General features: G+C 42.4%; 4 protein-coding genes and 1 pseudogene across 5 annotated transcripts in view; 1 reads left to right on the top strand and 4 right to left on the bottom strand.

The window, feature by feature from the left end:
* The window catches only part of LOC115159809 (formin-binding protein 1-like), a 64,234-nt gene extending 55,313 nt beyond the window's left edge, over positions 1–8,921 (bottom strand). The window contains exon 1 of the mRNA XM_029709866.1: positions 8,787–8,921. Within this exon, the coding sequence (XP_029565726.1) occupies positions 8,787–8,831 (45 nt within the window). The 5' untranslated portion in view covers positions 8,832–8,921. The remainder of the gene's footprint in view (positions 1–8,786) is intronic.
* Positions 8,922–45,333: 36,412 nt separating this feature from the next.
* On the top strand, positions 45,334–51,166 carry LOC115159804 (RNA exonuclease 4). The gene is made up of 9 exons (XM_029709862.1): positions 45,334–45,460; positions 45,732–46,005; positions 46,138–46,496; positions 46,888–47,040; positions 49,636–49,829; positions 50,002–50,090; positions 50,188–50,262; positions 50,360–50,434; positions 50,531–51,166. The coding sequence occupies exons 1-9, from the start codon at positions 45,393–45,395 to the stop codon at positions 50,672–50,674; spliced, it is 1,431 nt and encodes a 476-aa protein (XP_029565722.1). The 5' UTR covers positions 45,334–45,392; the 3' UTR covers positions 50,675–51,166.
* On the bottom strand, positions 51,130–61,791 carry LOC115159805 (calcium channel flower homolog). The gene is made up of 5 exons (XM_029709863.1): positions 61,182–61,791; positions 55,800–55,872; positions 55,520–55,645; positions 55,260–55,367; positions 51,130–54,870 (listed from the first exon to the last, which is right to left on the bottom strand). The coding sequence occupies exons 1-5, from the start codon at positions 61,285–61,287 to the stop codon at positions 54,783–54,785; spliced, it is 501 nt and encodes a 166-aa protein (XP_029565723.1). The 5' UTR covers positions 61,288–61,791; the 3' UTR covers positions 51,130–54,782.
* Positions 61,792–64,935: 3,144 nt separating this feature from the next.
* On the bottom strand, positions 64,936–67,046 carry LOC115159808 (pentatricopeptide repeat-containing protein 2, mitochondrial-like; annotated as a pseudogene).
* A 15,125-nt stretch (positions 67,047–82,171) lies between these two features.
* LOC115159803 (microtubule-associated protein 1B) lies at positions 82,172–113,481 on the bottom strand. 2 transcript variants are annotated; one of them, XM_029709860.1, is made up of 7 exons: positions 113,182–113,481; positions 109,519–109,620; positions 93,428–93,510; positions 91,848–91,988; positions 86,628–91,605; positions 86,228–86,466; positions 82,172–86,006 (listed from the first exon to the last, which is right to left on the bottom strand). In XM_029709860.1, the coding sequence occupies exons 1-7, from the start codon at positions 113,363–113,365 to the stop codon at positions 85,851–85,853; spliced, it is 5,883 nt and encodes a 1,960-aa protein (XP_029565720.1). In that variant the 5' UTR covers positions 113,366–113,481; the 3' UTR covers positions 82,172–85,850. The 2 variants fall into 2 exon arrangements, with proteins under 2 accessions (XP_029565720.1, XP_029565721.1); XM_029709861.1 differs by lacking the exons at positions 93,428–93,510; positions 113,182–113,481 and having other exon boundaries at positions 109,519–109,611.
* Positions 113,482–144,179: the final 30,698 nt, after the last annotated feature.

Here is a 144,179-nt window from a genome sequence, read left to right as displayed (position 1 = left end):
CCAGAGATGTCCAGGAACTTGCATGTGCCTTGGTGGAAGAGTGAGGTAACATCTCGCAGCAAGAACTGGCAAATCTGGTGCAGTCCATGAGGAGATGCACTGCAGTACTTAATGCAGCTGGTGGCCACACCATACCTACTGTTACTTTAATTTGACCCCCGCCTTTGTTCAGGGACACATTATTCAATTTCTGTTAGTCACGTATGTGGAACTTGTTCAGTTTATGTCCCAGTTGTTAAATCTTGTTATGTTCATACAAATATTTACATGTTAAGTTTGCTGAAAATAAACGCAGTTGACAGTAAGAGGACGTTTCTTTTTATTGCTGAGTTTATTTCAAGTAGAGATGCACTCACTGTCCAGGTAAACACGACAGTGTATGGTGTCTGTCCCCATGTTTTTCTTAAGTCAACACTCCAACAAAGTAAATAAATATTAAACTAACGGCATAATATCTCTCTCTACATCACGTAGCAGCACGGAACAGCCGTAACCACATGGTCTGTATGGGAATAAACACAGAAAGAAATGGCCATTGCAGCCATAAAGGTTAAAGTGTCTAGATGGGGCAGTATAGCATTACTCTGTGTTAAGTTTACAAGACCAGGGTAGCTACAGATGTAGGATCTTCATTTAAATCACCCTGTTCAAGGAGAACTTTCCTGCGATGAATGAAATTGAAAACATGTAGTGTATTTTAGGTTTAAAAAGGCTTCTGAAGTTTGTAATATCCACTTTAAAATTCCAGACTTGATTTTCTCTTACAAAAATGTTCATTAATTATAATCCACATAATAATTCACATTTCCTTTTGCTATAGGATTATTTTCCTGATATAGCAAACTGGCTCAAATTAAGATCCTACATCTGTAGGCTACTCCATCTCTTACAATATACATGTATATAGGACATGTCCTAAAGCTCATATATTTCCAGTTGCTTTTCTACTTGCAGTAAATAGGCCTGTAGGCTGATTTAGACCACGTGAAGAAGCAACTCTTTCTCGCACACAGAGAGAAGTTTAATTCAGTCGAGACATTTCTGTTTATTAGCCATGTACCGGTCCATGATTAAAGATATTCTCTTAAATCACCAGTCATCTAACCACCAAATAAAGGAGTTTTGTTTTGGTTGCATACTGCTCTGCCTCCTAGCTGTCACTATGGCATGTTCAAATGAAAGTGTATTGGTCATGTACACAGATTTGCTGATTGTGTTTATAAATAAAAATATACAAAATTAAAAACATCAAAACGAGCAATGTCAGTGACAGGAAGATACATTATATGTATATCTGTACATATTTATATAAATATATATACATATAATGGTGTGTAGAGACAGTATGGACTGTTTATGAACAGAAAATGTGTGTACAGCAGTCATTATATAGGATGAGCCACGACTAGAATACAGTATATACATATAAAGTGGGTAAAACAGTATGTAAACATTATTAAAGTGACCAGTGTTCCATGACTCTATGTACATAGGGCACCAGTCTCTAAGGTGCAGGGTAAAGTTCCAGCTGGTAGCCGGCTAGTAACAGTAACTAAGTTCAGGGCAGGATACTGGGCGGAGGCCGAGTAGTGGTGACTATTTAACAATTCCTCTGGATGATCTGGCAGTACACTGCGTCTATCCAGATATGGTTTGAGACATGGTAGGTATGTTCATAGTGGGATAAGATGACATTATATTGTGTGGTCAAACTCTACTGTACTTCCATGGGGCTATTTGAAGACTAGCTGCATTCATGGGTATGTGTCAAAGAGTAAACCATTGTGGAAATGGATGTTGGCAGGGACAGGCTGTTAATTAGGCTCTGGATGGAAGATGATCTGCAGTGATGAGAACATTGGACCTAAAGCTTCGGGCCACATAGCGTTACAGAGACTGTGTGTTGGGGTGTGGTCTACACTGCTTTACAATCTAACACGGACTGACATCTGGTTATACATTTTTATGCAAAAATAGAGCATTAATCTAATACATTTTTAGACAGAATTAACCCACTTTTCCTCACTAAAAACCTCCCCCATGAGCCTTTAGTGAACCCCCGGAACCAGACACACAATCTATTTAGTTCATCAGAGCATTAGATCTGTACCAGTTGCAGTCTTGAAAGAGGAGTAATGGAGAGAAAGAATGAGAGGGGGAAGGAGGAAAAGAGAGACCTAATGAGAGAGAGAGAGCTTGTGTGAGTGTAATATTTACTGTTCACTTTTTATTGTTTATTTCACTTTTGTTTATCCATTTCACTTGCTTTGGCAATGTTAACATATGTTTCCCATGCCAATACAGTCCTTGAATTGAAAGTGAGAAAAAAAGAGTGGAAAACAAGAGAAAGAGAGAGAAGTGTGGCGGGGGAAACAATGTACGCTGGATCTACCTAAAAGGATATGGTTCATTCTCACACAGCTACTTTTATTATAATCTTTTTTATTTCACCTTTATTTAACCAGGTAGGCCAGTTGAGAACAAGTCATTTACAACTGCGACCTGGCTAAGATAAAACAAAGCAGTGACACAAACAACAAAGTTACCCATGGGATAAACAAACGTACAGTCAATAACACAATAGAAAAATCTATATAGTGTGTGCAAATGTAGTAAGATTAGGGAGGTAAAGGCAATAAATACGCCGTAGTTGCGAAATAATTACAATTTAGCAATTAAACACTGGAGTGATAAATGTGCAGAAGATGAATGTGCAAATAGAGATACTTGGGTGCAAAGGAGCAAAAAATGTATAACAATATGGGGATGGGGTAGTTGGGTGGGCTATTTACAGATGAGCTGTGTACAGGTGCAATGATCGGTAAGCTGCTCTGACAGCTGATGCTTAAAGTTAGTGAGGCAATTTGTTCCAGTCATTGGCAGCAGAGAACTGGAAGGATTCTTAGCAGACAATGAAGATGAACTGAAACAAGAAATAGGCCTGGGCCAAATCATTAAAGCCCTGAATCACTTCACATCAAATGGCCATTAAATTCACCTGCCTTCCAAAGTACAGAGTCCTCACTCTTTCATACAAGCACATCTGGTAGGCATGTTATCAAAAAATTTTTATAAAAGACTTGTACTGTGAAATCAGTGGCACACTAGATGTGCTTTCTAGCCGTAGAACCCTTTACACCGACATTTGTCCAGAGTGACTTGTAGCCAGTATCTGTCCCCTGAGTCTAATTTGTTTTTGGAGGTGCGCCAATAGCTTTTGGACCATTTCCCTGCATTCTATATCACTGGGGAGGGAGCACATGGTGGTGGACTGATATGTGATAGATATTATACCTGGTCTGGTTTAATTTTCTCTCTTTTCGCTATTATCCTTCACAGTACATTTCTAGAAACACTGCAGGATAGAACTTGATGCAGAACTATCAGGGCATCGCAATAACTTCCTGTTTCTAACGTACATTTCCCATCCAGCACGACATTTAATGGCTTCCCTCCAAGCCAACGCCAAAGAAACAACAGTTCCTCCTTCCAGGGGACCAATCAATGGTCCTGTTTCCTCCGAAAAGGAAACATCCACACACCACCAGGCGTAATGACGTGCTGTCAAGGGTGAGGAAGGAACAGGAACAATACCTGATGGTGGTGATATGAGCAAACAGACAGGCTGAGAGAACAGACAGGCTGAGAGAACAGACAGGCTGAGAGAACAGACAGGTTGAGAGAACAGACAGGCTGAGAGAACAGACAGGCTGAGAGAACAGACAGGCTGAGAGAACAGACAGGCTGAGAGAACAGACAGGTTGAGAGAACAGACAGGCTGAGAGAACAGACAGGCTGAGAGAACAGACAGGTTGAGAGAACAGACAGGCTGAGAGAACAGACAGGCTGAGAGAACAGACAGGTTGAGAGAACAGACAGGCTGAGAGAACAGACAGGCTGAGAGAACAGACAGGCTGAGAGAACAGACAGGTTGAGAGAACAGACAGGCTGAGAGAACAGACAGGCTGAGAGAACAGACAGGCTGAGAGAACAGACAGGTTGAGAGAACAGACAGGCTGAGAGAACAGACAGGCTGAGAGAACAGACAGGCTGAGAGAACAGACAGGCTGAGAGAACAGACAGGCTGAGAGAACAGACAGGCTGAGAGAACAGACAGGCTGAGAGAACAGACAGGCTGAGAGAACAGACAGGTTGAGAGAACAGACAGGCTGAGAGAACAGACAGGCTGAGAGAACAGACAGGCTGAGAGAACAGACAGTTGAGAGAACAGACAGGCTGAGAGAACAGACAGGCTGAGAGAACAGACAGGTTGAGAGAACAGACAGGCTGAGAGAACAGACAGGCTGAGAGAACAGACAGGCTGAGAGAACAGACAGGTTGAGAGAACAGACAGGCTGAGAGAACAGACAGGCTGAGAGAACAGACAGGCTGAGAGAACAGACAGGCTGAAAGGCAGACAGGCTGAAAGAACAGACAGGCTGAAAGGCAGACAGGCTGAGAGAACAGACAGGCTGAGAGAACAGACAGGCTGAAAGGCAGACAGGCTGAAAGGCAGACAGGCTGAGAGAACAGACAGGCTGAGAGAACAGACAGGCTGAGAGAACAGACAGGCTGAGAGAACAGACAGGCTGAAAGAACAGACAGGCTGAAAGAACAGACAGGCTGAGAGAACAGACAGGCTGAGAGAACAGACAGGCTGAAAGGCAGACAGGCTGAGAGAACAGACAGGCTGAGAGAACAGACAGGCTGAGAGAACAGACAGGCTGAGAGAACAGACAGGTTGAGAGAACAGACAGGCTGAAAGAACAGACAGGCTGAAAGGCAGACAGGCTGAAAGAACAGACAGGCTGAAAGAACAGACAGGCTGAGAGAACAGACAGGCTGAGAGAACAGACAGGCTGAGAGAACAGACAGGCTGAGAGAACAGACAGGTTGAGAGAACAGACAGGCTGAGAGAACAGACAGGCTGAGAGAACAGACAGGCTGAGAGAACAGACAGGCTGAGAGAACAGACAGGCTGAAAGGCAGACAGGCTGAAAGAACAGACAGGCTGAAAGGCAGACAGGCTGAGAGAACAGACAGGCTGAGAGAACAGACAGGCTGAAAGGCAGACAGGCTGAAAGGCAGACAGGCTGAGAGAACAGACAGGCTGAGAGAACAGACAGGCTGAGAGAACAGACAGGCTGAGAGAACAGACAGGCTGAGAGAACAGACAGGCTGAGAGAACAGACAGGCTGAAAGAACAGACAGGCTGAAAGAACAGACAGGCTGAGAGAACAGACAGGTTGAGAGAACAGACAGGCTGAAAGAACAGACAGGCTGAAAGGCAGACAGGCTGAAAGAACAGACAGGCTGAGAGAACAGACAGGCTGAGAGAACAGACAGGCTGAGAGAACAGACAGGCTGAAAGGCAGACAGGCTGAGAGAACAGACAGGCTGAGAGAACAGACAGGTTGAGAGAACAGACAGGCTGAGAGAACAGACAGGCTGAAAGGCAGACAGGCTGAAAGAACAGACAGGCTGAAAGAACAGACAGGCTGAAAGAACAGACAGGCTGAAAGGCAGACAGGCTGAAAGAACAGACAGGCTGAAAGACAGACAGGCTGAAAGAACAGACAGGCTGAAAGGCAGACAGGCTGAAAGAACAGACAGGCTGAAAGGCAGACAGGCTGAAAGAACAGACAGGCTGAAAGGCAGACAGGCTGAAAGACAGACAGGCTGAAAGGCAGACAGGCTGAAAGAACAGACAGGCTGAAAGGCAGACAGGCTGAAAGACAGACAGGCTGAAAGGCACACTGCCCATTTCATATTTATTAGACTCCAGAAGATGTTGAGCTCATTTGTAACCCTGTTCCAATATTTCTCTCAAAAGGGTTGCTAATGAGAATATTGTGATCAGCACTGGCAGTCTGTTTATAGCAGAGCTACAACAACCAGCACTTTATTCTATACCACCCTGTTTTAAAATCACTGAGAAAAGGTGATCAATTCACCAGATGCAATGCTGACATTAGCTGGCCAGTCCATTTCACAGTTCCCTACTGGTGGCTCTGGTTGAGGTCACAGAGAGAACAGTAGTGAAACCTGACTTGAGAGTAAAAGAGGAAATAATGCAAAAGTTTACAGGGAAGAAACATGGAACAAGGCCTAATGTTAAAGTGGGAGTGTGTTATTCTTCTTTGTGTTAGCTAGGTGATGCGAAACATTTAAGAGGAACATCCTTTCTGGTATTGGACTGGAGAAAATCACAGATGAATGACCATAATTGCCTTTTCATGGCCATCTGACTACATTTGTAAGTGAGAAGTGATGCTAGCTGTCTCTCTGTCGTCCAAAGACAAAGACCTGTCAGGCTCTTATAGAACACCTGACAGCAGGAGAATGAATAGGTTTACCTTGAAGCAATTGTCACCGTTGGAGACTCGCACTAGAACTGACTGATGCAATCAGCACATCATTCGCCTTCACCATTAGAGAGAGCAAAATAAATGACGAGTCAGGAGTGGTCACCCATGATGGCTGCACCCAATACACATCAATCTAGGTTATTTATAATTAATAAACACACATCATTATGCCTACATACAGTGCAGGGATGAGTTGGTTTTGGATATGGGATCTCAAGTGTGTTGTCTCAACATTCAACCTGCAATGATTCAAGAATTATTTCATTGCTAACAATATTCACTCTCTCTGACATATGTCAGATCCCAGATATCAACCCTGAAAAGTATTAGCCTGTACTGATTCGTCACTCAAGGGAAGACCAATTGAAAATGCATCAAACATGAGATCTATACTTTCAGGGATACTGAACCAGATCAGTACATGGACTGAAACGGTCTTCCCCTCAGGCCTAAGGCAGACACAGAGGTCCAGGGTCATAAACACTAGATGGATGATCTCAAGGAGGGATCTGGCAAGTGGGGCACATGCCGTAATCTCATCATTGTCAGACAGGGGAAAAAGCGAATTGTAAGATCCGAGTCTGGCCCGTGTCACAAACTGTTACCCATGGAGACGGGACTAGTTCCTCCACACCCCGCCCAGCCCAGTGTGGCTTGAACTAAGACACAGAGAAAGAAAGAGAGGCAGACCGAGACAGAGAGAACATTCTGTGGTCTGACGCAGAGGTTAGTTGAAACGTTGAAGGAAATCCTGTTCTCATACGACACACACAAACACACGACTTGCATGAAAACATCTTAAATTCTTACTCTCCAATAAACATCTGTAAATCTCAACTTTTCAATCTGTAAGTCAACAGCTTGCTTTGTTTGTGTGTTTTCACCGTCATTCGATCTAAAATCGGATAAATATTTATTCAGTTCCTTTTTGAGGTTGCTAAGCAACACGGGTGGTGCATGAGAGACAATATTCAGCATGTGAGCCCAGGAGCAACTTCTGCTTCAGAGAATCACTAGTAGCACTCTCACTTCTTCTGCCTTCTCCCTGTTTGCTTCTGATCAAGGCTCATCATGTGTAGGTGTACATCAATGATTAGTTCAGAGGAAATATCCTGTGAATGTTTCAGTTCAATTAGCTATTGGTTAGTTCCTCAACACAAGCCTGTAGCTTCAAACAGTCTCAGTATGGCTCCTCAACAACAGTATGGCTCCTCAACAACAGTATACCCTCTCCAACTCAGTAGAAGACCAGACACTCTGACACCTGTCTTAACAAGCTCAGTGTAGGCGGTAGACCTGAAACAGAAACCTATTGAACCGTAGAGTCAAGGTTCTGCTATTAGTCTTAGAAACGTTGTTGAGAAGTTTCACTTTTGTAGCCTGTCATCGTTGAGGTGGCTACCGGTTTCAGGAGAGCAGTTCCCTATAGAGGAACGACTGAGAAAGAGGAGGCACCTCCATGAAAAGGACCCATAATATCATGCAAATCATTAGGATGCTGCTACCCTTTTCCTGCATATCTCAAGACTTTTTATTTCACTCAATCACAGGCCTCTTTTTTTCCTCTCTCTCCTTGTCCCTTGTTCTCCTCTCCTGTGGAGAAATATGGTTCTCCCTATCTCCTTCTTCAACACTCCTCTCTTTCTCTTCTAATTTCCTCCTTGGAGTAATGTGGAACACTCAGATCAGAGGTGAACCTATTCAGCGCCCTGCAGGCCTCCTGGGGGGGTCAGAGAGGGAGTCAGAGAGGAAGGGGAGGGGGAAACATTAATAACACTGCCACTCGGCAGGTGGGTGAAGGAGTAGTGAAGAGGAGGAAGTGGAGAATGGAGACCCTCTGTGACAACAGAGGAAGGGGTTTAGACTATCCCCGCCCCCGCACACTCACAGAGAGAAAACAAGCAGGCTCAGGTTTCAGCCCCAGAAGTGCCCTGAATGTAAAGTGAACCATAGGGGGGCCATGGCAGGGAACAGGGGGGCCAGGACGGGGGATGCTGGGGAACTCCAGGGCCAGGCCAGGGGAACGGCAGAGGAAATGGAACTCAGGAAATCAGAGTAAAAACTCTAAAACCCTCGGCCCGTTCACAGCTCAGTACAGCACAGACTAACTTACCCGACAACAGCTCGGCACTGTCTCTATTACAACGATTGATGCATGAGCGTTGTTCAAACAAACAATAAGGTTCATGAGGTTTCTTAGAGCAATACTTAACTTTGTTATAAGCAGTGGCTTAGCATGCACTCCCGCAAGGCGATATTGACAATCATACCGTTGGTATTTCGAAATACCCCAGTAAACGGTATATCGTACAAGCCTTGTTGTGTCCACGTCATTACAATGAAATTATGTTGAACCAAAATGGAATAGACGTCTGTCGTGTTCGATCAACGTGGAGTAGTGTTTCAGCCAAAACTTACCTTCAGTTGCTGCTCTTTGAGCAGTGTTGCCCTCCCTGACTCCATCGGCAGGCCCGTCAGAAATGGGGCTCCCTCAGTCTGCGTATAGGAATGTGTGAGTATAAATGTGAGTATCTATGTCTGTATGAATTTGTCTGTCTCCTTCTCATACCAGCCCTGACCAAATTCCTAAGGGAAGTGAAAAACGGTGTGTTGAAAATAATGACCACTAAAGGTTACTGTCCTATTTCCCCTTTCAGAGCTGAGATTGAGTAGTATAGGATTGAGTACTAAAGAAAATTGTGTAGTATGTGTATAGCTCCTTGCTACGATCCATTTAGTGTGTAACTGAAATAAGAAAGAGCTTATTAAGATTATGGGAATCTAAATGACTAGGGCTCCCTCTGACTGACATGGAAAATATATCGCCTGGCTGGTTGCCATGTTACGACATTATATACACAGTGGAAATACAAAACACTAGAAACTCCTTCCTAATATTGAGTCCCCCACCTTTTTGCCCTCAGAACAGCCTCAACTCGTCGGGGCGTGGACTCTTCCACAGGGATGTCGACTCCAATGCTTCCCACAGTTGTGTCAAGTTGGCTGGTAGTGAATTTCTACTGCGAATAGCTCGTTCCATCTCCTCCCACAGATGCTCAATTGGATTGAGATCTGGTGACTGGGTAGGCCACTGCAGTAAGCTGAATTCACTGTCATGTTGATGGAACCTTTCCTAGCCTTCTGGCATGGGGCATTATCCTGCTGCCATGAAGGGATGCATCTGTTTGGCAATGATGTTCAGATATCCTGTGGCATTCAAACATTAATCCACTTTTAACAAGGGGCCCAACACGCCATCACACCACCACCAGCAGCCTGCAATGTTGACATGTGGCATGATGGATGCATGTACTCGTGGTTTTCTCCATACTTTAGTCCTCCCATCAGCTTGAAACAGCAGGAACCAGGATTGTTTTTCAGATGTTTTTCCAATTCTCCAGTGTCCAGTGTTTTCTATCCTTAGACGACTCCAACCAGTTTATTGTTTTTTGCTGAAAGAAGTGGAAGTCTGTCAGGTTGTCGGCTGCCATACCCCATTCGTGTCAAGGTACGACGAGTTGTGCATTCTTTTATGGGTCTTTGGGTACCAATGCTGCACTGGGATGTCAGTTGACTAACTGTAACCTGTCTGTTGCTCTGCACAACTCGTGCCAGCCTCCTTTGTCCTCTTTCATCAATGACCCATTTTCAACCACTGGCCTGCCGTTGGCTGGATGTCCTTTGGGTGATGGACCATTCTTTATACACACGGAAACCTAATGTTCGTGAAAAACTCAGCAGCGTTGCAGTTCTTGACACACTTAAACCGGTGTACCTGGCACCTACTACCATACACCGTTCAAAGGCACTTAAATCTTTTGTCTCCCCTTCATCTACATGATTGAAGTGGATTTAACAGGTGACATCAATAAGGGATCATAGCTTTCACCAGGTCAGTCAATGTCATGTGTTCCTAATGTTTTGTACACACAGTGTATGTGCACTTGTTTTGGGGAATTTCTCTCCGTATTCAATTGTCTTTCTTCCTTTAATAATCTAAGTGACCATCTTATCATATAAAGGAGGTTAACTCCATTATGACATTCTCCAGGGGCTTGCAGACCAGAAGAAACGTTAACCCTGGCTGATGTCCCATGTAATTCCATCCCAGAGTCACATTTCCAGATGAAATAGTTTAGAGATCTGTCGTCTGTTATAAAACACAGTAGCAGAAACATTATGTACAAAATAACTTACAAATAATGCAAAAAAACATACACAATTGGTTACGGGATCGTAAAACGGCAGCCATCTCCTTCAGTGCCATTTAGAACCTAAAAGGGTTCTCCAGCTGTCCCGATTGAAGAACCCTTTTTGGTTCTAGGTAGAACCCTTTCCACAGAGGGTTCTACATGGAACCCAAAAAGGGTTCTCATATGGGGTCAGCTGAAAAACAGTTTTGGAACTATTTTTTTCTAAGAGTGTAGGCCTAGGTCAAGAACAAAAATGTTAAAAAAAAAAATTCTCCCTGTCCTTATAAAAACATGTCATGTGGATAATGAGAGTGACTACCATAAACAGCATGACCTGTGACCGGTAACCCCAGACTTTTATGGCCAAGTGTGACAGTTCCAACTTTCACCTAATTTCTAAATGTAGGCATGTAACATCCTAACTGAACTGTTTGGGCTATTTCATTTGGGGCGTGTTCCATTTGTTTTAGAGTCCAGTGCTTCTGTAGTTATGAATGGAAGCAGCGGTCTAAGGCACTGCATCTCAGTGCAAGAGGCGTCACTACAGTCCCTGGTTCGAATACAAGCTGTCTCACATCCGGCCGTGATTGGGAGTCCCATAGGGCAGCGCACAATTCCAGGTTTAGCTGGGGTGGGCCTTTATTGTAAATAAGAATTTGTTCTTAACTGACTTGCCTAGTTAAATAAATGGTACACACACACACACGCACGCACACACACACACGCACACACACACACACACTGACCAAAAAGTTATTTTGTTGGCATTTACGTATGTCCCCATTACCAGTAAAACATAATCAAAACCTATTTCTTTCACTTACTTGCTGTGCTGTTTCGTTGTTCATTTGGTCAGTCGTTTCATTCTCAAACAGGATTTCATGGAACGCCATTTGGGTCTTTTCTATGGAACACCGTTTGGGTCTTTGCGTGTCAAAAAAGATACACGTTAAACAACACTATTTGACGGGTCAAATAACACTATTTGACGTTTATTCTCCTCGATGTTCATCCTGTTGACCAATCAGGGCCTGAATATGACTGCACGTCACATGATAATTTTACACGTTCATTCATTTTTTACATAGTTATTACACATTGATTACACTATCACTTGTATTTCATATGTCACAACGATTCATCGATACGTATGCTATGATGCTGGTAAAGTCGTCTCGTGCACCTACAGTGCTGGTCATGAAAAAGCTAGCTAGCTCATGGATGCAAACAATGTTCTTCCCCAAAAACATAGCAAAACGACAATCTGTTTCATAGCTAGGTGTCATCTAAAATAACCCTAATTTATAAAACAGTTCTTATTTGATTAATGGCGGTCGGACCCATCTTTGTGAAGCTAGCCACAATAAGGATTAGCCACAATAGTGGACTTTGCGGTTAGCCTTCAAAATAAAAGTATGGCATAATTCTACTATTTGTACTCATTTGCATCACTGTCAATGAAATAATTTTATTTTGAAGGCAAACCGCAAATTCCAGTATTGTGCATAATCCTTATTGTGGCTAATTTCACAACACATAACCCGGTCCGTTTGGAGCCTCACTAGCCAGATGAAGCCAGCTGGCTGCTTACAACGTTAGCTTTGGGCAACAGGATTAAGGAGCTGGCTAGCTATTTATTTTCATGAACTGAAGTTCAATTTCAATAGGCGAACAACAAGTGGCAACATAGTGAATACTTACTCACAAGGATTCCTAAATCATTGCTAAGAATAATGAAAATGACTGCAGGTCCTACTGGTAATTGTTTTCAGGCTGGTTGTATTGGTGCTAACTAGGTACCAAGCTAAAGCTGGCTACCCCAGAAGTTGCGGTCGAACAAATTATGCTTTATTACCAACGCGGTATTGTAAACACATCGTTCGTGGCCAGTATTTGCAGACTTCTTTGTACAGCTTTGACAGTGCTACTGTATATTTTTTTGACATGCAAAGACCCAAGCGGCGTTCCATACTATGTATGTCGTGAAGCTAATAGCAGTGACGCTATTACTGTGCAACTTGGTAGTGTGTACTGGTGTTCGAACAGTCGGCGAAAGCCAACATCACCACGACAGAGAACAGTTGATTGTCAAGGGCAATGAATTCCATTATCTTGGCGTTAAAGGATTCTGCCTTTGTTGTCTCGCTGAAATGTTCTTACTCTTTAAATGACTGCTCGACTGCTAGGTTAGGAATGCTGTGTTGCATGTGTAGCGCAAAATTTTCCTTGACGTCATTACGTCATGTACCTACATTATATATGTATGCACGTCAGCTTTGACATCGGTTTTGCACATCGGCGTTAAACTAGACATTGGCCGATACCGATGTTGGCATTTTTAGCTAATATCGGCCGATTCTGATATGTTCACCGATATATCGTGCGTCCCTAGTTTATACCTCTTGCTAGACTGGAAGAGGAACACAGCCACCTGAGGACAGACTACAGGCCCTCTGGACCAAAGAATAATCTATAAAGATTAGGCCTTCACATGAAATATGGAACCAGTGGGACTATATTTAGTACCAGCTAAAAAATTGTTCTTCACAACAGAACAAAACATAACATAAGTTAACAGGTAAGAATAATATGACATATTTTTGTCATAGGCCATACTCCTTTTTGAATCATCAAGAATACCAATGAGAAACAACAACTCAGCCGACTGTATAACCCGGAATTTGGAGCTGCAAGGCTGAGAGAAAGGATTTGTCCAAATATAACAGAGACCTAATAGAATGTGGTTTAGATTTACCAGGTGTACTCTCTGTGTTTGGTCTAGACTGTTCAATACTCTCTTCTCTCTGTGTCAAGTGGAAAATGCAAGTTTGCAGGTCAATAGAAATCTGATTCTCTCTTAAGTCAGCCTCATGCAAGAGGAGAGAAGCGAATGGATTTTCCAATAAAATGACTAACTGACACTCCCTTTACTTCAGTGACTGGCAGTGCAGTGTAGGAGTCGCCTATGGATGACATCACTAACTGAAGGGATGAGACGATGAGCTCACCCTAGCCAGGAACCTATTGCTTTTAATTTAGACATGACAACATTCATCCCCAGTATCATTACATGGAGGTAGACTATTATCTATAATCACTATGATGGAATGCAATAACTTTAAATCTGTTATCTTAACCCATTGGTAGTATATTACTGGTATTACTCACTCATAGTGACTCACACACACACACAAAGGTGTCCATTTGATGTAGGGAAAAAATGACTGGAATTACCACATACGGTGTAGAGCTACAGCTCGTTCTGTCTCAAAAGTCACTCTCACAACCATTCGGAAAGCATTGGCAAGTTGCTGCATTGCTACAATGAAGCCATAGCTAAAAACAGATTCCAACTAAGACAGAAGACAGAAAAGAGTGACTGACCAAAACAGCAATGTACCGTTACTAGCAAAATGGAACACTCTCTAATGATGCTAACCATATTATTTAACCTAGAATGCTATTATTTAACTTAGGCTATTTTGGTATTTCCCCGCCTTTTCTTCTCAAGACCTACAGAAAAAGCTGAAAACGTCACATCACAGGAAGGCCTATAACTATCTCCAGTGATGTTCTTCTCGAGTGGTTGAGAAACACAGCTTGACTGTGACGGTGACCACACTTCCTGAAATATCACTTCCTTCCTCTCTGTGCTCAGGCTGAAAACACCAAGAGCTGAGCCTGACAAGCACCATGTGGTGCCCCCCACTCCTTCCCCGTCTGTCACATTGCATGCCATTTAACAGCAATCAGTGTAATAACACACCAATAAATGGCTGAACTCTGCTCGCGTCATGTTCGTTCTACTAGGCCTACAACAATAAGTTAAGATGCACTTGTTCTACAAATGACAAAACAGAGATGTCACTACAGGACCAAGGAGAGAGGACAGTGCATATCCCATCCTAACTTGAGTTTAACATGACAGCCAGGGACACTGAACACACTACCAGCTTAACCACAACGAACCTTCATCCCCAGCTCACACCTGTAGAGTGCTGTTTGGTTGTAACTGGAATCTAAACTAAAACTAGTGTCTGTTTGTCATTCAATCCTATCAAAGCACTGAGCATCTGGTTGTAATACACCATTATTTGCATCATTAACACATGCTTTTCAGAGAGAAAGCATGTCGGAAAGCACACATGAAAGCGTTTGAAACACCCTGGGGCAATGCTCTATCACCATTGCCTGGGCAGCAGAGCAGTGCATCTTGTTCAGGCACTAAGGTAGTAAGAGAAATAGGGCTGACGTCATAACATAAATACTAGGCCTATGAAGCACTAACATTGGTCTCCATGAACTTTGGTCTCCATGAACTTTGGACCAGGAGAGCTGACCTTCAAGAGGAGATACACGTACCATATTTAACCATCTCCAGACCTTGCTGTTTCTGACTTCAGCAGTAGGAGGCAAGGAACTCGCCACAACCACACACAATTTACAACTTCCCTGTTCCCATCGCTGAGATTGAAGCATCTATCAGATATGAAGTACACAATAGGCCACTAGGATCTAGGCCTAATTGTATCCCACACAGTACTTTCACCAGTACATTTTTAACCAGTGACAAATTCTACTTGCCTGGCTACCCAAACGCAATGCCACACCCACGGCAGTTAGTTTATTCTCCGCAATGAATCTGGATATGAGTACCTCCCCGACGATTTCTAGAACACAAACACATTCTAACCATTCTGATTGGTCCCAGAAACTGATGGGTTGGGCCCAGGGGTGGAATGGCCAGGTGATAGAGTGTAGGCCGGCCCAAAAAAACCCAAGTTGGACAGGCCCAACTTGTTTTTTTTTGTGCAAAATTATAATTATCATGACTAATAATGGGGGGCTAAAGACAAAAACAATGGGTCGGTATGGGGGCCTTGAGGAAAAAAATTGGCCTGTGTGTTTGAAATGCCTGGACTGATTTCTTGTCCCAGTCCACCCCTAGTTGGGCCAGAGTCAAAAAACATGTGGGTAAAGCAACATTTAGAAAATGCATCATTGGCTTTGATACTCTGATTGGTTAGAGATGATCCAATTGCTGATGACTTTGTTTTGTACAACAGCCCTCATTTTGACGTCACCACAAACGACTTCAATGATGGCAGTCTCAGACTGAAGTATGTAGCGAACGGTAGAGCAGCGGAAGAATTATGAGACATCAAGCTATCATTTTACAGCACAACTACAACAAAATCTGAAACAAAAAGGCAAACAAGGAATTCCAGAGGCTGTGACTAGTTATTTGGGCTCTGTAAAAATTGCTGTAGCAGTCCTATAATTTTCCTAACGCTCATGCCGGAGTTTACGACACATGGCGCGGGATTTGTGTGTATGTGTGTGGTCTTCTGGGAATCCATCCTTCTGAACATCTGAAGCCCCTCTTACAATGTTGTTTTTTAAGAAGTAAGGTGCCCGCCTTTGGGAACCAAAAGCAGACAAGCTGAATAAAGTCAGAGCCTTTTTTCAATGCTGGATGTCTGTTGTAGCTCAACTAACTAGTCTACATTTGGTACCAGGGCACATGAGTGGGTGGATGAAATGTGGCGTCATAACTGTGGAATTGTCAGTGGTATTCAGCTCCACCCTTGCCTGTAAACGTGACATTAAATTGCATTGAATTCTATGTTGGGCAGAAATGCATGTTCAGGACAGTTTCCTCTCACGACCTCTACAAGCCAGAATTTTGAATAAAATTATATTTTAACATACTTTACCAGTTGTCCATGGGGTTGGTCCTTTTGGCGGTAGGAATGTGAGACAATATATCCACAGGAAAGTAGAATTAAATCAACTTTTCAAAGCGCTGGTAGTGCGTTAGATTTTTATCACCTAAGCATAAGCAGAACCATGCAAACATGTGCATGAGCTCGGCAAGTATGCATGCGTCTCATGCATGTATTTATATCTTGTGCGAATGCTTCAGGTGCTCAACATCAACTTCATTAGCTGATCCCTTCTGATGACCCTGTTGGAGTCATGTCCAACCGGGTCATCAAGAGGGTTCATCCAATCACGAAGAAGAAAATTGACTACTTCAAAATGGAGCTTGCCTCAATGGCGCTGCTCTCTATCATTCTCTACGGTGGTACCGGCCTACAATTTCCGTGAATCAGATTGGTCAAAACATGCACAGAGCCTGCAGCAGCACTCCGATGTGAAGGACAGAGAAATTGTGAGCTAATTGACAACTCATGAGGCAAATTGGTAAAAAAATTACGCACTTTGCTCCTCTTTTTAACCTGTATCGTCAATATATTTTATTAAACTAAATCAAAAAGTCACACCTGATTGAAAAGTGCTGGGAAAATGCCGCCTCGCCACACGTTCTCTGGCAGACCTGCCATATTTAATACTTAGTGGAAGCACCATTGGCACCCATTACAGGTGTGAATGAGTATTGTGGTGGTAGCATCATGTTATGGGTATGCTTGTTACCAGCAGGGTCTGGAGAGTATGTTAGGATCAAAAGAAATATGAAAGGAGCAAAGGACAGGTAAAAGGTTAGAGGAAAAACTGACATAGTTTTCTGAAAACCTAAACCTGCGATAGAGTTGTATTTTTCAGCGGAACAAGTACACAAGTCTTAATTTTTCCTGACTAAAATCTGCTTGAAAATCAGTAACAAGCATTGAATATTGTTGTCCATCAATGATTCCAAATCAAATTGACTGAGCTTGAGTCATCTTGACAAAAACAATGATTATATTTCCCTAAGTGTGTGCAAGGTTAGTAGAATCGTAATCAAAATGATTCATAGCTGTAATGTGCTTCCACCAAGTATGAATAACTCTGGAGTGTGAAGACATACAGAAATCAATACATTTTTCTTTCTTATTTTTTTATTAATTTGGAAAATGTTTTACTTTCACTGAAAAAGAGGAGTCAATTGTGTTGCGCTGGTAGTGCGTTAGATTTCTATCACCTGAAGCATAAGCAGAACCATGTAAACACGTGCATGAGCTCTGCAAACAAAATCTAATGTAATCCTTTTTAGATGTAATTTTCATGCAGCAAAATGTGAAGACTGTGCAAGGGGTGTGTAGACTTTCACTAGCAACTGTTTGTAGGAGCATGCAAATGTAATCCCGCCCCCGTAAAGGTCATTATCATAGAATGTTTTAAATTTAAAAAATCATTATTGATGCAAAAGATTATATTAAAATATGTTAAAACAGCTTTCGCTAAATCAAGCGAGTTCATGTCAATCCGTGGCACAACCGGTTTTGATTATGATGCTGTCTTGGTTGTATGTGTGAGACATGGGAGGAGAGCTGACTGGCTGCATTGTGAAGATCAGCTGTCATTTGGCTGATTGCAACATGGCTGACAATGACAGCACAGTGTGGTGTGTGTAACAGTAGCTTCTGAAAAAGTAGCTTCTGAGAAGCCACAGCCCTATATCCTGTCAACTCTGACCTTCCTATTAAGACTCTCCTTGTTCTATAGTGTGGTTCCAAGACAAATCCATTTGGACATAGGACATGTAATGTGTGTACAGCCTACATCTAGCCTAAACAAAACGTCATAAACACTGACTGCATCCCTAACTTTCAGCTACAATGCTGACTGCTCTGCTGCTGTTGTTGTTTATTTTCATACAAGCATTTGAGTATTCTCAGATGACCCAGGTACCACACCAACAAGCATTAAATTACATGAAATAAATGTGTTAGTATTATAATGCCTTCCCGCTTTCTCGATCACAAGGGAGACAAATATGGTCTGGAATGGTAGTGGACTAGCTGACCTACAAGCACTGCCTGGACTCTATAGTGATAAACATCAAGTGGGGGTGTGTTTTAAAAAAGCATGTTAGTGTGATGTTGTGTTGAATTGTATTGAATTGAAAGCGTAAAATAGCTCAGTGTGTATCGTTATTATGATGTAGGCTACAGTAGACACAAATGCACATCGGTCTGGACAAGCTAGCTAGCTACACATCAATGGCCTACATGTCAGTCAGACAGGGAACATGACAGACTTCCAATTGGAATTAGCCTTCATTGGGATGAACTGATTGACGACTGGGAAATGGACGGTATAGCTTGTTTTGCAGTTATTACAATGTAACTAATAAACATTCGGGCTTGGTTTGCGAGCACTGTTGAGTTGTCGGGCTGTTTCTCACTATCGATATCACTAATAGTGTCTAATAAATGAAGAGATTATTCTTACCCATAGCTCTGACCCCCAGCTCATGGTTCCAAAGCGATTTCCTCGTAATAATCCACGATTCAGACGGGGTGTATCGAAACCACTGAGGCGGGTATAATTGTTTTATTTCTTTTAGGTAAACGGTCTCTTTGTGAGCGCCCTCGGAATGTGTCCTTATTCCCTCCTTGTGCGTAAATGCAAGATTTTTTCACCTCCTCATTCTGTCTGTTTTCTAAAAAATGGACAGAAACCACAACATAATCTTCAAACTGAGTGTGTGTGGCGCTGTGCTGTTCGGTGCAGAGTGCGGGCACCCGCTTTTCAAACAAGAATGACAGCTGCTGAGGCGCGTGCATTCATAAAAGGCACAAGAGGAGAAGTAGCGGGGGATCGTTGGGACGATGGTGGATCCACAGATGGTTGTTGTCTGGTGATGAGGAATTAAGATTGTTTTTGTGTGGAAATGGGTAATTACAATGTTATGATTTGCATTTTACACTATACGCTGACTGCCACGGATTATTTAAAGGCCCTGTTCAGTCAAAAACGTGTTATTTCTGTGTTTTATATATATTTCCACACTAAAAGGTTGGAATAATACTGTGAAATTGTGAAAATAATGATTCGTTTAGTGTAAGAGCTTTTTTGAAAAGAAAGCCTGAAATGTCAGCCTGTTTTGGTTGGATGGAGTTTTGGCCTGCCTGGTGATGTCACCAGGTGGTAAGTTAGGTAATAGACCAATAAGAAATAGAGTTCCAAACAGTGGCGGCTCCCTAGAGGAGGAAGGGGAGGACCATCCTCCTCAGTGAATTTCATTAAAAAAATGTAATTTTGAAACATTTAAAACGTTTCCTTTTTGATAAAACTATATTAAATATATTCAGGTCAACAAATAATTTATTAAAACACACTGTTTTGCAATGAAGTTCCACAGTATAATCGACAGCACTTTCTGGGGTAGCATGGTTCTCATGGTTCTCACCCCATTCCATAGACACAGTAATTATGACAACTTCTGGAGGACGTCCTCCAACCTATCAGAGCTCTTGCAGCATGAACTGACATGTTGTCCACCCAATCAAAGGATCAGAGAATTAATCTATTGCTTAAAGCATAAGCTACAGCTAACTATCACTGCAGTACATAGAATATGGTGATTAGTTGACTCAAAGAGAAAGACAACAGTTCAACAGTTTTTAACAAAATAATTTCCTCAAAAATGAATGAGAAGCAAGAGAGACCGAGAGAGATAGCTATATTTCATTGTCTATTTTTTCACTTTCACTTACTTAGCTAGCGAATGCAGCTCAAACAGAGAGGGATAGTATGTTAGCTAGCTGGCTATGGCTATTCAACACTAGAACTCTTCCAATTCAAGGTAAGCTTTTGGGTTTATTCATTTATTGCCATCGGGGCCCGCCGGTGTAACTGCTAAACTGCTTGCTGTTCACTGTACTGCATGACTGTAGCGGGTTTACTAATGCGTTAGTTCTAGTAGCTATGTTGGCTATGACGTTAGTTAATATGGTAACGACAATGTAGGCTGTGTGTCGCAGTTAACGGTTATGGTATGAAGGTTTGGCTTGGAAAGGATTTTTCGTCTGGTCACGGACAGCTGTTGTGTTGTGCACTCAAGTCCACAAGCAAAGGGAGAAGGTGAAAGGGGGAGAGCGCATAGATGCGAGAAGAAATTATACAACGAGCAAAGTGATCATGCTGTTAGTATGTGGCTGCTATGAAGGTGAACTGTGTTTGCCGGTGATGTATTCATTCTGCCAATTCTGTGGAAAAACATTTCTTAAACTGAAGCAAACTGAACAAAATGGGCATAAACACAGCTGAACTTGTACAATAGAAACTAATTTGCAGCTGTTGGACTAGTGATTACATCTTAGATCAGCTAGATGCAGGCGAGAGTGTGCACGGCAGTATTGAATCTGTCACCCTGATTACTCAAAATGTTCAAATGTTCTCTCGACCTGTGCACCTATGTTGTAAACTTTTATTCATAGGCTAGGTTTTAGCAACCTCATGATGGGTACAGGGAAAATTAGAGTATCATGTAGTAGCCTAAACCTACCAATGTTACATTGAGCTGGGTGAAAGGAAAATGAATGGCACTCATACAATATGCTGTAATATAAATTAATTAAAGTCATCCTCCCTAATCTTAAACGGCACCGACTGCCACTGGTCCCAACCCTCTACTATGCCAATAACAGGTCGCTTTTACATGTCCCCTCTCCACTCAGACCACTCCCAGACAGTCCTAGCAAAATTAATTTGAGAAATTGCACATTACTAAGAAGCTATTTTTGCTTCTATTAACAATTTTATTTGAAAACAATCACAGTAAGGTACTTAATTGTGTTTACCCAGAATAACTTTATATTGAGATAAAGATGGCTGCATTGGACTTTTAAAGCTAGAATTCTTAGTTGCTATATACATTTTTGGACTTATTAACTAATGATATACTCATTGCTTCTTGAAGAATATAACTTATAAATGCGTTTAGTTCAACTGTCATACCACATCAGAACTCAAAATATAAGCTTGTTTTACTACAATGTGTGTAAACAATGCAAATGTAAACAAACACTGTATAGCCTCAAAAAAATATTAAAAGTATAATTTGATATCATGGACGGTCAGTCCTTGCATCATACATCTGTCTATGAATTTGAGAGTAGTTACATTTCTCCCATCTCTCAGCTTTTTACCTAAACTGAGGCGGGGTAACACCTTTGTTATTGTTACAATTAAGTATTCTAGCTTTAATTCATGAATATTTTCTTAGTACTATTAAGACATAGACACAACTAGCGCAGTAGAGAGCAGTGTACAATGACAATAGATGTGACGGGGTATTTGCTCCACCTAGTGGCTGCCAACAGTGTTACAACCACCCTAAGAGTGGAAAAGGTGTTTCAAAATGCTATCTAATAGTGTGGTGACCTCATTTGGCCAGGTAGTGCATCGTGTGTAGAGAGTGGTAGAGAGTAGAGAAGATGGAGTCGGATGAAAGTGGATTCAGAAGTTGTATCCAGTGTCGTTACTGTATGTTCGAGACTGCCTTGAGTTGTTGTTGTGGGCGTCAGAAATCAGAAGGAAGTTTAAATGATATTAAGAATCTCTTTGCACAGGATTCATTTTGAGACTAGAGAGCAGAATATCATCTTCAAAACGAAGAGGAGAACATAAAGTATTTCAAAATCCACAGGACAGAGCAGAGTGACTGAATGGAGTGGGCCTAAATTATTAATCTTATTTGCCTATCTAACATTTTCAAAGAGGAGGTGAAGTGGATCAGTACAGCCACTTATCTGGAGGTAGTTCTTCTGAAAAAAATGGTATTTAAATAGCCTTTTTTTAAATTGTATTTTATCAAATCAGTGTGTTAGCTCCATATTACAGAAGTCCAGAAAGGACATATGAATTTAAAAAAATGTTCCCTCGTTATGTTACGATCACAACTTATTTATCTCATGATCACCACATAACAAAAGTTGTTTTGTCGAGATCACAATATCATTTTCTCATGATCATGACATAAGAAAAGTTGTTTTGTGGAGGTCACGAGAAATGTCTGAGTTGGCAAAGCCCACAGTGGATCAGTGCATACGTTTTTATTGATTGCTACACTAAGGGATGGTACATGTACATTTCATGCTAACATCACACATTAATTTGTGTTTGTAGCTATCATTATCAGTTTAGAAATTAGAATGTTAGCGAGATAAAGGTCCCTTACATTGTGCTAAGTGCTCATGGGGCAGCTAAGCCCTCATGTGGCTTTTAACCTTCAACAATGACTGACAGGCATTTTCTTTTGTGTTTGTAACTCATTATCAGTTTATAAATTAGAATGTTAGTGAGCTAAAGGTCCCTTACCTTGAGCTAAGAGCATTTAAGCCCTGAACGATGCCTGACAGGCAACGTGGTCTCCCAGGCTGTGTGCCACCCTCAAGACCACACCCAATCGCATGCAAGCAGCAACGCAGCTAACTTGGCTAGTCTTGTGAGCAAGAGAGCTAGTTAGGTAGGTAGTGTTGTTATCTATGCTGGTTGTTAGCTTGCATAACTGATATTCTTTAAGGATACTATTAATATATAGACACTTTATGTTTTGTGGATAATATTTACAGTGGTTGAGCTCCATTCCTGGCAGGCTGATAAGAGTCAATAGCAGCCTAAGAGGCTGAATAGTCAGAATGCTGCCTTGTAGGCTATTTCATAAGTAAAGCTCCTTGCCGGCAGAAAAGCAGTCACTGCATTATGTGATCAAGAGTGGGTGCACTCTATTCCTGGCAGGCTGATCAGATTCAGTAGCAGTCTCAGAGGCTGATAAATCAGGATGCTGCACCTTGTCTGCAAGGAGCCTTACATATGAAACAGACTATTATTGAAGCTTCTCATAATGCCAGGAATAGAGCACATCCACTCTGGATTATATGCATCAGTCTGATGGCTAATGTACCTCCAAGAACCTTTACCTATGAAACAGCCTACAAGGCAGCATCCTGACATCAGCCTCTGAGCCTGTCAGGAATGGAGCTCACCCACTGTAAATATTATTATGAAGTGTCCCTTGTATTTATACACATATGTTTTATTGTCAGATACACTGTATAGGAATACACATACACTGGAGCAAATTAGGATTAACCTGTTTAGGATAGGGGGCAGTATTTTCACGGCCGGATAAAAAACGTACCCGATTTAATCTGGTTATTACTCCTGCCCAGAAACTAGAATATGCATATAATTGTTTGATTTGGATAGAAAACACCCTAAAGTTTCTAAAACTGTTTGAATGGTGTCTGTGAGTATAACAGAACTCATATGGCAGGCCAAAACCTGAGAAGATTCTAAACAGGAAGTGCCCTCTCTGACCATTTCTTGGCCTTCTATAGCCTCTTTATCGAAAACAGAGGATCTCTGCTGTAACGTGACATTTTCTAAGACTCCCATAGGCTCTCAGAAGGCGCCAGAACGGGGAATGATCACTCTGCAGTCCCTGGCTGAAAAACAGTAGCGCATTTGGATAGTGGTCGATCTGAGAACAATGAAACGGGTGCGCGCGTGCACGTGAAGAGTCCATTTTACATTTTCAGTCTTTGAACGAAAACAACGTCTCCCGGTCGGAATATTATCACTATTTTACGAGAAAAATCGCATAAAAATTGATTTTAAACAGCGTTTGACATGCTTCGAAGTACGGTAATGGAATATTTAGAATTTTTTTGTCACGATACGCGCCGGCGCGTCACCCTTCGGATAGTGTCTTGAACGCAAGAACAAAACGCCGCTATTTGGATATAACTATGGATTATTTGGAACCAAAACAACATTGGGTGTAAACTAGAAGCCCTGGGAGTGCATTCTGACAAAGAACAGCAAAGGTAATCCAATTCGTCTTATAGTAAATCTGAGTTTGGTGAGTGCCAAACTTGGTGGGTGTCAAAATAGCTAGCAATGATGGCCGGGCTATCTACTCAAAATATTGCAAAATGTGCTTTCACCGAAAAGCTATTTTCAAATCGGACATAGCGATTGCATAAAGGAGTTCTGTATCTATAATTCTTAAAATAATTGTTATGTTTTTTGTGAACGTTTATCGTGAGTAATTTAGTAAATTCACCGGAAGTTTCGGTGGGTATGCTAGTTCTGAACGTCACATGCTAATGTAAAAAGCTGGTTTTTGATATAAATATGAACTTGATTGAACAAAACATGCATGTATTGTATAACATAATGTCCTAGGAGTGTCATCTGATGAAGATCATCAAAGGTTAGTGCTGCATTTAGCTGTGGTTTTGTTTTTTTGTGACATTATATGCTAGCTTGAAAAATGGGTGTGTTTATTTCTGGCTGGGTACTCTCCTGACATAATCTAATGTTTTGCTTTCGTTGTAAAGCCTTTTTGAAATCGGACAATGTGGTTAGATAAAGGAGAGTCTTGTCTTTAAAATGGTGTAAAATAGTCATATGTTTGAAAAATGGACGTTTTTGGATTTTTGAGGAGTTTGTAATTCGCGCCACGCCCTATCATTGGATATTGGAGCGGTGTTCCGCTAGCGGAACATCTAGATGTAAGAGGTTTTAAGGGCACATCAACAGGTTTTTCACCTTGTCAGCTCGGGTATTGAAAACAGCAACCTTTCGGGTTATTGGCCCAAAGCTCTAACGGCTAGGCTACCTGCCGCCCTATATCAGTTATGCAAGCTAACAACCAGCATAGATAACAAGCTATCTTGCTAGCTAGTTAAATAGCTAACAATACTACCTAGCTAATTAGCAAGTTCACAAGACTAGCCAAGTTAGCTAGTCCTTGCATGCGATTGGCTGTGGTCTTGGGGGCAAAATGCAGCCTGTCAGGCATCGTTCAGGGCTTAAATGCCTGCATTGCATCAAGCAGCCACAGGGCTCCTTGATCAAATCAAATCAACTTTTATTTGTCACATGCGCCGAATACAACCTTACAGTGAAATGCTTACTTACAATCCCTTAACCAACAATGCAGATTTCAGAAAAATACCCCCAAAAAATAAGAAATAAAGTAACAAATAATTAAAGAGCAGCAGTAAAATAACAATAGCGAGGCTATATACAGGGGTACCGGTACAGAGTCAATGTTTGGGGGCACCAGTTAGTCAAGGTAGTTGAGGTAATATATACATGTGGGTAGTTACTAAAGTGACTTATGCAGCCGTATTCATCAACCTGGCCAAGGCTTTCGACTCTGTCAATCATCACATTCTTATTGGCAGACTCGACAGCCTTGGTTTCTCAAATGATTGCTTCGCCTGGTTTACCAACTACTTCTCTGATAGAGTTCAGTGTGTCAAATCGGAGGGCCTGTTGTCCGGACCTCTGGCAGTCTCTATGAGGGTGCCACAGGGTTCAATTCTCAGGCTGACTCTCTTCTCTGTATACATCAATGATGTCGCTCTTGCTGCTGGTGATTCTCTGATCCACCTCTACGTAGACAACACCATTCTGTATACTTCTAGCCCCTCTTTGGACACTGTGTTAACTAACCTCCAGACGAGCTTCAATGCCATACAACTCTCCTTCCGTGGCCTCCAACTGCTCTTAAATGCAAGTAAAACTAAATGCATGCTATTCAATTGATCACTGCCCGCACCTGCCCGCCCGTCCAGCATCACTACTCTGGACGGCTCTGACTTAGAATACGTGGGCAACTACAAATACCTAGGTGTCTGTTTTAGAGGTCGACCGATTAATCGGAATGGCCAATTAATTAGGGACGATTTCAAGTTTTCATAACAATTGGTAATCGGTATTTTTGGACATCGATTTGCAATTTTTTTAAATAATAAAAATAAAAATTGAAATTTATACACCTTTATTTAACTAGGCAAGTCAGTTAAGAACACATTCTTAATTTCAATGACGGCCTAGGAACGGTGGGTTAACTGCCTTGTTCAGGGGCAGAACGACAGATTTTTACTTTGTCAGCTCGGGGATTCATTTTTGCAACCTTCCGGTTACTAGTCCAACACTCTAACTACCTGCCTTACATTGCACTCCATGAGGAGCCTGCGTGGCAGGCTGACTACCTGTTACGCGAGGGCAGCAAGATGCCAAGGTAAGTTGCTAGCTAGCATTAAACTTATCTTATAAAAAACAATCAATCTTAACATAATCACTAGTTAACTACACATGGTTGATGATATTACTAGTTTATCTAGCGTGTCCTGTGTTGCATATAATCGATGCGGTGCCTGTTAATTTCTCATTGAATCACAGCCTACTTCGACAAACGGGTGATGATTTAACAAGCGCATTTGCGAAAAAAGCACTGTCGTTGCACCAATGTACCTAACCATAAACATCAATGCCTTTCTTTAAAATCAGTACACAAGTATATATATTTTTAAACCTGCATATTTAGTTAATATTGCCTGCTAACATGAATTTCTTATAACTAGGGAAATTGTGTCACTTCTCTTGCGTTCCGTGCAAGCAGTCAGGGTATATGCAGCAGTTTGGGCCGCCTGGCTCATTGCGAACTGTGTGAAGTCCATTTATTCCAAATAAAGGCTGTAATTAATTATGACATAACATTGAAGGTTGTACAATGTAACAGCAATATTTTGACTTAGGGATTCCATCCGTTAGATAAAATATGGAACGGTTCCGTATTTCACTGAATGAATAAATGTTTTTTTTTCAAAATTATAGTTTCTGGATTGGACCATTTTAATGACCAAAGGCTTGTATTTCTGTGTGTTATTATGTTATAATTAAGTCTATGATTTGATAGAGCAGTCTGACTGCGCGATGGTAGGCACCAGCAGGCTCATAAGCATTCATTCAAACAGCATTTTCATGCGTTTGCCAGCAGCTCTTCGCAATGCTTCAAGCATTGTGCTGTTTATGACTTCAAGCTTCTCAACTCCTGAGAATAGGCTGGTGTAACCGATGTGAAATGGCTAGCTAGTTAGCGGGGTGCGCGCTAATAGCGTTTCAAACGTCACTCGCTCTGAGACTTGGAGTAGTTGTTCCCCTTGCTCTGCACGGGTAACGCTGCTTTGAGGGTGGCTGTTGTCGATGTGTTCCTGGTTCGAGCCCGGGTAGGAGCGAGGAGAGGGACGGAAGCTATACTGTTACACTGGCAATACTAAAGTGCCTATAAGAACATCCAATAGTCAAAGGTATATGAAATACAAATCGTATAGAGAGAAATAGTCCTATAATTCCTATAATAACTACAACCTACAACTTCTTACCTGGGAATATTGAAGACTCATGTTAAAAGGAACCACCAGGTTTCATATGTTCTCATGTTCTGAGCAAGGAACTTAAATGTTAGCTTTTTTACATGGCACATATTGCACTTTTACTTTCTTCTCCAACACTTTGTTTTTGCATTATTTAAACCAAATTGAACATGTTTCATTATTTATTTGAGGCTAAATTGATTTTATTAATGTATTATATTAAGTTAAAATAAGTGTTAATTCAGTATTGTTGTAATTGTCATTATTACAAATACATTTTAAAAAAGGGCCGATTAAGCGATATTGGTTTTTTTTGGTCCCCCAATAATCGGTATCGGCGTTGAAAAATCATAATCGGTCGACCTCTAGTCTGGTTAGACTGTAAACTCTTCTTCCAGGCTCACATTAAGCATCTCCAATCCAAAATTAAATCTAGAATCGGCTTCCTATATTGCAACAAAGCATCCTTCACTCATGCTGCCAAACATACCCTCGTAAAACTGACCATTCTACCAATCCTCGACTTCGGCGATGTCATCTATAAAATAGCCTCCAACACTCTACTCAACAAATTGGATGCAGTCTATCACAGTGCCTTCCGTTTTGTCACCAAAGCCCCATACACTACCCACCACTGCGACCTGTACGCTCTCGTTGGTTGGCCCTCGCTTCATACTCGTTGCCAAACCCATTGGCTACAGGTTATCTACAAGTCTCTGCTAGGTAAAGGCCCGCCTTATCTCAGCTCACTGGTCACCATAGCAGCAGCCACTCGTAGCACGCGCTACGAGTGCAGCAGGTATATCTCACTGGTCACCCATAAAGCCAATTCCTCCTTTGGTCGCCTTTCCTTCCAGTTCTCTGCTGCCAGTGATTGGAACGAACTGCAAAAATCACTGAAGCTGGAGACTCATATCTCCCTCACTAGCTTTAAGCACCAGCTGTCAGAGCAGCTCACAGATCACTGCACCTGTACATAGCCCATCTGTAAACAGCCCATCTATCTACCTCATCCCCATACTGTTTTTATTTATTTATCTTGCTCCTTTGCACCCCAGTATCTCTACTTGCACATTCATCTTCTGCACATCCTACCATTCCAGTGTTTAATTGCTATATTGTAATTACTTCGCCACCATGGCCTATTTATTGCCTTAATTAACTCCCTTATCTTACCTCATTTGCACTCACTGTATATAGACTTTTTGTTTTCTTTTTTTCTACTGTATTATTGACTGTATGTTTTGTTTATTCCATGTGTAACTTTGTTTTGTTGTATGTGTTGAATTGCTATGCTTTATCTTGGCCAGGTCGCAGTTGCAAATGAGAACTTGTTCTCAACTAGCCTACCTGGTTAAATAAAGGTGAAATAAATATATATATTTTTTTTAAATAGATAATAACAGAGAGTAGCAGCAGCGTAAAATGGGGGCGGGGGGCAAGGCAAGTAGTCTGGGTAGCCATTTGATTAGATGTTCAGTAGTCTTATGGCTTGGGGATAGAAGCTGTTTAGAAGCCTCTTGGACCTAGACTTGGCGCTCCGGTACCGCTTGCCGTGCGGTAGCAGAGAGAACAGTCTATGACTAGGGTGGCTGGAGTCTTTGACAATGTTTAGGGCCTTCCTCTGACACCGCCTGGTATAGAGGTCCTGGATGGCAGGAACCTTGGCCCCAGTGATGTACTGGGCTGTACGCACTACCCTCTGTAGTGCCTTATGGTCGGAGGCCAAGCAGTTGCCATACCAGACAGAGATGCAACCAGTCAGGATGCTCTTCATAGTGCAGCTGTAGAACCTTTTGAGGGTCTGAGGACTCATGCCAAATCTTTTCAGTTTCCTTAGGGGGAAAAGGTTTTGGCGACTGTCTTGGTGTACTTGGACCATGTTAGTTTGTTGGTGATGTGGACGCCAAGCAAATTGAAGCTCTCAACCTGCTCCACTGCAGCCCCGTGTATGAGAATGGGGTGTTCTCGGTCCTCCTTTTCCTGTAGTCCACAATCATCTCCTTAGTCTTGATCACGTTGAGGGAGAGGTTGTTGTCCTGGCACCTCACGGCCAGGTCACTGACCTCCTCCTATATGTTGTCTCGTTGTTGTTGGTGATCAGGCCTACCACTGTTGTGTCATCGGCAAACTTAATGATGGTGTTGAAGTCGTGGCTGGCCGTGCAGTCATGAGTGAACAGGGAGTACAGGAGGAGACTGAGCAGGCACCCCTTGAGGGCCCCCATGTTAAGGATCAGTGTGGCGGATGCGTTGTTACCTACCCTTACCACCTGGGGGCGGCCCATCAGGAAGTCCAGGATCCAGTTGCAGAGGGAGATGTTTAATCCCAGGGTCCTTATCTTAGTGATGAGCTTTGAGGGCACTATGGTGGGCACCAATGATGAAGTGTTTATCATGCATCTGAACAAATAAATGGATGATGCGTGGTACTTTTGTTTATCTCGTGATCTTGACAAAACATGTAGTTATGTAGTGATCATGAGATGAATAAGTTGTGATCTCGACATAACAAAATAATTGTTGTTGTTTTTTATTCATAGGTCCTCTCAGGACTTACATACCAGGAAGTTCCATTGAGGTCAGAAGACATTTGTTGTTGTTTCTCAGGGTGCTGCATTTTAAAGTGAGAACTGTTTCTGAGACAGATAGACAGGTTAAAGTAAAAAATATATATTACATTATCCATTCAACAGTTGTATTATGCTATCCAGATATTTATTACATCAACCCGTGCTATTACATTATCCTTTGTTCACCTTTTCCAAGTCACAGCAACACAGTGGTGTAGCCCTCCACCATTTCATGCTAGTCATTTCCTGTCATACGTTCAGATAACGCCTGGATAGGTGTTTAACATATCAACTAACCACATCATATGATCATAGTAGTGTTCCACTGCTTAGATGTTAGCAGATCTTACAATGCCTGGATAGGTATTTTACGTGTCAGCTAACCACATATGTCATAGAAATCTGTCAGTCGTTGATGAGGCATGCAATCTTTGGTTGATGCATCCAACGTCTAATCGAAGTGGTGTTCCTGCCAGATCTCACAACGACTGGATGTCAGCTAACCACATCATAGAGCAATCGGATGTCCGACTGAACAGTCAATGACATGGAACGCAACCATACAATTCAACTTCTTCAATGTATTATAGTCTGTAAATCTGAGAGCATCTGCTCAGTCTTTTATTGGAGGGCTTGTTAATATGTTAATATTCTACCTGTTCTGTTGTTTCCTAGTGTCTGGTGATCTACAACGGCTACACCTGAGCGGCTGCTGGCCACTCTGGAGGAGCTTGTCACTGATGAACTGAAGATGTTTCAGTGGTTCCTAAATCAGAATGTACTGGAAGGCTTCTCTAGCATCCCAAGTAGCAGACTGGAGAATGCTGACAGACAGGACACTGTGGATAAGATGGTAGAGACCTATGGTCCTGAAGGAGCTGTGAAGATCTCACTGGAGATCCTGAGGAAGATGGACCAGAACAATCTAGCTGAGCAGTTAAAGGCAGGCTATAAAATATACTCAGCAAAAAAAGAAACGTCCTCTCACTGTCAACTGCTTTATTTTTTAGCAAATTTAACATGTGTAAATATTTGTATGAATATAACAAGATTCAACAACTGAGACATAAACTGAACAAGTTCCACAGACATGTAACTAACAGAAATTTAATAATTTGTCCCTGAACAAAGGGGGGGTCAAAATCAAAAGTAACAGTAGGTATGGTGTGGCCACCAGCTGCATTAAGTACTGCAGTGCATCTCCTCCTCATGGACTGCACCAGATTTGCCAGTTCTTGCTGTGAGATGTTACCCCACTCTTCCACCAAGGCACCTGCAAGTTCCCAGACATTTCTGGGGGGAATGGCCCTTGCCCTCACCCTCCGATCCAACAGGTCCCAGACGTGCTCAATAGGATTGAGATCCGGGCTCTTCGCTGGCCATGGCAGAACACTGACATTCCTGTCTTGCAGGAAATCACACACAGAACGAGCAATATGGCTGGTGACATTGTCATGTTGGAGGGTCAGGATGAGCCTGCAGGAAGGGTACCACATGAGGGAGGAGGATGTCTTTCCTGTAATGCACAGCGTTGAGATTGCCTGCAACGACAACAAGCTCAGTCCGATGATGCTGTGACACACCGCCCCAGACCATGATGGACCCTCCCCCTCCAAATTGATCCTGCTCCAGATTACAGGCCTCATAATAACGCTCATTCCTTTAATGATAAACGCGAATCCAACCATCACCCCTGGTGAGACAAAACTGTGACTCGTCAATGAAGAGCACTTTTTGCCAGTCCTGTCTGGTCCAGCTCTGTGCACATATGTTGCCGGTGATGTCTGATGAGGACCTGCCTTACAACAGGCATACAAGCCCTCAGTCCAGCCTCTCTCAGCCTATTGCGGACAGTCTGAGCACTGATGGAGGGATTGTGCGTTCCTGGTGTAATTCGGGCAGTTGTTGTTGCCATCCTGATCCAAGATGGCGAAGCAGTTCAGACGTCCTTTACCCTCCTCTTGTCGTGTCCCGTGTATATATATATTTACATATTTTTCTTCGCATATCTTTTTACATTTTTTCTTCTAAAAACTCAACCTCAAAGCACTCTCCTGCAACCCGTCTCACCAATTTAAAAAAGAAAGTATTATTTACCTCAAATCTGAAATCCACAACAGAAGCTAGCCAGAGGTTAGCCATTTTCACTGGCTAACGTTGGAGTTCAGCTAGCCACGGTTAGCTGTCCTCAGCTATCCATTAGCTCAAAAAGCTATCGCCAGTTTTTGTACAGCGCGACTCAGACCAGAGCATACCGGACCTATTCTCTCTCCTTTCCCCGGATTTCTACCGCAGGCTCTGGACATTTACACCTGGATCTTGCAGCTAACTAGCTATTACCTGAGTGACTATTGGCAACGTCGGTCCAGGAATTAACACACATTATTCCGGAGCTAGCCAGCTGAAGAGTTCCGTCAGCCACTCGTGGGCTTTTCCTGAGCTAGCCAGCTGAAGTGTCTCCTGGGCTACAATCACCTATCCTGACCCGTTTTTCTGCCGATGCGGAGCCCCATCGGGCCTTCACGACTGAACCACCGACGTTATCTGCCCGAGGGAGTTATCCAACTGGCCCCTCCGTCGCGACGTAACCTGATCGCCCATCTGCGGCCCGCTAATCGTTAGCTGTCTTATCGGCTGCGATCTGAATAGGTCTATCGGACACTTTTCTTGGGCCACTATAACGAACTATTTTGCCAACTTGGACTGGTCCCCCCTTCCACACGGAACCCCACTAACCCACAGACGGAAACGCACGAGGTGGCTAAAAACAGACCTCCCTCCATCTTCCACCAGCTTGCTACCTATGGCCCGGCTAGCTGTCTGAATCTCACTGGACCCTTTGATCACTCGGCTAAGCATGCCTCTCCTTAATGTCAATATGCCATGTCCATTGCTGTTCTGGTTAGTGTTTATTGGCTTATTTCACTGTAGAGCCTCTAGCCCTGCTCATTATACCTTATCCAACCTCTCAGTTCCTCCACCCACACATGCTATGACATCTTCTGGTTTCAATGATGATTCTAGAGACAATATCTCTCTCATCATCACTAAATGCCTAGGTTTACCTCCTCTGTATTCACATCCCACCATACCTTTGTCTGTACATTATACCTTGAAGCTATTTTATCGCCCCCAGAAACCTGCTCCTTTTTCTCTCTATTCTGGACGTCACAGATGACCAATTCTTATAGCTTTTAGCCGTACCCTCATACTCATTCTTCTCTGCTCCTCTGGGGATGTAGAGGTGAATCCAGGCCCTGCAGTGCCTGGCTCCACTCCTACTTCCCAGGCGCTCTCTTTTGATGACTTCCGTAACCGTAATAGCCTTGGTTTCATGCATGTTAACATTAGAAGCCTCCTCCCTAAGTTTGTTTTATTCACTGCTTTAGCACACTCTGCCAACCCGGATGTCCTAGCTGTGTCTGAATCTTGGCTTAGGAAGTCCACCAAAAACTCTGAAATCTTCATCCCTAACTACAACGTTTTCAGACAAGATAGAACGACCAAAGGGGGCGGTGTTGCAATCTACTGCAGAGATAGCCTGCAGAGTTCTGTCCTGCTATCCAGGTCTATACCCAAACAATTTGAACTTCTACTTTTAAAAATCCACCTCTCCAAAAACAAGTCTCTCACCGTTGCCGCCTGCTATAGACCCCCCTCGGCCCCTAGCTGTGCTCTGGACACCATATGTGAACTGATTGCCCCCATCTATCTTCAGAGCTCGTGCTTCTAGGTGACCTAAACTGGGACATGCTTAACACCCCAGCCATCCTACAATCCAAGCTTGATGCCCTCAATCTCACACAAATTATTAATGAACCCACCAGGTACAACCCCAAAGCCGCAAACACTGGCACCCTCATAGATATCATCCTAACCAACGTGCCCTCTAAATACACCTCTGCTGTTTTCAACCAAGATCTCAGCGATCACTGCCTCATTGCCTGCACCCGTAATGGGCCAGCGGTCAAACGACCTCCCCATAGAGACTGCCAAACGACCTCCCCATAGCCCAAACTACTACCTCTTCCCCTACTGTATTTATTTATTTTATTTATTTTGCTCCTTTGCACCATATTATTTATATTTTAACTTTGAACTTATTTCAAATAACAAATCTACCATTCCAGTGTTTTAATTGCTATACTTTATTTACTTTCCCACCATGGCCTTTTTTGCCTTTACCTCCCTTATCTCACATAATTTGCTCACATTGTATATAGTCTTATTTTTTTCTACTGTATGATTGATAGTATGTTGTTTTACTCCATGTGTAACTCTGTGTATTTGTATGTTGTCGAACTGCTTTGCTTTATCTTGGCCAGGTCACAATTGTAAATGAGAACTTGTTCTCAACTTGCCTAACTGGTTAAATAAAGGTGAAATAAATAAAATAAAAAAATCCTGTACCTGTCCCGCAGGTGTGATGTTCAGATGTACCGATCCTGTGCAGGTGTTGTTACACGTGGTCTACCACTGCGAAGATGATCAGTTGTCCGTCCTGTCTTCCTGTAGCGCTGTCTTAGGCATCTCACAGTATGGACATTGCAATTTATTGCCCTGGTCACATCTGCAGTCCTCATGCCTCCTTGCAGCATGCTTAAGGCACGTTCACGCAGATGAGCAGGGACCCTGGGAATCTTTCTTTTGGTGTTTTTCAGAGTTAGTAGAAATTCCTCTTTAGTGTCCTAAGTTTTCATAACTGTGACCTTAATTGCCTACCTTCTATAAGCTGTTAGTGTCTTATGTTCATTAATTGTTTATGGTTCATTGAGCAAGCATGGGAAACAGTGTTTAAACCCTTTACAATGAAGATCTGTGAAGGTATTTGGATTTTTACAAATTACCTTTGAAAGACTGGGTCCTGAAAAGGGACATTTCTTTTTTTGCTGAGATTCATTCAATTGCCTCATGAGTGGCACAGCGGTCTAATGCACTGCATCACAGTGCTTGAGGCATCACTACAGTCCCGGTTTCGATCCCAGAATGTGTCGCAGCGGGCCGCGACCGGGAGACCCATGAGGCGGCGCACAATTGGCCCAGCGTCGTACGGGTTAGTGGAGGGTTTGGCTGGCCAGGATTCCCTTGTCCCACCGCGCTCTAGCGACTCCTTGTGGCGGGCCGGGCGCATGCACGCTGACTTCTGTCACCAGTTGTACAGTGTTTCTTCCGAAACATTGGTGCGGCTGGCTTCCGGTTTAAGCGCGCAGTGGGTCAAGAAGCAGTGCTGCTTGACAGGGTCGCGTTTCGGAGGATGCATGGCTCTCAACCTTCTCCTCTCCCGAGTCCGTATGGGAGTTGCAGCGATGGGACAAGACTGTAACAACCAATTGGATATCACGAAATTGGGGACCATCTCTTCTGTTTATTGTTGAGTAGTCAGAAAATGTATTTTGATGAGAATAGCTCATAGGAGAGGCATTATCTATGTTGGAAGAAATATAAAAAAATGTGGATAGTCCACAATGGATGATTTCTAGATGTTCCAAATAAGCTCAACAATTATTCATCTATGTCCTTCCCCCTTCCTCGTTTTCGCTCAGCAGATGTCAGTGTTAAGGAAGAAGCGGCTGAGGAAACATAAACTCCTGTTTCTGACCGTTCCTCTGACAGTGCTGAGACTGAAGGCCATGTTACAGCCACGACAAGTCCTGCTGGAGATTCTACACAACATGGTAAATAAGTGGCGGGGCAGAGACACAAATACAATGAAACACAAATACAGCAACAACAAAAAAGGCTTTAGGTCTAGGGCGACAGTACTTCACTTTTTTTAAGTTACTTTCAAGCTTTATTTAGACTTATTTAGGGGATACAAAGGTAGGTTTAATACATCTTATTTTGCTTATCACAATGTTTGCCTGAAATCTTTATTATATCCTAGTTCGAAGTAAAATGTTGTATTCATTCTCAGATCCTTAAGAGGAAAATGTTGTGTTGTACCAACAGAAACTTTAATCCAACCTAAAAAAAAAGAAGTTTCGGCATGTATTTGAGGGTATGGCAAAACTGGGCCATAAAACACTTCTCAACCTCTCTGGGCTAGGTGGCACCAAATCGTCCCACCTACGTAACAGCCAGTTGAATCCTGTGGGGCGATTTTCAAAACCTTTGAAATGCTATTACTTCAATTTCTCAAACATATGACTATTTTACAGCTATTTAAAGACAAGACTCTCGTTAATCTAACCACACTGTCCGATTTCAAAAAGGCTTTACAACGAAAGCAAAACATTAGATTATGTCAGCAGAGTACCCAGCCAGAAATAATCAGACACCCATTTTTCAAGCTAGCATATAATGTCACAAAAACCCAAATCACAGCTAAATGCAGCACTAACCTTTGATGATCTTCATCAGATGACACACCTAGGACATTATGTTATACAATACATGCATGTCTGTTCAATCAAGTTCATATTTATATCAAAAAACAGCTTTTTACATTGGCATGTGACGTTCAGAAAAAGCATACCCCCCGCAAACTTCCGGGGAATTTACTAACAATTTACTAAATTACTCACGATAAACGTTCACAAAAAGCATAACAATTATTTTAAGAATTATAGATACAGAACTCCTCTATGCACTCGATATGTCAGATTTTAAAATAGCTTTTCGGATGAAGCACATTTTGCAATATTCTAAGTACATAGCCCAGCCATCACGGGCTAGCTATTTAGACACCCGGCAAGTTTAGCCTTCATCAAAATCATATTTACTATAAGAAAAATGGTCTTACCTTTCCTGTTCTTCGTCAGAATGCACTCCCAGGACTTCTACTTCAATAACAAATGTAGGTTTGGTCCCAAATAATCCATCGTTATGTTCCATCAGCGACGTTTTGTTCGTGAGTTCTAGACACTATCAGAATGGTAAATCACGGTCGTGCGCATGGCGCATAACGTGACAAAAAAATTCTAAATATTCCATTACCGTACTTCGAAGCATGTCAACCGCAGTTTAAAATCAATTTTTATGCAATTTATCTTGTAGAAAAGCGATAATATTCCGACCGGGAATCTGCCTGTCTGTAAATAGAGGGAAAAACAGAAAGGCGGGGGCGGGCAGTGCACGCGCCTAAGCCTTTTGTCTGCTGATTGACCACTTAGCAAAAGCGCTCGTGTGTTTCAGCTAGGGCTTTGAATTACGTCATTCAGGTTTTTCCCGGGCTCTGAGAGCCCATTGGAGACGTGGGAAGTGTCACATAACAGCAGAGATCCTTAGTTTTTGGAAGAGATGTCAAATAAAGCAAATAAATGGTCAGACAGGCCACTTCCTGTAAAGGAATCTCTCAGGTTTTTGCCTGCCAAATGAGTTCTGTTATACTCACAGACACCATTCAAACAGTTTTAGAAACTTTAGGGTGTTTTCTATCCATATATAATAAGTATATGCATATTCTAGTTACTGGGTAGGATTAGTAACCAGATTAAATCGGGTACGTTTTTTATCCGGCTGTGTAAATACTGCCCCCTAGCCTTAAGGTCTACACAGAGCTCTACATCACAGAAGGTGGATGTGGAGAGGTCAATAGTGTACATGAGGCAAGATGGCTCGAGACGACACAATCCAAGAATTCAGATAGACTAGAGACATCAATCAAATGTAACTATTTATTTCAACCCACACCTGGACAAAACACACTGTAATCGGGAAAACAGTCTCTGTGCAGAATTTCATGCTGGACTGGGCTGAAGGAAAAGCCAATCAAGATATCCAGTTCATCTTTTCACTTTCTTTTCGGGAGCTGAATGTGGTGAGGGAGGAACAGCATAGTTTGGTAGGACTTGTTCATACATGTATCAGAGAGACTAAAGGGATTAAGATGGGGTTTCTCAGTCAGCTTTTCATGAAGTTACAAGAATCAGGAGAATCAAACGATAATGAGAGCAAGTACAATGTCCTGTTTGTTCTTGATGGTCTGGATGAGTGCCGACTGCCCCTAGAGTACAGGACCAGTAAGAGCTGGTCTGATGTCACAGAGCTAACCTCAATGGACATGCTGCTGACAAAGCTCATCAAGGGGAATCTGCTTCCCTCTGCTCACATCTGGATAACCTCCCGACCTACAGCAGTCAATCTGATCCCTTCTGAGTGTGTTGAACGGGTGACAGAGGTATGAGGGTTCAGAAGGAGGAGTACTCGACTTCATCTTGGGCCTAACAACATCCATGCTAATATATCCTTCAAACACCGGCTTCTCGGGCATTACAACTTAGATATACTTAAAATATATATAAAACACAACATGCAACGATTTTACTAAGTAACAGTTCATATAAAGAAATAAGTCAATTGAAATAAATAAATTATGCCATAATCTATGGATTTCCCATGACTGGGTAGGAGCGCAGCCATGGGGGGGCCTGGGAGGGCATAGGTCCCCCACTGGGGAGCCAGGCCCAGCCAAACAGAATGAGTTTTTCCACACAAAAGGGCTTTATTACAGACATAAATACTCCTCAGTTTCACCAGCTGTCCGGGTGGCTGGTCTCAAATGATCCCGCAGGTAAAGAAGCCGATGTGGTTACACGTGTCTGCGGTTGTGAGGCCAGTTGGACGTACTGCCAAAGATCCAATTGTGGCCCAGTTTCAACCTCCTGGCAGAGGCAACTAGGTTTTTGGTTAACATGTCCTGGTACTGGGTAAAGTTAATTTTTGCCGTTGACCTTAACAAGGGCCCCAGAACCAGTGGAAGCAAAATAGTACCATAACATGTTTTGCTATGGTGTGCACTAATGAATACACACCCCTGAATTTGTCCAAAAAGAAACGCTTGTTTTTGTTTTTTGTTTGCGAATTGTCTTGCTATGGTGTGCAATAATTAATACAACCTTGGTTGGTTCACAAACCACAGTGAAGACCCAGGATTCTGGAGAACTAGCTACTGGCTAACATCTCACATCGCATTCAGCTAATCAGCTGCTCTTTGGGACTTTGACACCCTGAATCAGGTGTGTTAGAGCATAGAGTCCCACAGTGGAGGTGTCATAATACCCATAAAACCTAGCGGTCAAACAGGGAAATGGCTCCAAAGGCTTTCCACTATACATTTTTCCCGTAGGGAATTTTAGAAACACAAAAATAAGAGCTGTGTTTCGTGTGGGCTTACAAGCAAATACATTGACACAAGTCACCTTGTCCTAGAGAGATTTACACGGTTATCAAATCATCACGCCCAGGTAAGCCTACACGAAACACAGCCTTTATTTTAAGTGTTTCTAAAATTGTCACGACTTCCACCGAAGGTGGCTCCTCTCCCTGCTCGGGCGGTGCTCAGCGGTCGTCGTCGCCGGCCTACTAGCTGCCACCGATCCCATTTTCCTTTTCATTTAGTTCTGTCTGGTTTTACACACCCGTGTCTTGTTTTGTTGATTTCAGTGGCTTTATATTTCCCCGCAGCAGGTTAGGCTGTGCGCGGGATTATTTTGCTGTAGGCAACATGTAAGGGGTGCGTGCCTGCACCATGGGCGTTGTTAGTTGTTTGTACGGTATGTGTTACCGTGGACATTTTGCTTGTAGGCATTACGGAGTTGAGGTTTCTCCCCTGTATGTGTCGTTGTGTTTTTTTAGATCTGCCAAAATAAACGGTGGAAATTCCTGGAACCCTTCTGCTCTCCTGCTCCTGATTCCCCACACCCCCCTCCGTTAGAGAGGCTACGTCACAAAAATCCCCTATGGGAAAAATTTATGTTGGAAAAACGATTGGAACCATTTCCTTGTTTGACCGCTAGGTTTTATGGGTATTATGACTCATACCATGGTACTTTATTACTGGAGCAAAAGCCTGCACACACCCAGTAAGCAACAAAGTCATAATGATAATAATAGCTGAATGTTATTTGGTAAAGCTAGCAGCACACTTTCAAAGACAACTCTCTGAGGCACGAGAGCAAAGAAAACCTATAATATGCAGTATTTAATTTTTTATTTAACCTTTATTTAACTAGGCAAGTCAGTTCTTATTTACAATGACAGCCTACCAAAAGGCAAAAGGCCTCCTGCGGGGACGGGGGCTGGTATTAAAAATAAAATACAAATATAGGACAAAACACACATCACGACAAGAGAGACACCACAATACTACATAAAGAGAGACCTAAGACAACAACATAGCATGGCAGCAACACAACATGACAACAACATGGTATTAACACAACATGGAGGCAGCACAAAACATAGTACAAACATTATTGGGCACAGACAACAGCACAAAGGGCAAGAAGATAGAAACAGCAATATATCACACGAAGCAGCCACAACTGTCAGTAAGAGTGTCCATGATTGAGTCTTTGAATGAAGAGCTGGAGATAAAACGGCCCAGTTTGAGTGTTTTTTTGCAGCTCGTTCCAGTTGCTAGCTGCAGCAAACTGAAAAGAGGAGCGACCCAGGGATGTGTGTGCTTTGGGGACCTTTAACAGAAAGTGACTGGCAGAATGGGCGTTGTATGTGGAGGACGAGGGCTGCAATAGGTATCTCGGATAGGGGGGAGTGAGGCCTAAGAGGGTTTTATAAATAAGCATCAACCAGTGGGTATTGCGACGGGTATAGAGATGACCAGTTTACAGAGTAGTATAGATTGCAGTGATGTGTCCTATAAGGAGCATTGGTGGCAAATCTGATGGCCAAATGGTAAAGAACATCTAGCCGCTCGAGAGCACCATTACCTGCTGATCTATAAATTATGTCTCCAAAGTCTAGCATGGGTAGGATGATCAACTGAATCAGGGTTAGTTTGGCATGCTGGGGTGAAGGAGGAAACCAAGTCTAGATTTAACCTTAGCCTGCAGCTTTGATATGTGCTGAGAGAAGGACAATGTACCATCTAGCCATAATTCCAAGTATTTGTATGAGGTGATTACTTTAAGCTCTAAACCCTCAGAGGTAATAATCACACCGGTGGGGAGAGGGGAATTCTTCTTACCAAACCAGTGATTACTTCAAGCTCTAAACCCTCAGAGGTAATAATCACACCGGTGGGGAGAGGGGAATTCTTCTTACCAAACCAGTGATTACTTCAAGCTCTAAACCCTCAGAGGTAATAATCACACCGGTGGGGAGAGGGGAATTCTTCTTACCAAACCACATGACCTTTGTTTTGGAGGTGTTCAGAACAAGGTTATGGGCAGAGAATGCTTATTGGACAATAAGAAAGCTTTGTTGTAGAGCGTTTAACACAAAATCCTGGGAGGGGCCAGCTGAGCATAAGACTGTATCATCTGCATATAAATGGATGACAGAGATGCCTACTGCTTGAGCTATGCTGTTTGATGTAAATTGAGAAGAGCGTGGACCTAGGATCGAGCCTTGGGGTACTCCCTTGGTGACAGGCAGTGGCTGAGACAGCAAATGTTCTGACTTTATACACTGCACTCTTTGAGAGAGGTAGTTAGCAAACTAGGCCAAAGACCCCTCTGAGACACCAATACTCCTTTGCCGGCCAACAAGAATGGAATGGTCTATCGTATCAAAAGCTTTACCCAAGTCAATAAAAATAGCAGCACAACATTGCATAGAATCAAGGGCAATGGTGACATCATTTAGGACCTTTAAGGTTGCAGTGACACATCCATAACCTGAGTGGAAACCCTATTGCATACCCAAGAGAATACTATAGCTGTCAAGAAAGCCAGTCAGTTGATTATTGACAAGTTTTTCCACCACTTTTGATAAACAGGGCAACATAGAAATTGGAAATCAGCTGTAATCTCCCCCTTTAAATAAAGGAGACACCGTGGCTGCCTTCCAAACAACGGGAACCTCCCCAGAGAGGAAAGACAGGTTAAAAAGGTCAGAGATAGGCTTGGCGATGATTACATTTACATTTATGTCAATTAGCAGACGCTCTTCTCCAGAGCGACTTACAAATTGGTGCATTCACCTTATGATATCCAGTGGAACAACCACTTTACAATAGTACATCTATATCTTTTTTTGGGGGGGGGGGGGGGTTAGAAGGATTACTTAATCCTATCCCAGGTATTCCTTAAAGAGGTGGGGTTTCAGGTGTCTCTGGAAGGTGGTGATTGACTCCGCTGTCCTTGTGTCGTGAGGGAGCTTGTTCCACCATTGGGGTGCCAGAGCAGCGAACAGTTTTGACTGGGCTGAGCGGGAACTGTGCTTCCGCAGAGGTAGGGAGGCGAGCAGGCCAGAGGTGGATGAACGCAGTCCCCTTCTTTGGGTGTAGGGACTGATCAGAGCCTGAAGGTACGGAGGTGCCGTTCCCCTCACAGCTCCGTAGGCAAGCACCATGGTCTTGTAGCAGATGCAAGCTTCAACTGGAAGCCAGTGGAGTGTGCGGAGGAGCGGGGTGACGTGAGAGAACTTGGGAAGGTTGAACACCAGACGGGCTGCGGCGTTCTGGATGAGTTGTAGGGCTTTAATGGCACAGGCAGGGAGCCCTGCCAACAGCGAGTTGCAGTAATCCAGACGGGAGATGACAAGTGCCTGGATTAGGACCTGCGCCGCTTACTGTGTGAGGCAGGGTCGTACTCTGCGAATGTTGTAGAGCATGAACCTACAGGATCGGGTCACCGCCTTGATGTTAGCGGAGAACGACAGGGTGTTGTCCAGGGTCACGCCAAGGCTCTTAGCACTCTGGGAGGAGGACACAATGGAGTTGTCAACCGTGATGGCGAGATCATGGAACGGGCAGTCCTTCCCCAGGAGGAAGAGCAGCTCCGTCGTGCCGAGGTTCAGCTTGAGGTGGTGATCCGTCATCCACACGGATATGTCTGCCAGACATGCAGAGATGCGATTCGCCACCTGGTTATCAGAAGGGGGAAAGGAGAAGATTAATTGTGTGTCGTCTGCGTAGCAATGATAGGAGAGACCATGTGAGGATATGACAGAGCCAAGTGACTTGGTGTATAGCGAGAATAGGAGAGGGCCTAGAACTGAGCCCTGGGGGACACCAGTGGTGAGAGCACGTGGTGCGGAGACGGATTCTCGCCATGCCACCTGGTAGGAGCGACCTGTCAGGTAGGACGCAATCCAAGAGTGAGCCGCGCCGGAGATGCCCAACTCGGAGAGGGTGGAGAGGAGGATCTGATGGTTCACAGTATCAAAGGCAGCAGATAGGTCTAGAAGAATGAGAGCAGAGGAGAGAGAGTTAGCTTTAGCAGTGTGGAGAGCCTCCGTGACACAGAGAAGAGCAGTCTCAGTTGAATGACCAGTCTTGAAACCTGACTGATTTGGATCAAGAAGGTAATTCTGAGAAAGATAGCAAGAGAGCTGGCCATGGACGGCACGCTCAAGAGTTTTGGAGAGGAAAGAAAGAAGGGATACTGGTCTGTAGTTGTTGACATCGGAGGGATCGAGTGTAGGTTTTTTGAGAAGGGGTGCAACTCTCGCTCTCTTGAAGACGGAAGGGACGTAGCCAGCGGTCAAGGATGAGTTGATGAGCGAGGTGAGGTAAGGGAGAAGGTCTCCGGAAATGGTCTGGAGAAGAGAGGAGGGGATAGGGTCAAGCGGGCAGGTTGTTGGGCGGCCAGCCGTCACAAGTCGCAAGATTTCATCTGGAGAGAGAGTGGAGAAAGAGGTCAAAGCATAGGGTAGGGCAATGTGAGCAGGACCAGCGGTGTCATTTGACTTAACAAACGAGGATCGGATGTCGTCAACCTTCTTTTCAAAATGGTTGACAAAGTTGTCCGCAGAGAGGGGGGGGGATTCAGGAGGGAGGAGAAGGTGGCAAAGAGCTTCCTAGGGTTAGAGGCATTTGCTTGGAATTTAGAGTGGTAGAAAGTGGCTTTAGCAGCAGAAACAGGGGAAGAAAATGTGGAGAGGGGGGAGTGAAAAGATGCCAGGTCCGCAGGGAGGCTAGTTTCTGTGAGCTCGCAATGAGTCGTCAAGCCACGGAGCAGGAGGGGAGGACCGAGCCGGCCGGGAGGATAGGGGACATAGAGAGTCAAAGGATGCAGACAGGGAGGAGAGGAGGGTTGAGGAGGCAGAATCAGGAGATTGGTTGGAGAAGAATTGAGCAGAGGGAAGAGATGATAGGATGGAAGAGGAGAGAGTAGCAGGAGAGAGAGAGCGAAGGTTGCGACGGCGCAATACCATCTGAGTAGGGGCAGAGTGAGTAGTGTTGGAGGAGAGCGAGAGGGAAAAGGATACAAGGTAGTGGTCGGAGACTTGGAGGGGAGTTGCAGTGAGATTGGTAGAAGAACAGCATCTAGTAAAGATGAGGTCAAGCGTTGATAGGGGCAGCAACCTTAAAGAAGTAAGGGTCTAAACCATTTGACCCAGATGTCTTTGGGGGTCAAGTTTAAGGAGCTCCTTTAGCACCTCGGACTCAGTGACCGCCTGCAAGGAGAAACTTTGTAGCGGGGCAGGGGGGAAAGGGGGAGGAGCATCGGGGATAGTCGCATTAGAAGGGGTGGGAGATGAGGAAATGTTGGATGGGCAAGGAGTCATGGCAGAGTCAAATAGGAATCCTGACTTAATGAAGTGTTGATTAAAGTGCTCAGCCATGTGCTCCTTGTCAATAACAACCACATCATCAACATTAAGGGACATGGGCAGCTGTGTGGAGGAGGGTTTATTCTCCAGGTCTTTAACCATTTTCCAGCGAGAGAACGCCTCCTTAAAGAAACTAACTTTGGCCTTCCGGATAGCCTGAGTGCACTTATTTCTAATTTTCCTGAACGAGAGTATGCGTGCCCCGAGGGATTTGACAAATGGAATTCTTGAGGTGGAGTAACAAATCAGTAATAACAAATGAATCTTATAAATGTGCCATATATTACAATATAATGGCCATTATCAAGGTGATCAAGTTTCTGATGTATAAAAATAATGTTTGCAACTTTGAATGTAGGCCTACATTTATTGTGGCTCAGTTGGTAGAGCACGGTGTTTGCAACGCCAGGATTGTGGGTTTGATTCCCACGGGGGACCAGTACGGAGAAAAAAAATGTATGAAATGTATGCATTCACTACTGTAAGTCGCTCTGGATAAGAGCGTCTGCTAAATGACTAAAATGTAAATGTAAAATATGTTGTGATTTGGGCGTATTGTTCTGAAACCAGGACGAAAGTGATTAATCAATTAAACAACACTGCCACCGTGTGTTAAAGTATTTTAGTGCAAAACCTTTCAACGCAGTCCCCTCTTGTCACTGGTTGTTTCCTATGGTTCTCTTTTGTGTGCTTTCACCTTAATGGATATTATGTATAGATTTTTAGCCAACATCATTGATTACATTTTTTATTGGTAGAGCAGTTTATATTAAGCAACATAATTCAGAATGAGCGGAATGAAATCCTTTATCTAGGAACAAAGCGCAACCGTGGAATTGTTTCCTTTCGGACATTCACACTTGTGACAAATTTCCAAAGTACACATTTCAGCATGGCGTGTAGAAAAATGTGTAACGTTGGATCTCTAATTGTGTACAGCATAACGATTGTTGCGGCGTTGTAAGTATTCATTTAGCTCTTTATAGAGGTGAAATATTCCAGTTTAAACCATGAGTACCAATTAGTTGTTATGTTATTGTTACTTAGCAAATGCAGCTAACGTTAGCGAATTTATAGCAAGTAGCTAACTTACTGAGCTACAGAACGTTTGAAGTATATTGGGCTGTCAAAGGCTAGTCATTTAGCAAGGTTAAGTTTTATTTTATGAGATATTAAGAGTATAAAGTTGAAGTCCTGGCTGTCATTACTCTCACACTGCTTCCCACCCAAGAAATCAGAACGGAGTTGACAGCAAGATTTTCAAAAGCAAAGTTCACAGCCATCGAGACATGATGTGTAAAGTCAAACCAGAGAAAACAAACTCTGCTGCTTTTAAAATGCCAAAATCCAGTCAGAGCCAAACGAAAAAGAAACCTCTAAAGAAAACGTTTTTTCAACACACTAAGAAGAAGGAGCCCATTTCAAAAGATCAAGGTAAAACCAAGGCGTTGCTTCCCCCGAAAGATGCCCAACAGTTTTCAACCAACTGGAAAACGTTATTAGAGGTAAGGACTTGGTTATGACTTAAGTCAGAAATGGCATGTTGTGATACAGATTTTAGATGAGACTTGAATGCATTAGTACCACTGTCATCCCTGTCAAAAATGTGGTGTTATTAGAGCTCTCTCTATTTGCAGGTGTTCAAATCCAACCCCCCTCTGGTGAAAAAGCAACCATTTCAGCAGAACTCAAAGAAGGAATTCCCTAAGAAACCCACTAAAGACATTTCGACGGAGGTGGCGGTGGCGCATAAGAAGCCTGCTAAGAACTTATCAAAGACAGTGAATGATGCAACTAAGCCCAAGCAGGTGAACAGTGGGAAAGCATGGAAGGACAGTACTGTTCCTAGTAAATCTCAGGTGAATGGAATAGATCCAGGACCATCAGGGACAGAACAGCCCAAAGCTAAGAAGAGGAAACAGAGCAGTGTCCAGACAGACAGCAATGCACAGTTAAAGAAGAAGAAAGTAGAAGTGGAGGACAAGAAACCCACTGAGTAAGTCTGTCCAGTGTGACCAATATTGCCTTGACTTGGGTAGGAGCTTACCAGAACTAAGTACCAGCACCTCCAATGTTCTACTGCTTGAGTTTCTGCACATGTTTTATAGATTATCAGCTCAAAGGTATTGCAGAGTTTCTGCACCTAAATATAAACAGTACAGGCACCCAAAATGAATACCGGCAAGTAAGTGTGACTATTGAGATGTTGACTTCAAGAACCTCTCACTGTTGTAAAAAGCATGTGTGGTTTGTCTGTTTAGTGACTTCTGTAGTCAATTGTCAAACTTGCATCCAAACCTACGGTCAGATTATCAGATATTATTTCCACAGGCACCTCAGTGTTGGTTAATGTATGTGATGGTTAATGCATATCTGTCCTCCACTAGATCGGACATGTGGTTTGATGATGTGGACCCTGACGACATTGAGGCCACAGTGGGAACAGAGGCAGCCGATATCATGAGGAAGATCCAAGGCACTCAGAAGACAGACGCCCAGACCACAGAGAAAGCACTGGTCAAGGACAGGGCATTTGAGGGGTGAGTTAGGCAGCGATTCTCAACTGGTGGTTTTTGAATGTGTTGCAAGTGTTGAGTTTTAAAAAAAAAAAATGAAAAAATACTCCAGTCTGAACTTAAACCAGGTAGAAAGTGTGTAAAAATTCTAATGAACTTACATTTTTACTTAATTTTAATCTCTGAATAATTATTCTTCACAGTATCGTAGTATTTTCAATATAGAGCTATTAGCAGCTTTGTGCTACATGAACAGCAGTGCATATTCCACACCTATCTTGGCCTGGTAGGCAAACTGTGGGTGGGGGGGGGGGGGGGGGTCAAGAAACCCGGAGCACCTGCTGCTTTAGTTGTGCCAGGACCACTCTCTCAAATACCTTCATCAGCTGGGAAGTGAGTCCAACAGGCTTGAAGTTGTTTAGGCCCTGCCCTTGGTGTTTTTGGGAACAGGCACAATGCAGGGGGATTTCCATGGTGTAGGTACAGTAGAGGTAGACAGTGACTGTATGAAGATAAAGTGCATGATCCTGCGCAGTACAGTCATTGAGCACCCGGGTCTGATTCTATCCGGTCCTACAGCCTTCCTGGCATTTGTCCATTTGAACTGTTTCCTCACCTGGTCCACAGTCTGAGTAATTACCCGTACTGTGGCAGTCTCTATCCAAGCGCATGACAGAGAACCCATCCAAAGTCACTGATTCAACAAGTGTATCCTCCCTAAGCCAAGTTTCGATGAAAGAAGGAAAGCTCACATCGTAAAAGTCTGTAGGCATTGAATGTTTGCGTACAGCTCATCTACCTTGTTGGGCAGTGGGCACACGTCCCCCCCCATGGTGATGAAGGCTTGCATTTTCTCTGTCTGTTCCGCACTCTCACACCAAATCAAATGTATTTATAAAGCCCTTCTTACATCAGCTGATATCTCAAAGTGCTGTACAGAAACCCAGCCTAAAACCCCAAACAGCAAGCAATGCAGGTGTAGAAGCACGGTGGCTAGGAAAAACTCCCTAGAAAGGCCAGAACCTAGGAAGAAACCTAGAGAGGAACCAGGCTCTGAGGGGTGGCCAGTCCTCTTCTGGCTGTGCTGGGTGGAGATTATAACAGCACATGGCCAAGATGTTCAAATGTTCATAGATGACCAGCAGGGTCAAATAATAATAATAATCATAGTGGTTGTAGAGGGTGCAACAGGTCAGCACCTCAGGAGTAAATGTCAGTTGGCTTTTCATAGCTGATCATTCAGAGTATCTCTACCGCACCTGCTGTCTATAGAGAGTTGAAAACAGCAAGGTCTGGGACAGGTAGCACGTCCGGTGAACAGGTCAGGGTTCCATAGCCGCAGGAACCCTTGAACCTGGAGCAGCAGCACGGCCAGGTGGACTGGGGACAGCAAGGAGTCATGCCAGGTAGTCCTGAGGCATGGTCCTAGGGCTCAGGTCCTCCGAGAAAGAATTAGAGAGAGCATACTTAAATTCACACAGGACAATGGATAAGACAGGAGAAATACTCCAGATATAACAGACTGACCCTAGCCCCCCGACACACAAACTACTACAGCATAAATACTGGATGCTGAGACAGGAGGGGTCAGGAGACACCGCATCACTTTGTCTGGTTGGAGCGCATACAGCTCCTTGATTGAGTATATCACTACAGCATTAAAAATAGTTCTCAAGATTGTATTTTGGCAATTATTTTTCATGATTGAAACAAACTGGTTCAATTTGGGTCCCGAGGCAAAACCAGTTGAGAACCACTGAGTTAACCTGTTAAACTCTTAAGTGGTTGTTTTGGGCACTGAACAGGGCCCAGTGAGGCCTTGTCTTTTTGGAAATCGTACTAGAATCTTACTGCTGGCAATGTCATAAGAACCCCCACCCCCCATAAATGATGCCCTGTGGACATATTCATAGATTATGCAATGTAGGTCAAGTCACCTTTTAGTATGCATGGAAAGGGTACACCTGATGGTCATTGTAAAGAAATGCATTTCCTTCTCCCACATTACCTAGTATGCGTTGTTTAGCTAGCTGGGAATAGAGGTGAAGAAACTTCAAACTTATCGGTGTCCTTATTTAAAAAATCAAAATAAACTCTAACTTGAAAGCCCTGTATGCTACATTCATTTTAAAATGTCAGATTTGAAAATCCATTCAGCCATTTGGGCAGTGACTCACTACCCAAACCAGACACAACTGGTTTCAAGTGGCCAAGAGATGTCATGTGACATCCTACTACTATCTAGTGCAGGGGTTCCCAAGCTTTTTCACTCAGGCCCCCCTTCCAGCATTGGAACATCCTGCGTCCCCTTATTTCTATGGGCACAAGCACTGTTAATAATACAAACTGTTAACACCCCTCTTGTTGGAGGAGAGTTTTGCAGGTTTAAAGCTTATTTCCTGCAATTCTACACATGTTGTCATGAGTTGCAGAGACAAATTTGCCGTTTTAAAGCTCTTTCTTGCAATTCTACACTGTTTTCATGTGATATTTGAGTGTCTCGAACATTACTACATCTATGGGCTAAAAAACCTAGGGAATGGAGGGGGTGGTCAAGCTCCAAGTCAAGTACCAGGTGTGACCAAGGCTTTTTTTCCTGTTTATCATGGTACCTGTCAGCCTGACCAAGGCGGTGGCTATGGACTGTGAAATGGTGGGTGTGGGGCCAGATGGCGAGGATAGCATCGTAGCCCGGGTCTCCCTTGTCAACCAGTTCGGAAAGTGCATCTACGACAAATACGTCAAACCCACAGAGAAGGTGACGGACTACAGGACAGCTGTCAGTGGCATCCGGCCAGATGACATCAAAAACGGTGAGCAGGATGAGCTGACCTCTTAGTGATTATTTTACCACTATATTCTTATGGTAGCATTGGAAACGGAAACAAACTCACTAAAGCCCAAAATAATTGTCTGATTTTAGGATGAAGTTGTCTGCGGGTTGTTTTCAAATGCGACTTTTGTGTTGTCTGTTACATTCTGCAGGTGAGAATGTGAAGACCGTACAGAAAGAGGTGGCTGAGATCCTCCAGGGGAGAACGCTTGTGGGACACGCCATTCACAATGACCTCAAGGTACACCACTATGATGTAACTTACATAGAATGATATACAAACTAAAACCTGACCATTGTCAACATTTACATATACTTTCCATGCTAAAATCTTTCAGATTTTGTTCTTGGATCACCCAAAAAAGAGAATCAGAGACACCCAGAAGTATAAACCTTTCAAGACAATTGTGAAGGTAAAGACGGGTTTGTGAGCAGATATTTTCTATTAATGTGGGTGACTGAAGGGGTTGTAATAACACTATAAGAGGAAGATGTTTATTTTATTTTCAGAGTGGTCGGCCCTCTCTGAAACTCCTGTGTAGAGAAATACTCGGTGTCAAAGTACAACAGGGAGAACATTCATCCGTAAGTCACCGTTTTCTCAATCTTTTTTTATTTTGTAGCTCACATATACAGTGGTACAACTGTGAACCATAGCCAATGTCTGAGAATGTGTTGCAGGTCCAAGACGCCCAGGCGACCATGAGGTTGTACACGGTGGCGAAGAAACATTGGGAGGCAGAGATCAAGGCTAGTCATAACAACCCAGAGTTGACCAAGAAGATCAAGGAACCAAGGAAGCCCAAATCACCCAAACACAAATGAACCTGATTGACTGAACTGCATCAGTCTGTAATGGGACTGAGGACTCGCCCTTGACTAGATGGCACAGGACAGGAGGCTTGATTGAATTAACAAGTGTCTTTTGGAAGTGGACTCGCACTTTGAGATCTTAGTGAAAAGTGAATTGAGGAATCTCTTTTGGTGACCCATAAGGATTACACAAAGTGGTTTGATCAAATTAATATAGACTTTATTCAAATCCCACTCAACCCTAATCATTCAGAAAGTTGGTCATCAAAAACAGCCTAGTGCCGCTTTAACTATGCATTGATCTTTCATTCATTGTCTGCTACATCATCAGTTTTCTTCTGGTTCGAATGTTTTAAAATGTGGTATTTTTCTGATCTTCTAACATCCATGTCTTGATGTTGAATATCTGCAGTTTCAATTCCAAGTGTTTGGATTATGTGTTGCCTTTTGAATTTGCATTTTTTGAATTTTGTTTCATGAATTAAAAGTTAAATATTTAAATCACAAGTATGTAATTTATTTGTTTGCGCGTAATAACTGGGAGGAAAAATGTTTTCATATGGAGAGAGAATACCATGGGCCCGTTCATAAATTCGGAATAACTGACGAATTTACAAACACTCGACACGTGTTGAATATGACCGGTGTCAGTAAATGTCTGCGAATTAGTGTTGCCAGCAGCGAAGTTAGTCACCAACGCTCTGGATAACATGAAAAAAGCCGAACCAGCTCTGCTAGGGTGAGTACAATGGTCAGAGTGAGTTGTTCTCTAATTTTTGTATGGAAGTAGCTATCAAGCTAGCTAATTTTAGCCGGATAGCTTGGGTGCTTGACTGCCGTTGAGGCCAGAACGCTCGGATCAACCCTACTCGGCCAGAGTGAAACGCTCTGAATTTACGAACGCCCTAAGCGCTCTCTGGCACTCCAGAGTGAATTTACAAACGCACCCCCGTATAACTAGCAACGAAGTTAGTGTGCTCATTTTGACCTTACAGTACATGACATCATAAAAAAGCAACAAAGACAAACCAAATTCACTTAGATTCAACATAACTAAACAGAAGAATACACAGTAACCCCATACAGCAAACTAGAGGTCAGGGCTGCAAAACTATCATTTCTACTGCATGGGGCAAGCTGTTAGTGTTTGAGGTTCCAGAGTGGTGCAGAGGTCTAAGACACTGCATCTGGTTCAAATCCAGGCTGTATCTCATCCAGCCGTCATTGTAAATAAGAATTTGTTCTTAACTGACTTGCCTAGTTAATTAAAAATGATTTTAGATCATTGTTCCATAACGCTATAGTGTAACCATTAAGGACTTGTATGTGCCCAGAGATCATAAGGTAAGGATTAGTGTCCCTCTTGTATATGGGGGTGAATCTCATGAAACTAGTTTTAAAATGTAGCAAATTGAGTTACAAAACCATGAATAACCAGCCAAAATCGACTATCATTCTGAGGACCAAGATGTCTACTTCTTGGGAAGGTGTCTTATTTTAAACCCATTTTACATTTGCCTGAATTTTTCACCCCAAATTCTCAGGTCATTTTATATTTTTTTTGGGGGGGGGAAGCTTAACTTATTTGAATAAAACACTTGAAGTTTACATTAAACTATATTTATTGCAGTGTCTGTGGACATGTATCATAACACTTTCTCTAGTTCCTGTAAAAACTCCAATCAGGTTTTAAAGTTTTATTTGCCCATTATGCATCATCTAGAGTAGATAAGCACAAGTTAATTTATTCGCTTACATGCCCTCAGAATGAGTTTCTTATTCTAAAACCCTCCCTTTACCCCATTTGGCCTTCTCATTACCGAAATGGCTGAAGTGCTCAAATTGGGAAAAAGTCACATTTTATTTAATTTGAAATATTTATTTTCAGTGTTATGTTTAACTCAGGCCTTTTCATTAGGGAGGGGAGCAATGTAAAAAAAAATATATAGATTTGTTTATAACTTTTTTTTGTCTTTTACAGTAATGAAAATGTTGGTAAAATGCATAATATCTGATAAAAACAATTGAAATATTTATTTTGAACCTTTATTTAACTAGGCAAGTCAGTAAAGAACAACTTCTTATTTTCAACGACGGTCTAGGAACAGTAGGTTAACTGCCTTTGTTCAGGGGCAGAAAGACATTTTTACCTTGTCAGGTCGGGGATTTGAGCTAGCAACCTTTCGGTTACTGGCCCAACACTCTAACCACTAGGCTACCTGCTGTGGTTAGCTCATACAGATCCTAATATCAGTGAATCAAGACTTCAGAATGTTTTGTTGGACAATTTTATGAGAATGATCCATGGGCAATATAGACCTCTGGGTCAATGCATGAAACATTCATGAAATTCCTAGTTTTCCCCCCAGTTGCTTTCTGTCAGGGAAAAATAGTTAACTGTGAAGCTACATTAGATAGCTGCTAACACACCTATGTTGCATATTATTTTGAACTATGAGCTTAAATAGTGTTTAATATATTCCTAAGTGATAGAATATCGCTTGTATGCCTGTAGTGTTTGATTCATTTTAACAAAAGCTGGTTCATTTGTACGTGTATGTGGATAGTACCTATGCATTGGTTAAAGTGACCTGCAATAGTGTTCTTGCTAGTTACCCTGTATGATGTATATAGAAAATAAAAATATGCCTAACTGAGAACCGATCATGGGTGACCATTTTACTGATTGAAATTATTTCCAATCCAGAGATAATGTGCGAGATACACTACTGTAAGAGGTGTGGCCAAACAAGCTAACTCAATGCATTATTGTTCACCAAAAGATTCAACAACAAAAAAACAACAGTAGCATGTTGCTGAACAACACATTTGAACCTGTGATCAGTAGTTGGACAGAAGATTGTATCTCCTATCTGACTAAGGAAAAAGGCTAATATTTGCTTTGTGTGCTGTGTTACACACTATTAGTCCCTGAATCAAGACATTATCTCATCACAGTCCTTAAACATGCTGCTTCCATGGGTCAGAAGGCTAGATCACACTAGGATTTGTAGTCGAAAACAAACATTCTGAAGCGGCATAGATCAACCGGGTTCTAGATCAATTCAGGTTCCAGAAGAGAACGCCAACAATAGATGGGTTCTAAAGCACCGTAGCCTTTCTTTAGGGCCCAATTCAATTCGTATTGCAGAAGTTCAGCGCTATAGCGTGATTTAAATGTTAAAGTAATTTCCGATTGACCGACATGTGTATCGTTTACCGTGAATGTAGTCTCCACGAAAGCGGGAACATTACCTTTGAATTTCAATTGCACTACAGTGCTGAACTTCCGAGAGATGTATTGAATTGAGCCCTTAATCAGTTTTTCTTCTCATGATATACACAACCTGTAGCGACCTGTGACTGTTTGATTACAAGCAAATTTGTAGAATGCCCCAAAAGCTGATCAGATAGTTCATCTTATCTGTGCACTGAAAACTGTTGTTAGGATTCACTGTGACATCATAGTTCTATGTCCTCTGTAAACATGCAATGTTGTCAATGTTTGTTCAAACTGTTCAGTTGGAAACTTGTTCATATCTCAAGTAACCCATATAAAAGAGGACTCCCATCTTTGGGTACACTGGATGGATATACATTTGGGATTACTGTCCCAATGGCCGAATGTCCAATTGCCAGTGGCACAAGCAGAGTAAGATGACTTGGGATATTCCAAAAACTACAATTCCACATTCACTATCGCCCAGGTTTCCTGAAAGGCGGATTGGCTAAAATGGTACATTCCTTTTCCTACTTGCCAAAAATGGATACCCCAGTAACCAGGACAACAACACATTACAAAAAATTAATAAATAACCCCCAAAACTTATTAAAACAGCTAAACCTTTACATTAACTAAAATGTCATGGAAAACTAAATTCACACTATAAAAGGACCAAATTACATAAAATCTATAGTTATCTATACGGACACATTTCATCAAATAAGACATTAAAGATGCAGCAGTTTAGATACATAAATAAACCCAGTAACAGAGAGGGAGAGGTGGGGTTAAAGAGAAGAGATGCGATGGTGGGGGAGGCTAGAGGGGTTGACATATTTGTCCCTTGGTTAAGGATAGTGTTCCTCCTCTGTGAGACCGGAGGGATGAGCCATGTCACTATATTGACCCGTCAGTCATCCCGGTCAGCTTCTCCTCATCCCCCAGTTTCTGGTGATTCAGCCTGGCATAACTCACCGCATCGCCCCTGAAAGAAACAGAGTGGTGGAAGAGAGAGAAACGGACGAAAGCATGACACCACAGAGGAAAGGGGAAATGTTAGATATAATGTTGAATGAGAGAATTTACAGGGTTACTTTTTGCCACTCAAAGTTATAATGAGAGTATGGAATGAAGCTGTTATCTCCTGTTACAAGATGTTATATTATTTTAAATGTAATGCATATTATTACTGATTAATAACACAAACATCTAAATGTTGATTAAAAATGCATGTTCATTTGAACTGAAAGGGGAGAAAGTGTGAGAAAGAGGGGCGAGAAAGAAACAAATTCAATCTCAAGTACACTATGTAGGCCTACACACATATATTCAAATTGAAATCTTATCACAAAAGTATGAATAGAAAAGCCTCACTTTTTGCCCAGGGAGGCGAGACCATATAGGACTCCTGTAGCGAAGGCAATGGCATTCCCAAACAACGTGGTGATGGAGAAGCTCAGGAATATGGGAAACAGTGCCATCCTGGAAATACAAGAAACAGGGATTGATTGAGTGGTTGATTACAGAAAACTTGAAGTGTGTTTTTCAACTGGTTAAAAGGTCATTTAAAATGCAGGCCTAGACAATAGAAAACTGAGTCATGTGAAGACAGCAGGTCTCAGTCCAGTTCTTACCCGCAGTAGAAGAAGGCTTTCTGCCATGGCTTGAATTTGTCAGCTCTAGCTGCCACTGCGTTTGCAAACTCAATGAACTGGCAGCAGAATGGGACTTCACACAGGAACAGCACAAAGGCATTCAACCTTGAAAAAGAAGGAGGACATTAGCACAGTGATGGATCTTTACACACACACACAAACACACACACACACACACACACACACACACTAATATATGTAGGCGTGTATGCAAAACTAAAGCCTTGGCTAAGGATCATATTGTGCAAGACAAACTTACACCATCCATACTCCAGCAGCGATGTTTAAAGGGTTGACAGTGACACACATCCACACTCCTGAGATGGCACATGCTTCAGTGGGAGAGAAAATATTATATTACATGCAATGTTACAGTTCTGATAATGCAACCAGATCAAGTACAAACAGGTATAAATATGCATGTGGACGCTTCAGGCATATAGGGTTACCATGAATACCAACTTACCAGAATAAAGGAGGCTTTGTTCCAATTTAGAAATATGACAAACAGTGCTATTACCCTGACTGGGGACGTTATTCATCCACACTTAAATCAAATATAGCCTAACTGGAAACTACAAGGGCCTGAATTTCCATTTAAACAAACATAAGTGGTTTTGATAGCAGGAGCACCAGAGGATCAGCTCTTCTCCTCTGGCAAAGAGCCATAGAATACGAGCCAAATAGGAGGCAGATGAGTATTCATCTGAGTTTACAGGCCCCATGCTAAGATCCTGCTAGGCCCCTGATATACATTGCCTGGTCGGCTCTGCTGGGTGCTGCTACCAGTCCTGTGGCCACACTGTGAGCATGGGAAGGGACCCAGACAATGAAAAGATGGGATAATTACACACATGCCATCCATTGTAGTACATACACACACACACACACACACACACACACACACACACACACACACACACACACACACACACACACACACACACACACACACAGACTTGAATTAATAAATTAATTCACACAGCCCACTAGTGTCTTAAAGTTGAGACCGCTCATCTTGTCTTTTGTACCCAACTTTGATTTTGGCTAAATTATTAACTAGTGGGGCTAGAGTTGTATTGGTTTGAAACCATTAAAGCTTGAAAACACAGCTCAGGATTTCTATCTAGAGAGAAACATCACGCTAACCTCATGCTAGTAATGACAGATTGGAGATCCCATACAAGTGTGATTAAATTAAATGGCTGCCACTGGCAACAAACTCCCACAGTACCAGATGAGACCATTTGGCTAGCTAGCACACTCATGCCATACACCCACAGAGACGCCCACACACAAGCACTGCTAGTCTCAGAGACACACATATGCAGTCTACTCTGCAGTAGCTAAAGTCAGAGGAATCATTTACAGTGCCTTCAGAAAGTATTCATATCACTTGACTTAGTCCATATTTTGTTGTGTTATAGCCTGAATTCAAAATGGATTACATAAGATGACTTTCCTTACACATCTACACATAATACCCCACAATGACAAAGTGAAAACATGTTTTTAGACATTTTTGCACATTCATTGAAAATTAAATACAGACATATTTCATTTACATAATTATTCACACCCCTGAATTAATACTTTGTAGAAGCACCTTTGGCAGCAATTACAGCTGTGAGTCTTTCTGGGTAAGTCTCTAAGAGCTTTCCACACCTGGATTGTGCAAATAATTGCTCATTATTGTTTTTCTTCGAGCTCTGTCAAATTGGTTGTTGATCATTGCTAGACAACCATTTTCAGGTCTTGCCATATATTTCTGCAGTAGATTTCAATCAAAACTGTAACTTGCCAACTCAGGAACATTCACTGTCTTCTTGGTAAGCAACTCCAGTGTATATTTGGCCTTGTGTTTTAGGTTATTGTCCTGCTGAAAGATGAATTAAATCTCCCAGTGTCTGGTGGAAAGCAGACCACCAGGTTTTCCTCTAGGATCTTGCCTGTGTTTAGCTTGAAAACCTCCAGAGTCCTTAATGATTAGCCACATACCCATAACAACACCCACCACTATGCAGTATGCTTGAAAATATGGAGAGTGGTACTCACTAATGTGGTGTATTAGATTTGCATCAAACATAACACTTTTTTGTATTCAGGACAAAAAGTTGCCATTTTTTTTAGTTGTTGTATAAATTCAGTGCCTTGTTGCAAACAAGATGCGTGTTTTAGAATATCTTTATTCTGTACAGGCTTTTTTTCACTCTGTCAATTAGGTTAGTATTGTGAAGTAACTACACTGTTGTTGATCCATCTTCAGTTTTATTCTATCACAGCCATTAAACGTAACTGCTTTAAAGTCACTATTGGCCTCATGGTGAAATTCCTGTGCGGTTTATTTCCTCTCTGACAACTGAGTTAGGAAGGACGCCTGTATCTTTTTAGTGACTGGGTGTGTTTATACACCATCCAAAGTATAATTAATACCCTCTCCATGCTCAAAGGGATATTCAATGTCTGATTTCTTTATTTTTACCCATCTACCAATAGGTGCCCTTCGTTGCGAGGTATTGGAAAACCTCCCTGGTCTAAGTGGTTGAATCTGCGTTTGAATTGTACTGCTCGACGGAGGGTCCTTACAGATAATTGTATGTGTGGGGTACAGAGATGAGAGAAACTATTATTGCACACAGAGTGAGTCCATGCAACTTATTATGTGACTTGTTAAGCAACATTTTACTCCTGAACTTATCCAGGCTTAACCATAGCAAAGGGTTCATTCTTATTGACTCAAGACATTTCAGCTTTTCATTTTTTATTAATTTGTAAAACTAATTCCACTTTGACATTATGGGTTATTGTGTATAGGCCAGTGACACAAAATCTCAATTTAATAAATTTTAAATTCAGGCTGTAACAAAATGTGTAAAAAGTCAAGGGGTGTCAATACTTTCTGAAGGCACTGTAGGACATATCCTATCCTGAGCTCGGATTCAACAGCATGCTGAAGTATACAGAGCCAATTTAAAATGCAGCGGTCCAGCATGTGAATGTGATACAGCGACCACTACTCCGGTACCATAGCTACAGCAAGGCAGGGAAGGGATAGGTGGGAAGGGAGGACAGGGATGCGATGCGATTGGCCTACTGCTGGGGAACTGCAACGCAGGCAGAAACAGCACCTCTGTCTGTCTCGCACTGAGTACTCTACTCTAGTTAACATTATAAAATAGAAGCTATCACTGGACATAGCTTATGACTTATTGTGCCAGCCAGGCAAGCAGAAAGCCTATGACCCAAGGAGATATGTGACAACCAGGAGAGCAGACAGACAGTGCCAACTTCCAGCCTCTTGGTTCCTGTAAGGAACAATGTGAACATGTGACTAATGGGTTATTGTTGTACAACGAGATGCTGGGATAGAGTGATGTGGCAGTGCTTTGTCTGGGCAGACAGAGGCGCTCAGTAAGAACACTGAAGGCCTTGACTAAACACTAATATTTTAAAGACAGCAGATCAGCAGAGCTTCCTAAAGAGTGTATAGCCTCACACTGTCACTGCATGCACTTCCGTCATGTGCACGTGCCTTCAGTCATGAGAAAGTATGCATGCATCGCATGTTAATTGAAGTCAGCTAGCATTTACATGGTTTTGTGCCTGTGTCAGGTGATAGAAATGTAAACTTCCGTGCCGTCGCACTAAAAGGTTGGGTACATTTATTTTATTTTTTAATGATTGCAACATTGCCGCAAAAATTGAGGAGGCAAGTGGAAGAAGGTAGAGAACTTGTCTGTCTGCCATATATTAAATTAGCAGAATTGTCTGGAAAATATTGGATCTAAATAGATAAATACAGACCAATAAATGTTGATATTTTGTCTCAAATTTCAACCATCTGAAGGACCAACACCACAGACAACCGGTAGAGTGAGTTGAAATGTAATTGTATTCAACATTCAGGCTGTGTATACCATCTGCCTAAAGTCAGCAGGTGAAACCACTGACCTGTGATAAGGTAGAGACAAAAAGGATTAGCCACAATAGTGGAATTTGCAGTTCACCTTCAAAACAAAAACTTCCCCATTGAAATTGATCCTAACAGACATAAATAGTAGAATAATTCCGTCTAGATAATGCTAAATAAGGTTGGAATGTACCGTAATTTCCAGACTGTTAAGCGCACCTGAATATAAGCCGCACCCACTGAATTAAACATTTTTTATTATTTTGAACATAAATAAGCCGCACATGTCTATAAGCCACAGGTGCCTACCGGTACATTGAAACAAATGAACTTTACACAGGCTTTAACGAAACACGGCTTGTAACAAAAATAAATAGGCTTTAACGAAACACTGCTTGTAACAAAAATAAATAGGCTTTAACGAAACACGGCTTGTAAAAAAAACAACATTTGCAGTAAGCTTTAGTTGTCTTTTTGCACTGAGTCAATTCCTCACACTGCTGTTTCCAACGTCTTATCATCGACTCATTAAGACCAAGCTCCCGTGCAGCAGCTCTATTTCCTTTTCCAACAGCCAGATCAATCGCCTTCAACTTGAAAGCTGTATCATATGCATTTCTCCGTGTCTTTGCCATGATGAGGGTGACAAAATGACTACCGTAATCAGAATGATGGGAAGTTTGAGAGCGCTCGATTTAATCTAAACAGTAAACAAAAAAGTTGTTTGACCTTAACCCGTTCGGCAATTTCATTGGTCTAATGAAAGCTTCATGCCGGCAAAAAACTGAGCACGTCACAGAATGTGTTTTTTTTTTGAAATTTTTTTTGAAAGCGGGAAAAATCCATATATTAGCCGCGTCATTGTTTAAGCCGTGATGTTCAAAGCTGGGAAAAAAGTTGCAGTTTATAGTCCGGAATTTACGGTAGTTACATAATATAAACAATAATTAGACAATAAACAGTAAAATAATCCCACTGTGGATGCACTAGACCGCATAATTGCATTGGGGGCATACATATGCACTGTACATATAGCCTTACCTATGGAGTATGCACCCATGAAATGGGGTATCACCCTACTCAGCAACACCCACAGATCACAACTATGTAGTTTAATTAATTGATGATTTAAGAAAATAAATAGTTATGTAACAACGTTCCAACCTTGTTTAGCATTATCTAGTCCACATATGGCATTATTCCACTATTTGGATCTGTTTGGCTCAGTTACAATGGGGAACTCTTATTTTGAAGGCGACCAGCAAATTCCAATATTGAAGCTACCTTCACACAGGTATCCAAATCCCAGACAAAAGTCCTCCATTGAAACGGATCCCCAAAAAAATAGTGGAATAATGCCATATTTGGACTAGATAATGCTAAACAGGTTGGAATATTGATAGATAACTTAAAAATAAATACAATAATTAATAAGTAAACTCTGCATAGTTGTGATCTGTGGGTTTTGCTTAGTTGGGTGATTCCACTGTGGATGTGTTAGACAAAATAATTGTACAGCCTTAACTATGGAGTGTGAACCGATGAAACGGGGTATCAGCCCAGTACTCAGTGAAATCCACAGATTACCATTCCAAAGAGTTTACACAAATATTAGTGTCACGGCTCTTATTGTGGGACTTTGTAGGAAACCACCTCCCTGTGTGTATTAGACATTCAAATTGGACTGTCAATCACAGTAGTTATGAAAACGCTTAGTTAGTTTTTACTTACATACTCCGCCCAGGACCCCAACGATTTTACAGAGCCATCGGTACCACCATGTCATACCATCATCGTCGGTGACAGGTTTCGGAGCTGCCGCCTCGTCGATGTTCATTTTGGCCCAGTAAATGATTCAGCGACTCGCCTCAGTCAATTTAACAATAGCCACTACCGGCTGTGGCTCACTTGGACAACGAAAACTAGCGTTAGTTAGCCAACGTCAATGGTCTTGTTGATAGTTGAAGAAATCACAGAGATTTTTGTTTTAATGATAGCTTTGATCTGGTCTATACTCTGGCTTGCTAAATAACAAACTATGGTTATCAACGGAACATTGTTTTGTTGTCAAGATAGCTGACATTAGCTATGAAGCTAGCTAACTCTGCTGTCCCTGTCGCCAAAGCAAAGTCTGATGTTGGCTTCTGTCACACCGCTAACCTCCACCAACAAAGTTGGAATTTACTAAACTATTTTTTCAAATTAGGCAGCTACAGCTACCACTATTCAATTACACCATTCACAAATTATCGTTTTAACGACCTGCTTTGTCTTAATTTGTCCCTAATCTGATATTTTGTCCCGTCTTCTCGGAGGATCCCCCAGGTTCGTCCCCGTTGCATTGTGGGTGGGACTAAAATAGTGTACGTCACTGTTTGTTTACATGTGGGTGTGTTCCAATCCAAACAGTTCGGTGGATGCTGCACAGCGACACAACAAAATCCTGTAATATGTTTTTTTTATCCCTAATTAATAATGAGCATTTATGTATTTAATTATGATTTGCCTGAGACATATGAAGCTCCTACTTTTGCCAAAGACTCCAGCCACCCTAGTCATAGACTGTTCTCTCTGCTACCGCACGGCAATCGGTATCGGGGCGCCAAGGCTAGGTCCAAAAAGGTTTAACAGCTTCTACCCCAAGCCATAACACTCCTGAACAGCTAATAACAGCTAACCCCCCCCCCCCCCCATTTGTATACTGCTGCTACTCTCTGTTTATTATCTATGCATAGTCACTTTACCTACATGTACAGTACCAGTCAAAAGTTTGGACACACCTACTCATTCAACGGTTTTCCTTTATTTTGTACTATTTTCTACTTTGTAGAATAATATTGAATACATCAAAACTATGAAATAACACATATGGAATCATGTAGTAACCAAAAAAGTGTTAAACAAATCAAAATATATGTTATATTTGAGATTCTTCAAAGTAGCCACCCTTTGCCTTACATTTACATTTTTACATTTTAGTCATTTAGCAGACGCTCTTATCCAGAGCGACTTACAGTAGTGAATGCATACATTTCATTTCATGCATTTTTTATTTATTTTTGTACTAGCCCCCTGTGGGAATCGAACCCACAACCCTGGCATTGCACACACCATGCTGGCGTTGCAAACACCATGCTCTGCCAACTGAGCCACAGGGAAGGCCGACTTGATGACAGCTTTGTATACTCTTGACATTCTCTCAACCAGCTTCATGGTGAATGCTTTTGCAACAGTCTTGGATAAAATATATTTTGATTTGTTTAACACATTTTTTGTTACTACATGATTCCATATGTGTTATTTCATAGTTTTGATGTCTTCACTATTATTCTACAACGTAAAAAATAGTAAAAACTGTAGCCTCGTTACTGTTATTTTATTGTCGCTCTTTAATTATTTGTTAGTTTTCTATTTTCTTCTTTATTTTTTTTACTTCAGTTTATTTTAGTAAATACTTTAACACGTATTTTTTATACAACTACAGTCGTGGCCAAAATATTTGAGAATGACACAAATATTAATTTTCACGTTTGCTGCTTCAGTGTCTTTAGATAGTTTTGTCAGATGTTACTATGGAATAATGAAGTATAATTACAAGCATTTCATAAGTGTCAAAGGCTTTTATTGACAATTACATGAAGTTGATGCAGAGAGTCAATATTTGCAGTGTTGACCCTTCTTTTTCAAGACCTCTGCAATCCGCCCTGGCATGCTGTCAATTAACTTCTGGGCCACATCCTGACTGATTGTTACGATTGTGTGGAGAGACGGACCAAGGCACAGCGTGCTCTGAGTTCCAGATCTTTATTTTTGTGAAACTTACAAAACAAAAAGGAAATAAACAACGAACCGTAACATAAGAGGTGCAACATGCACTAACTCAAAATAAGATCCCACAAAAACCAGTGGGGAAATGGCTGCCTAAATATGATCCCCAATCAGAGAAAACGAAAAACAGCTGACTGATTCGGAACCATACCAGGCCAACATAGACATAAAACAACCTAGATAACCCACCCTAGTCACACCATGACCTAACCAACATATGGAATAAAAGGCTCTCTAGGGTCAGGGCGTGACACTAATGGCAGCCCATCCTTGCATAATCAATGCTTGGAGTTTGTCAGAATTTGTGGGTTTTTGTTTGTCCACCCGCCTCTTGAGGATTGACCACAAGTTCTCAATGGGATTAAGGTCTGGGGAGTTTCCTGGCTATGGACCCAAAATATTGATGTTTTGTTCCCCGAGCCACTTAGTTATCACTTTTGCCTTTTGGCAAGGTGCTCCATCATGCTGGAAAAGGCATTGTTCGTCACCAAACTGTTCCTTGATGGTTGGGAGAAGTTGCTCTCGGAGGATATGTTGGTACCATTCTTTATTCATGGCTGTGTTCTTAGGCAAAATGGTGAGTGAGCCCACTCCTTTGGCTGAGAAGCAACCCCACACATGAATGGTCTCAGGATGCTTTACTGTTGGCACGACACAGGACTGATGGTAGCGCTCACCTTGTCTTCTCCAGACAAGCTTTTCCGGATGCCCCAAACAATCGGAAAGGGGATTCATCAGAGAAAATGTCTTTACCCCAGTCCTCAGCAGTCCAATCCCTGTATCTTTTGCAGAATATCAGTCTGTCCCTGATATTTTTCCTGGAGAGAAGTGGCTTCTTTGCTGCCCTTCTTGACACCAGGCCATCCTCCAAAAGTCTTCGCCTCACTGTGCATTCAGATGCACTCACACCTGCCTGCAGCCATTCCTGAGCAAGCTCTGTACTGGTGGTGCCCCGATCCCGCAGCTGAATCAACTTTAGGAGACGGTCCTGACGCTTGCAGGACTTTCTTGGGTGCCCTGAAGCCTTCTGCACCACAATTGAACAGCTCTCCTTGAAGTTCTTGATGATCCGATAAATGGTTGATTTAGGTGCAATCTTACTGGCAGCAATATCCTTGCCTGTGAAGCCCTTTTTGTCAAAAGCAATGATGACAGCATGTTTCCTTGCAGGTAACCGTGGTTGACAGAGGAAGAACAATGATTCCAAGCACCACCCTCCTTTTTAAGCTTCCAGTCTGTTATTCGAACTCAATCAGCATGACAGAGTGATCTCCAGCCTTGTCCTCGTCAACACTCACACCTGTGTTAACGAGAGAATCACTGACATGTCAGCTGGTCCTTTTGTGGCAGGGCTGAAATGCAGTGGAAATGTTTTTGGGGGATTCAGTTCACTTTGCAATTAATTGCAATTCATCTGATCACTCTTCATAACATTGGAGTATATGGAAATTGCCATCATACAAACCGAGGCAGCAGACTTTGTGAAAATTAATATTTGTGTCATTCTCAAAGCTTTTGGACACGACTGTACATTGGTGGTTAAGGGCCTATAAGTTAGCATTTCACTGTAAGGGCTGCACCTGTTGTATTCGGTGCATGTGACAAATACATTTTGATTTGACTTATGTAAAGAAGGACTCTTTATTCAACAATAAAATAATAAAGAGTTCTACAACAGCAGCTTTTATTTCATTCAATATGTATTACCCTATAAATCACAAATAATTACATGTTTATACACATCTGTCTCACATACACCATTACATTCTTCTTTTGCACACATTGTTGTCCCTTGGATTCAACAAACCTTTTCACAGTCAGCAGTTAAAAGTCTGAAATGCTCTGAAGAGGCTCCCCAGACATAGAACAAACTAGTATACCTGTACCATTGTATATGTTTGGGTGAACGTGTGAAGAATATGACCAAAAAGGAGGAATACAGAAGGGTCTCTGGTTGAGAGGAGAGGTACATTGCACTGACTGGTACACTATAGGTCGCTATAAAGTCCAGCTCTGGGTGTAGGGAGAGAGCGCATCTCTGTTCAGCCTTGCTTGGGTGGTGTGAGACCAGACCCCCATGGCTGTGACAGGGACTGGTACAATTAAGGCAGAGTTTAGAATGAAACAATGTTTGTTTAAAATCCACTACATTGCACTCGGACTGCGCAGAATCACTGATCTGCAAATTCCCACCCAAAAACCTACTCAGTACCTGATCAAGATTCACAATTCTGCGCCTCACCTTGATCCCCTCAAACACGCAGAGAGATACAACCAAGTCCCATTCACTCTGACAACAGAGTGGACTGCAGAGGCCTCAGAGTCCTCCGGCTGATCCGTCTCTCGTCCATTATCCCCATGGGCATCCTCTTCTTCCCTATGGGGGTATGACACAACATCTCGTCCAGGTTTCGTTGGGTCACCTGACCTGCCTGCTGGAGGCGGGACACTGCCTGCTCCACGCTCGCCGTCAGAGGACTGTCCTCGCTCCGAATACGCAACAGGTCCACCTGAGAAAGAGACCACGCACACATAGATGTATTGATGAATTATATTTGTGACTGGATGACTCAGAGATAATTACACATAGGTTATGCATCAGACATTAAACATCCATTTGGAGTTTTTTTTACTCGCCACTTCCTGTGCGAATTCAGGCTTCTTTATAAATGCAGGGCTGCTGAATCCCAAAGCTAAGGTCAAGACAGAGAGTGATTCTTTCACAGTTCCTGCCATAGCCAGTATCAGCACCTGGAACACCAGAAATATCATCAAATAGCCTGCTCCCTGACTGACAGCTTGACACAGTTACAAAGTTATTGTAAAGACAGTGAATATTAGAACTCACTTTGAGATTTTGACATATTCTGCTGTCAGTGCTCATAATCTGACCGAACATGGATTGTGCTTTTTCAACATCATTCTGGAAGGGGAATAAAATATATTTAAACACATTTGTATGCCAGAGAGAGAGAGAGAGAGAGAGAGAGAGAGAGAAAAATAGATGACCAACCTGTCTAAGTGCTAGAGCCACAGTGAAGCAGTAGGCATAATGTGTCCTTTGGTCTGTCCCTCCTCTATCAGGGCAGTACAGATTCTATAGGACTCCGGGGTATTCTGGTAAACATGAAACAGGGCATTAAATCGACTGTCTATAGGGTGGACCAATACAATATCTGCAAGGTGGACAAGTCCTCACCAGTTTATAGCAGGTACCAGTTGCTAGTGTGAATGTGTCCTTGTTGAATGGCACACCTTGGTTCTTCATCTCGCAGTACATCCAGAGAACCTACTATTATAGACATTGTTTAGTGATGAAAAAGATCAGTCATCTAAAAAATTTTTCCTTTATAGTTTAATGTGTCTGCCTTCTAATAGTAAAAGGATGCCACCTACTCTCATATAATCCTTTCATAAACAACATGTCTATGGCAATATTGAAGGAGGTTGAGTCTGAAAAGAATCCTCTCAAGTCCTGTTAGAGAATATAGATATATAGTATATTTACAACTTCACAAACTACACTATGTGTAAACGTCAATCAATGCCCTAGTCAAGAGGAGGAGTTACTATGACAGCACTTAGTTCAGATGTTGATTATGACGGTTCCCTGATTGTTGTAGTCCAAGTGCTGCATATAAATATTGTTACCTTGTCTGTCAGAGTGGCAGCAGCCATCTCCTCCAGCCCCAGCTCATAGCACAGCCTCATGAACAGGGGACCAAACTGAAACTCTCCAAATGCTACGTTACTGTTCTCTTCAAGATTGCATTAAATTATTTCAGACTAATGCTTTGTCCGTAACACAGCTGATGAGTAGACTTGATCTTCAGGTCTGTTTTGACAGCTAATTGTCAGGATACTCATCTGGCCAGTGGCCACAATGCATTAGTGAGAAACGAGTATTTTACTGTGTGACCCATACCTGTAGATGGCACCTCTGGCTGTGACCATGTCCTCTGCAGATTGGCATAGGTGTAGAAGCAGTTTCAGCTCATCCTTCAATATTAGCTCGTTCTTCTTTAGCTTCCGATTGAATACCTCCAAATAATGACCTGCAGAATAGAAAATGGTCTGTCAACTTCAAAAGAAGTAGTTGCGGTACCAAGCAGTAAGGACATGCATATATACACACATACATATACATATACAGTGCATTCAGAAAGTATTCCAGCCTCTGGACTTTTCCCACATTTTGGTACAGCCTTATTAAAATTGATTCAATTGTTTTTTCCCCCTCATAAATCTACACACAATACCCCATAATGACTAAGCAAAAACAGGTTTTTAGAAATTGCAAATTTATTTAAAAAACTAAAACTGAAATATCACATTCACAGAAGTATTCAGAAATCTACACACAATACCCCATAATGACTAAGCAAAAACAGGTTTTTAGAAATTGCAAATTTATTTAAAAAACTAAAACTGAAATATCACATTCACAGAAGTATTCAGACCCTTTACTCAGTACTTTGTTGACAGCGATTATAGCCTCAAGTCTTCTTGGGTATGACGCTACAAGCTTGGCACACCTGTATTTGGGGAGTTTCTCCCATTCTTCTCTGCATATCCTCTCAAGATCTGTCAGGTTGGATGGGGAACGTCGCTGCACAGCTATTTTCAGGTCTCTCCAGATACTCAACTAATCTAAAGAAGGCCAGTTTTATTGCTTCTTTAATCAGAACAACAGTTTTAGCTGTGCTAAAATAAATGCAAAAGGATTTTCTAATGATCATTTAGCCTTTTAAAATTATAAACTTGGATTAGCTAACACACCGTGCAATTGGAATACAAGTGTGATGGTTGCTGATAAAAGGCCTCTGTACACCTATGTAGATATTCCATTTAAAAAATCAGCCGTTTCCACCTAAAATAGTCACTTACAACATTAACAATGTCGAGACTGTATTTTCAATTAATTTGATGTTATTTTAACGGACAAAAAAGATTTTCTTTGAAAAACAAGGACATTTATATTTTGTGAATCTTTCAGCATTTGTCTTTACTTTATTTTAACAAAATGTATCTGCTATCATTTCTTATAACCGACAAGCTGTTTATCATATACCCCGTTGCCTAGTCACCTTACGTCTATACATATCTACCTCTATCACTCCAGTATCCCCTGCACAATGTAAATATGGTATTGGGACTGACCCTGTATATAGCTTCTTACTTTCTTGTGATCTTATTTTCATTTCTTGTGTGTTTTTGTTCACAATACCCCATAATAACACAATGTTCTACCTTATGTTTAGTGCTGCATTGATATTGATTACTGCATTGTTGTATTTGGAGCTTGCAAGGGAGGCATGTCAATGTACTTGTCCACGTCACATTAAAACTTGAGTAGCCTATTTTTTGATCCGGACACTTGATGAGCCACTGCCTGTTTCCGCTGCTGAAATTCTTGTAGTTTGACAACATCCTCTGACAATAGATTCCTTTTTGCTGAAATGAATGGAGCAACAGGAGCAGAGATGATATTAGACTAGATTTTCATGACCGTCTCTGACAGGAGTACTGTGCGACTGTACTTACCCATGGAGCTGAACAACTTGTGGAAATGGAGTGCATGCATTAGAAATTCGTCTAGAAATTTGAAGTAGTTCCAGGCTAAATATGAAAGCCGGACAGGGAAAGACATCTCAGCCGCTGTCACAGCAAGTGACATTGATTGAGACAGATTCCTCGTGTGGTGGTTTGTCGACAAGGTACTGCACCATAACCATAAAATAAGTTATTCATATACCTCCTACTCTGCATTCCATACAGTCCGATTGTATGCGGCCACAAAGTAATCCTTTTGAGGGACAATCGTGAAGCAGTATTCGGATGCAGCCGCCGATCCTGCCAAGCGCCATGTTACCCCTGACTGTACTATTGCGAGAATAAAGGGTGAAATGGTTTGGCAATTCAAAAACATTCTGCTTTTGCTGCGCTGGATTTGGTATAAGCACAGCAATTTATTATGCATTAATTAATTGTATTTATTGTTTTACCATACAATTCATAAGTTCTGTGAAGAAAAAAACGAACAGATAGAAATATATACGTTTTATTCTCCACTTTTTCACGATTTAGTTGGAACATTCAAAATGGCTGCGCCCGGTCGTGGCTGTTGACTAGTTTTAAGCTGGATTTCCAAATGTCTAGCTAAAACGCATATTTTTTCTGACAAATGGACTATCTTGGAGTAAAATTATCATTATCTTGCCATCTCAATTCCCATTAGCTGTCCGACGTCTGGTTGTGTTTCTAACAAACGAAATTAATTTCGCACATGCACATACTGAACATAAATCTATTACATCCTACAACCGGAAGGGGGCAGTGTCCCATACACAATATGCACCCTCCAAACTATGACCTGAGCTTTTCGTCCCTGCTTTAGAGAGCAATAGTAATTGTGTCTTTTTATGGGCAACTCACTACCGTACATGCACTAACTCTGCCAAGGCTCAAGCCTTTTTATTTATTTTTTATTAACGCCGAAAATAAGGTCTGTGGTAAACACAGCCTTAGGAGCAGTGGTGTAGTAAGTGGTGCCTTGAGAAGTGGGTATACAAAAATTGCGGTATATGCACTAACTCATTACTGAATTATTTAATGTAACAAATCAATCATTAAACCTTGTAAACAATTAATGGTAATTCATGGTAACCTCATAAACAATTCATTTAGACCCAGCGTTTATTTGAAACAGGTGTTTATTTGCTGAAATGTGTGCTGTTGCCTGGCTATTAAAAGGGACAGGCAGCAATTTGAGACTCAGCGTTTAGTTGATGTTTTACAGTATGCGTTCTCCTATTCTATTGGTTTTCTTTCAACTTTCTTTTATTGTTTAGCAGCCCATGATAGTTGTTGCATCTTTAGATCTCCCCTCTTTCTAAATTTCTAACCAATATTTCCATCTCTGTCCATGAAATGTATGTGCTGTGTGCATTTTGGAACATCCACACATAGGCCTATTGCCTTGCCTTGCATTGTGCCAGAAATGTGAAGAAATAATACTTAATCAACATTTTAAGCTAAACAATCTGTTTAGGCGATCAATTAAATAAACACAAAACTGTCTGATATCAACTTCGACACGTTCATTCCATTGACTGGACTGCAGCTTCTCGGACTGTTTGTACTTTGTTCTATGGTACAGTAGGGCCTGCTCTGGATCCAATATATCATATCATCATGTTGCAAAAGAAGCTATCTATCCATTGACAGATATGAACAGTACATTCATGACAAAATGTTATTATATCATCAATACATTACATCGAATAGATAAACTCAGGTACTAGATTATGTGTAAGATTGAGGGAAGGGGGTTAATATAGAAATATGCCTGATGACCTCATCGTTGTCATAAACTACTCCTATTGGGACTCTCTGACCCATAATAGTATGCTGCCTGTCAGTGCACATTTTTTGACAGGAGAGAATATATAGCTCAGCACCAGTGAGCAGTGCTGGTCCCCATAGCCCTAGTTCCTTCAGAAAGGTACAGAAGGGTCTGATCAATTTGCTGCTGGCTAATTTCCAAGTTTCATTTTTATCCTCTGCAGCAGAATGAGCATCCCTAATGGACCTAAAAGAGTGAGAGAGAGAGAGAGAGAGAGAGAGAAGTAGAGAGAAAGAGTGGGAGAGAGGAGGCGAAAGATGGAGAGAGAGAGAGAGATACACAGAGGGAGTGAATAGGGAGGGAGGAAAAAGAGAGAGACCCACTGAGAGAGAGAGACAAAGATACAGAGAAATAGAGAGTTTCCTGTCTGCTCCCTAACGACAGCAGCGCTAGACTATCTGGGAGCATCCTAAATTCATTATTGATGACATCTCTAACCTATGAGAGCTTTCTACACAGCCATGTTGATTTGATTCACATGGTTCTCAATGCATTAATGCCCAAATTCTCCCATAAGTGGTTGCTTCAAACTTAAACTCAAGAGTTTTGGCCAAGTAATATCCATATATTACCAGTTTGTTACAGAAATCCATGCATTCATTTTTTGAGTAAGTAGTACATATATTACTGCGATTTGAATAATATCCAAAGATAGTTGTTATCTCTTTAAAATGGGGTCTGTGTGAATAGACTAAGATGAACAGCTTTGAATGAGAAAAAAAACATGTCATGCTAGCGCCATCCTGGTGGACCAGTGAACTAATTCAATGGATTGAGAACAGAAGATTATACTGTAGGTTCGAATTTCATGATTAATGCCTAAGGTATTAATTGCCGTGTGTCCTATCTGTGCTTAGAGTTCCAAAAAGTTAGCCAAAAATAAGATAGCAGTGTTATTAAAAGTCTTATTCAAACATTCAGTGAAGGTTTTAAGGAAGTTATTCAAAAACCTCCAAATAACCTATAAGTTCCGTTCTCAGAGCGTTACTAAAAACCTCCCAGGAAAACTTTCAATGAACCAGAGTAAAACTTTCTTAGAACCTCCCTTTCTTAGAACCTCAAGAAACGTATAGCTTCGTTCCCAGAACCAAGTCCCACAACTTCCAAGGAACCAAATGTGCTTGCTGGGATGAAAGCTTTATATTCCAGGATATTGTTTTCCTTGCCTTGCAAATGTAGAGGCTAATGTAATGTGAGTTATGAATTGGGGAGGAGAAAGGGATATGGTTACAGAAAAGAGAAGAAAAACAGATTCATTTTCAGGGCGATACTCAGACACTTGGGATGATTTCGCCTGGTGGTGGGAGTATCAAACAACCTTTGTGGATTGGACAAATCAGAGAGAGCTATAATGTCATTGGAAAATACATAAAGAGAGCAGATAGTTGATTGGTTGAGAAAGTAAACACTGGGAATGTTTTCATCTGTGGCCATATTGAATGAGAATTCCCATATTTCTGACTGTGTGATTGTTGAATGAGGGTTGAGGACCATCATTTTGCTGTTTTAAAAAGCCAGTTTACGTAATCAACAGTTTCATATCACTGTCAACCAGTGTAGCCTGCAGCCTCTTCCTTTGTTCTTCTCGGTGTGGGCGTGTGTGTGTAGGTGTGGGCGTGAATATGTGTGTGTATGTGCCTGTGCGTGTGTATTGCCTGCGATTATTTTGTGTCAGAGAGGGATTCCCTTGTTCTCTGTTGAGGAAATGTTGTGAGAGCAGAGCAGACCCAATCTCAGGATCTAACAGTCGTCCTCCCATTATGACACAGTTAATTGGTAGAATTATATCTTGCAAAGATTTTGTAAAGGGGCCTTTCTTTGAGCAGAATAGGCAGCACCGTCCCATGGGGAATGTCATCTCTGCCTGTATCAAAGGAAAAGGTGGTGATGTAAAAACTAACTGAAGCAGAATAGTTGTCCTCTCATGAACCAAGCTTTCTACATGGTGTTTGTTTGATCAAGTCCAGATCGTGGGAAAAATGATCTAACTGACCTCTTTATTTTTGGATCATAAATTGATGACATGGTCCTGTAATGAAAGCTGAAGGTCAGTATCACAGAGAAACTCTGACTGTCAAATAACTAATTTGGTGGGAGACTGAGATAGACACGAGGCATTAAACAGACTTCATATTGTCATTAATCTTCCTCTCTTTTCTCTGTCTGATCCCAGGCCGCCTCCTCTGACAGTGGGGAAACATTAAAGACAGTAGGTGTCAGGGGACCTGCAGGCCTCAGTAATGTCATTATGAAGCTGTGTAAATGCTGATCGCCTCTGTGATAGATGGATGTTTCGGAGCTCTTTCCACTTATGAGGTAACTGTCTCATAGAGGAACTGAGAGCGAGGTGAGTGGGGGGAGGTTCACCTCCGTTGCTGTAGCAACAGGATTCCATCTCACCCATCCCGCTGAGATTTCATCTTCCCGGCCAATCAGACATAGCTAGGGCTTCTTCTCAATGCATTGGGTTATTTATGATATGAGGTGACAGAGGTGTGTGTGTGTGTGTGTGTGTGTGTGTGTGTGTACACACGTGTATGTGCGTGCAAGCGTGTGATATAACTTCAGAGATTTATCTTGATTTTATCTGTATTTCTGACTCACAAATCTAGAGACCTCCATGTTAATCTTTTCTGTATCTCACCTATGTCCACAACCAGATAGATACTGGATGTTCTGTTCTCATTGTGATGCAAAGTATTATAGACTAGCCCAAATGTGTGGAAAAAATCACCACAGAATACCAGAGTTCCAGGAAATGTCAGTGTGAGTTCCCCAGTAAGGGGTGGCAGGTAGCCTAGTGGTTGGAGCGTTGGGCCAGTAACCGAAAGGTTGCTGGATCGAATCCCTGAGCTGAGAAGGTAAAAATCTGTTGTTCTGCCCCTGAACAAGGCAGTTAACCCACTGTTCCCGGTAGGCCGTCATTGTAAATAAGAATTTGTTCTTAACTGACTTGCCTGGTTAAATAAAAAAAGAAGGATTTATTTTTGTCCTAGAGAATGAGAGCAGTAGAGAGAGCAGGACAAGCACGTAGCAAAGCTGGAACAGGCACTGCCTCTACTGACTCTGTGTGCTAGTCAGGACAGGCCCCTGAGGGTCAGTCAGACAAGGTCCCACTGTAGACAGAGGCTCCTGGGTCATAATGGGACAACAACACAGAGAGACAGAGTGAGAGAGGGGTAAGAGATGTCATGTCGAGTGCAGCTGAAGTTTTGTATTTGACCCTGTTGACATCTCACATGAACCCTTGGACAATGCCCAGTAGCCAAGTCGCGCTATGACAAAAGATGGACATAGCATTTCAGCCCCTCTGTCTATTTAGCACAGCAGATGGAATTGACACAGCTAACCAACTGATGGGACTGTAAACAAGATACCCAGTGTGTAGAGGTTGTTGAGACACATAGAAAGTGGAAGATATAGGTAGTACTATTAGAAGATGTATTAGTGGTAGCAGTTAGGCTTGGGCGATATACCGTTTATACCGTATACCGGGGTATTGAGAAATACCGACTTTTGAATACCGTTGTTAAAAATCGCTACATTTTTTGGTGTGGGGGGGGGGGGGGAAGCTGCGGGGGTGCGTTCTACACCAATGCTTATTAGTTAAGTTAAGTATAACTACAAGAAATCTAAGATGTGTCAAATAAATGATATGCAGCTCAGGGCTCCAGCTATGCATTTGGTTTACTAACTTGCTAGCTAAGTGGCTAGATGTCAAGATCAAGCTTTTTGGTTACAGCAGAGACATTCGATCCCCTCCTGGATCAAGATCCCTGTTGCCTAAATAATTTTGTGCACCCCCCCCAAAAATGAATAAATAAAATAAGAATATATAAATATACACTATATATACAAAAGTATGTGGAATCCCTTCAAATTAGTGTATTTGGCATATTCAGCCACACCCGTTGCTGACAGGTGTATAAACTCGAGTACACAGCCTTGCAATCTCCATAGATGAACATTGACAGTAGAATGGTTTTACTGAAGAGCTCACTGACTTTCAACATGTCACCGTCATAGGATGGCACCTTTCCAACAAGTCAGTTCATCTAATTTCTGCCCTGCTAGAGCTGCCCCGGTCAACTGTAAGTGCTGTTATTGTGAAGTGGAAATGTCGAGCAGCAACAATGGCTCAGCTGCGAATTGGTAGGCCACACAAGCTAACAGAACGGGATTGCCGAGTGCTGAAGCGCGTAAACATCGTCTGTCCTCGGTTGCAACACTCACTACCGAGTTCCAAACTGCCTCTGGAAGCAGCTTCAGCACAAGAACTGTTTGTCGGGAGCTTCTTGAAATGGGTTTCCATGGCCGAGCAGCCACACACAAGCTGAAGATCATGATGCGCAATGCCAAGTGTTGGCTGGAGTGGTGTAACGCTCGACGCCATTGGGTTTGGAGGATACCAGGAGACCGCAATGCATAGTGCCAACTGTAACGTTTGGTGGAGGAGGAATAATGGTCTTGGGTGGTTTTTCATGGTTCGGGCTAGGCCCCTTATTTCCAGTGAAGGGAAATCTTAACGCACATCATACAATGACATTCTAGACGATTGTGTACTTCCAACTTTGTAGCAACAGTTAGGGGGAAGAAAACGAGGTCCATACAGAAATGGTTTGTCAAGATCGGTGTGGAAGAACTTGACTGGCCTGCATAGAGCCCTGACCTCAACCCCATCGAACACCTCTGGGATGAATTGAAACCTCGACTGCGAGCCAGGCCTAATCGCCCAACATCAGTGCCCGACCTCACTAATGCTAGTGTGGCTGAATGGAATCAAGTCCCCGCAGCAATGTTCCAACATCTTCCCAGAAGAGTGGAGGCTATTATAGCAGCAAAGGGGGACCAATTCCATATTGATTAACCATGATTTTGGAATGAGATGTTTGACAAGCAGGTGTCCACATACTTTTGGTAATGTAGTGTATATACAGTGCATTCGGAAAGTATTCAGTCCCTTGACTTTTTCCACATTTTGTTACGTTACAATCTACACACAATATCCCATAATGACAAAGCAAAAACTTTTTTTTTTATTGTTTGAAAATGTATTAAAAATAAAAAAACAGAAATAACACATTTACCTAAGTATTCAGACCCTTTACTCAGTACTTTGTTGAAGCACATTTGGAAGCGATTACAGCCTCGAGGCTTATTGTGTATGACGCTATAAGCTTGGCACACCTGTATTTGGGGAGTTTCTCCCAGTTGTAGTATATCTGGTAGTAGTAATAATAGTAGTAGTAGATCTAATAGTAGTAATAGTGGTAGATCTAGAATTAGTATTAGATCTAGTAGTAGACGTATATCTAGTAGTAGTAAAAGTAGTATATCTAGTAGTAGATTTAATAGTAGTAGTAGTATAATTGCTCGGCCGCCGACCGCAAGGCACTACAGAGGATAGTGTGAACGGCCCAGAACATCCCTCGGGCCAAGCTTCCTGCCATCCAGGACCTCTATACCAGGCAGTGTCAGAGAAAGGCCCTAAAAATTGTCAAAGACTCCAGCCACCCTAGTCATAGACTGTTCTCTCTGCTACCGCAGAGAGCGAGCGGTACCGGAACGCCAAGTCTAGGTCCAAGAGGCTTCTAAACAGCTTCTACCCCCAAGCCATAAGACTCCTGAACATCTAGTCAAATGGCCGCCCAGACTATTTGCAGTGGGAGTAGTAACAGCAGTAGTAGATGTAGTAGTATATCTAGTAGCAGTAGATCTAGTAATACTATATCAAGTAATAGTAGTAGTTCTAGTAGTAGTATTGGGAGTAGTAACAGCAGTAGTAGATGTAGTAGTAGTATATCTAGTAGCAGTAGATCTAGTAAAAATATATCAAGTAATAGTAGTAGTAGATCTAGGAGTAGAAGTAGATCTAGTAGCAATAGATCTAGTAGTAGTAGTTCTAGTAGTAGTAGTAGTAGTAGTAGATCTAGAAGTAGTATTGGGAGTAGTAACAGTAGTAGTAGATGTTGTAGTAGTAGATGTAGTAGTAGTAGATCTAGAAGTAGTAGTAATAGGAGTATATCTAGTAGCAGTAGATCTAGTAGTAGTATATCTAGTAATAGTAGTAAAGCACAGGATGCCCCGGGGGATAACTATTTTCTCAGACTGGTTCGGAGGCTCACACAGCCTGGAATACCCCAGACTGGCTGATTGGTATGCTGCCTGCACTTCATGAACACACTGGCGGTGAAGAGTTATGCTCATCCTCTTGCTCTCTACAGTATGTGTGTCAGTGCCCTCTCTCTCTGCTTCTCTGTCAATCAGTCTCTCCCTTTCTGTCTGTCTGTCTGTCTGTCTGTCTGTCTGTCTGTCTGTCTGTCTGTCTGTCTGTCTGTCTGTCTGTCTGTCTGTCTGTCTGTCTGTCTGTCTCTCTACTCTCTCTCTCTCTCTCTCTCTCTCTCTCTGTCCATCTCTATCTCTCCCGTTCTTTCTGCCTGTCTCTCTCCCTCTCATTCTATCTGATTCTCTCTCCTCTCTCTCCCATGCACATTGACAGATGCTGTGGCCTTGGTGTGTGTCCTTGACTAGACACATTCTCCTGACACTACCCCCTCTTCTGTGTTGCTGGTCCTCTCCTCCCTCGTCCTGGTTGGTTAACAGTACATCCCTTGCTGAAGTATCTGTGGCGTTGAGGAGTCTCTGAGTCTCTGATGCAGTATGTACTTCTTGCAAGACCTCATAGACCTTAAAAAACGCTGGTTTTTATGTAACTTATTCCACTTGATGGTTAGACTTTTGCATATACATTTCTTAATCTCGTTTAATGTTCTGCCTTCAATTTAAAGAATAACCTTTCTCTTAGATGCAACCATTAATTACAGTCATTCAAACATACTGCAGGGTTTGTACAGACAGACATAGCTAGTGGACCTAGCCACATAGCTTATACAATGGGTCCAGTTTGTGACCCAGACTTCTTCCTCTGACTCTCTGCCAAGTTATTCCACCAGCGAATGGCTGTTCTTTGATTTATCCCTGTGTGTTCTTCGTCTGGGTGCTGGAAAGGGCCCGGGGTGAGCCTGTGCCATCATCATTAATACATGTCCTGAGTTTCAATCTCACCTACTATGGTGCTTAGTAGTACCATGACGCAGTGGGCGGTTTACCACCTATGTCCTTTATAGTGAATGAAACGACTCAGTGACCATAGTGACTAGTGGTTTGTCTTTAATTGTGAAGATGAATGAAGGGCTTTGAAGGGGTGATCGTAAGATCCATCTCTCACATTTATAATATATAGTACACTGCTCAAAAAAATAAAGGGAACACTAAAATAACACATCCTAGATCTGAATGAAAGAAATAATCTTATTAAATACTTTTTCTTTACATAGTTGAATGTGCTGACAACAAAATCACACAAAAATAATCAATGGAAATCCAATTTATCAACCCATGGAGGTCTGGATTTGGAGTCACACTCAAAATTAAAGTGGAAAACCACACTACAGGCTGATCCAACTTTGATGTAATGTCCTTAAAACAAGTCAAAATGAGGCTCAGTAGTGTGTGTGGCCTCCACGTGCCTGTATGACCTCCTTACAATGCCTGGGCATGCTCCTGATGAGGTGGCGGATGGTCTCCTGAGGGATCTCCTCCCAGACCTGGACTAAAGCATCCACCAACTCCTGGACAGTCTGTGGTGCAACGTGGCGTTGGTGGATGGAGTGAGACATGATGTCCCAGATGTGCTCAATTGGATTCAGGTCTGGGGAACGGGCGGGCCAGTCCATAGCATCAATGCCTTCCTCTTGCAGGAACTGCTGACACACTCCAGCCACATGAGGTCTAGCATTGTCTTGCATTAGGAGGAACCCAGGGCCAACCGCACCAGCATATGGTCTCACAAGGGGTCTGAGGATCTCATCTCGGTACCTAATGGCAGTCAGGCTACCTCTGGCAAGCACATGGAGGGCTGTGCGGCCCCCCAAAGAAATGCCACCTCACACCATGACTGACCCACCGCCAAACCGGTCATGCTGGAGGATGTTGCAGGCAGCGGAATGTTCTCCACGGCGTCTCCAGACTGTCACGTCTGTCACATGTGCTCAGTGTGAACCTGCTTTCATCTGTGAAGAGCACAGGGCGCCAGTGGCGAATTTGCCAATCTTGGTGTTCTCTGGCAAATGCCAAACGTCCTGCACGGTGTTGGGCTGTAAGCACAACCCCCACCTGTGGACGTCGGGCCCTCATACCACTCTCATGGAGTCTGTTTCTGACCGTTTGAGCAGACACATGCACATTTGTGGCCAGCTGGAGGTCATTTTGCAGGGCTCTGGCAGTGCTCCTCCTGCTCCTCCTTGCACAAAGGCGGAGGTAGCGGTCCTGCTGCTGGGTTGCTGCCCTCCTACGGCCTCCTCCACGTCTCCTGATGTACTGCCCTGTCTCCTGGTAGCGCCTCCATGCTCTGGACACTACGCTGACAGACACAGCAAACCTTCTTGCCACAGCTCACATTGATGTGCCATCCTTGATGAGCTGCACTACCTGAGCCACTTGTGTGGGTTGTAGACTCCGTCTCATGCTACCACTAGAGTGAAAGCACCGCCAGCACTCAAAAGTGACCAAAACATCAGCCAGGAAGCATAGGAACTGAGAAGTGGTCTGTGGTCACCACCTGCAGAACCACTCCTTTATTGGGGGTGTCTTGCAAATTGCCTATAATTTCCACCTGTTGTCTATTCCATTTGCACAACAGCATGTGAAATTTATTGTCAATCAGTGTTGCTTCCTAAGTGGACAGTTTGATTTCACAGAAGTGTGATTGACTTGGAGTTAAATTGTGTTGTTTAAGTGTTCCCTTTATTTTTTTGAGCAGTATATTTTCTTAAAAGATTGTTTTTGTCCACCTTAAATCAATGTGGGTTCACTTTAGTGGGGCTGCTATACTCCAAAGTTTCTACATTTGCATATTGTATGCATTCTAATTGAGTAAATCATACAACCTGCACAACCCTTCAACCCCTGTATGTATAGGTGTCATATGCCCAATGCAGCCATTTTTATACCAATATCAAATCATTTCTGGGTAACAATGAAGTACCTTACTGTAATAGATTTCCATTAAAATGGGTAAAAATACCATTTTAGCAAAAAAACTATTTCTCAAGCAAAGATTTGGCTAGGACTGTCTGGGAGTGAAAACTAGCTGTTATTTGCAGAGAGATTTTGGACTCTCTTTGTTATTGGTCTATTAACCAATTTACCGCATGGGGATGTCACCATGGAAAGCTGAAACTCCCACCCATGCAAACCTGCTGATTAGAAGGTTCTGTGTAGAATGTATATTCAACCAGCAACTATAAGGAAATAACACTGACAAGAAAAAAAATCACACTTTTACTGTGTTAGTTTCATCAGCTGTTGTACAATATGATATAAAACACAGGAAAACTGAATTTTAACTGCACTGTGCCTTTAAAGACAGTATATTACAGTATATTTACAGTAATTCCACCCTCCCCAAAGATGAATAAACACACATATGCGTTTTGGTTGATAAGAAGTCTTCAATTAATGAAATATTCTTCAATTCCTGAAAATTACAACACCCTGTCCTGTTGAGGATTTAGCAATGCTATGTTTTCCCTCAGTGTAATAAACAAAGTAAAATACACTAAGTGTACAACACATTAAGAATACCTGCTCTTTCCATGACATAGACTGACCAGGTGAATCTACATGAACACTATGATCCCTTATTGATGTCACTTGTGTAGATGAAGGGGGGGAGACAGGTTAAAGAAGGATTTTTAAGCCTTGAGACTATGGAGACATGGATTGGGTATGTGTGCCATTCAGAGCGTGAATTGGCCAAACAAAAGATTTAAGTGCCTTTGAACAAGGTATGGTCGTAGGTGTCAGGTGCACTGGTTTGTGTCAAGAACTGCAACGCTGCTGGGTTTTTCACACTCAACAGTTTCCTGTGTGTATCCAGCCAACTTGACACAACTGTGGGAAGCATTGGAGTCAACATGGGCCAGCTTTCGACACCATGTAGAGTCCATGCCCTGACAAATTGAGGCTGTTCAAAGGGCAAAATATTAGGTTGGTGTTCTTAATTTTTTTCACACTCAGTGTAGATTGCAAGTGACAAAGAACTGCACATTTCTGCACTTAGAATGATCCCATATGGCTCCTGGGCTGGACAGTTAGTTAGGGGACTTCCCTATCAGCAACCGGTTAATTACTGTACTCTGGAGGAGTTACAATTAATGTGTGTGTGTGTTTGTTAATCTGGAAGTGTTACATTGATTATCTCCCCGTCTAATGAACTCATTAGGACTCTGTTCCAACACCCTCCCCCTAAACGTATGTTTGTGGCCTAGATTGAAAGACACCTGCTAACAATGCTGCTGTGCTGTTAATGATGTTGCCATGAGAAAGGTCACCTTGAGAAGGCTATAGACCACCTGCAGGTGCAATGCTTCCAGGTTCCATATACCTTATTGGTTGGTTGATTCTTTATTCCATCAGTTTCAATGTTGATTGTTGATTGCTTCTTCTATCTTTTCGGTTTCATTTTCAGCAAGAGTAAAATTATTGCATTGTCATGCTTCTCACACCCTCATTGCCTAAAAATCTGTCCAACATGTCTCTTATGGGAAAATGTGTCTGAAGCCAGGCTGATGCCCCTACCAAGCACTGTGGTGACAACATGACAAACAGGGTGACTGTCTGAGCCTCGAATCTCTCCTCCCTTGTCTCCCTCTAATCTCTCCTCTGGTTTTAATCTCTCACCCCAAACTCCATCTCTCTCCATCCTCTACATCTCTCCCTGCTCTACACCTCTTCCTCCAATCTCTCTCCCGTCTCTCGGGGTCATAAATCCCCTTGCTGGGTCTGTCTGCCTGGGCTGTCTGCCTGTCAGGGACACCTGTCACCCTGAAGGCCATGGAGCCTGTCTCTGCCTGGAGCCTCATTGTCCTTTTATAGCCAATCACACTCCCAGAAGGGATGTTAACCATTAACCTACCAGCCAGCCTCCATACAGCCAGGAAACTGTGTGTCTCTGAATCTACAGTCCACGAGAGCAGTTATTATAGCTACAACAACAACCTTTTGTTTCTGTCCACGGTTGGTTGGTCGGTAGGGGGGTTTGCTTTGCTCCAATGGTCTTCCTCGTTCCTATGGGGTAGGGGGTTTGTGTTACTGCTGTTTGTTTTGATGTGATGTATTGATTTTGAGTCTGACCCCTACCTGTTGGTAAAGAGCTAATGCATCTCCATTAGGATGAAGCACACACACAATTAAGGATTGCTCTCATGTCTCTCTGTCATGTATTGTAGAGTATAGCACAGCTTTTCATTGGGTCATGAGTTGAGCCATTTAGCCCTGTTTTGTTTTATGCGTCTTAGGTCACCAACATATGGTAAGCTTGCATAGTGAGTCCATTCTTCTTGGTGATGTCATCATCGTAATCATCATTATCATCATGAAACCATTACTTCCGAATATACCTTCATTCAAGAAAAAAAGAGACAGATTCATGATTTTCCACAAGAGTTTGTGGCTCTTTTTTTAGGTTTTAATAGTAGGTCCCTTTACATCAAATGTCCCATAGGAGGGAGAGGAGACATTGCACACAAATATCAGAAAAGCACTAAATAATACTTTCACTTGAAACTAACCGCTACATTAGATATGAGTTTGGAAAAGGAGAGGATGCAGAGATCACAAGACAATTTTATACCACACAGTTGCAGACAGACAGTATTAACAATCACCCAAAATAGAGAAAGAGAGCAAGGAATACAGTACAGTAGTTAAGTAAGGAAAGATCAAGAAAGAGTGGTGTGTGGTCGGTCGGTCACTATAGTTTGTGGTTGAACAGCAGGATGGTCATGCTTATGATTAAAGTATCCGGTTGCAGAGCTGTACAGGACAACTGGATAAATGTGTTGCCATGGAGACCTGTCATGGAGGCAGTAACTAAGTTCCTGGCCCTGGTTGGTTGACTGTAATATTTTGCCTATGGGAGTTTTTACTTAACCAGTGACCGTTTGTTCTGAGTGGTGGACAGTTGTAGTATGTTGGTGGCCTCCCTATAGGCGTCGTCATTAAATTGTTTGGTTGATATAGACGGTTGGTGTTTGAACATCTGTTTTCTATTGTTCTGTTCATGGCTTCGTGTTACAATTATCATCATTTTTCCTGGCTTTAAAAGTGTCTCGTTTTTTTTGTCTTTCACACCCCAACTCATACCCAAAACAGTCACTCTCCCCCGTATTTTACTCTTCTCAAGGCGTATCTATACAGAGCTTTACCTGACTCGTATGGATTTGGCAGAGGTGCTGCCATCTTGCAACCACAAAAGGCATATTGACCAGTGCTTTATATAGACCTGTGGTAGGCCGAGGTACTACATATCCTCCTTGAGTAGCTTGGGCCATGGACTATGATGAAGCAGATTTAAAGATCTTAAAATTGCCAACATAGTCAGAAGATAGGGCCTTTAGTTTAACTTTTCACTCCATGCCATTATGGTGTAGCTGGCCACACCTCAAGGAAGAACCAACTCTTAATGTATGTCTTCATTTATATTAGCACAGCCTTGAGTTGTTGGTTTTGGCAGATAAGAACAGATTTCCCCAATCCTTAAAAAGAGAAAAAAAGCTTATTACTCATGCACATTTCTTCTGACCATTCACCCTGCTACAAAACTTTTTATAATTATAGTACAGTGTTTTAAAAACAGAAAAAAATGTAAGGTTAGGAAAGTGTCTCACTTCACAAGCCTGAACATATTGTAGCACATTCAAGCAGTTGCTAGGGCTCCATTTGTGGTTCTACACAAAATGCTGGGGAGGACTAGCTAAGTAAAACTCAACTCCCCTATGTGCCTCACATCAACAGAGTTCAGCAGCGACTAGTGTGGGCGAACTGGAGCTCCAAAATCACATAAAACAAGGCAACAGTAAACATGTAGCCCCCACGAATGATGCAGCTGTCTGAGATATAACGTGACTAACTTATGAATGGACTGAGACTGATCCACAGACCCCTCCCCGGACAATTTTTTGGGTGCTGAAATCCGTCGTTTTTGTTAAAAACCTTTATGTGACTTCGCAGCTCCAGTCCGTCCACTCTCATCTCCGCTCAACTCCATTGATGTGAAGAACATGGTGGAGTTGAGTTTTACTTGGCGAGGGAGGACGGACTGAGCAGAAGTTTACCGTACACTACATAGAGTTCTATTTAAATCAATAGAAACCAATAAGCTATAAAGATCAAATCTGAACATTAGACATTATTTTAAAACAACGCACTTTTTAAATTAAGTTTGGCCGATTATATACATACCGTTCATATTGTATATCTTTAAGAGACTAGATTACATTTTAAAAGGTAGCCAATAATAAATTAAATAAATAACAACTCTTAAAACACTGAGCTGAAATAACAAAAATCATAGCCCCCAAAGAAAAGGTTCGCATTAACTGATGTTAACAAAGACAAATCAACAATCGTTTGCACGAACAGGATCACAAAGCGTGCAGCGTAATTCTAAATCAAGATAGTGTCAGAGTCATGGGCAAATCTTGACTAGAATTGTCTTGTTCTCTAAATAAATACAATGAATTAAGACAAACATGTGTTATGTTTCATAGGCCCCTCAGTGCAGTTGAACCTTCATCTTACTATATGTATTTACTCCATCAGTATCAAACTAAACTAACTCTATACAGAGATTATCTGACAGTTGGGGACAGACTCTTGTTAAATTGTGTTTTACGTTTTCTAATCATTCTTACATAGGCTATTTGTCCTCAGTGCATCAATCTTTTACATTCAATTCACTTCCTAAGGCAATAACTTAAACGTGTTTTCCTCGATCCTTTGGTGTATGCAGCTTGGTTAAATCAATTTGATAGATTAGTTATTTTTATAGACAGAGATATAATCAGTGGCTTGAGGCATTGTTTGATGACCTACTATCACACCCAGGGGAGTAACTGATTACATGGGGGGAAAAAACTGTGACTGTAATCAGTTGTATTGTAATCGGATTACAGATACTTTTGAAACTAGATGACTACTAGTTGGATTACTTTTTAAATTCAGAAAGGATGTTTGCGAAAAATACATTGACACCTTTCTGTTCTCTCAATGACATTCAATTCAGCATTGAACAAAGGCGCAAGTTTAAGGTTGTTCCACCAGAGTGAGTGTGGCCACAAGTCAGAGATCACTATGAAACACCAAATGCGTTTTGATGGATCCTTTGTGTCTTCTTCTAATGTGTCTAAAGGTGAAAGTCATCCAAAAGTAATCAGATTACGTTACTGAGTTTGGGTAATACAAAATCTATGTTACTGATTACAATTTTGGACAGGTAACTAGTAACTGTAATGGATTACATTAAGAAAGTAACGGCATGTACCAGAATTGTACACATTTTGACGTGTAGTCCCAAACTTGAGGACAAATAGATTTCATCATAATATCTCAATAATTTTGTATTATTGTCAGACCTTTTTTTGTCCCCAGTATGAACAAGTATATTCTCAAGAATTTTTCTATATTGATTTGACTTGATAATTAATTGATAATTGGTGCTCATGGGAAATGTTGTTTTCTGAAGAAATCAATCTACGTCAAGAGCACCAATTTATACAGTTGGAGCATTCTGTGTTCTCATTTTATGTTCTCGATAGTGGTCAGATCCAATTTTTCATTCCGTACAGGATATTGCTATGCCATTTCCTTACTCAAAGTGCTCCACAAAGCTGATACTTGTGTCAGATACTTCTTTTGGGTATTGTGGACTTCATTAAAACAATTATGTTTGCCATTGTTTTTTCAAACCAGAACATAATTTTAATGTAGGCTATGTATATTTCATTAATGTTGGCACACAGCCTTTGTTTAAATTACATGCGTTTACATTTACTCTATGTCTACGTCATCCCTCACCCCAACTCAAAGATACCACTAACAACATGATCCATTTGATCACTAGATCTCTCGGTTACTAGATCGCTTGATCAGGAGAGTCCAGAGGGTTGTTCCAATCCAAATTACTACGACCCCTTCCCTCCATCAGAAGGTGCTCCCTTGCAGAAACGTCTTGGAACGTCAATAGAGTGCACACTCCAGTGAAGGGAGAAGTTAAGGGAAGAAGAGAAGCATAATTTGGAATGGAACGAGGCCCAGGATCAGGTTCACAGCTCTATCTTGCAGGCGGGGAAGGACTCGTCCTGCATGACCACGGTGGAGCTGGAGGCCAGCACCATGATGTTCAGGTCCTGCTGCTTCTCATGGGTCTCCTGGTACCACTCCCTCATCACCTCTGAGTCATGAGTCGGGATCAGGGTCACCTGCCAACAAAGAAGGGTTAGGGTTTGCATACTATTTTTTTCACAAAACTCTGAGCATATTAGCTTCATTTTGTTCAGCATTAAGAAGCTAAAAAAGGTTCTGACAGTATTTTCTCAATGTATACAATTTAAGTCTTGTCTATCTTCTCTATGGCACCTCTCTTTCTGATACTATGGGATTATAATACGGTTATTCTGTTAAATTGACTGTCTCACTGTACCTGCATGTTGTTTCCCCAGGTGGCTTTGCCCTCCAGCAGTGAGTCCAGGACAGCTTTGCTGGGCTCCTGGGCCGTCTGGTCATTGCCACTTGCTACATAGTAGGATGACCTGACCCGTTTGAAGAACTCTGCATCCACATTCTTGGCGCTGCAGTGGTTTGGGATGTAAACCAAATCCATGTACATGGGAGGGCAGTTGGGTATGGGTATTGCAGTTGCTGCCTTTCCACTGCCTGAACCTGAGACAGATGCAGCTTTGTTAGAAATCTATGTACATAATGGATGAAAAACATGTGATTCTATACTGAGGCAAACTGAGCTTGAACTTTAAACGTATTTAATCAGAAACTAACCAAAGCTTCTAGACTCATGACCAAGTAAGAAAATATATGAGTCTTACCTGATGTGGCACTTTTCACACCCCTGGATGCAGAGCTATTGGTTGCATTTTTGGCATCTTTCCCTTCTCCTACACTTTTCTTAGGAGAGGCCATTACTTTTGAATCCTTAACTTTTGAAAGGCCAGTCTTTCTGACTGGTGAGGAGGACTTGGTCTTGGTGAGCTTCTTCTTCTTAGCTTTCTCAGCTCCCTCTGCCTTTGAGTCCTTGTCCTTAGTCTGGTTGTTGTCGTCAGTGGGGGGCTTGTCGGCCTCCGGATCCACCATGGTGACATCTGGGTGGGCTGGAGATGGAGCAGAGTCCCTGGGAGCCACGGGAGGAGGATCAGCATGTCTGTAAGTCAGGGTCCTGTCTGTTGGTAGTGTCTCAGAATCATCCTCAGAGTCTATGTTTGCGTCCGCAGTAATAGAGGGACACTCCTCTGTCCCAGGGGGAACATCCGAATCCGTCTGGGATGGGGCGGATTCACTGATGGAGGTTGGTGGGGTCTCTTCACATTGCTTAGCGTGGAGTTTACTACCAGGGGGTGGAGGTCCTCCACCTGACTTAGCCAGAGGCTTTTCTTCCTCCAGAGGGTTCTCCTCATTCATGAAGTACTCCAAAGGACTGGGGTTGATGAAGGATGGGGACAGCTCTGTCTTAGGGTGGCGGTACTCACAAGAGGTCACAAGGCAAAGGTCAACATCTGTCCTAGACCCAGGAGAGGGGCTCTTCTGGGAGGAGTCTGGGTCCTTGGAACCACCTGCACACTTCTGATAGTCGGAGAGGTTGAAAGAGAGTGGTAGGTAGGATGGGGAGGGAACCTTGGGGCTGACAGGGGATTTGGAATCTCCACCACATTTGAAGGGATTAGTCTCTGCTGCTAGGGGCATATCTGTTTTCTGAGTGAAGCAAGAATAGGAGGGGGAAGAGGGGGAAGACCCTTTCGGGGTGGCAGGGGATTTGTCCATCTGCTGGGCTAAGCCCGGTGACATTTCCCTCATCTGACAAGGCGTAGTTGTTGAGGGGGTGGACTGAGATGCGTCTGATGGGGACGCAGAAGTGGCGCGACCTGAGTCATTGTCTTTGAAAAGCATAGGCTTGTCTACAGTGGGTCTGTACTGCTCGGAGGATCTCAGATCATTCCCCTCTGAGGGGCTGTAGTCCACCTCTGTTGGCCCGTTCTCCGTGGCGCGCAGGCTGCCTGCAGAAGGGTGCTCTGGAGACTGTTTGCTGAAATCTAGGGCTAATGAGTGATCAGGGGACTCCTGGCCAAATGACATGGTGGAATGCTCTGGGGATTTAGGCTCCTGCACTGGTGTCCTTAATTTGGCTGTCTTTGGTGAGATGTCTGGAGAGATTGACATGGGCCTGGGGCTCTCCCCCTTAGGAGAGACCTCTGCCTCCTGAAAAGGGGTTGGAGTCTGAACCACAGAGACAGATAGGGAGTCCTCCACCTCTGTTGATTGAGGGGAGCCGGCTTCACCGTGGAGAGCAGGGGAAACGTCATCTGTCGTAGGCTCTGGGAATGAGCTGGTGGCCAGTGAGGCGGTGGAAGCTGAGGCGATGTGTGAAAAAGTGTCCTCTGCTACAGCCTCATCTACAGGGCTACCCGATTTATCAGACGTGATCGACATTTTACTCTCCTCTTTGAAACCTGCGAATGGGTTTGTGGATGAGATTGAGGTACTGTCGCTAGCCTCATTTTTCTTCTCATCTTGACTCGAGTGCATTGTTGACATATGATCTAAATCAAAGTGTAACTTTCCTTCTACTACAGGCGGCGGGCTCTTGATTGGGGACATTACCTTCTCTACAGTCGAGGTGTGGTCAGGAATTGGGTCGTCCATGGGGCTGACCCTGTTGGAATCTTCTTTATCACTTGTAACCTCTACAATTACGGGACCATGGTCATTTGCAGGTGCTATAGAGCCAGCCTTCTCATCCACGGGAGACTGAAAGTAAGGGGTGTGACCAGAGGAATGAGGTGAGGTGGTACCTTCCAATGTCTTGTCATCTGGGCTAGTAGAAGACCCAACTGCTGCCTTTGATGATCCTGAAAGTGTTGTGCACAGTTCAACTGGTGCCGCGAATCCAGATGAGTATGAGTCAAAGGTTCCTTTGGGAGCTGAAGGGGAGCGGATGAGAGGTGAAGTTGTGGTGAGTACAGAGCTTGCTGAATCAAGACCAAGTTTCTCAGACTTGAACCCTTCCTCTTTGTCCTCTTCTAGTGACGATGGTGGAGATATTGTGGATGCAGAAGCGTTGTAGTCCCTGCCTTCGGTGGCATCGCTCTTTGAATGGTCTGACTCTGGGCCGTCGTGTAGTGGAGACAGCCTCTTCCTCTCAAGATCTCCTAACATTGTTCCTCCAAACCTGGCAAAGTCCTGAGAGGGAGAATCCTCTGTCTCATCGTTAGTAGTCTCGTCACTCATAATATCCCTTGGCGTGGACATTTCGTCCATTGGAGTCGGCACACTGGAGATCTCAATAGTTGACTGGGTGTGGCCAGATGTAGCAGTGTATGCCTCGTCACGGTTCTCATCATCTGAGGCTGCTTCGTCATCAGAGCCAGCTGGAAGGGTCTCATCATGAATAGATGCAGATGGAGAGAGAGGCTCAGACGTTTTGGGAGGGGGTGTAACCGACAGGCCCCACTTCTGTACTTCTCTTTCATTTCTGTTATGATCTTTTCCACATTGGTCTGGCTCTGCATCCTCATCCTCAGAGTCCTCATCTTCACTGTCATCAGCAAGTTTATGGTTGTCCATTTCCCTTCTCATTGGCTCATGGACCTCTTCTGTCTCTCCCTTCTCTTCATAATCTAGCCCAGTTCCCTCATCTTCAAACTTCTCACTACCGCTGCCGCTCAACTTCCCTTTATGCTCTTGTTCCTCTGGAGTCTCCCCGCTTTCTCCTTCATGCTCAGTGGTTGTGATCCCCTCATCCAGAGACTCTGCTGCTTCAGGGGACTCCTTAGAGTGCATGAGGTCCTCTCTGTGGATCACCACCGGCTCTTCTTCCTGAAAGATCTCCTCTTCTTTGAGCTCTTCAAAGTCCTTAGTGAGGTCCTCTGGAGAAGACATCATGGCTCTTTCTGTCTCAAGGACCTCAGAGGCACAAGTGGCGGTGGCTACCACTCCTACTGTGACAGCTGCAGCTCCTGCAACAGCAGATTTAGCATCTGTGGCCTTGAGGTCCTTCTTGGTGACTTTTGGTTTTGCCTTGGACTTGAAAGGGCTTCCAAAGTCTTTCTTTGTAGTGTCATCTTTTTTCAGAGGTTTTGGTTTTGCTGCAAGTTTTTTCCCTTCGCTTAAAGCAGATGGAGTATTTTTTAAATCCTTGGATGGCTTCTTCATGTCTTTCTTTAGATCGTCTTTCTTTTGCTCCCTATTCTCTTCCTTCCTCACCTTCATGGGGGAATCCCTCCTGAAATCTCTGTCTTTCTTTAAAATGTCTTTCTTTACCTTCTGTTCCTTTTTGGGTGTTTCTTGCTTCTGTTCCGTTTTGGGTGTTTCTTCCTTTTTAGATGTTAGCTTATCATCTTTCTTTGCTACTTCTTTCTTTACCTCCTTTTCATCATTTTTCTTTTCTACAGACTTCCTGGGTTCTTTTTTGATAATCTTCTCCTTAAGAGCTTTTGGTTTCATTTCAGCCTTCTTCTTTTCTGGAGTTTCAGTAGTTGGCTCTGCTTTCACCTTCACTTCTTTTTCCGGTGCCTTCGCTTTTTCCTTTTTCACCAAAGGTTTGTCTTTTTTCTCAAATTTGTTAGTCTTTTCTTGAGCCGATTCTGCATCTGTCTTTGCCTTCTCTGGAGCTTCCTCCTTTGACTCCTTTTTGAAACTTTTGCTTGGTGATGGCCTAGAGACTGACTTCAGACTCTCCTTGCTGTCAGTTTTATGTTTCAGCTTTGCTTGCTTTAGAGCTGGTGCCAAGTTAGAAGATAGCTCCTTCTGGGTGACAACTGGCTGCTTCAAGAAGTCCAAGTGTTTTAGTTTTTCCAAACCTTCAAGGATGTGATACTGAGAGGCATTGCCTGGAAACAGGACACGTACTATCTTCTCTGAAGGGTTTGATGGGTGCCACACAATCAAGGAAGAGATTGAGGTCATATAAGAAATTGCGAGCTCCGATTCTTTTCCATTGGGCAGAATAACAGTGGCTTTGTCTTTCTCACTGCCTGTCCACTGCTTCATAAAATGTTGCAGCTCCTTGCTGTTCTTCGACGGGTTCAGCACATACATCTCAAGCTTCCCCACGCCCATCTTCTGAAACAGAATGATGGGTTCAATAGTGTTCCCGACCGGCCTCTGCAAAGGCTCGGGCCTCAGATTCAACTTGCTCAGGTAATGGAGTGTGTGTGCTGCCTCTTCAATGTTCCTCCTCACCCTGAAGTTGGGTTCAGCAGGGTTCCCCAGATTATCAGGGGTGTTCAAGAACACAACCCCAATGTCTGGGGATATGAGGTTCTTCAACCAGTCGCCAGTAGCTTGGGAACCCTGTGACTGCTCTTCCTCCAGCTCAGCCATCTTCCTCTGGAGCATACTGTTGATGCCTGGCAGGTTGTCGTCCCCGATGTGGGTCAGGAGGATGGAGTCTACCCGGTCTAGGTGTCTCACCAGCTTCCAGAAACAGGACTTGCGGTCGGAGCCCCCGTTGATGAGCATGTTGAACCCATTCACCGCAAAGAGGGCAGAGTCGCCGTGGCCGCCAGGGAAAATGTAGCAGCATGGTTTTGAGAGCTTCAGGAAACCGCCAGAGGTCGGAGGCTCCAGCATGTCAAATGGCGATGGGATTTCTACTGACTCCGACAGGTATTCTGTGAACTCTGAGAGACCTTCCATCTCTGGGAGTATCAGTGGTGAGTTGAGCTTCATGTTGATGAAGTCTTGTAGGTTGTGTTTGTCCAAGTTAGAGTTTTTCCAGTCACCTTGCTCAGGGCAATAGAGGGTTAGGCTTGCCTTGTTTGCTGGGCGAATAGTGCTAAGTAATTCACCAATCTGGGGATAAGAGAGAGAGAGAGATTTGGAGACATGGGATTAAAATCATGAGACTATGATCAAACAGAACATATTCACAATTATGACAGATATCAGAGGAATGGTATTCAAATCAGATGTAATCATGAGGTTTGCTCATTGAGAGGTCAGTAAACTTCAGCAGATCATGAATAGTACTGCAAACTGTAACATTATAATGAAACAGTAATTGCTTAGTGAACTATTTGCTCAATTTGACTCACCTCTTGGTCTGTGAATATATCTATGAAGTTGAAGAAAGAGAAGGAGCCAGACTGCAAAATCAGTGCTCCTGTGTTTTCAAAGCTTTGGCCTGAAAGCACCAGCAGCTTGTTTCTGGCTGTGTCGGAGATCATCTGACAAACCTATGCAGAAAAAAGGGCAAACATGTCAGAATGAAAGCCACATCTGTATCATTGGAGTTTCAGTGCAATCGTGGCATGAATTTATTTAGCAATCACAGTCCGTATTGCTCAGTTGGTAGAGCATGGTGCTTTCAACGCCAGAGTTGTGGGTTCCATTCCCACAGGGTACCAGTATCAAAAATGTATGCACTCTACTGTAAGTCACTCTGGATAAGAGTGTCTGCTAAATGACACAAAAGTATAATAACTAATATAAAACATTTAATAAAAAGTTTATGCTCAGAGACAATCTTTAGTGAGCTTGGAAAATGCTGTTAGCTGTAAAAATAGGAAAGTCTGATGCAACGGTAAATGTTGTACTTTGTCTGTAATCCTTGTAGTCCATTTCAAAGTGAATTTGTCATGTCAATGTCAACTTAGCCTTTTACTGCCAACAATCTTGATTAGAAATATCACCCATTTCACTTCAATCAAATCCATTAGATAATTAGTGTAGTCGCTCTCGCTCGCTCTGTTTCTTTCGCTCTCTTTCTCTAGTGCCCAGCCTTTTATCCTCTTCATAGGCATGGACTGTTCCGGAATGCTAGACAGGGCCAAACCTGCAGTACTGTGAGATATTATTAATGCACAGATTGCAGACACCGCCAGGCAGGAAGGGAAGCTGGAAGAGTGAAAGAAAGGATTGACAGATCTAACCTTGTGTAACAGCCTTCTGTTTCGCTTTTCAATTTTGAACCTTCTAGTAATTTTGGTGAATTCACTTAGTAAAATGCTGCACTGCAAAGTAAATATATATAGGGACAAAACAGTAACCTAGAATCCAAATTGAATAGAATTATGTTTCGCTCATGTTTCACTATTCGGTCAGTATTTAGATTAGATTCCAGGCCAGAATCTGAGAACCTATCAGTTGGTTGAGTAAACCAAGGCAGTATTCTTCATCCCCAGAGCTTCTTATTGTGATGGTTCTATTCTAGTCCACATAGCAGAGTAGCAGAAAACAAAGGACTGGGGAGGATAATTGGCCAATTAAGCGTGCCAAGCAGTCATCCATTTCAAGTTGCAGTTGCTTTGAAATGTGTTTATGTCTATGAAGATGTCTTCTATGTATGGGAGTCAAGAGTATGTTTGTGTACGCATTCTTGCGGTGTGAGAGAAGGAGGTAAGTTAAGAGGAACAAACAGATCAAGAGTAGAAATGTCTGCATAAAGGAGTATAGAAAAAAATATATGAGACCATACAGTACCATTCCATCTATCCAGGGTTGTGTTTAGTAAAGGGAGAATGTTTTGAAGAGCTTTGAAACGTTTTGAAACAGTGAGGTGCTAACCTGAGCTCGTTCAATAAGAACATATTTTATTTGGTTCTTTTGCAAAGCCTTTTGCTACAATGTGCCCTACTGAACGCAACCCAGGTGTGTTTGAATGGAATGTACTTACCTCAGTGCTGACAGCTTCATCTGAGGGGTTGATAAGCACTACTGTCTCGAGAACGCTGCTTTTGTGGTGAAGAATTCTCTGCCCTGAAAACAACACAGGAATACGGAACAACTAAATCAAGATCTATCTAAAATTAAATGCTTTAATTATTTCTGCTTGTTTGATTTTTGGGTGCTTGGAAAAGCATGTTTTAAAGGGATAGTTCAGGATTTTGGCTATGAGGCCCTTTATCTACTTCCCCAGAGTCAGATGAAGTAGTGGATACCAACATATATACACTTCATGTCAGGTTTTAGGACACCTACTCATTCAAGAGTTTCTTTATTTTTACTATTTTCTACATTGTAGAATAATAGTGAAGAAGTCAAACCTATGAAATAACACATATAGAATCATGTAGTAACCAAAAAAGTGTTAAAGAAATCAAAATATATTTTATACTTGAAATTCTTCAAAGTAGCCACCTTTAGCCTTGATGACAGCATTGCACACTCTTGGCAATCTCTCAACCAGCTTCACCTGGAATGTTTTTCCAACAGTCTTGAAGGAATTCCCACATATGCTGAGCACTTGTTGGCTGCTTTTCCTTCACTCTGTGGTCCGACTCATCCCAAACCATCTCAATTAGGTTGAGGTCGGGGGATTGTAGAGGCCAGGTCATCTGATGCAGCACTCCATCACTCTCCTTCTTGGTAAAATAGCCCTTGCACAGCCTGGAGGTGTGTTATGGGTCATTGTCCTGTTGAAAAACAAATGATATTCCCACTAAGCCTAAACCAGATGGGATGGCGTATCGCTGCAGAATGCTGTGTTAGCCATGCTGGTTAAGTGTGCCTTGAATTCTAAATAAATCACTGACAGTGTCACCAGCAAAGCACCCCCACACCATAACACATCCTCCTCCATGCTTCACGGTGGGAACCACACATGCAGAGATCATCCGTTCACCCACACTGCATCTCATAAAGACACGGCAGTTGTAACCAAAAATCTCAGATTTGGACTCATCAGACCAAAGGACAGATTTACACCAGTCTAACATCCATTGCTCGTGTTTCTTGGCCCAATCAAGTCTCTTCTTATTGGTGTCCATTCGTAGTGGTTTCTTTGCAGCAATTTGACCATGAAGGCCTGATTCACACAATCTCCTCTGAACAGTTGATATTGAGATGTGTCTGTTACTTGAACTCTGTGAAGCATTTATTTGGGCTGCAATCTGAGGCTGGTAACTCTAATGATCTTATCCTCTGCAGCAGAGGTAACTCTGGGTCTTCCTTTCCTGTGGCGGTCCTCATGAGACAGTTTCATCATAGCGATTGATGGTTTTTGCGACTGCACTTTTCCGTATTGACTGACCTTCATGTCTTAAAGTAATGATGGACTGTCATTTCTCTTTGCTTATTTGAGCTTGCTATAATATGGACTTGGTCTTTTACCAAATAGGGTTATCTTCTGTATACCGCCCCTACCATGTCACAACACAACTGATTGGCTCAAACGCATTAAGGAAAGAAATTCCACAAATTCACTTTTAAGGCACACCTGCTAGTTGTAATGCATTCCAGGTGACTTCCTCGTGAAGCTGGTTGAGAGAATGCAAAGAGTCTGTGCAAAGCTGGCATCAAGGCAAAGGGTGGCTATTTGAAGAATCTCAAGCATAAAATATATTTCGATTTGTTTAACACTTTTTAGTTACTACATGATTCCATATGTGTTATTTCATAGTTTTGATGTCTTCACTATTATTCTACAAAGTAGAAAATAGTAAAAATAAAGAAAATTCTTGAATGAGTAGGTGTTCTAAAACTTTGCACCGGTAGTGTATATTTTTCAAAAGTTGTATTGTCACATTCACTGGATTGGTGCAGTGAAATTTTAGGGTAGTAGTGCAGCCATAGTAGTACGGTGCCCATGGAGCAAATTAGGGTTAAGTGCCTTGCTCAAGGGCACATTGACAGATTTTTCAACTTGTCAGCTCCGGTATGTACGTACAGTTTGAAGGAAGTTGCTAACTAGTGTTAGCGAAATCGCTAACTGGCGTTAGCGCAACAACTGGAAGTCTATGGGAACAGCTAGCATGCTGTTCCTGTAGACTTCCAGTCATTGTGCTAAGCTAGTTAGCATTGGCTCGCAAAACTACCTCTAACTTACTTCATACTGGATGCAGATACCGTAATTTCCGGACTATAAAGCGCACCTGAATATAAGCCGCACCCACTGAATTTAAAAATATATATTATTTTGAACATAAATAAGCCGCACATGTCTATAAGCCGCAGGTGCCTACCGGTACATTGAAACAAATGAACTTTACACAGGCTTTAACGAAACACGGCTTGTAATAAAAATAAATAGGCTTTAATGAAACACAGCTTGTAACAAAAATAAATAGGCTTTAACGAAACACGGCTTGTAAAAAAAAAAAATTAGCAATAAGCTTTAGTTGTCTTTTTGCACTGAGTCAATTCCTCACGCTGCTGTTTCCAACGTCTTATCATCGACTCATTAAGACCAAGCTCCCGTGCAGCAGCTCTATTTCCTTTTCCAACAGCCAGATCAATCGCCTTCAACTTGAAAGCTGCATCATATGCATTTCTCCGTGTCTTTGCCATGATAAGGGTGACAAAATGACTACCGTAATCAGAATGATGGGAAGTTTGAGAGCGCTCGATTTAATCTAAACAGTAAACAAAAAAGTTGTTTGACCTTAACCCGTTCGGCAATTTCATTGGTCTAATGAAAGCTTCATGCCGCCAAAAAACGTCACAAAATGTGTTTTTTTGGAGAGAAAAAAAATTGAAAGCGGGAAAAATCCATATATTAGCCGCGTCATTGTTTAAGCCGCGAGGTTCAAAGCCTGGGAAAAAAGTTGCGGCTTATAGTCCGGAATTTACGGTACATAAAAATGGTATCCACAAGTTTATCTGACTCTGGGGAAGTAGATAAAGGGCCTCACTGCCAAAATCCCAAACTTTATATGGCCCTATTAAGCAGAGGCTACAGTTGCAGCAGATAAGTATTACTCACTTGTCAAGGATGCACACAGACAATTACCCCCTTACCCTGTCACCAACCACCCACCCCAGCCACTCCCAAGTCATCCAGGGAATCAGTGAGAATGAACCATCTCTTTGTAGTCTCTTAATTTCAGTTTTATCTAACAACTCCAGTCTCTCTCGCTCTCCCAAACATGCAGGCCATGGAAGAACTGGGACATTTTCAGCTTCCAGGAATTGTGTACAGATCCCTGGCAACAGCTCTGGTGGACACGCTCCCTCAAAACTTGAGACATCTGTGGCATTTTGTTGTGTGACAAAACTGCACATTTTAAAGTGGCCTTTTATTGTCCCCAGCACAAGGTGCATCTGTGTAATGATCATGCTGTTGCTCACTAACAGGGATGTAAACAAATGTGTGCATAAAATGTAAGCGAAGTAAGCTTTTTTGTGCGTATGGACAATTTATGGGATATTTTATTTCAGCTCATAAAACATGGGACCAACACTTTACATGTTGAGTTTATATTTTTGTTCAGTGTACGTTGAATAGACGTTGAACTGGCGCATGTGCCCAGTGGGAATCTTTCAGCAGCTTGCTTTATCTTAATCCTTTCCTTCACCATTATTATATCTTAAGAACCAACTGGGTAACCCTTCAACATGTAAATGCAGTAATTCAGTATTCTTAAGCCAGATCTGATAATAGTCCACAATTAAATGATAAAACAGGACCTGTACTTCCTGATAACTACCCAATCAAGACCAAGAAGTGAATATAACAAGAGCAGCCTGGGAATATAACATCAATACAAAACTGTCATGTTGTCTATATTTCATTTGATTGTATGTTCTGCCCTTTGTCTGTGCTCCTCTGGTCCATGTGGCACCAACACACTGAGAGTACAGCCACAGACTCATCATTCACCTACAGTAGTTGAGATTCCTTCCTTTAATCACCTGAGTGGCATCCCAATCCATCTTTCTCTCGGTTTCCTCATCCTCTCTCATTTCACTCATTGTGGCTATACTGCTACATGAGTTAACTGAAGAGCCTGGTCTTTGTTCCTCATAATTTACAAAAACTGTGCTTGATTCTATCACATATCGTAACATGATAACACTCGTAAAAGCTTTTGTTCGATCGCTATGGGAAAACCAGCCCATGGTTTGTAACACTAACAACCGGATTCCAACAGAACAGAAATAATAGAAATACAGTGCATGCTCAGTTGGAGGTTGAGGGCTGGGTCGGGGAATCTGCTGCTCTGTTGGTATATTGAAAGAATACAAGAGTCATGTGATTATCTCAGAGAGAGAGAGTGTCTGGTCTCTAGGGGTTCCATACTGCAGTAGGTTCTGGTTGCAGGGCCGATTCATCCATCCATATTTCATATTCTATATAGATCCTCCTCCTCATCACAGAGCTGTACCCATTAACCCTCCTGCTCTTGCTTCTCCCTGAGGAGTGTCCTCCACTGTGGAGGAGGTGCTCTATTCACTGCCGCTAACGCTAGACTGGCTCCAACATCATGATTGGCCTAACATCAGAGGAATAGATTCAGCTAGATGGTAATGTTTCTCTTTTCAGTTGGATATCTTGTCATTTATCATTTATTTTTTGTTTAACAAACCTTCAACTGCCAAGGATCAGGCACTATCATTTAGAAAGGAGGAATATGTTGCAGACGCATCTCCTTGGGCTCTATTCAATCTGGATCGCTGAGGCATTACATATTTCCCAATAGAAATGTAAAGGTCATTTCTGATTGAGGCCGCATATGCCGCGTTTACCACGAATGCAGTCTACGCTAAAGCGGTAACATTGCCTTTAAATTGATATTGCGCTGTAAAGCTGAACTTCCGCGATGCGGACTGAATAGAGCCCTTAGTCTAATACTTTCAGTTTCATTTATGGTGGAAATGTTATGTCATGTATGTGTGGTTCTTGTAATGGATAGCTCCCTATAGGGTCTACCTCTTTAGATACTGACACTCAGACTGCCGTTGGAAATCCACAGTGCTTATCATTATTACTCCAGGGAGAGATTTGTGATTTTAATGTTGTGGAACAAGTTCAGTTCAAGTTGAAAACAACTGGTGTGTCTTTAACGCTGTACTGTACCTCTTAGTGCAGTTCAAAGCTGGAGCCAATACTGTGTTCATTTGCTGTGTATTCATTTGTTTTCTAAGGCTGGAGTAACAGCATCAGATATATTACATTAAACCCCCAGGGAGAATGTTTCAAACCCAGCAGAACCGGCTGTCATAACTAGAGCCTCAGGATTTCTGAGAATACTAAGTGACTGAGGGAAACAACCTTTAGCTTGTCTGTAATTATCTCCATACACAAACTACACAAACAGGCTAGTTCTCTACCTGCCCCTGTTGTAGTCTGAAGCTAATGGAATGGAAAAGTAGGTGTTTTGTCCCCTTTTTCTGGTTCTCTATGTAGATCAAGTGTTTTGGTTATTGCCCTACTTTACTTTTCTACAGAGAACATGGGGAACGACCCCAAAACAAAATCCTTAAAGTAAGCTACAAGGAGTATTAGGCCACAGTCCTAGCAAGTATTTTTCTATAAACACAACTGACATGGCCATTTCCCTCTTGGAAAATGATGTCAAAAGAAAGAGAAAACGAAAAAGGAAGGGCCACTGAAGCTAGATTGACCCCTAACCTTTACAGAGGCTCTCTCGATAAAAGGCCCCTCTCTGCTCCCCTCCTCCATCCCCTCCATCCCTCCGTCCCTCCAACCCCTCCACTACCCTCTCAGTGGGAGAGGAGGTAATGTGACATGCATCACTGCACATTATCCTTATGACTGAGCAGAAAAATTGTCCAGCTAGCTACGTACCTAGCTAGTTGTCCAATCACTAAGCCACTAGGCAAGGGAGTTCCTTTAAAATAACAGATGAAATGAGAGAAAATATTCTCCATTGTGTAAGAAAAATCTTGGAACGCAAGTACGATCAATCTGCTCTTCAGCTGGGGCCCCATTTCTCTTCAGATCTTTACTGTCTGCCTCCATCCATCCCCTTTCAATCTGTCACCTCATCTTTCTTTCAACTGAATCCAGAGGTCCCTTGACATTTCACAGTCCCTAGGCACTATTTCCAATGTCTCTCGACCTCATCCCCCTCTCTCCTCTTTAAACCAGACACTGTTTAGGCTATTTTACTGAAAAGGCACACAGAAGAAAAAATCACTACAGTAGACTGATTTAGTAAATGTAACAGTGCCTGGTACGGATGTTGGTCCACAATAACGACACTGTCCAACTTGTACTGAACTCAAAATAGGAGTGCAAAGTGATGCCACAAAACAACCAGTCTATTCAATCTCTTCTCATATTTGAGAGGAGGACACAATGTCACGTCCTGACCATAGAGAGCTCGTATTTTTCTATGGTAGAGTAGGTCAGGGCGTGGCTGGGGGGTTTGTCTAGTTTAATTTTTCTATGTTATGTTCTAGTTTCTTTTTCTATGTTGGGGTTTTTGTATGATTCCCAATTAGAGGCAGCTGGTCATCGTTGTCTCTAATTGGGGATCATATTTAAGTAGTTGTTTTTCCCACTTGTGTTTTGTGGGAGATTATTTAGAGTTAGTGCATGTTGCACCTCTTCATCACGGTTTGTTGTTTTGTTTATAGTTTATTGTTTGTCTTGCATAGTTTCACATTAAAATAAATGATGTGGAACGATACCCACGCTGTGCCTTGGTCTCCTTCATATGACGAACATGACACACAATTGCAGATTATTAATAGCGATGGCAACTGCAACAACTCAGTTTACAGCTAGGATGGCTGAAGATGGTTGGTGATCTAATCTATTGCATGCATTAATAATAACAATAGATGTCTTTTATATAGCGCTTTTCATTACAATTAGAATCTCAAAGTCACTTTAAAAACAAAAATCTATTCAACAAAACTAATTTAGGGATCTGGCCATTCTTGGGTGATGGTCTTCCACAGATGTAGATGATAGACAGTTCAGAGACATAGTATCTTGAGAGGAGGGAGCACAGATGGTACAGCCAGACAGAGAGGTAGAGACATCTGACAGACAGGGAGGTAGAGACATCTGACAGACAGAGAGGTAGAGACATCTGACAGACAGAGAGGTAGAGACATCTGACAGACAGAGAGGTAGAGACATCTGACAGACAGGGAGGTAGAGACATCTGACAGACAGGGAGGTAGAGACATCTGACAGACAGGGAGGTAGAGACATCTGACAGACAGAGAGGTAGAGACATCTGACAGACAGGGAGGTAGAGACATCTGACAGACAGGGAGGTAGAGACATCTGACAGACAGGGAGGTAGAGACATCTGACAGACAGGGAGGTAGAGACATCTGACAGACAGGGAGGTAGAGACATCTGACAGACAGGGAGGTAGAGACATCTGACAGACAGGGAGGTAGAGACATCTGACAGACAGGGAGGTAGAGACATCTGACAGACAGGGAGGTAGAGACATCTGACAGACAGAGAGGTAGAGACATCTGACAGACAGAGAGGTAGAGACATCTGACAGACAGAGAGGTAGAGACATCTGACAGACAGGGAGGTAGAGACATCTGACAGACAGGGAGGTAGAGACATCTGACAGACAGAGAGGTAGAGACATCTGACAGACAGAGAGGTAGAGACATCTGACAGACAGGGAGGTAGAGACATCTGACAGACAGGGAGGTAGAGACATCTGACAGACAGGGAGGTAGAGACATCTGACAGACAGGGAGGTAGAGACATCTGACAGACAGAGAGTTTGAGACATCTGACAGACAGAGAGGTAGAGACATCTGACAGACAGGGAGGTAGAGACATCTGACAGACAGGGAGGTAGAGACATCTGACAGACAGGGAGGTAGAGACATCTGACAGACAGAGAGGTAGAGACATCTGACAGACAGGGAGGTAGAGACATCTGACAGACAGAGAGGTAGAGACATCTGACAGACAGGGAGGTAGAGACATCTGACAAACAGGGAGGTAGAGACATCTGACAGACAGAGAGGTAGAGACATCTGACAGACAGAGAGGTAGAGACATCTGACAGACAGAGAGGTAGAGACATCAGACAGACAGGGAGGTAGAGACATCTGACAGACAGGGAGGTAGAGACATCTGACAGACAGAGAGGTAGAGACATCTGACAGACAGAGAGGTAGAGACATCTGACAGACAGGGAGGTAGAGACATCTGACAGACAGAGAGGTAGAGACATCTGACAGACAGAGAGGTAGAGACATCTGACAGACAGGCCACAGAGCTCTTCATCTGACACCTCATGGTCTTCTATAGTTACAGCTCCTCCTCCTCCGTAGATAGGTTGGATCGTCAACAACTGAAATGAAGCTCCCACCTGGGTGATGCTTCGGCGAGTGTAAAAGTGCCAATAAGACCACCACACCTTATTAGTTATAAAGCTACATGTCAAGCGACTTGAAGTGTGATAAATAAATTAGTAGTAAAACAAATAATGTTATTGATTATTGCATTATCTAGATCATCTTTAAAGTTCTCCACAAATGGGCCTCATGTTCTCATATACAGTACAGTACATCCATGACAATCTGATTTGAAGGCAATTAAAGCATGACAAACTGATCTGACTTTTTCATTGATATTGATTGGAAACTGCCATGTTGTCTTTATCACATCCCAGAAGGGAAGGAGGGTTGATAGATTGGGTGTTGAGCGAGAGATTCTTAATTCTCCAGTTGTTCTTTAGTCAGCTCTACTGTCTGCAGCAAAGACCGAGTACAGGAAAATCCATACTTACAGTATCATATAGCCATCTGCTGTTTGCATAGCTAACTCCCTGTGTGGCAGTGGGGCTCTCCTCCCTCCATCCCTCTGCTTTCCCTCCATTCTTCTCCTTTCTCTCCATCCTCCTTTCTCTAACTCCCTGTCCCTCCTTCCTCTAACGGGTCTGTGCTAGCTGACACAATTTGATGGACTGCAAATCATCTATCAAGCAGTTGGGTAATTGCATTCTCTCCTCTGCTGAGGACCGATCATGCTTCATGCGAGAAAAAACAACTAGTGACATCCATGTTCTCCAGATGTCTGTTTATGCAGGATGAAATGGTTTTCATTAACTGTGTGTAATAGCACTATTAGTATGTAGGCATTTTATGTTTTCAATGCTCAACATTAGCACAGGTGCATTTGCTTAAATTGTGTGTTAATTTGATCTATTGGGGAAGCAGGGTTAAAACCAGACCAATGAACACAGTTTAAAAGCATACCAGCATACCACATTTTATACATGAAAAACACTATAATTTATACAGTATGCAACATGCTAATAGACATTCCTCATCATTTTTCTGTTGGGAGCTTATTATCTCGATTATCTTTAATTACATTTCAGGTTATGGGGAATGCCAGATGAGTACAGCATACACGTATCATAAATCATAAATCCTTATCACTATATAATTAGACTACCAAAACTTATACTGAAACACAGGGAAAATCGACATCTCTTGTCTATTCATTTTTTATTGTCTACTCCAGTGAGAGAGAAAGACAGTGGTGGAGAAGGTTAGAGGGTGCCAAGTCAGACATAGGAGAAGAGAAGATGAATGAGGGAGACACAAACATGTAAAAAGGCGATGGCAGAGAGGGAGGGAGGGAGGGAGGGAGGGAGGGAGGGAGGGCGAGACAGAGACAGAATGCACCCATCCTCTGTCTAGGATTGACAGCCTTGCAGGCATCAGACAGACAGAATTATCTCTACCAGTGGCAGTCGGTGCCATTTAAAATTAGGGATGAGGGTTTTAAAAAATTATGAATTTAAATGTATTATTTCTATTACTGTTACGTCCTGACCAGTAAAAGAGGTTATTTGTTATTGTAGTTTGGTCAGGACGTGGCAGGGGTTTGTGTTGTCGGCGTTTTTGGGTTGTGTTCTATGTTTTGTATTTCTATGTCTAGTTTATTGTTTTGACCTTCAATTGGAGGCAGCTGTTCCTCGTTGCCTCTAATTGAAGGTCCTATTTAGTAGGGGTGTTTTTCTATGGGTTTTGTGGGTAGTTGTTTTGTGTATAGCTGTATGCCTTACAGGACTGTTTGTCGTCGTTGTTTTTGTATATGTGTGTTTTGTTTTGTTTTTCCTTCTTTCTGCCAATAAAAAAAGAAGATGAGTATACAGACTCCCGCTGCATTTTGGTCCACTTTATACGACGGCCGTGACAATTACAGCATATTGGATGACTGTCATTCGTATTTCATTCACCCAGCTCAATATAACATCAATAGGTAAAGACTACTACATGATACAACATTTTTCCCTATACTCATCATGAGGTTGCTACGACCTAGACTACGAATTAAAGTTTATAACGTAGGTCGAGAGACAAATTGGAGTATTCAAGGTGACAGACAGTGACACATTCATTACCGCCTTGTAGGGCTGTCCGACTAAAAAAAATCTTGGTTGACCGAGAGTCGTCTGTTCTTTCGACCAATCGATTGGACAACATTTTTAAATGTGTATTTTTCCATATATAGACACAACCTATGTGTTTTAATCAAATCAACTATATGCACAGAGCTTGACTGATGATTTAAGCACACTGTTTTGATTAAATCATTAAGACACACAAATGACTAGAAGGAGTTGGACTGCAATTGATTTGATTGTGCTGGACCGAGCTCAGACTTGCTGCGCTGTGTAAAAAAAAAATGCCAGTGAGTGACTGTGTGACTAGCATCCGGTGCCTCTCTCTCCTCCCTGCTACAGCGACCACCACAGAACATCAACAGTGTTTATCACGCTGAAGCTGCAACATAATTACAGCCATTTCTGACTGAAAAGTTCTGTTACCAAAATCCCTCAAACCTACTCCCTCAACCCTTGTTCTCTTTACATGGCACATGTAAGCATCACATGCACGTGGCCAATAGGGCCTTACCTATAGCATATCATAATCACATCAATAAATTGGTTATAACAAACTCCGAAAACCGTAACACATGTGACAGCAAAATGTCATGACGTGACAAAATAACTCGAAACAGGGGAATGTTTACTGGTTGCTCAGGAGGTAAAGGGGAACTCTGATGTATGGAATAAATGTGACTAGTTGTGGAAAATACTGGAGATCAAGAAAAAGAAGGTAAGGAGCAAGCACTGCATACATATTATGTGTGTTAAACAGGTGCTGTTAGATTACAATATCATTTTTCTAACCGTTTGGAACAATGTAAACAACACTAAATAAGCGTACCAGAGAGTCTGTTGTAACGGTTTTTATTGATTTATTGTAAAGCCTTTATTACAGCAAAGACTAAAAGCTGTCATATTCAATCGTGAATGCAATTTCATGAACGGAACAGTTTATTTATTGTTTACGCTAATTACGCTAATTATTCAAATCAAATGTATTTATAAAGCCCTTCTTACATCAGCTGATATCTCAAAGTGCTGTACAGAAACCCAGCCTAAAACCCCAAACAGCAAGCAATGCAGGTGTAGAAGCACGGTGGCTACGAAAAACTCCTAGAAAGGCCAGAACCTAGGAAGAAACCTAGAGAGGAACCAGGCTGTGAGGGGTGGCCAGTCCTCTTCTGGCTGTGCCGGGTGGAGATTATAACAGAACATGGCCAAGATGTTCAAATGTTCATAGATGACCAGCAGGGTCAAATAATAACAATCACAGTAGTGTCTTAGTGTCTTAACGACCGTTCCATAGGTGCATGTTCATTCATTGTTTATGGTTCATTGAACAAGCATGGGAAACAGTGTTTAAACCCTAAAGTTAAAGTTATTTGTATTTTTACGAATTATCTTTGAAAGACAGGGTCCCGAAAAAGGGACGTTTCTTTTTTTGCTGAGTTTATTTGAGGAATTTCAACAAAAAAATTATGAAATGGGACAAAATAAAATGAACCCATATGAGCTCATTTTTTAAGTCCTTTGATAAGCATTAAATTCAGTGGATATTAAAGAGCAGATTAGATTACACTGGCTGACTGACTGAGCAACTCCTCAGGCAGACAGAGAGAGAGAGAGAGAGATAGATGTGCCTATACATCGAAAATGAAAGAGGAAACCATCCCTCTCTGACAGACATAGCAAGTATTGCTGCTTATGTATGGCTGACTCTTTAAGTCTCGGTTTTCACCATATTCCACTGAATTCATCCCTCTCTTCTATACTTCATCCATCCCTCTCTTTCCTTCCTCCCTCTCTCCACCACTCCATCCCTCCCTCGTTCCCTCTATCTTCCCTCCTTTTATTGTGAGACCCAGGCCACTGGGGAGTTAATCTCTCTATCCTTACCTTCCTACCTCCATCCGTTCATCCCTCCTATATATCCCTCTCTCCCTCCTTTATTCTGAAGCCCAGACCCAGGCCACTGGGGGGGTTCATCCAGCTAATTACCCAGGAGTCTCCTCTGCATCTGCATCTGAGCCGCGTTGCATGGCAACAACACACACAAAGAAAGAGAGGGAGAGAGGGAGAGGCTGCTTGGAGGAAAGAGAGAACCGGGAAGGATGGAGGAGAGAAAACAAAAACGGGGGACAAGGAGGAGGGCAGAGTGTACCTCAGAAGAACAATAAAAGCCAAAAGCTTTTCATGCTCAGTGAAGTGAAAGTGAAATGGTTATAGACCCCTGCTGTGTCACTGCTTAGCAGTCGATATCATGTATTTTGGCTAGACACTGTAAAAAGACATAGCCCACTGGCTTAGGGTTTACATCTGTATGTATCATATGCGAGGTTTATTTGTAATCTACAGTTTCTTATTATGAAATGAAAAATATTCCATTGATGTGGAGAATATTCAATGCAATCCCCAGCATCTACTTACAACACCATTTGCTTGACATGGGTGATCAAATCCAATTAAATATGCAAACCTCTAGGTATGTAAATATACAAACTGCTGATTCACCAGCTGTCGGGTGACAATGACACAGCCCATGGTCAGAAAGGTGAGCTCGTACAGGCACACACACACACACAAGCACACACACACAGCCCATTAGCACTAATATCTTCAAAGGGCTCAGCGTAAGTGTGCCCTCACCTCCTCAGCCAAAAGGCAGACAGCCCTACACTGAGATCAACACCACTCTCCTACACTGAGATCAACACCTCTCTCCTACACTGAGATCAACACCTCTCTCCTACACTGAGATCAACACCTTTCTCCTACACTGAGATCAACACCTTTCTCCTACACTGAGATCAACACCTTTCTCCTACACTGAGATCAACACCTCTCTCCTATCTCTCTCTTACACTGAGATCAACACCTCTCTCCTACTTCTCTCCTACACTGAGATCAACACCTCTCTCCTACACTGAGATCAACACCTTTCTCCTACACTGAGATCAACACCTCTCTCCTATCTCTCTCTTACACTGAGATCAACACCTCTCTCCTACTTCTCTCTTACACTGAGATCAACACCTCTCTCCTACACTGAGATCAACACCTCTCTCCTACACTGAGATCAACACCTCTCTCCTACACTGAGATCAACACCTCTCTCCTACACTGAGATCAACGCCTTTCTCCTACACTGAGATCAACACCTTTCTCCTACACTGAGATCAACACCTTTCTCCTACACTGAGATCAACACCTCTCTCCTATCTCTCTCTTACACTGAGATCAACACCTCTCTCCTACTTCTCTCCTACACTGAGATCAACGCCTCTCTCCTACACTGAGATCAACACCTCTCTCCTACACTGAGATCAACACCTCTCTCCTACCTCTATCTTACACTGAGATCAACACCTCTCTCCTACCTCTCTCCTACACTGAGATCAACACCTCTCTCCTACCTCTCTCCTACACTGGGATCAATACCCCTCTCCTATCTCTCTCCTACACTGAGATAAACACCTCTCTCCTACCTCTCTTTTACACTGGGATCAATACCCCTCTCCTACCTCTCTCCTACACTGAGATCAACAGATCTCCTACCTCTCTCCTACACTGAGATCAACCTCTCTCCTACCTCTCTCCTACACTGAGATCAACACCTCTCTCCTACACTGAGATTAACACCTCTCTCCTACTTCTCTCCTACACTGAGATCAACACCTCTCTCCTACTTCTCTCCTACACTGAGATCAACACCTCTCTCCTACACTGAGATCAACACCTCTCTCCTACTTCTCTCCTACACTGAGATCAACACCTCTCTCCTACACTGAGATCAACACCTCTCTCCTACACTGAGATCAACACCTCTCTCCTACACTGAGATCAACACCTCTCTCCTACACTGAGACCAACGCCTCTCTCCTACACTGAGATCAACACCTCTCTCCTACACTGAGATCAACACCTCTCTCCTACAGTGAGATCTCTCTTAGGAGAGAGGCATACTGTGGGTCGTACTGTGCAATAGAGACAATATTCCATACTAATAAAAGCAATGTTCACAGTGTAATTACAATGAAATAACATGTAGGTTATTAGTATGGCATAAGGTCAAAGAAATGGGACCTCTTGTCTGTTCCCAGTCAAGGGCACCCTGCCCACCAGATGTCCTGCTAGCTATAGACTCATTAGTCCATTAGGACTACTCCTTCACTGCCCACACTGTAAGCACACGGCAAAGCTCTCCACTCACACTGCAGATCCAGGGATACATAATACAATCTCAGACAGCTCAGAGATCACACCCAGTACACTGCTGGGGTTTACTGCACCTAGTAACTAACCACAATACAGAGAGAGAGAGTTAGAGGGAGTGAGAAAGAGAGAGAGACAGAGGGAGTGAGTGAGAGCGAGACAGAGAGGAGTGAGAGAGAAAATGGGACAAACACCAAATTGAGACTCTGCATGCCGAATTCTGCAAAAATATCCTCTGTGTACAACGTAAAACACCAAATAATGCATGCAGAGCAGAATTAGGCCAATACCCGCTAATTATCAAAATCCAGAAAAGAGACGTTAAATTCTACAACCACCTAAAAGGAAGCGATTACCAAACCTTCCATAACAAAGCCATCACCTACAGAGAGATGAACCTGGAGAAGAGTCCCCTAAGCAAGATGGTCCTGGGGCTCTGTTCACAAACACAAACACACCCCACAGAGCCCCAGGACAGCAACACAATTAGACCCAACCAAATCATGAGAAAATAAAAAGATAATTACTTGACACATTGGAAAGAATTAACAAAAAAACAGAGCAAACTAGAATGCTATTTGGCACTAAACAGAGAGTACACAGTGGCAGGATACCTGACCACTGTGACTGACCCAAACTTAAGGAAAGCTTTGACTATGTACAGACTCAGTGAGCATAGCCTTGATATTGAGAAAGGCCGCCGTAGGCAGACCTCACTCTCAAGAGAAGAGAGGCTATGTGCACACTGCCCACAAAATGAGGTGGAAACTGAGCTGCACTTCCTAACCTCCTGCCCAATGTATGACCATATTAGAGACACATATTTCCCTCAGATTACACAGATCCACAAAGAATTCAAAAACAAACCCGATTTTGATAAACTCCCATATCTACTGGGTGAAATACCACAGTGTTCCATCACTGCAGCAAGATTTGTGACCTGCTGCCACAAGAAAAGGTCAACCAGTGAAGAACAAATACCATTGTAAATACAACCCATATTTATGCTTATTTATTTTCCCTTTTGTACTTTAACCATTTGTACATCATTACAACACTGTATATAAATATACATAATATGACATTTGTAATGTCTTTATTCTTTCGAAACTTCTGTGAGTGTAATGTTTACGGTTAATTTTTATTGTTTATTTCACTTTTGTATATTATCTACCTCACTTGCTTTGGCAACGTTAACATATGTTTCCCATGCCAATAAAGCCCCTTGAATTGAATTGAGAGACAGAGAGAGAGAGAGAGAGAGGGTGTGAATGAGAGAGAGGAGTGAGAGGAGGAGGGCGAGGGAGTGAGAGAGAGAGGGAGTGAAAGAGAGAGGGAGTGTGAGAGAGAGAGAGAGAGAGAGAGAGAGAGAGAGTTCTCTGAAATTGTAAAGAAGTGAAGTACAGGTGAATATCCTTCGGTAAACATGCAGGATTGCATTGTCACTTCTTGACATTTTTGTGCTTGACCTTACCTCGTACATCTGCAGAGAAACGGGCTGAATGTCTGGAGACGAAGAGCTTTAGTTCCTGATCCAGGTTACAGTCGATGAGGTTGGTGTCCCATGAGCGAATCCCTGCACAGAAAACAAAACAATCAATGGAAAGAATGACATGAGTGCAGAACCCACTTCCTCCATCACTAGGCTAGCCTGGCAGAGGCTGGCACACAATCGATATTCCCCATAGATTTTGCATCAAGGGCCTTGGCTTTGGCTTGTAGCAGGCAAAAGGTCCAGATTTTTTCAATTCATGAGTCTCAATGTCACCAGCATCTATTCAAAGTTGGTCTCTCTTCCATTTCATTGAGTCTGTCCTGTAATGAACATGTACCATTTGGCATGAGAGAGGAAATCTATAATAGGAAATATCTATAAAGTGCTTTAGCTTTAGTTTGCCAGGGGCTGCGGGTGGTGCTGCTAGCCAAGGCTGAGTCATATCCTGGGTTCTGTTGTCATCTATCCTCTCTCCATGACACTGTTACTTACTGTAATGAAACTGGGTGTGTTTAAACTCTGATGAACTTTATTGGAAAATAGGAACATTTCCTGTGTTGCTAAAATACAAATGCAAAGCCACACCAATGCAAGGCTACTAACTTGACACAATTCAATTCATAAAATATTACAGATAAAATCAATATACCATATATACCAGTGCCTTTAGAAAGTATTCACATGTGTTACAGCCTGAATTAAAATGGATAACATTTAGATTTTTTTGTCACTGGTCTACACACAATATCAAAGTGGAATTATGTTTTACAAAAACAATTGTCAATTGGGGAAAGAAAAAAAAACAACAGACATTGAATATCCATTTGGTGAAGTTACTAATTACACTTAGGATGGTGTACACCCAGACATCCAGTCACTACACAGATACATGTGTCCTTCCTAACTCAGTTGCCAGAGAGGAAGGAAACCGCTCAGGGATTTCACCATGAGGCCAATGGTGACTTTAAAACAGTTAGAGGTTAATGGCTGTGATAGGAGAAAACTGAGTATGGAACAGAAACATTGTAGTTAATCCACAATACTAACCTAATTGACAGAGTGAAAAGAAGGAAGCCTGAATAGAATAAAAATATTAAAAAACATGCATCCTGTTTGCAACAAGGCACTAAAGTAATACTGGAAAACAAATGGCAAAGCAATTCACTTTTTGTCCTGAATACAAAGTGTTATGTTTGGGGAAAATCCAATTACATTACTGAGTACCACTCTCCATATTTTCAAGCATAGTGATGGCTGCATTATGTTATGATATGCTTGTATGATTAAGGACTGGGGAGTTTTTCAGGATAAATATAAAATATTAACATAATGGAGCTAAGCACAGGCAAAATCCTAGAGGAGAACTTGGTTCAGTCTGCTTTCCACCAGACACTGGGAGATGAATTCACCTTTCAGCAGGAGAATAACCTAAAACGCAAGGCCAAATATACACTGGAGTTGCTTACCAAGAAGACAGTGAATGTTCCTGAGTGGCCAAGTTACTGTTTTGACTTAAATCTACTTGAAAATCTATGCCAAGACCTGAAAATGACTGTCTAGCAATGATCAACAACCAATTAGACAGAGCTTGAAGATTTAAAAACAAAAAATAACAGGCAAATGTTGCACAATCAAGGTGTGGAAAGCTGTTAGAGACTTACTCAGAAAGACTCACAGCTGTAATCGCTGCCAAAGATACTTCTACAAAGTATTGACTCAGGGCTGTGAATACTTATGTAAATGAGATATTGCTATATTTCATTTTCAATAAATTTTAACATTTCTAAAAACATGTTTTCACTTTGTCATAATGTGGTATTGTGTGTAGATGGGTGATAAAAAAATATTTATGATGTGCCTATATATAAAAAAGAATCAATATAATACAAGACATTAATAACAGTGATCCAACAGTGCAGTTAAAAGAAAATGTATTTAGGAAAATAATAAGGTGGAACGTGATTCAACAGGAGAAACAATGCCTTCCTAGAAGATGACGAAGGATTACTGGAACTGTTGCAGTTGTGTACAATTCCTGATTGATATTTGACTTGACATGAGGTCACGGCACTAGTAGCATCAACCCATTCAAATCACAGATATTTAATAGTTTTCTCACATAATAAGCTACCAAACACAATAATTATTATAACAAAAATAATGTTTCAAAACAAAAGTCTAGTTTTTCCTTTAAAAAACATTCATTCATGGCATAGTAGGTATATGATCATATTTGCCATAATAACAATTAGCCTATATGCCTGAAAAACTACCTTGCCCCATCTAATAAACATAACCGGTAATTGAATGTTTCACATGGACTAAATTATGAAAGCTTTATTAATAGTGTGTTTATACTTTAATTTTCAAAGACATCAACCCTTTGAATTAGGCCTCAGCAGGTTTTTCATCCTTTGTTCCAACATTTTATGAAACATTGTGCCGTAATCCGCCCACACATTTTGTTCTTCCGCCCACACATTTTGTTCTTCCGCCAGAGTTTCTTCTTGTCATACCAACCTGTGTCCCCGGTGGCCTGTCAATCAGAAACGCCCTTTGTGTTTGAATAGCGCTCCCTACGACTTTCCGTAGGGACCGCAGTGCGGAGTGGGCCACGCCTACATGCCGGTGTCGGATGAGAGAGAGCTGGATGCGGAAACAAGAAAGCAGGGATGGGATGGGTCCCGCTGGGGCGGGCACGGTGGGTGATTTAAGATGCAGCAGCAAGAGGAGGGTTATCACGCACGTAGACAAAGCAACATCGTGTTCAAAATATGGTACTATTGGAGTGCCCACACCTGCCAATAAGTAGCCTACACCATCATTTGTTGTTGTGTAAATGGACACAGTGGAAGAAAAGCTGTCTCAGTAATTGAGAATGCACAGTGTAGACGAGGCTATTTAACACGGAAAATCTGTATTTTTTTTCATGATTTAGCATGGGAAGAAGGGACAATAGGCTTGGACCCCGGATGCACCACACCAAAACAAGCAGACGCTAGGTGTTTCCCAGGGGTGGTCGATACTGGTGCGCATCACATCCCAAGAAAAAGAATATGTCTTATTGACGCACAATAAGAATGCTGAATCATTCCCGGTATCTTTACCACGTGTGGCTGATTTAAAGCAACACTGCAGAATAGATTGTGTTATGGAAAGGTATAGCCTGCAGTCCTTATATAGAATGTGCATGGAGACAGGGAGAAGAGGTGCGGGGAAAAGGTTGTTGGGGTGTCGACGGATGCCATCTGTTTGATTTGCAGATACCACCCTGTGAAGGGCTGTGCGCGCAGCCAGCAATATCACATCACTTCAACAACAACAAAATCATTACGTTTTCCATTCAGGTGGCCTATTGCTTTATAGCCTAATGCCTATGGAGGTCGATGTATCCAAAATGAGATTGTGTTATACATAAAGTAGGCAGCCTAAGTTCAAGGTTACAAAACATGACATCCAGACTTGGCGCATGATGTGATTATTTTCACAATATTCCAAATAAGAATAGAAAGTCGGCTATAGTTGTATGACAAAGCATTCAACACATAAAGTGATGCTTGTGCTGCTACCACCTAGGCTGTATATAGCTTACACCACCTCCTCAACACCGGGCAAGGCTATAGCATCCCTCTGTCTTCTTACCTTTTTCTATATCCGCAATGGCACACTTCAAGTGATCCTCCGTGACTATTTCTCCAATAACCACGAGCAGGTAAAATTTGTTGTCGTCAAAACGGTGCGAGAGACTCGCGGACATTGGGGATGCCATAACGTTGCTCGAGCTGCTTAAAGTCTCAATGTCTGCAGATTCCACAAGCGTCGCCATCCTCGCTTACACGGGGCAACACACACCCCTGTCCTGCTACGGAAATGAGAGGAAGTCACCAGACGCCGTGAAAGGAGTGGTCCTGCCTTTTATACCCCTAGACATTGTGTCATGATCAGTAACCAGGGGAGGAGAGGGCTCACGGCTGACGTCATCCGCAGCGAATCAAACTCCCCGGAAGCTGATTAGCGGGAGATTGATGAATCCCTAAAATGTTTTGGTGTAGGCCTAATTTTCTTTAATCAAATTTCGTGCCCTTCTCATTTTGGTAAGTGCCATGACAATTGTAAATGTTTGAAGATCTGTTAATGCAGGTGTAGGCCTATTGATATTGGCCTACCAATGTTTTAGAAAGGATATAAGTGTAATATCTTAATTGTACTATTTTCTCTCTTTATTTTTCTCTCTCGTCTCCCTCTCTTTCTCTCTGTGTGTATGAAAGTGTGTGTGTGTGTGTGTGTGTGTGTGTGTGTGTGTGTGTGTGTGTGTGTGTGTGTGTGTGTGTGTGTGTGTGTGTGTGTCATGGCAGTCTTATGTAGAATCTCATCATCTCAGGTATGATCCATTGGTTCTGCTTCAGGTACCGAGACAAGTCATTCCCACAAATACTAGGATGATGAGTAGATAAGCTCAGCTCTCCTCTATCAGCACCTTCTGCCCTTTATGTTCATTTATGTGCAAGTTTACTACTGAATTGATAAGTGATATGTCACATACAGTACCAGTCAAAGTTTAGACACACCTACTCATTCAAGGGGTTTCTTCATTTTTAATATTTTCTACATTGTATAATAATAGTGAAGACATCAAAACTATGAAATAACACATATGGAATCATGTAGTAACCAAAAAAGTGTTAAACAACTGAAAATATATTTTAGATTTTAGGTTCTTGAAAGTAGCCACCCTTTGCCTTGATGACAGCTTTTCACACTCTTGGCATTCTCTCAACCAGCTTCATGATAAATGCTTTTCCAACAGTTTTGAAGGAGTTCCCACATATGCTGAGCACTTGTCTGCTTTTCCTTCACTCTGCGCACCAACTCGTCCCAAACCATCTCAATTGGGTTGAGGTCGGGTGATTGTGGAGGCCAGGTCATCTGATGCAGCACTCAATCACTTTCCTTCTTGGTCAAATAGCCCTTACACAGCCTAAATAAATAAAGTGTGTTATGGGTCATTGTCCTGTTGAAAAACAAATGATAGTCCTACTAAGCCCAAACCAGATGGGATGGCGGATTGCTGCAGAATGCTGTGGTAGCCATACTGGTTAAGTGTGCCTTGAATAAATCACTGACAGTGTCACCAGCAAAGCACCCCCACACCATCACACCTCCACCTCCATGCTTCACGGTGGGAACCACACATGCGGAGATCATCCGTTCCCCTACTCTGCATCTCACAAAGACACGGCGGTTGGAACCATAAATCTCAAATTTGGACTCATTAGACCAAAGGACAGAGTTTCACTGGTCTAATGTCCATTGGTCTGTTTCTTGGCCCAAGCAAGTCTCTTATTATTTGTGTCCTTTAGTAGTGGTTTCTTTGCAGCAATTCGACCATGAAGTCCTGATTCTCCTCTGAACAGTTGATGTTGAGATGTGTCTGTTACTTGAACTCTGTGAAGCAGTTATTTGGGCTGCAATCGTAGGTGCAGTTAACTCTAATGAACTTATCCTCTGCAGCAGAGGTAACTCTGGGTCTTCCTTTCCTGTGGTGGTCCTCATGAGAGCCAGTTTCATTTTCATTTATTTAACCTTTATTTAACTAGGTAATACCCATTGAGGTTAAAAACCTATTTGCGAGGGCGACCTGGCAAGAAGGCAAAACAGGGAAATAGAAGCGTGTACATAAAATATGTTCATCATAGAGCTTGATGGTTTTTGCGGCTGTACTTGAAGAAACTTTCAAAGTTCTTGACATTTTCCATGACTGACCTTCATGTTTTAAAGTAATGATGGACTGTCGTTTGTCTTTGCTTATTTGAGCTGTTCTTGCCATAGTATGGACTTTTACCAAATAAGGCTGTCTTCTGTATACCACCCCTACCTTATCACAACACAACTGATAGTCTTAAATGCATTAAGAAGTTAAAGAATTTCTACAAATTAACTTTTAACAAGGCACACTGTTAATTGAAATGCATTCCAGGTGACTACATCATGAAGCTGGTTGAGAGAATGCCAAGAGTGTACAAAGCTGTCATCAAGGCAAAGGGTGGCTACTTTGAAGAGTCTCAAATATAAAATATATTTTGATTTGTTTAACAGTTTTTTGGTTGACTACATGTGTTATTTCATCGCTTTGATGTCTTCACTATTATTCTACAATGTAGAAAATAGTACAAATAAAGAAAAACCCTTGAATGAGTACAGTAGGTGTGTCCAAACTTTTGACTGGTACTGTATATATGTAACCAATGTGAAATGGCTAGTTAGTTAGCGGTGGTGCGCGCTAATAGCGTTTCAATCGGGTGACGTTGTCACGCTCTGACCTAGGAGTGTTGACCTAGCTGTGTTGACCTAGCTGTGTTTTCTCTGTTTAGCTAGGCCAGGGTGTGATAGGTGGGTGGGCATTCTATGTTTTGTGTTCTATGTTTTGGCCGGATATGGTTCCCAATCAGAAGCAGGTGTCTATCGTTGTCTCTGATTGGAAGTCATACTTAAGCAGCCTGTTTTTCCTTTGTTTTTTGTGGGTAGTTGCTTTCTGTTTTGTTGTAAGTACCTGACGGAACTGTCAGCTGTCATTTTTGTTATATTTGTAAAGTGTTCATTTTGGCATTAAAATACAAGATGAACATATTCCACGCTACACCTTGGTCTACTCATTTCGACGCCTGTGACAGACGTCACTCGCTCTGAGACCTGAAGTAGTTGTTCCCCTTGCTCTGCAAGGGCCATGGCTTTTGTGGCGCGATGGGTAACGATGCTTCGTGGGTGTCAGTTGTTGATGTGTGCAGAGGGTCCCTGGTTCAAGCCCAGGTTGGGGCGAGGAGAGGGACGGAAGCTCATACAGATCTGTTCTTCTTTATTACGGTCTTGGACAGTTTTTGATTTTGTCATGGAAAACAAAAAGCTTTTTAACATGAAAATTATATTGAAACGGCAAGGACATGAAAGCCAGACAGCTTTTGGGAATGAAAAGAAACTAGGGCCTAGATTCAATCAGAATGAGCTTTAACTAGCGTTGGTGGTGTTTTGGCGGTGTTGGGGGTGTAACTGCTCCTGTGAGTCAGAAACCACTCCCTTCTTTGTTATCCCTACCGTGTTAGAAGCTCAAAACAGTGCTAGAAAGTGTAGGCTCTATTCATGTTAGAAATAATGATTCTCAAATATCAAACCATTGATGTTCGGCTAATGCATGTGTAGCACATGGGGATGTGTAAAACTTACTCCTCAGCCTGAAGTGTCCCCACTTGCGCCAGCAACTAGCTAGCTTTTCGCTAGGCGCCGACTGTTAAGACACTTCAGGAAGGTGGTCACATGTGCTAGCAAAGCAGATGTCCTGAGTTTGAGCCTCGGTGTGAGCCGAATCAGGAGGAAGTGGTACTCACTAAGCAAGCAGCGTGACGTTCTTTACAGTGGTTGCCGTTACTCAGATCTACAGTTGCGCTGGGGTCGCTATTTAGTAAGTTTGAGGGGTGAATGTAGCACATGGAGATGTATGAAATGTACTCCTGAGCTTTAAGTATCCTGTTGCGTCGCTTCATTAGCTAGCTTTTGAGGTGAGGCGATCGGCTAAGACACTTGAGGGAGGACGGTTACGTGTGCTAGTAGCGCTACTTCATTCATTTCTATCACGCACTCTGATACTTGTGAATACGGGCCCAGGTCTGGGTTGGAAGGGGCTGGGCATGGCTGGGCATGGTCATGTTGTCTTAAGACAACATTTCCCAAACTCGGTCCTCGGAACCTGTTGCATGTTTTGGTTTTTGCCCGAACACTACATAGCTTATTCAAATGATCAAAGCTTGGTGATTAGTTGATTATTTGAATCAGCTGTGTAGTGCTAGGGCAAAAACCAAAACGTGCACCCCTTGGGGTCCTAAGGACAGTGTTTGGGAAATGTCGTCTTAAGGCCACTGGGATGATAGAGCACATCAAACATTCATCACCCACAGCTGGGAAAGTTTGAACACATTAAATATGCAACAGGCTGTCACTGTCAGTCTCCTTCCCCCATAGTCTCCTGGTCTCCCAGAGACAGACAGGAGGAGAAGGGATGGAGATTGGCGGTGTGTGTGTGTGTGTGTGTGTGTGCGCGTGCGTGCGTGCGCGTGCGTGCGTGCATGTGAGAGAAAGAGAGAGAGAGAGAGAGAGAGAGTGTTGAGATGAGAGGTGGGTGGGTGGCAGGCCAGGACTTTAATAAGTAAACGGTAGTCTTAAGACAAGGGCCTGGGAGGGAGCAAGTCAATTGCTCTGCTGTAATTCAGAAAGATAGTTGGCTGTCCATGGGAAAAAAATGACATGATGAGTTGGGAAGCGTCCATCATATACTGTAGGTAAGCATACACAATACACACAGTGCATTTCCTTTATCAGCCAATCAAAGGGCAGATCTTTGGGGAATTCCTTGTCTCGCTGCACCTCCTTATTGCCTCAGTTACACAGGGAGAGTGCTGTGCACTGCAGAAGTAGGATCTATGCAGAGCAGCAGGTACCATTCATGCATCTTCCAGTACCTTACCTTCCTTATGGTGTGTGCTGTACATTTCTCCAGTGTCTACTGTACTTTGAATGACATATCTGACATTAGAGTGGTCGTTTCCATGTTTTTTTGGCGGGATGGCGGCCATCTGCCCTGCGTCAGCATGGGGTCAGAGATTAAGACTTCATCTCCATGGCACCACGCACTGCAGGACCATTAGAGAGAGATGAGGGTTTGTGGGTAGTAGTGCTCTCGAAGCTAAAGTGCTGGTGTTCAGTGATGGAAAAGAGAGAAGAACTGAACAGTATCCCGCTGTGATTAATGTTGAGTAGGATATGAGTCTGTTACATAAGGTTCAAGCAAGACACAGTAGGCCAGTAAGTATACTCATGTAAGATAGTCTACTATACAGTATATACAATATTCACATAGATTGCATTTGGATTACTGATACAGTGTTATTTGGGTTGTTAATTGGATTGGTTCTGACATTTCTAGATTTTTTATTATTATTTGTGTACTTGTTTGAGCTGTATTGTATGCTCCAAAAAATGGGGATATTAAATTATTTTATACTAAGATCCGCAAGTGGATCTTCCAGAAAGACAATAACTCCAAGCACACATCAAAATCCACAAATAATTTGGTGAATTTGCAGCAAAATCAACATTATGCAATGGCCATCTCAGTCTCTGGACTTTCACCCCATTGAAAACCTGTGGTTTGAATTGAAGAGGGCAGTCCATAAGCACAGAAAAGGATATCAAGGATCTGGAAGGATTCTGTATGGAGGAATGGTCTAACGCTTTGAACACACCGACTCCATCATTGCGTTTTGATACACCAGAAGGACATTCATTTCCAATGGAACGCTGCGTTTGCCTTGCAGCATTGCGTTGCAGAGGCAGTTGCAGTGTGTTCTGTGTGGTGGGTACGTTGGATTTATCGAATGTATGCATCAAATTGTATGCGTAGACTTGACAGAAAGTAGCAACATGTGAATGTTGAATTTTTGCTGCACACATATCCAGTAAAAAAATGTGGGATAACATAATAAAAACAGTTTGACTGTAGAATTTCTTTACATTTTTATTCATTTATTTGCCAAGTATATTATTTATTCGATGACATCCACAAATTAATTGTGAGAGCCTATAATATAATTTCCCTCAAAAATGCAGAGCGAAATGCAATAATAAATAGTCAAGATAGCAGAGTAGGCTCTTTCAACAATGAGACCAACGTTGAGGAAGGTGGTCTTGATCGCGCTGTTGGGCCGGGACCATCCTCGCCGAAAGCGCAGGTCTGTGTGGGTCCAGAGATGGTTAAAGTCCCGAAAGCAGGCAGGGGAGGTCCACCGTCTCATTCAAGAGCTTCAACTGTTTGGAGAGGAATTCCGAAGTTACTTTCGTTTGGACTGAAGCCAGTTCGATCACCTGCAACAGATGGTTGGAGCCAGGATCGCCCGGATGGATACCAACTACCGGGAGTCCATCAGCCCAGTTGAACGCCTGGCGATTTGTCTCCGGTAAGCAAAATTCTAGTTCATTTTTAAAGCCTTTGATACCATAATTGATTGATATTTGATACATTGTTTTTATGTGCAACCTAGCTAGCTAAAGGGCTCTCTAGTTAATTGTCCCTATTTGACATCAGATGTATTTTTACAGAATGTAAATGTTGGTTAATAAACCCAAGTTGGTTTTTATCCTTTTTTAATTATGCAATGTTACCAAATGAAAAGAAAGTTGAGGTGTATTCTGCCCTGATGAAGGTAGGCTAGTCTTCTCCAGGACTCATTGTTGTTCAAGACAGTTACAGTCATTCGTTACATTCTTATTGGACTCACATACACTCTTAGAGAAAAAGGTTCCAAAAGTGTCCTTCTGCTTTCCCCATAGGATAACCCTTTTTGGTTCCAGTTATAACCCTTTGGGGAAAAAGTTATACATGGAACCCAATAGTGTTCTACTTGGAACCAAAAGGGTTCTACCTGGAACCAAAAAGGATACGACCTGGAACCAAAGATGGTTCTTCAAAGGGTTCTCCTATGGGGACAGCCAGAGAACCCTTTTAAGTAGATAGTAGAGTTGGCCTGGGCTACAGTTTATTGATATAGTCATAGACTGAGTTGTACTGTTTCAAGGCATTGTTAATGATGGTTGATGAGTATTACAATATAATTAGTAGAGCAGAATAAACAGTAAGGAGGTAGATATATGAGTACATATAATATGTGGGTGGAATTCAAGTTACACACAATATTGATAATTATTTCGATTTATATTTCAGATTCTTGGTGACAGGGGACTCCTACAGGACCATCGGATTCAGCTTCCGAGTTGGATGGTCCACGGTGGCAGGCATTGTCCCCTCTGTGGCACAAGCCATTTGGGACTGTCTGGTTGGTAAATACATGCATGTCCCCAAGAAGGAAGACTGGAGGGCCATCACTGCCGAGTTCCTGGAGAGGTGGAATTTCCCGAGGTGTCTTGGCTCCATTGCCGGGAAACATGTGGTAATCCAGGCTCCACCGTGCTTGGGTTCACAATTCTACAACTACAAGGGTCCATATTCAGTTGTAGTCTTGACTGTAGTAGATGCCATCTACTGTTTCCGTGTTGTCGATGTTGGTGCTTACGGCAAGGGAAGTGATGGCGGGATTCTGCCTTCCGCCAGGCACTTCAGGATGGCACACTGGAGATTCCATCACCTGCATCACTCCCTGGGGCTGAAGACCTGGGACCCGTTCCCCACGTCTTCGTCGGTGACGAGGCCTTCCCTTTGAGACCCAACCTCATGAGGCCCTACGCTGGACGCCAGCTGCCATTGCCAAAGCCTGTAAGGATCTTTAATAAACGACTGTCCAGGAAAAAGTTAGTAGTTGAATGCGCCTTTGGGATTCTGGCCGCCCGGGGGAGAATGTATCGGAGAGTGCTTGGTCTCAGCCCCTCAAATGTCGATGCCTGCGTGAAGGCCACATGTGTTCTCCACAACTACCTGCGTTGGTCATTCCAGGAGCCACTCCGGATGGAGATGGGCACGCCAAATGGTCACCTACCTGATGTCACCAGGGCAGGTGCCAACAACTCCCCCAGACAGGCACTCCAGGTGAGGGAGAAGCTGACCACCTACTTCTCATCACCAGCAGGTGAAGTCCCATGGCCACATGCCGTGGAGTGAAACAGCTCTTTTAAGAGCCCCCTAACACAAAGGTTATTTTAAGAACCATCCACCGTTGTCAATAAAATTGCATTTTTTCTCCAGATTACTTTATGTATCATTGTCTCTCTTCATTTGCAAGTTATATTTAAGTGAAATTTGGGAGTAAAGACCACACCTTAAGTATATTTTAGCAATTACATTTACTTTTGATACTTAAGTATATTTAACTCAAGTAGCATTTTACTGGGTGACTTTCACTTTTACTTGAGTCATTTTCTATTAAGGTATCTTTACTTTAACTCAAGTATGACAATTCTGTGCTTTTTCCACAACTGGCATAAACTAATGTACTGTATAATTTTTTGGCCCTGTAAAGAGATGACCACAAACTACAACTTTCTTTGATCATTTGTTTTTGTCTTTAGAGACCTTGGGGTGACAAGCCATGTTTTCCCTCTAACTCCATGCACTCAGCCTCTATCCTCATTTGAACTATACAGAGATAGAGACAAGTAGCTAGCCTCCCCATCCCTAACCTCCCCCCTCCGCTCCATCGCTTGGGAGACACATCAGTTTTGTCAGCTCCATAGGGGTGCAGGCGGGCACTCTTTGCTGTGCTGCTGTGACCCACATTGTGCCCAGGGAGATGCCAGTATCAGGAAGATGGGCGTCCCACGTACCATCCATGCCCAGTCCCTCACCCCGTCCTGCCTGCTTTAGTGCTTCCATCTTAGAGCTAGTTTTATCTCTATCCTAAAGCCTGATTCAGGACTGATTCACATTGGGTGCTCTCCAACAGTGATGCAGTGCTTTAAGTACAGTGGCAAGAAAAAGTATGTGAACCCTTTGGAAATACCTGGATTTCTGCATAAATTGGTCATAAAATTTGGTCTGATCTTCATCTAGGTCACAACAATGGACAAACACAGTCTGCTTAAACTAATAACACACAAACAATTATACGTTTTCATGTCTTTATTGAACACACTGTGTAAACATTCACAGTGCAGGGTGGGAAAAGTATGTGAACCCTTGGATTTAATAACTGGTTGATCCTCCTTTGGCAGCAATAACCTCAACCAAACGTTTTCTGTAGTTGCAGATCAGACCTGCACAACGGTCAGGAAGAATTTTGGACCATTCCTCTTCACAAAACTGTTTCAGTTCAGCAATATTCTTGGGATGTCTGTGGGAACTGCTCTCTTGAGGTCCTGCCACAGCATCTCAATCGGGTTGAGGTCAGGACTCTGACTGGGCCACTCCAGAAGGCGTATTTTCTTCTGTTGAAGCCATTCTGTTGTTGATTTACTTCTGTGTTTTGGGTCGTTGTCCTGTTGTATCACCTAACTTCTGTTGAGCTTCAATTGGGGGACAGAGCCTAACATTCTCCTGCAAAATGTCTTTATAAACTTGGGAATTCATTTTTCCGTCAAGGATAGCAAGCTGTCTTGCTTATTTCTACCCTACACCTTTGCAGATCTAAGACAAGATGAAAGTAAAAACAATCTCTTACTAATTAGTTTTTTTTCCACCTGTATTTTGTCAGGTGAGTGAACATGGTGGTAAACTGTACTATTTGTATGGACCCTAGGTTACCCTTTCCCTTTGTTATCATATGTCATATAACCTTAATTAATGCTCCCGCTCACCTGATGTACCATGCCAGGTGTGTATAATACTGATGTTAATGAGAGAGGGAAGGGGTTAAGTATCAAAAGTAAAAGTATAAATAATTTCACATTCCTTATATTTAGCAAACAAGACAGCACAATTTTCTTGTTTTATTATTTTACGGATAGCCAGGGGCTCACTCCAACACTCAGAGATAATTTACAAAGGAAGCATTTGTGTTTAGTGAGTCCGCCAGATCAGAGGCTGTAGGGATGACCAGGAATGTTCTCTTGATAAGTGCGTGAATTGGATAAGTTGTCAAAAACATAAAGGTAATTTGTTCCCCAAAAACGACTTAAGTGGTACTTTAAAGTATTTTTACATAAGTACTTTACACCACTGGTTTGTGCCGACCTACCTCATAATATAATAAGCTATGCAGACTGTGACCTACACAAGAAAAGGAAAGTTCTTAAATGGTTCTTCCTCAGCTCTTAAGGTTCCTTGGAGAACTTTTGCATCACCAGGTGGGGTAAATTAATTAATAGACCAATAAGAAAGAGTTCCAAACCTAATGTCACCAAGCAGACCAAAACTCCATCCCATCAAAACAGGCTGAAATTTCAGGCAGGTCTTTTCATACAGCTCTTACACTGAAAGTGCCTCATAGTGTGGAAATATGTATAAAACAAAGGAAAATCTATTTTTTGATAGCACTGGGCATTTAAAACACTGTAAATATTTAAATTAACACTCAGTGGTGTAAAATAACCCTATGTTTGGTGTATATAAACCGGGGTTGAACAAAAACTACACACATCAATATGTATGTTTGCTTCAATATCAATTTCTTTTTCATGTACATTGATTGATAAATTAACGTTATGCTTCTCAAATAAAATAAAGATTTTTTAAACTAAACCAATCTGTTACTTGGACTTAATTTACCCGTTACTGATATGGTTGTTCCAGTTGAGATGCTTTAGGAAGTCTCATATCTTAGTCTTCCCTACCCTGACAGTCATTCTGAATGTCTGCCAGGTGAATAAAAACAGAAAATGTTGGATATCCCCGCTCTGGCTGGGTTCCAATAGAAATTACATATCACTTTGCAAACCAGCATAATGTGAGTTTCCGGCCTGATGTGGCCTGTAAACCATGAGTTTCAGGCCACTGTATTAGGGTAAACTAGGCTCTCCGAATAAGTCCTTGTGAAATATGTAGTGATTTGTCTTGAATAATTTATTTAGAATGATAACACATTCACTTAGAATCTCACTTGATAAAGGCCACACGACTGAAAGCGTATGAATGGAATGACAATGTCTCTGTCACTAGCAAACACAGTCATGGGTGGTACTGGTAACTCTAAAATCCACTCGAAAGGCACCCTGGGAAATATGCAAATAATATGTTGAGTGTGTGTGGTTCTTCAAAGAAGAAATAACCATCCCATTTAAGGTTCTTCAGAGAACCTAAAATGGTTCCCCTATGGCCTCACTCTGAAGAACCTTATTTGGTTCCAACTTTAAGCTTTATTTTTAAGATTGTATAGGCAGACAAACACTGTCAGACCTATTTTATCAGGGCATTAGTCACAGGCACCCACTATGCATGCCCTTCAGTGTGTGTGTGCGTGGGATGCACGTGTGTGTTGAAGGCATCCCCTCGTTGACTGTCTTCCCTCCTGCTTAACTCAGTGTTATGTCTGCAGCTCTGTGCTGGAGACATGTTTCCATTAGGCAGAGCTATGTTAGGGTGGACTGACTGGGCTGGCGGGGGTATGGGCAGAGATGGACTGACTGGGCTGGCGGGGGTATGGGCAGAGATGGACTGACTGGGCTGGCGGGGGTATGGGCAGAGATGGGCTGACTGGGCTGGCGGGGGTATGGGCAGAGATGGACTGACTGGGCTGGCGGGGGTATGGGCAGAGATGGACTGATTGGGCTGGCGGGGGTATGGGCAGAGATGGACTGACTGAGCTGGCGGGGGTATGGGCAGAGATGGACTGACTGGGCTGGCGGGGGTATGGGCAGAGATGGACTGACTGGGCTGGCGGGGGTATGGGCAGAGATGGACTGACTGGGCTGGCGGGGGTATGGGCAGAGATGAACTGACTGGGCTGGCGGGGGTATGGGCAGAGATGGACTGACTGGGCTGGCGGGGGTATGGGCAGAGATGGACTGACTGGGCTGGCGGGGGTATGGGCAGAGATGGACTGACTGGGCTGGCGGGGGTATGGGCAGAGATGGACTGACTGGGCTGGCAGGGGTATGGGCAGAGATGGGCTGACTGGGCTGGCGGGGGTATGGGCAGTGGTGGACTGACTGGGCTGGCGGGGGTATGGGCAGAGATGGGCTGACTGGGCTGGCGGGGGTATGGGCAGAGATGGGCTGACTGGGCTGGCGGGGGTATGGGCAGTGGTGGACTGACTGGGCTGGCGGGGGTATGGGCAGAGATGGACTGACTGGGCTGGCGGGGGTATGGGCAGAGATGGGCTGACTGGCTGGGAGGTTGTTCTAGTTCTCTAACCTCAGCTGACACTGACTCTGGAAAAAGACAGAGCACAGCTATACCCTCAGAGCTACGATATCTATGACTCTTTCATGTTCTCTACTTATGTAAGCCATGTCATTTGAATGTCTCAAAACACAACCATGTCCTTTCCCGTCAATGATTACCTTGAACTTTGTATATTTTGACAGGTGAGGTAGCCTATAGCATCTTTCCACCAACTATGGCGACCACTAACAGCCACTGTTTTCAGTTAAAAAATTTTCCCCGTTTCCATTACAGATCAGGATGGAGATGTCATTAGTTATTAGTTTAGAGGACAGGACAGGACATAACAGTGATGCTGAGGAAAGGAAACTTGGCAGGCTCAGGGTGGCATGGCGGTCTCTCCCTCTTTCCCTGAAAAGTCAATAGCCTCTATAGACACAGCACTGGAGCTCTTACGCTGCTTAAAGGGATTTTGGCAATGATGCCCTTTATCTACTTCCTCATAGTCAGATGACAGGAAGTCTATGTGTATCTGCTAGCACATTGCTCTTGTCTAGTTAGCATTGGCTTGCGAAACTACCTCTAACTTCCTTCATACTGCACACAGACACATAAAAATGGTATCCATGAGTTCACTTGACTCTGGAGAAGTAGTTAATCCCAAAGTATCTCTTTAAGTGATATCCAGGAGTGATGAGGAAGTGAGAGAGAGAGAGAGAGAGAGAGAGAGAAGAGAGAGAGAGAAAGAAAAGAGAGAGAGAGAGAGAGAGAGAAGCCTTTAGTGTGATGGCAATTTGGGCATCACCCCAGGAGGCGTCAGACCTGATTTAGGGAGTTAGAGCTGAGCCCCGAACCCGAAGCCCTGACTGCTTCATTCCATCCTATAATAATCAGTGTTTGTGTGCGTCTCTCATTACGACCAATGAGGTAAAGAGATGCTGTGAAATCACGATCGGAGGCAAAATGATGTCCTCTTTTAATAATAAGCTGAATGAGAGGATGGGTTTTTAAATGATAGAGAGAGCAGTCTGGTTTAGGACCAGGGAGCTTTTCTACAACCTGAGTGAGAACATCCTCTAGTGGTGTTAAGGGTCCATTTATTTTTGCACCGTAAATACAGCATATTTTCACACAACAAACATACAGCTACACACATATAAATAAATACTGTAACTTATATTTGTTTTTTAATATTCTAAAGTGGAGCAAAGAGCCTCAAAAGTAAGTGTATCTCCATCTACTTCATACTCCGCAGACATGAAAACACTGACACACACGTCACTATTCATTTAATTGACTAAGCAAAACAAAGTTTAGTCATTGTTACCTTTCCCACGTTCTACAAGGTTCCATCGCCTTTAGAACACAGTGACCCCGCTGAGAACATCATGTTGAATGACAAGACGTTAAATAAACTGTACATTCCTCTCCCATGCAACATAACACCACCCACGCTCTCTGATGTGTGTGTGCGCGTGCGTGTTCACAGATCAACATGACATGGCCAGCCACAAACCGGCAATTTCCTTATCAGCACTCCAACTCAGGATGACATCACTGACTTCTGACAGAGCTAATCTAGAAATCCTGTATATTACAAGATGTACTTGCTCCTTCCTACCCCATCCAGGAACCATAACATCAACATGTCATTACCTGAGACTTAAATAGAGGAATGATGAGCAATAGCTTTTTGTCCCCTTCCAAAGACATCAGGCAAGTTAAAACCTTACAGTGTTTATTGAGGCAGTATGTCTTGTTTTGTTTTCATACAATTGAAGAAGAGTGTTCAAACCACTTCACCTTGATAACTCAGCTAGCAGGACGATTGTTGTTTCTGTCACAACTTAACAAAGGGATTTGTATAGTCTTTAAATGAACTTAATAGCAAAACAACAGTATGGCACTATTACCAGATGTATCACAGGTCTTCTTCGGTCAGTCTGTTTGTAGACTATTTACACACTGTGCCCAGAGAGTGGTGCTGTGGGGCTGTTGTAACAGCAGGAGGAGAAGCCTTGAGAAGACCAGACTGAAGAAACCATCTGCTATCTGTCACTACTGGGCATTAGGCTAGCTATGGTATTTGGTATTTTATTAGGATCCCCATTAGCTGTTGCAAAAGCAGCAGCTACTCTTCCTGGGTTCCACATGAAACATTACTTTAAAAAAAAATTTTTTTACAAAAGGCACACATAGCCTTCATATCAATACAGACACGCAAATGATCTAGGTCAAATAGGGGAGAGGTGTTGTGCCTTGAGGTGTTACTTTATCTGTTTTTTGGAACCAGGTTTGCTGTTCACTTGAGCAATATGAGATGGAACGGAGTTCCATGCAATAATGTCTCTATATAATACTGTACGCTTTCTTGAATTTGTTCTGTTGGGGTAAGTGTGTGTGTCAGAGCTGTGTGTAAGTTGACTATGCAAACAATTTGGGAATTTCAACACATTAATGTTTCTTATAAAAAGAAGAAGTGATGCAGTCAGTCTAACAACTCTTAACCAAGAGAGACTGGCATGCATAGTATTTATATCAGCCCTATGATTACAATAAAGAGCAAAATGTGCCGCTCTGTTCTGGGCCAGCTGCAGATTAACAAGGTCTTTCATTGCAGCACTCAACTGGACAACAATCAAGATAAGACACAACTAGAGCCTGCAGGACTTGCTTTTTGGAGTGTGGTGTCAAAAAGCAGAGCATCTCTTTATTAAATTATAGATGATGGAGAAGACCTGCAGACGTTGCTAGTTGCAAGGACCTTCAGAGAAATGTGGTTTGTGTTGTGCATTACTGAAGAAGACCCCACATTGGCTCTCATGACCTCATGCAGTGTGATTGAGTGTTTCTCAAACCTCACCCTAGCTTAAACAGACCTTTGGAGGACACCCAAGAACATATAAGGAGAGATTTCGTTTCTCATAACTCTCTCGAAAAAAGATCCAACCGCCATTTGATAAAACAACAACATCTGATTATGTAATATGATTTATGCTTTTAGCCGGGCACCATTAGTATGTCTCATTGGCTTATTATTGTAGTGGGATAACTACAGTATTTAGCTGTAAGCCAGAAGAAGTAGAAAATATAGTTGGAATTTTTCAGGTATTTCAAATATTTCATATATCAAAACTAATGCTCCATTTGCTACTAATGGGGACCTGCACATAAAAGACAAATCACTATCAAATCATGTCTCTCTCTCTCTCTCTCTCTCTCTCTCTCTCTCTCTCTCTCTCTCTCCCTCTCCCTCTCTCCCCACCCCAACCTTACTGTCTGGTTCAGTGCTTTGAAAATGTTTGCAATCCAAACTACTATTTCAAGACATGTTAGTCAGTGCTGTACAGTCATGTTCTATACCAAGAGAACTCTGACATCGTGGTTGTGTACATACTGTAGCTCTCTGTTCTAGTTTATGTCAGTCATATCTTATCTGCCTCTTAAATCTTGCTTATCTACTACTGGCTGACCGACTGATGTTCTTCCTAAGCATTATCTCAACGGACCATGTCCACTCACATTGAGACACAGACACTAACACACAGACCTACACATATGTGCATGCACGAATACAAACGCACACATGTGTTACCTCACATGCACGGGCCCACACACTCACTATACGTTGTTCCCAATCAACCTTTCAGCGTAAACAACGAGTCTGGTTTCAGACTGTGTGTTCAATCTAAATTCAATAATCCCCCTGTTTGAAGTGTTGTTTATGTAGTGATATCATGGTTAGTGCCTATGTCTAATTCAGATCTGTCATGGCAGAGCTAGGTGATATGGAGCGTGAAGTATTCTCCGTGAGCAGACTGAAGGGAAGTCTGTCTAACTGCTCCTTTTCTGGGGACTTTCTCTCCTTACACATGGTTCAGACTTAGGCACACATACACACACAACACCTGGAAACTCTCCCACCTAGGCGCCAACAAATCAAACAAGACTAATGATTTCTTTCAATAGTTTAACCTTAAAAGGTAGCTTGCAAAAGAGCATGTCTTATGTTGAGATACTACACGACTCAAAAAGTCTGAAAATTCCATGGAATTCAACAAAGAGCTGGGTGCAAGTTGAAACTCATTGTATGACTTGTGAGGTAGCTATATGTGCACTGTATAGTATTGTTTGAAAGAGGTCATTCAGACTTTTATGTCTTCAGTATTGATGTGACATTTCCCTTTCAGGTTTGCATGTAAACTCTGTCTGTCTGTCTGTCTGTCTGTCTGTCTGTCTGTCTGTCTGTCTGTCTGTCTGTCTGTCTGTCTGTCTGTCTGTCTGTCTGTCTGTCTGTCTGTCTGTCTGTCTGTCTGTCTGTCTGTCTGTCTGTCTGTCTGTCTGTCTGTCTGTCTGTCTGTCTGTCTGTCTGTCTGTCTCTCTCTCTGTCTGTCTCTCTCTCTCTCTCTCTCTCTCTCTCTCTCTCTCTCTCTCTCTCTCTCTCTCTCTCTCTCTCTCTCTCTCTCTCTCTCTCTCTCTCTCTCTCTCTCTCTCTCTCTCTCTCTCTCTCTTCTCTCTCTCTCTCTCTCTCTCTCTCTCTCTCTCTCTCTCTCTCTCTCTCTCTCTCTCTCTCTCTCTCTCTCTCTCTCTCTCTCTCTCTCTCAAACAGCATGTTTGACTACCAGAGCCCTTCCCTGAATGATATTTCACAAGGAGTGTCTTGTATGTTCATTTTCAAAAGTATTGAGGGGCTAGTAGTGGCCATGTCTGGCCAATGTTACCAGTCTCTGCCAACAAAGATGCCATGCTGTCGCTGATTTCAAAGCACACAGTCTGTTTATGAAAGCCAAGAAGGTCAGCTTTAAAAGTCCATGGGACCACTCCATGGGAATGGTTTTGAAGTGACCAGACAGAAGAATATGAAGAACCATAACATCGTAGCATGGGAGCTGGCTCAGTCATGCTCGAGTTTAGAGATGGCTGAGGGAGTTTTCAGGGACAGAAAGTTTATCTACTTTCATCCGCAGACAGACCCAGCTAATCTAGTTCCCTAATCCACACACACGTGTGCATGCACGTACAGACACACAAACACACATACACACACACACACACACACACCCACACACACACACACACACACACACACACACACACACACACACACACACACACACACACACACACACACACACACACACACACACACACACTTCGATATTAGGAATGTGTCCCTAATGTTTTGTACACTCAATGTATAACAACAAATATGATTCTTATAACTATGATCACATTGGCTAAAAATGTAGTTAGTAGTCTGTGTACTGTATGTTTATAATCGAATGTGCCAATACCCAATCACCAAATTGTATTAGTTTATATGTCCATCTTGGCATTGTTGTGCATTCATAGGGCACTGTTGTGCTAAGTAATCTTTGCAGAAACAGTGACAACACAGAAAAGCATGCAGCGTTAGAAGTTGGAACAAACAGGTTTCTGTATTCCGGAGCCTCTTAGATTCTGATTCTGAGGAGATTTCAGGGAAAGTGTTTGGCTGGCCAGACCCAATGCCTCGTAAAAGAGCTGTCTCTCACCATCTATTACCAAACACTCGTCTTTCACTGAAGTTTACAGAGATGGATGGGCAGATTGAATACAGGTTTGTCACTAACGGTCAAGTATGCTGGTCTTTGGGTACTGAAGGGAGAGTTTCTGTCTGCTTTTGGCGAGGTTTGAACGCCCACAGTTGATAGAGAGCCAAATCAATTAGAGAAAATTGGTATAATGTGGTAATTATTGGTTACTTGTGCCTGAGAAGTGTCAGCTACGAACTACGTTACACAGCTGTCCAGTGACAGGGAATGTTGGGGCATTGCAAATGCCGCTGGACCACCAACAGCTGTAGAGGACTGGAGACATCTGTAGGTCATAGAAGAAATGCACACATGCGCACAAACGCAAACACACACACCGCACACACACACAAACACGGGCATACAGGGGCACTCACATCCTCTCAATATCACTGGGACAAAGCACAACAAAGTCTTCCTTGGGCTACGGTGGAATTTGTTAGCTTCTGGGGAATACTGTAAAGAAATTCATAGAGCCAAGAAACAAATAACAGTCATTTTTCATAGCTGAATCTTGTATTCCTAGAGGCACTATACCCTTCATTCTTCTTGGGAACTCTATCCCTGCCACTGTGTGTCATGTAAACGCCTGGACCGCGCGCTCAGTAGGGGAGACCAGGGAGTCAGCCCTGCATCCATGAGTAATGGGGGTGGATGGGTCATACACAGTGCTCTGTGGTTCCGTTATCCATTCCCACGGAAACAAGGAACTTGAGCCCTGAAAAACAAAAGAAGCGGTTCCCTTTTTTGTGGGCCGTTAATGTTCTTAATCTTCACATGACTATGGCAATACAGAGCTAATGTTTTGTTGATCGCTGCTACTGGCTCATGCTGGTCATGTGATTGGTCCTTAATCCACTTTTATCATATGTGAACCCATATGGTATATAAATAGATCATGTGAACCCATTTGGTATATCGCTAGTTCAGGTGAAAACATATGGTATATACAGTTGAAGTCGGAAGTTTACATGCACCTAAGCCAAATACATTTAAACTCAGTTTTTCACAATTCCTGACATTCACTCCTAGTGAAAATTCCCCGTCTTAGGCCAGTTGGGATCACCACTTTATTTTAAGAATGTGAAATGTCAGAATAATAGTACAGAGATGTAACGCCTGTCGTTAGAATTAGACCAAGGTGCAGCGGAGGATGTGTATTCATTATTAAAGATTTTAATGAACATAAACACTCTATACAAAACACGAAAAGAAACGACAGCAAACAGTCCTGTCTGGTCCCAAATGAACACAACAGAAAACAATCACCCACAAAACCCTAAGGAAAAACAGGCTACTTATGTGTGACTCCCAATCAGCAACAACAAACTACAGCTGTGCATGATTGGGAGTAACACTCGGCCAAACCAACGAAACCAGCCAACATAGAAAAATGAACATAGAACGCCCACCCAATGTAACACCCTGGCCTAACCAAAATAAAGAACAAAAAAAACCTCTCTATGGCCACTGCGTTACAAGAGAATGATTTATTTCAGCTTTTATTTCTTTCATCACATTCCCAGTGAGTCAGAAGTTTACATACACTCAATTAGTATTTGGTAGCATTGCCTTTAAATTGTTTAACTTGGGTGAAACGTTTCGGGTAGCTTTCCACAAGCTTCCCACAATAAGTTGGGTGAATTTTGGCCCATTCCTGACAGAGCAGGTGTAACTGAGTCAGGTTTGTAGGCCTCCTTGTTCGCACACGCTTTTTCAGTTCTTCCCACAAATTTTCTATAGAATTGAGGTCAGGGCTTTGTGATGGCAACTCCAATACCTTGACTTTGTTGTACTTAAGCCATTTTGCCACAACTTTGGAAGTATGCTTGGGGTCATTTCATCAGCCCAGAGGACATTTCTCCAAAAAGTACGATCTTTGTCCCCATGTGCAATTGCAAACCGTAGTCTGGCTTTTTTATGGCGGTTTTGGAGCAGTGGCTTCTTCCTTGCTGAGCAGCCTTTTAGGTTATGTCGATATAGGACTCGTTTTACTGTGGATATAGATACTTTTCTACCTGTTTCCTCCAGCATCCTCACAAGGTCCTTTGCTGTTTTTCAGGAATTCATTTTAAAGAAATGTTCTCTGGTCTGATGAAACAAAAATAAAACTGTTTGGCCATAATGACTATCGTTATGTTTGGAGGGAAAAGGGGGAGGCTTGCAAGCTGAAGAACACCATCCCAACCGTGAGGCACGGGGGTGGCAGCATCATGTTGTGGGGGTGCTTTGCTGCAGGAGGAACTGGTGCACTTCACAAAATAGATGGCATCATGAGGTAGGAGAATTATGTGGATATATTGAAGAAACATCTCAAGACATCAGTCAGGAAGTTAAAGCTTGGTCACAAATGGGTCTTCCAAATGGACAATGACCCCAAGCATACTTCCAAAGTTGTGGCAAAATGGCTTAAGTACAACAAAGTCAAGGTATTGGAGTGACCATCACAAAGCCCTGACCTCAATCCTATAGAAAATTAGCTAGATCATGTGAACCCATATAAACTCAGCAAAAAAAGAAACGTCTCTTTTTCAGGACCCTGTCTTTCAAAGATAATTCGAAGAAATCCAAATAACTTCACAGATCTACATTGTAAAGGGTTTAAACGCTGTTTCCCATGCTTATTAATTAATGAATAATTAATGAACATTCACCTGTGGAATGGTCGCTAAGACGCTAACAGCTTACAAACGGTAGGCAATTAAGGTCACAGTTATGAAAGCTTAGGACACTAAAGAGGCCTTTCTACTGACTCTGAAAAACACCAAAAGAAAGATGCCCAGGGTCCCTGCTCATCTACGTGAACATGCCTTAGGCATGCTGCATGGAGGCATGAGGACTGCAGATGTGGCCAGGGCAATAAATTGCAATGTCCGTGCTGTGAGTCGTCTAAGACAGCGCTACAGGGAGACAGGACAGACAGCTGATCGTCCTCGCATAGGAAGACCACGTGTATCACACATGCGGGACAGGTACAGGATGGCAACAATAACTGCCCGAGTTACACGAGGAACGCACAATCCCTCCATCAGTGCTCAGACTGTCCGCAATAGGCTGAGAGAGGCTGGACTGAGGGCTTGTAGGCCTGTTGTAAGGCAGGTCCTCACCAGACATCACCGGCAACAACGTCGCCTATGGGCACAAACCCACCGTCGTTGGACCAGACAGGACTGGCAAAAAGTACTCTTCACTGACGAGTCATGGTTTTGTCTCACCAGGGGTGATGGTCAGATTCGTGTTTATCATCGAAGGAATGAGCGTTACACCAAGGCCTGTACTCTGGAGCGGAATCGATTTGGAGGTGGAGGGTCCATCATGGTCTGGGGCGGCATGTCACAGTATCATCGGACTGAGCTTGTTGTCATTGCAGGCAATCTCAATGCTGTGCATTACAGGGAAGACATCCTCCTCCCTCATGTGGTACCCTTCCTGCAGGCTCATCCTGACATGACCCTCCAGCATGACAATGCCACCAGCCATACTGCTCGTTCTGTGCCTGATTTCCTGCAAGACAGGAATGTCAGTGTTCTGCCATGGCCAGCGAAGAGCCCGGATCTCAATCCCATTGAGCACATCTGGGACCTGTTGGATCGGAGGGTGAGGGCTAGGTCCATTCCCCCCAGAAATGTCCGGGAACTTGCAGCTGCCTTGGTGGAAGAGTGGGGTAACATCTCACAGCAAGAACTGGCAAATCTGGTGTAGTCCCTGAGGAGGAGATGCACTGCAGTACTTAATGCAGCTGGTGGCCACACCAGATACTGACTGTTACATTTGACCACCCCTTTGTTCAGGGACACATTATTCCATTTCTGTTAGTCACATGTCTGTAGAACTTGTTCAGTTTATGTCTCAGTTGTTGAATCTTGTTATGTTCATCCAAATATTTACACATGTTAAGTTTGCTGAAAATAAACGCAGTTGACAGTAAGAGGACATTTCTTTTTTTCTGAGTTTAATTATGCTTTTTTGACAATACTTACTGACACTGGCCATATTCAACGGATGTTGAGCATTCATAAATTCGTGTGCTCTGGCACACGCAGATGAAAGTGCTCTGAAATCGGAGTAGATAGCCAGAGCGAATTTACCAGTGACCAGTTGTCACAGTGACATCATTAATATTCTATTGAAATGGTTACTTGCACAGTGGAGTCTTTTATTTAGACATGTAGCTAGCTAGGTAGCTAACAGTACGCTTTAAGTTGAAATGAAAATGACTTTCTGACAAAATTAGAAACGTGAATATCTGAAAATGTAGCTAGGTAAACTATCTTACCCGTATACATGGATGGACGCTTCTCCCTCTCTGTCATGGATGCCATGGTTGCCCTTAGTTTAAAGATGTAATCAGGAGACAGGTGTTTTATACAGCAGTGTGTTCTCTTTTCGACTCCCTCTGCATATTTGCAATCAAACATCAGAATTTTCTACATCTCCTTAGCTATCATACTCCAATTCCACCGGGCATTCCACTGATTTCAAAACTCGGTCTTCTAGAAAGTGGAGAGCAAGACTTTTGCAGTTCTACTATGTGATATATTTTTTAAAAAGCAGCGTTATAAAGGATTACCTACACATACTAACCAGCTCATGTTATAGACAGAAGCGTGCTACATGGCAGACCAATCTGAGCTCATCTCTCAGCATGTCCAACCCATCCATTATCTCAGCCAATCATGGCTAGCAGGAAGGTTCCTTACTTTTTCCATGGCTAAACCAACTAGGCTCGTAATTTAACCATTTTATTTGTATTTACAGATGGCATACACGTTTTTTATTTAGGCACATGAAAGTTCCCATGTTCCAGAAGGCATTTCTGCCAAAAAAAACGCATTTCGATTAAAAAATAAAACGTTTACGTTCAAATAGCTCTCCTGTGAAGTAGTGACGTGCAACATACGCCTGGTTTCCTGAAACGAGTCACAAATATGTTATCATGTGAAATGTAAGCTGTTAAAACAGTTAAACAGCTAGAATGTGATTTTGACGTGCAAATTAGACATAATTTTTCACATATGAAACTGCTAATTAGATTTTTACATGTCATTGTTTTCGACATTTGAACTTGAAAATCCACATGTGTAAGTGAGATTTTCCTAGACCTGTCAAAGGCTTTCGATACTGATCACTCACTGCTAATTCAGAGGCTTTCCTCAATTGGCTTAGACCAGGCTGCATGTAACTAGTTAAAAAATTCATTGACAGATAGAACTCCACGTATTTCTACTGATGGTGGTTTCCTGGATATTTTCAAAGGTGTGCCGCAGGGGTCGATTCTGGGTCCTGTACCTTTTACTGTTTACATTAACAATATCAATTTGTCTGTAAAAATGTTTAACCTGCACTTGTATGCCAATGATACTGTTGTGAATGAGATTGCCCCCACGGTTGACCAGGCTCTATCTGAACTACAGTCTGCCTTCATTGTATTACAGAAAAACTTTATTGACCTGAAATTAGTGCTAAATGCAGGTAAATGTTGTCTCTTCCCACTGCACATGCGCACGCATGTGCCATGTCTATGAGCACAAGCACTGCTCACAACACTCTTGTTGGTGGAGAGAATTTTGCAGGTTTAAAGCTTATTTCCTGCAATTCTACACATTTTGTCATGGGGTGCGAAGAACATTTTTCAGTTTTAAAGCCAATTTTCGTTCAATTCTATACATTTTACCATCTCTTATGTGTATTAATGTGACATTTGAGTGACAAAAAAAAAAATATATATATATATCTATGGGCTAAAAAACGTAAATAAAAAAACGTTAGCTGACATCAGCTAGTTTTTCTTGACATTTCTGACAAGTTATAAACAGCTCTCTAAGGTATGCAATGACTGACATGACAAGAGGAACTGATGATGCACTACCCAATTTCAAAATTGCACCTTATGCAATCTACTATTACAGCTTTAAAGAGTACGTTTAAGGCCGGACTGAGTTCCTTCATGACTACCTCACGAAGTTGGTTGAGAGAATTCCAAGAGTGTGCAACGCTGTCATCAAGGCAAAAGATGGTTACTTTGAAGAATCTAAAATATTAAATATATTTTGATTTATTTAACACTTTTTTTGATATTACATGATTGCAAGTGTGTAATTTCATAGTTTTAATGTCTTCACTATTATTTTACAGAGTAGGTAAATGGATGATTTCCGCATGTGTGGTTTCCACCATGAAGCATGGAGGAGGAGGTGTGATGGTGCTTTGCTGGTGACACTGTCAGTGATTTATTTAGAATTCAAGGCACACTTAACCAGTATGGCTACCACAGCATTCTGCAGCGATACGCCATCCCATCTGGTTTGTGCTTAGTGGGACTATCATTTGTTTTTCAACAGAACAATGACCCATAACACACCTCCAGGCTGTGTATGGGCTATTTGACCAAGAAGGAGAGGGATTGAGTGCTGCATCAGATGACCTGGCCTCCACAATCACCCAACCTCAACCCAATTGAGATGTTTTGGGATGAGTTGGACTGCAGAGTGAAGGAAAAGCAGCCAACAAGTGCTCAGCATATGTGGGAACTCCTTAAAGACTGTTGGAAAAGCATTCCAGGAGAAGCTGGTTGAGAGAATGCCAAGAGTGTGCAAAGCTGTCAAGACTACTTTGAAGAATCAAAAATTTAAAATATATTTTGATTTGTTTAACACTTTTTTGGTTACTACATGATCCCATATGTGTTATTTTATAGTTTTGATGTCTTCACTATTATTCTACAATGTAGAAAATAGTACAAATAAAGGAAAACTCTTGAATGAGTAGGTGTGTCCAAACTTTTGACTGGTACTCTATACAGTGCATTGGGAAATTATTCAGACCCCTTGAAAGTTGATTGGCCCTCTTTGATGTCACATAGGTTGATACATTGCTATGCTTTCATTTATAAAGCCATTTTACAAAAAGTCCCACTGTACCTAACATCGTTATTAAACTTTAGACTTAAGAGTTACCAAACCCGGTCTCAGAGATGGCTAACTCTGGAAATTAATTTGGTCTCTACTGAGTTAGGTTAATCAGCTTTTAGTATTCTTGCACCTTATTTGTTGAACAATCTTCAACATTTTCTTAAATTTGATGTTCTGGTGCCTCTAGGGCAATTCAGAAACCTGATTGAGGACCTTATTTTTGTAACGGTTGTCGTCTAGAAGGGAGGACCAAAACGCAGCAGGAATGTGGATACTCATCTTATATTTATTTTAAACCAAGAAAACACCAAAATAACAAAAACGAACTCATGAACAACAAAACAGTCTTGTCATGCTCACACAGGCAAAACAAGAAACAATCTCCCACAAACACTAAACCAAACACATACCCATATATAGGACTCTCAATCAGAGGCAATGAGAAAACACCTGCCTCCAATTGAGAGTCCAACCCCAATAAACTAGACATAGAAATACAAAAGACTAGAGACCACATAGAACATTACCCAAAAACCCGGAAATAATAAATCAAACGCCCTACTAAATAAACCACCACCCCGAACCACATAAAACAAATACCCTCTGCCACGTCCTGACCAAACTACAATAACAAATAACCCTTATACTGGTCAGGACGTGACAATTATGATGAATATTTTTGTTTTATCTGACCAAGTTTTTCTTTCGGCTTGCATTTTGATGTGTGTTTTTTCTCTAATTGATGTAATTCAGGGCTCATCTGTAAAAGAGACCTTGGTCTCAGTGCGAGTCCCTGATAAAATAAAGGTTAAATAAATAAATAAACATGTGAAAATGCTATTCTATTTTTTCCATGTGAAATGGCATATCCGATTCTCACGTGAAAGCTTTTAACATGGGAAACCACACATTTCACATGTGAAACTGCACATTTGACATGTTTTTGTTGTTGTTGTAAGGGCACACACACAGTGACCATGCCCTTCATACATCACTGTTTTATCTCTCCATAGATCACATCAATCTAATAAACACATACATTCCATTCCTCCATATTTCCCCTATGAGTCATGAATGGAATCATGGAACCCTCTGAGGAACAGGTGTAGCTCATTCCTCACACACTCTAGGTCATCCTTGGCAGGGGTTAAATTAGAGGTCGGGATAGAGGCAGAGGTTGCAATGGGCTGACCAGTAGCGTTGCTAGGAAGCCAAGCCAAGCCAGTAAAAAAGCCATATTACAACCTATGTTGTAATATTTGCGTTTTTTGCTCTATTAACCAATTCGTTCATATGCCACTGTGATATTCAATAAGGCTGTGACAACAAAAAGACAACAGTCACACAGTGGCGGAATTAAATTCAACTACACATATGTTTGTTTCATCACAAAACCGGAGAGCAACATCTGTCCAGTGAAGTCCACAAAGCAAATACTGCATGTAACAATCGGTTTTATGACCTGCATCATAGTCATGCAAGTCAATGTTTTCCACAGGTTACAACTACATATTGAATATTTGAATTTATGGTTAGATCAGAATCACTGTTATAATCATTGGCCTATACAGAGAATTAAGTCAAATCCACAAGTCCAAATCCCCATCTCCATCCATCGATTAGGAAATGGCCGATTTAGCAACCTGGCTACTGCAGGACATCAACACAAGTAGACCTAAACAGACACGTTTTTCTGACCATGACATTTGCTCAGGATGTGATTTGATTGGGGAAGCTAAATCTAAAATGGCCCAGCTCAGCTCAATGCAGATTGACTAATTGTTTTATAATTTCTTTATCAAGGGAGGCCAAATGCTTGCTGGCATCAATCAATCAAATTCTACGGCATAAACATGTCATACTCTTTTGTTCCAGGCAGAATCAGATACATGGGCTACACATCCTGAGACAGAGGGGTGCTGTTTCCCTCGCTCGGATGATTTCTCCGCTGAGATTCAGAAACTTGCAAATTGACGGGAAATTATGAAAACACATAGAAGAAAGATCAGTTATTTCATTATTTGTATTTATTTTTTTTGTCAAATATTTGGGGAAGCCTGGCTTCCCTTGGCGTCCATGGATTAATGCCACTTGTGCTGACCAACACAGATTTCTGTCAGATTTCATCAATTCAAATGAGTTCAGAAAACTCCCACACATTTTGATTGGATGATAAGTGAGCCTACTAAACTTAACCTTAATTTAATTGGTTGAGGTGAAGAATTTACGGTATTTTAGCTAGACGGTTCCCACATGTTTCGGCCTTTGAATATTTCTGTGTAACTAAAAGAATGTGGTCAGATAACGATCAAATCACTACCCTGGGTAAAACGGTATCTTAGAGTCAAATACAAGAGATAAATATGAAATGCTGCCACTTGCTCCAACAGGACATGAAGTGGAACTTTAGCGAGGTGCAATTCTCTCTCTCTCACTCTCTCTCTCTCTCTCTCTCTCTCTCTCTCTCTCACACACACACACACACACACACACACACACACACACACACACACACACACACACACACACACACACACACACACACCATGAATACCTGAGTGTGAAGTGTTACCCCACCTCAATGTGAGGTTATTACTTCATAATGCGGAGGACACCCTCTGATGGTGATATCCCGTCTGTGTTTGCCCCAGGGCAGAATGTGTTCCTCTCAGAGTAATAGTGACTCAATGTACAAGTCAACTCAACCAAATTGCTGCATGAGTCATTAGGGAAAGAAATTGTGGCAATACATCGCTACAACACTGTACTGTGTGTCTAATGTTGGACCTGAAGTGTTATGACAGGGGGATGGGAGTAAACAGAGATATACAGAGTATGTGTATAACATATGGAACTGATATCGGAACAGGAGTATACAGTACATGTCAGTGGCAAAGAGACAGAATTACATGGAACCCAAAATAGTTCTACTTGGAACCAAAAGGGTTCTTCAAAGGGTTCTCCTATGGGGACAACTGAATAACCCTTTAGGGTTCTAGATAGCACCTTTTTTTTATAAGAGTGTACAAGAGTGTGGAGAAATACTAATTGTGTTTGGCCCCATATGAGTGTTTAGTTTGGTATTAATAGCTGTAACCTATTTCCATTGTTGTTTGGCAAAAGCTCCATTTGTTTTACAACCAAGCACTCTGGAAAATGAAAACGTTGTAAAGGTATGATAAACTATCAGGGTCTCAAACCTGGCCATTTATGTGAATGAGCTACTGAAAAAGCAACCACGCAGCAAGATAGAGAACCTGGATTTGTTGCGCAATTTTTTTTATCTGATAGTGTCACAATGCAATTTGCTAGCCAATAAATTCTGGTGTAATATTACAAGGAGCTGGGAGTCTCATCTTAAAAGACACCAACGTTAAATGTATCATCTAATCTGGAGGGGTGCACCACTCCTGTTGGCTGCTGGATGATAAACACATGCCAAGAATGCAAATCCAGTTAATATGAATAAATGCTGCTAAACATCAGAACACATTGTCTGATATGGGTCAACTTCAAACTTAATGCTAAAAATGTAATTTATGTAATACATCCACATGAGGAAGATTCTGTATTGCTCAAATTGTGATGATATTAACTGTCACTTGTTATAACAATAATCCTAGATGGTTGTAAAACTGTGTCAACCTCAATTTCCTGTCGAACAATTTGCTCTATGGTCAATATACATCCAACTAGATCTCACAACAAAGAGAATTGTCACGCCTCTGGTGCGATAACAGTGTGATACATACAACCCAAACGGTTGCGATGATTGTTAGCTAATATATTGGTTGTTTTTACTAAGTACCTGACTCATCGATGTATATGTTTATCGTCCGTTCAAAAGTAAATAGTTTCCACAGCACACACTTGTTAATAAACAAGGATATTATGACAACAGGAACACAAAGGAACAATGGCCTCTGTCACTGGGTGGTCCTTGGTAGTGTTTATTTACAACATGTCAATAGAAGATCAGAGACCTGAAAATAATACTTTTTGCCAAGGGAAACTGTCCCGTTCAACCTCCTACAGGCCTGAGGATTCTGGATCAGTACTCTAACCTTAGACTCCAACATTCCTACATTCTGACTCCAGCATTCTGACAGCAAACCCTGCTACTGTGAGCTTGATTCGAGCACCACTGAGTTACAGACAGAGTTGCGTGTACCCCCACACTGACACCTCCTCAAAACATACAGACAGTGTGGGAGTGCTAGATAAAGGAAAGAAGAGAGAGGGAGATAAAGAGAGAGAGATACGCTGGGGTGAGGCAGCTACTGTCGTCCTCACGTTCACCTTGATGACCCCTGACCTATAACCTCTGACCCCTAACACATGAATCAGACCAGGGTCTGCATTCCCTCACACAGCATGTGTGTGTGCATGTGTTTGTCTGTGTGTGTGTGTGTGTGTTTGTCCGTGTGTGTGTGTTTGTCTGTGTGTGTGTGTGTGTGTGTGTGTGTGTGTGTGTGTGTTTGTCCGTGTGTTTGTGCATGTGTGTGTGTGTGTTTGTTTGTGTGTGTGTGTGTTTGTGCAGACACATGCACAGATAGAGTTCTAACAGGGGCTTTTTTTCACTTTGAGCTCTCCAAAGGTCTGTGCATGGCCTTGTGTGTGTGTTTCTGTGTGTGTGTGTGTGTGTGTGTGTGTGTGTGTGTGTGTGTGTGTGTGTGTGTGTGTGTGTGTGTGTGTGTGTGTGTGTGTGTGTGTGTGTGTGTGTGTGTGTGTGTGTGTGTGTTGGCATGTTTAAGTGATTAGGTGGGTGCCTCCGTGCATAGCTTATCAGAATGAAAATAAAATAACATTGTTCCTGCATTGATGTCAGGTACTTCCTGGACTTAAAACACATAAGCTTTACTATCATACTAGCCTGATAAGGTTAGATAATATACTGCAAAGCTTTACTGAAGGGGAACTAAGGCCTCCACGCTCAGAGTAGAGATGTAGGGATGTTTTTGAGGGGATCAACCAAGCTGCTATGGATATGAGATTTATAAGGAGGAATCATCTTTTACTGAACATAACTCTATGGTTCCATCTTATTCAGGAATAACATCAATTTCTTTCATGTTATTAGTGATTGCATTATCAACTGAATACAGCATACAGCATCTTGTACAAGAGCACCAGATCAGCATAAATCAACAATAATCAGCTTACTGTGAGTGATTGTTGAGATTGATAAAGCCATTCCAATCCTCTCACACTCCAGGAGATGGACCATGAAAGACCATGGCTCTGTAGCCAGGGCTGGACACACATAGATGCCTAGCTAGCGGTAATACACAACGCGCTAAGCAGCATCTATGACAGCGCCACAATATCCCATTTGTTTTGATTAATGAAATGCTTGTTTTCTTTAGCCTCACTTTCTTCGATTTTAACGAAGATGGGTGACGTTCTTCTTGACCTCTGACCTTTGACCCTGGCTTTACAGTGACCCAATAGAGCGGTTAGCTTTCCTGTCAGCTTAGAGTTCACCCTGGACCAGAGCCACTTTGGTCTGACACAGGAAACTGGCAGTGCATGTGGCTCTAGTCAAACAGGAAGTGCTTTGTTTCTCTCTGCAAATATTTCATCACTCTGCAGCAGGCCCTAATAGCCCCTTGCATAGCTAAAACACTCACACACTCATTCAGCAGCCAGGGGGTTATGCATCTCCTTGCATGACGTAACATAAACAAACAAAAGCCTGCATGGTTGAATGTTCGAGTCATTAGAAACAGTAATCTAGTGGGATAAGAACAAGTGGGGAGTAAAATATTTGAAGGAACAATGTTTCATAACTTCACTGTACTTCACAGTGAGCTGTTTTTGGATCTGTTACGGTCATTTCATTGATATTGAGAACCAGGATTATAGGGACAGAGAATCGCTGCTGGCCCTTTAAGGTTCCTGACTGCAGTTTCAATGGCGTGTGGTATATCAACACAGAGGGCTGCTTGAGCAATGTTTCTTTTAGGTCCAAATTAAATGATTTCTGTTTTGCTTTTCTTGCAAAGCCCAGTAAAAGTCTGACAGATGTGAGCAGAAAGATTTTTCTCTTGCCTTTCTCTCTTTCTGTCTCTCTTTCTGTCTCTCTTTCTGTCTCTCTTTCTTTCTGTCTGTCTGTCTGTCTGTCTGTCTGTCTGTCTGTCTGTCTGTCTGTCTGTCTGTCTGTCTGTCTGTCTGTCTGTCTGTCTGTCTGTCTGTCTGTCTGTCTGTCTGTCTGTCTGTCTGTCTGTCTCTTTCTCTCTCTCTGTATCGTTTATCACCAGAGTCTGTGGTTTCATTATTTGCCATTGTTCATGACAAACCAATAAAGTTTTACGTTATTCCAATTCTAGTTTCCCTACTTTTAGTAGGCAGTGAAAGATAAATATTGTGTTTTGCGAGGATGTGGATCGTAGCATTACTCGAAGG

The sequence above is a fragment of the Salmo trutta genome, chromosome 23 (genome assembly GCF_901001165.1).
Source record: "Salmo trutta chromosome 23, fSalTru1.1, whole genome shotgun sequence".
Classification (NCBI taxonomy): Eukaryota; Metazoa; Chordata; class Actinopteri; order Salmoniformes; family Salmonidae; genus Salmo; species Salmo trutta.
This window is presented reverse-complemented; position numbering and strand designations above follow the sequence as displayed.

Bases quoted from the DNA above. Each gene is read 5' to 3' on its own strand.
- LOC115159803 (XM_029709860.1), bottom strand. From the start codon at position 113,365: ATGGCGACGCTTGTGGAATCTGCAGACATTGAGACTTTAAGCAGCTCG. The intron at 109,621-113,181 runs GTAAGAAGACAG...TTTTCTGTGCAG, and splicing joins CATTGCGGATATAGAAAAAG to GGATTCGCTCATGGGACACC. The intron at 86,007-86,227 runs GTACAGTGAGAC...CTTTGTTGGCAG, and splicing joins CCTGGGGAAACAACATGCAG to GTGACCCTGATCCCGACTCA.
- LOC115159804 (XM_029709862.1), top strand. From the start codon at position 45,393: ATGGCGTGTAGAAAAATGTGTAACGTTGGATCTCTAATTGTGTACAGC. The intron at 49,830-50,001 runs GTGAGCAGGATG...TACATTCTGCAG, and splicing joins GCCAGATGACATCAAAAACG to GTGAGAATGTGAAGACCGTA. The intron at 50,263-50,359 runs GTAAAGACGGGT...TTTTATTTTCAG, and splicing joins CTTTCAAGACAATTGTGAAG to AGTGGTCGGCCCTCTCTGAA.
- LOC115159805 (XM_029709863.1), bottom strand. From the start codon at position 61,287: ATGAACATCGACGAGGCGGCAGCTCCGAAACCTGTCACCGACGATGAT. The intron at 55,873-61,181 runs GTAAGTAAAAAC...CTCCCACTGAAG, and splicing joins TGGGGTCCTGGGCGGAGTAT to CATGTGCCATCTCAGGAGTG. The intron at 54,871-55,259 runs GTGAGGCTTTTC...TGTTTCTTTCAG, and splicing joins CTCGCCTCCCTGGGCAAAAA to GGGCGATGCGGTGAGTTATG.